Below are 125,256 nucleotides of genomic sequence, written 5' to 3'. Positions count from 1 at the left end.
ATATATATATATATATATATATATATATATATATACATTGTTACGTTTGAGGGGGGGTATGCATGCAAAGGGTAATTAGGATGTTTAATTAGGTATGCCATGCTGTTCGAGTGTACCAGGATCTCGATGTAATAAGTAGCAATTCAGTGGTGATAAGTTGTCTTGTAAATGTCCATTTCTTCAAGGGGGAAATGATAATTGTCACGTAATTAGATAGGGATACGGGATAGGGTAAGTGTGTCTGCGTAAACCCCTTTTAGTAGTCCCTGGAGGCTTGCCGTGACGTCACAGGACAGTGCTGCCGATGGCTCCGCCCCGTGAACACGATTGGCGGAAGGCGACGGCGCAGGGCCAATAAAACGGCTCGATTGGAAGTGACGAGGACGGGAGGATAAAAAGGTTCTGTTCGGGGTCGAAAAGGAAGAGGAAGAAGATCGGGACAGAAAAACTGTTCTGGTGGAGGCTGTTGTGCTGGGAGCGTGCTTTTTGTTGGGCTGTTTTCGATCCTGGTTTCATCGTGTCTTGTAGCCTTGCTGAGCCTCGTGCCTCACCTCGGTTGGCTCTGCAAGGCCATATATATATATATATATATATATATACATACATACATATACATATATATATATATATATATATATATATACATATATATACATACATACATATACATATATATACATATATATACATATATATACATATATATATATATATACATATATATACATATATATATATATATATATATATATATATATATATATATATATATATATATACATATATATATATATATATATATACATATATACATATATACATATATACATATATATACATATATATATATATATATATATATATATATATATATATATATATATATATATATATATATATATATATATATATATATATATATATATATATATATATATATATATATGTATATATATTCATACATATATATATATATATATATATATATATATATATATATTCATTCATATATATATATATATATTCATATATATACATATACATATTCATATATATACATATACATATATATATATATATATATTCATATATACATACATATTCATATATACATACATATTCATATATACATACATATCAACAAAATAAAAAATATATATAAAATATAATATGCCTGGTGTTGGCTTTATGGTTAGCGTGGCGGGCTTGGGAAACTTGCGTCCTGAGTTCAAATCCCGCTCAGTTGTTGAATTCATACCAGGTGGGGTTAACTTGGCCTGTCATCCTTCTGAGGTCAGCAAAGTGAGTGCCAGCATGCTGGTATACTTTGTCGGAGTGGCGACCCGTCCAGGATTGTGCCCAATAGCCAAGGAGACTGCTTAAGCAGCACCAACGCTCTGCACAGAGTTTGGTCCCGATGGATTATTATATATAATGGGTATATTATATATATATATATATATATATATATCTTTATATATAATCAGGATTTCCTGAGTGTTCCCCAAACTCAACCTGTGTGGGATTACTACCCAGTATTCAATCAATCAGGCTGGCTGTGAGTTATGCACACACCTCTCAGCTGTCTCACGTGGGTATGAATCCCTACCCAGCTATAAACTGTCATCCTGGTTTTCTCCATCACAGACACGATGAGGCATTAATCTGTGTGTCGTCCCTCGGATGGATAGCAAGCTGGGAATTCCAATTGCCGGTATTAGTTGGTGCACGTTAAAGACCCCACGGCGAGTTGGCGAGCTATTGCCAGCACCCTTAACAAATTACAAATTCCTTCCCCAACTTCTGCTGGGAGAGGGATGCCCAACGCCCAATGTGATTCCTGGCCAAGAAAATGCTTTTTACACAGAGTATGGTACCATCGGATCAGATGAAATCGATATCACTCCATTATTATCACGTGGTGTTTGTTTTAGAAACAGAATACATAATCCTGTGCAGTACTTAACCTTCATTCACTTGTTTTTGTCAGGCTGTGGATTCCATGTGATTTGTTAGATATTTAAAATGGAAATAACAAATTGCCAAAACTTCCTATTTTCCCCGTTTGCAGGCCTACACACAATGGCACTGATATATCTTCTTGTTGGTGAGTCTTTTGGATTTGTGACATCATTCAGGTGCTCCACAGGGTCATTACGTCATCGAGTCGGTCAGCAGTCCTTCAGAGAGGATGTTAAGCAGAATACGAAGTTTGTGTTCACAATACACATAAGACTTGTTTTTGACAACACAGAACATGCAAGTCCGAGATCCAGCTGAAGGCAGTACGAACTAGAACATTACTCTGTAGAGTGCTGTGAGATGTGGTGATACAATCTCAGACTTATTTCCAGTTGTTACAAGAGTTCATCAGGGGTGTGCACTGGCCCCCACAACTTTCAGTGCTTTGATGGACTGGATTCTGGGGAGAATATCGGAGAGATCAAGCTGCGGTGCATCGTTTGGTAATGTCAACATCTCGGACCTTGATTTCGCAGATGATGTCGTCATCTTTGCGGAGACTCAAGATATCCTTTTGGGGGCCCTCGAGGTGCTGAATGAGGAGTCTGAGCCAGTGGGATTACGGGTCTCCTGGGTCAAAACTTAGATCCAGGCTTTCAATCATATCTTGGATGCTGCTATCATCTTGTCTGTACCTGTTTGTGGTGAGGATGTTGTGGTCTCGGAGAGATTCACTTACCTTGGCAGTGATATTCATGTCTCTGCTGGCTATGAACCAGAGGTCAATAGACGTCTGTATCAGGCCTGGGGAGTCATGGATTCACTGGATCATGGGGTGTGGCGCTACTGGTACCTGTGCGGGAGGATGAAAGTCTGAATCTTTAGGTCCTTGTTGCTTCCAGTCTTGCTCTATGGATGTGAGACTTGGACTCTGAGCAGGGATCTTAGATGGAGAGTTAATTCCTTTTGTACCAGATCTCTTCGGAGAATCCTTGGCTATCACTGGTCAGACTTTGTGTCCGAGCGGTTGCTGGGAGACACAAATGAGATTTTTTTTTAACCTGCATAGTCCGTGAGCATCAGCTGCGGTTGTATGGATATGTGGATCGTTTTCCTGAAGCTAATCCTGCTCACCAGATTCTCTCAGCGAGGCAGCTTCGTGAGTGGAGGAGGCCAATGGGCCAACCACATGCCTCGTGGTTGCAGCAGATTGATCAACATCTCAAGGAGATGGGGATGAGCCAGACATCTGCCTGGGAGATGGCCAGACGGAGGCCCCTGGAGTATCGATGGAAAGTGGACGCAGCGACGCGCTGTGCTGGGGCATGCTCCCATACCTGACCTGACTCCGTAGAGAGTGTACATCCGCCAGGCTGAACAGTTTTCATTTTGTGTCCCACTGATAGGCTGGATCTGGATCCAGACCTGAACCGAAATCTAATCAGGTTGTTCTTGTCATCTAACCAACTCATCCACCAAGTTTTGCCATAATCCATCCACAACTTTTTGAGATATCATGCTTTTTATGGTTTTTAGCCCCATTTCTCAATGGTGAAAAAAAAAAATCACAAAAAAAGAATTCTCAGATCCCAATCTGAATTTTCACCAAAATCGATTAAAGTCGTCCTTGTCACACACTCAATGTGTCCACCAAATTTCGTCCACATCCGTCCACGACTTTTTGAAAATGTCATGCTACTTCAAGTTTCAGCCGGATACGACTCAATGGTGAAGAATCACTTTTGAAAAATTCTCATCGCCAGATCCGAATCTTCAACTACATCGAATCAATTTGTCCTCATTACACACCAACCATGTCCACCAAATTTTGTCCGAATCCATCCACAATTTTAGATATGCTGCTCACAGACAGAGGTGAACACGTAACATCCATTCACCTTGGGTGGTTGCGATAATCAGGATGGATTCCCAGGAAGTCAAGTCAGTTTCAGAACTGCCATTTCGCGACTGGATTGTTGGTGAAAACCCAGCCCACTCATGAACGACATCCAAGCTTGGGATAAGCTGACTGCCCCACGCAGCTGCTCCATCTGCGATGGAGGTCATTGTTGCCCTCATGGGCGTGAGACGTGAGCGTCCTCCTGTAAAGATCAACCCTGTTTGTGTGTACTTAAACAGAACAAATTTAGTTTCCACAATAATTGCAGAGTAAATACACTCAGTAACATCACATTCCATGCAAGGGTCCTACTTGTGTGTGTGTGTGTGTATTTCATGTGTATTGTGAACACAAGCTCCATTGTCAGAGATATTGTAACAAAATTGACATTTTTCATATTCTGCTTAACATCCTCTCTGAAGGACTGATGAACTACTCAACGATGTAATGACGTCACAGATAAAACAGACTCACCCACTAGAAGATATCTCTGTGACATCATGCGTAGGCATGCAAATGGAAAAAAAATTACATGTACATGTATATGTATATATCTGGAAGGACGGCTTAGAGGTACACACTCTCCTTTTAGCTACCCAGTCTGTTCGAATCTTGACCTATCTATAAACTGTCACCCTGGTGTTTCACACACAAGGTGATGCATCAATGCTGCTCGCAATGGTTGTTGATGGACATTAAAGACCCCATTGCGTCTTTTTTTTGAAGAGTACGCAAGTTATTGCCAGAACCCTGAACAAAATGACGAATTCCTGCCACGGATGAACGGGAGGTCTGGCCAGCCAGTTGTAGAAAGACTAGGACCAGAACCGTCCTCTCGCACGCCCTCTTCTCCAGCTGACCGCATAAAGTGGGAATTGATTGGGGCTGTTAAAGAATATTACCCAAAAAAAAGAGATCTCTCAACCCCCATGGAGAACAAAGTAAAATAATATGAGATCTCAATAAATTTCTTCGATTCAAGGGGATCAATTACATTTTATCCTCCAAGTCTCGAACAGACATCTCTCAACATTTTTGCTTTCACCTATTTGTGCTCAATCACAGACACGATTGTGAGATTGAGTCGATTTGAGTACAAGGTAAAGTTGTCAACAGTTCATCTCTCATCTTGAAACCATCAACCCCCTGAGCGACAGCTTGTCTCCTCTCACAAAGCATGTTCTCGCTAAGCTCCGACATTCCGCAGCCTTTATGCAGCCTCTCTTTCTTTAGTTTCCTTACAAAAGGTTCAACCGAGATTGTTGAGAATAAATGCTGCACGGCTGCATTTGGCTTCAAAAGCTCTCATGAAATTCGATAAGGCTTCAGCAATTTCGAGTATTTCTTTTTCAATGAAAGCCGAGACTTCTACTCAATGGCACATCAGTGATGTAAAAGTTAATTTTCTGACTACCAGAAGCGAGCATTGGTAGGACAACAACACGAGAAAATCTTTTATATTTTATCACCGCAAGGGTGTTCCAGTCATAAAAGAAAGTTTCACTGGAAATGTGAACAGGATGGAAGACTCCTTGCCAGTTTAGAAAAGGTCGATTCACTTCAACTGGAATATATATATATATATATATATATATATATATATATATATATATATATATATATATATATATATATATATATATATATATATATATATATATATACACAACAGACTCCTCGTCGGTTTTGGACTGTTCGATTCGAAGCAAGGAATCCTTTATATTTATGTTCCGAGTTGCAAAAGGTTAGTTAGTGGGAGTAATTGGTCACAGCTGCCTTCTTCAGTACGAGAGACTGGGCATGGAGCCTGGAAGGCTTAAAATAGGTTCCATCGGCAGGTTGTCATGGAGCAAGTCAGCATGAGACGAGGTCTGCTCTATCCTGTTCGTTGCAAAATCTGTGGAACTCTTTTATATCGGCAGCTGAGATGACTGATCACAAAACCGTTCTTTTCATCTTCAAAATGATTCAATTAGGAACTCAACAAAGAACTCCCACCACCTTTGATAAAATTCATTGAAAGCATACGGTAAGAAAATGATACTCGAACGCTACTCGATAGAGCGCGTACCTCTGCCAGGCTGAACATTTTGTGTTTTGTATCCCACCGATAGGCTGGATTCGAACCAAAAATCGAATCGGCTTGTTCTTGTCACCGAACTAACTCATCCACCTAGTTTTGTCACAAATCGTCCACAAATGTTTGAAATATCGTGCTGCACTGCACATCGATTTTGGCCCCATGTCTCAATGGTGAAGAATCACTTTATAAATAAATAAATAAAAACTTCTCGTGTCCTGATCTTCACCAAAATCGAATCAATTCGTCCTCGTCACACACTTAACCGGTCCAACAAGTTTCGTCAGAATCCGTCCATAACTGAGATATCCTGCACACACACAGAGAGACGGAAATACAAGGGTGAAAACATAACTTCCATTCACCTTCTGTGGCAGAGGTAACCAAAACTACGAGTAGTGCTGTCGACTTCTCAGCTGTCCGAATCTGCCACCCACATAGAGCCCAATTCGTACGTTTTCTGGGAAAACAGAGTCTGAATCCATTGCCAGCAGGAAATAAAACATAAATCATGCTCCTTTTCATGACCCATCCAGCATCAGTGGGCCTTCTTCATTTTGTGCATGGCAGCTATCATTTTGTTGGGGTGTGACTGTGCCATTGGCACTCATTTCACCGACCTCGGAAGGATGACGGGCGGAGTCAATCCCACCTTGTGTTAATTCAACAGCTGACAGGGGCTCAATCTCAGGATCCGAAGATCCCAAGCCAGCCACCCTAACCTCTAAACCAAAACCAGTCGTATCAGTGGGCCACACTTCATATACTAAGTGACTTCTTTTGTCAATTTTTAAAATTTTTACATGACCTAAGGCTCATAGCAGAGCTGCCACACACACATGGACATACAGATGAATACACAAGATACAACCTTGGACTGTGACGAGACAAAACGCACCCACTGAGATCAGGGAAAGTGCCGTACTCTGGGTACCAGCGACTGCACAACAATGGTGCCATCTTTCTCACACTCAGCAGGGCATTTCTCCTCCCCATGGATGCCAACCTTTGGGGATTGTTTGTGCCCTTAACTTTTAAATGCTGAAGGTCAAGCAAGGAAGCAGCACATACCATTTATTAAGTCTTTGTTATGACCCAGCTGTGGTTTGAACCTCTGAACTTCCAGACTTGGAGTGGATGCTCTTACCATTACACCACCGAGTCTGGTTAATCATTACATTGTGTGATTACGTAACATATTCGATGAACAGCCAGCTTCCAGAGTTTTTATAGCAGATCACCTACAGGTGCTGAAGCTGTCTGCCAAATTTCGTAGTGATCAGTTTAGTCGTTCTGGTTTTCGGAAGCTTGTTGTTGGGACAAAATCCACGATAGCCACCAATACAGGACAAAGTTCAAAAAACAAAATACGTTAGGATCACATTCCTTGGGTATGCTATAAACAGGCTCAACAGTTTTTAAACTGGACTACTTTGTGCGATAAACTGTAACAGTTTTTTCAAAAGTCATTTCATAAAAATCAGCAGAACTATAATAACGAGACATGCCACTTTATAACTGCGGACAGTTATGGCCATGTATCAAGACGCCCCACCTTGATACAACCCCGGGGAGAGTTCTTGGGGTTGGGGGGGAGCCATACACACTGCCCCCCCTCCCCATTATTACAACCCTGCTTTGATCAGACACGTGATCCATGAAGTCTTCTTTATAAAACCGAATTCAGAATGTCATTTTCAAAATTCAAATCAAATGGAAAACCACATACTGCATTGGAATCATTAGAAGGAACCCAAATAAGCAAAAAGCAAAGATAGAGTCATCGGGAGGAAACTGGAGAGGATTCCGGCCAGGTTGCATAAAATTCCCTCATCCTTAAGGAAAGATTCCCCTAAAGTTACACTGATTCCTTGGTGAAGGATTTCCTTGAGGGATCTTGCATAAACAACCCTTAGGAAATCCGAAAGTAAGGATTTCCTTTAGGGTGATAGATTCTTTCAGAGCCATTGCTATGCTAGCCAACCAATCAGATTAGAGACAAGTAGAGGTATATTTCAAATACACAGCCCCCATGCCAAATAAAATAAATAACATACCTTCCATCGTGTGACATTGCTGGGGTGCCGTCGGAGCTCAGCGATGCTGCCGTGCAGCACATGGAGACTGAATTGGGAGGGAGTGGTGTACAATAATTGATTGATTAATTGTGTAATTAAAATAAATAGAGATCGGAAAATAATTAATTTCATCAATTAGCTAATCATCCATCCATCCATTGGGGCCATACTCTGTGCAGAGCATTGGTGCTGCCAAAGTAGTCTCCTCAACTATTGGGCACAATCCTGGATGGGTCACCAATCTCACGCAGGATACTCAAATGGCTCAATCATCCCAGCAAGCTGGAACTCTTTTTGCTGACTTTAAAAGGATGACAGACTGAGTCATCCCCACCTGGTATTAATTCAATGACCAAGTGGGATTTGAAATCAGGGCTTGAGGATCCCAAGCCCACCACCCGGACCATTAAACAAACACCAGGCATCAATTGGCAAATAGCATACCAAAACTACCACCGTTTCATCCAAATCTAACATTTTGAAAATAAAGCAATTAATTGGAAAATGAATAATTAATCGATCAATTGATTAATCAAAAATACCTTTTAGAGCCAAATCACTTGTTCACAGTCATGTCTACATATCAGTTTCCTCGCTCAAAAGGTGCCTGAGATATTGCCCCGATGAGAAAGAAAGTAAATGGGTAGTTAATAAATCAATAATTAATTGACTGATTAATCAACGAGCAATTGCTGAGAGAGACTCAAATGAGATTTGTTACTTGCTTAGTCTGTGAATGTCAGCTGCGGCTGTTTGGACATGTGGCTCGTTTTCCTGACGCTGATCCTGCTTCCCAGATTATCTCAGCGAGGGAGCCTCATAAGTGGAGGAGGCCAATGGGCCGACCATGTGCTTCGTGGTTGCAGCAGGTTACTCAGCACCTCAAGGAGATGGGGATGGACCTGGCATCTGCCTTGGGGATGGCCAGATGGAGGCCCCTGGAGTACCGGCAGAAAGTGGACGCGGCGACATGCGAATGCACGCTCCGGAGCATGCTCCCATACCTGAACTAACTGACCTGATGAAGCGGTTCAAGAGAGTTTATTTTATTTTAAGATTTTGTTCAATCCAATATAGCTGCCAGACCATGTGACCTATGAATCATTTGTGAACACCCTAGTATCCCCACGGATTGGCCCTACGAATTATTCGTGAACACCCTGGTATCCCAAGGCTTGGCGACTCATGTGTGTGAAGTTTCCCCTCGATCTGTGAAGCCGTTATGGAGAACGATTTTTATATGTTTATTCTTCAAGAAATATCTACCATACCATGTGACTTATGGCATCAAAATTCACACCCTATATTCCCCAAGGCGAGTTTATCATGTGCATGAAGTTTCAGATCGATCTGGTAAGCCGTTCTGGAGAAGAAGATTTTAAAAGCTTTTTATTTTTTTTCATCCAATATGGCTGCCAAGCCACATGACCGATGACATCAATTTTTTTTCTCCCACACAATTTATCCTGAGATGACCCTCATTAATTTTCATACTGATCGGATAAAGCATTCGACGTATGCAATTGTGACGTCATAACAAAGTCACCGATGACGCCAGGGTTAACAACACTTATTCCCCATGAGGAGTACATGACATGTGCCAACTTTCAATTTTTTCCACGGAGTGATTTTGGAGATCCAGGAGGTCGAAAGTTTTTCCTTTTTTCCAATATGGCTGTCACACCACACGACGTATGACATGATTATTCGATTTTGTCCCCATTGCCAAACAAAAACAAAAAGGCAAAAGAAGGCGACCCTGGATCTCCTGTGAAATAGTTACCCTAACCTCTGAAAAACAACAAAAAACACAGGGCTTACATGACGGCAGTGTGGGGGATTGGCGACACTCACCTCTTGGCCAAATACAAATCTTTCCGTAACCAAGTTGAATATCTTATGATGAAATCTTACAATCGTTACTAACGATAAGTTACGTAAATCTAACAGCTACCGCAAAACCGACACACCTTCCTGGACAGGGGAGACTGAAAGGCTCCGAAAAGGAGCACAACAAAACTGGGAACCCGGACGTCATGCAGGCACCAATTGAGGTTCTCGATATTGAATGTCTGAAGCGCTGGAAGGAGTTGTTGGAGTCAAAAGACTTCACCCACAGCAGCCTCAAGGCAGAAACATTGCTGAGGAAACTGAATGCCACAGAAAACACTCCTGCTGCCATCCCAAGAGTTTCCCCCGATCCCATCACATCTCACCTCCAACAGACCTCAAAAGCATCAACCTCCAAATCACTAAGGCACGAGGTAAAAAGGGATTACTTCAGAAACCTTCACCAAAGCCCAGTGAGCAGCCACCTGTCGGCCCCATATACAGACAAAGACATTGACGCCACACTTTCGGCAACCAAAAACAGCAAGTCCGCAGGGGCCAATGGAATTTTCCCCGAATTTCTTAAAAACCCTCGGAGAAAAGGGTCCTATCAGGTTGGCAGCCTTTGTTTTTCTTTTTTATGCCGTCCATGAAATGGGGCAAATTCCTCCAGCCTGGAAGAAGGCTAATGTTATTGCCATCCTAAAAACTGGTAAGCCAACAGACTTGCCCTGCAACTACTGCCCTATAGCTGTGCTATCAGTGACGGGAAAGCTGATGGAGAGGGCCAGACTATCCCGTTTAACCCCCACCCTGGAAGCCTTCCTCCCTGATGAGCAGGGGACTTTAGGGCCGGCCACAATACCCGTGATCAGGTTTTTGCCCTCTCCGCCATCATCGAGGCTGGCTTCCAGAGAAAACAAATGATGGCAACTGCCTTGGTAGACCTGTCGTCGGTCTATGACACAGCCTGGTTCCTTATCAGTCTCAGTCTTCCATTGTCAGAAGACAATCAGACCAATGCCAGTATTCCATGGGAACCGAAAGATCCGCAATATCCTCAACGGGAAAACCAGCCTTGTCCAACCACTAAACGATGGCTTCCCTCAATGATCTATTCTAACCTCTGCCCTCTTTAACCTTTATGTTTGCGACCGACCAACGACGACCTCCTTCAAATGCGCCTATGGTGATGACATCACACTCGTAGCGCAGGGTCCCCGACCTAAAATCCGTTAGGAACCAACTCACCCGAGATCTGGCCATATTGGAGGAGTACTTACACAAATGGAAGCTCCGTCCAAACCCCAACATAACAGCTGTCTGCACCCACCATCTCGATAATCACACATCAAATGCAGAGGTCGATGTGACATTCTGCAGAATGAAAGTTTAAAATGTCAATTATCCCAAACACCATGGGGTTACATTTGACCGGACCCTGACCGACCAAAAACACCTGCAAAGATGGAAGGAGGTCAGGGCACGGGTAAACCTAATGCAGAAACTGGCTGGAACATTGTGGGGAGCCCGCATTAACACCTTAGGCACAGCAACTCTCGCCCTCATATACTTGACGGCAGAGTATTGTGCACCAGTCTGGTCGGCGAGTGCCCATACGACGGTCATTGACGTTCAGTTAAACACTGCGATGAGAACAGTGTCTGGAACCCTCAAGTCAACAAAGACCGAGTGGCTTCCTATCCTCTGCATCATTGCTCGGCCAGCCATCCAAAGGGATGTGCTGTCACCCCGACACTTCAGCCGCATTTTGGCGACCGAAATTCCAGCCCAGCACCCTCTCGTTGAACATCCATGCTGTTGACTCAAGTCCCAGAAACCACCATGGAATCCTGATCCGGATACGAAAATTTTAAAATTGCTTTTGTAATTCACCGTTGAGAGATGGGGCCAAAACGATATGTAGCACAATATTTCAAAAAGATGTGGTTAGATTATGACAAAACTTTGTGGATGAGTTGGTTAGATGACAAGAACAAGCAGATTAGATTTTGGTTCAGGTCAGCAGTTTATGTTTTGTAGCCTACCAGTGGGTTAAAAAACACTCGCACTCCCAGTGAGTTTGCGAGTTATTCACTCGCAAACCTTAAAAATGAAAAACAAAAAACAAACAAGAAAGATGTCGTACAAAGCACGATACTTGCGAAATCCAAATAAACAGTTACCATGGAAACAGCAATATGGTAAATGTAATGAAAGCCTCCGACACGACAACATATTATCGAGTAAACAGGGTAAGTGTAAAACGGACAGTAGGTGGTATTCTATGTTACAGTCAATCAATATAATTTTGGACTTTTCCCCTAAACCTGTACAAATTGCTAATACGGAGTGGGCTCGACATTTGAACATGGACTTGCACGTCTGCATCCAATGGCTGGTTCACACTCGCCATCTTTTGAACCGATTTAGGGATTGATAGATTGGTTCAAAGAGGACAAGGAACACTCATCTTGATAAAGACTACTGACAGACAGAGAAGACAAACAATGGATTTTTTCCCCCAAAAATTGTTGTGAAATCACATGTTTACCGCAGTGAGAAACAGTGAGGTCAACGTTTTTCATTTCTTCAATTTTCTTATCACTATGCAACAAGGCATGAAAAATAAAATAAAAACATCAGCTCACCAAACCAGCAGAAACATCAAGTCGCTGCAAATGGACACTTCTGGGGTCATACTGATTAACCAATTAGTCCTCGAAAGGTAGATTTCATAAACCTAAAAGCATTTCTTGAATGGAATAAACATACAGACAGTAGAAATCTGTCTCTGTTGCTCTGACGAAAGGCAGGTTCAATGCGACTAGAGCAGCCTCATGGCATGGATAACACTTGGCGGGTTGCCATTGCCCATCCGGTACAAGTCAAGGGAAGAATTTGTAATTTGTTCAGGGTGATAATGCATCGATTCTTTGGATCATTAACATCCACAAACTAATGTTAGAACATGGGACACCAAGCTCAACATCCATCTGAGGGACGGTCCATTTTGCAACGTCTTGCCCTGCCTGTGAAGCACCAATTTAGAGGTTTATAGTGTGGTGAAGGATAGAACCATGGCTAGACAGCCCAAATAAAAGTTCAATACCTCTGCACCATTCTATCGTTTCAGTGTATGTGAAACAATGGAGAATTTTTTTTTTGCAAGGTTGGGATATATCAATGTTTAGCAAGTTACAAAACATTTACGCAGCTGAACTGGCGAATCAATCATAGTCAGTGCTTCGCAGCACGGCACCAACATCCATCATCCAAGCAAGTATGAAAAACTGCTATTTCACTGTGACTTGACAGCTTTCGCTCAACAAGGTTTCTCAGTTAATGGCAAGTTTACAACAATCCAAAAACACAGCGAGCTTTCAACACAGATGTAAGTTTGTCACAAATTGAGTTCACCTCACTCCGAGGGGGGAGGGGTTAAATAAAAGCACCAACTATGTGTGCCTGAAACAAAGCCAAACGGTACACAATACGATTGGGGAGGGAATGGGGATGGGGATATACCAAAAATGGCTGAAAATATACTGCTGTTAATTCTGGGGGAATTGATCTACCTGTAAGGACGGGTTATTCATGAGCAAGCTCCAATAAATAAATAAATAAATAAAAGCAACTGGTTTTGACAAAATAAATAAATGCAACAAACATACAAGAAAGATATTGCGAAAAGAACACGATGCTTACGAAATCAAAATAAATAATAGTTGCCATGGAAATAGCAGTTTGGTAATTTGGAAAATTTGACTAATTAAGTGTTTTAGATGATAGAATGTTGTGCAAAACAAATTTGGTTGATACATTATCTAATTATTGCCGAATAGGTGTTTCCATGTTTTGGATGCCATTGACCTTGACCTTTGACTGGTTTTGACAACATTATAGGTAGAAATGAGCTGCATTAAGTTTCAATTTCATATCTTGAAAACCTAAAGATATGGCAATAATAAAATTACAAAAACTCTATTTTGATCATAGTATGGTGAAATAGTTGTCATGGAAACTGTTGACATGTCAAAACGGCTAAATTTATCATTCTGATTTTTGATTAACCAATTCAGTGAGCCAATATGCAAATCGCGTTCAAATGTCAAGTCAATCGGGTGAAAATTAACGATTTTTGAAATTCGACATTGAGGTCCAAATTTTTGACCTTGAAAGTTTGAGAAAATGGCTTACTGGAAGCGATTTCCCAACAACTGATTTTAAAACACAAGTTGAGTAATATGTAGCGACGCAAATTGGAAGTCTTGACAATGACCATGCCACGTCATCTCAAAAAGTATGTCAGAAAACATGACTGACGTTTCGACTTCAAAAAGAATCGCCTTCTAGCTTTTGACAAGCTCGACGAGTTGGTTAAGTTTCAGTGGACTGCATCTCAAAATGTGTTAGGAAACATGATCATGCTGTGACCGTGACCTTTTTGACATAAAAAAAATAATTGGCTCCAAGCTTTCGACCGACTCCACCAGTTCGTTAAGTTTTGTCAAAATCTGTGTAGAATTGCAACCAAGAGGTGACCGACAGACAAACACTCCGGAAACTAATAATAAATGTCAGTGCATCTCCACTATAACTCCAAAACCATGAAACCTGGCGGCCCCAAACTTTGCATGGATACTAAGGGAACTCCAAGGGAGAGCATGAATGAAAAGTAGGTGTTTGGGTAAATTTAAACACCCCTTTTGAAGATAATTTAGGGGGTACTTATCACAAAAAAATAAAAATAAGCCTGATGAAAACGGTGACGCACCATCTTGGTCAGCCCTCTGTCAGCTTGCTGGGATCTTAAGCCACAATTTTGCTCGGCCTGTTGAACAATGCCCTGAATTGGAAGAGGCTGCAATGGTTTGACGATACAGCACTCAATTTTTCTCCACTTTCCTCACTCATATCATCGAATGCCTGATCGTCATACCTACAAATCGCTGCATACATCACTTTTGGAGGTGCTATCGTTTTCAAATTAGGACCTTGGAGCAAATGCACGCATTAGATGATGTCATTTTCCACAATGGACTCTTACGGACTAATTAAAGTAAACAATTAAATACGATTTCGGATTTGAAGATTGGATCTCGTGGACTAAATAACTGTTGAAATCTGGACTGAAATCTGAAAATTTAAAGAAATTTTGGTTTTTGCAGGTGTCCCATTACCAATCAGTTTGTTATCGCTTGCCAAGCAGCCGTTCTTCATCAACAATTTTGTTTGAGTGCTTAAGCCACTTAGCGAGCACTCTACAAGCTGCTTGATTATTTGTTTGCAAGCCATGGTGATGCATGCAAAAGTACCCGCAATGTCACTCTGCACAATACAACCAAAAATACATTGATCGACGTACAAAGTTCAGGCCTCCCCACCGCCTGAGGTTGGACCCTGTGGTGTCGTGTGGTGCCTCGCCTGCTGAAAATGTGCAATTTTTTTTGTTTGTTTCGTTATGATGACCACATCGTTTCACCTTTTTGTGCGATCTCCTTTCATTATACCACCCGTCACTTCGACATAGACACATACTGTCGTGGCCAAAGACATTGGCACCCTTGCACCGTTTTCAAATAATCCACCATTTCTTCCAGAAAATTGTTGAAATTAAAAAATCTTTTGGTGTCCACAGATGTATTTCTTTGGTTTGCAGTGGAACCTTGCAAAAAAATAGGCTGAAAAAATTACTAAATCTTAGCTTATTCCACACAGAAATCCTAAAATGGCCTGGACAATAATATTGGCACCTTTTAGCAAGATGCGTCCTCCACGTCCACGGACCAAGCAGCTTCACACAGTGCTATATTCCCTATTAAGTTCCTCCATCTACCCCCACAATCATAACAATATCTTGGGAAAGAGGGTTTAAGGTGGGGAGGGGGGTGGGAGACCCCAATTATGAATGCAATTTTTAAACGTACAGCACCACCCAGTAGTAACAGTAGTACCAGTATTTAAAGCCTCTTATATAAAGAAAGTTTAAACAACTTAATAATATACAGGTAGTGGACAAAAATAAATAAATAAAATAAACCAATGTCACCCTCAAGGTGACCACGTGCGACTTCTTTAAGGTCACACTGAGGTGAACAGAGCTGCTATTCACCAGGAGCGACTCCTTGAGGAATATCTGCCTCCGAGAGATTCCGATGAGAATCGTTCTACAGAGTAACCATGAAAAATATGCGTTTGCCTCATAATGTCACCAAATGACGTCATAATGTCTCAAGCTTGACATATCTAGAAAGCACTCATCGAGGTGTTCAATTTGAGGTACTACAAGATATGGTTCCTAAAACTTGAAAATTTGACCTTGGGGTCAAATATGTTTGACCTTAGGCGCTAACCATGAAGGTCAAGGCCAATCGCCACCAAAAATTAAGCAGCTGAGCGCCAGACCAGGAACTATATTCCCATGAAGTTTGAAGACGATACGATCAAAATTACTAAAAAAATAAGGATTTCGTCGACTCCCCTGATTTGCGACAAAGTGACCTTGACCTTTGACCTTGACCTTCAAAATTTTATGCGCTGAAAGGGACCTCTATAGGCCTCTGATATGCGACGTTACAAAAATTTCCAATGAAAACTGTGCTCTGCAGAATTTTTTATACGTGATTAGAGACAAACAAAAAAATATAATTTTCATGAAAAATCCGTTTTTTCGTCATGACGTCATCAGATGACGTCATAGCGTCAAACTTTTGACAGATCTGGAAAGCACTTATCAAGCGCTTTCATATGAGGTATTACTCGATATGGTATCTAAGATTTCAAAATTTGACCTTGGGGTCAAATATATTTGACCTTAGGCGCTTACCATGAAGGTCAAGGCCAATCACCACCAAAAATTAATCAGCTGAGCGCCAGACCATGAACTATATTCCCATGAAGTTTGAAGACGATCCGATCAAAATTACTCAGAAAATAAGGGTTTCGTCGACTCCCCTGATTTGCGACAAAGTGACCTTGACCTTTGACCTTGACCTTCAAAATTTTGTGCGCTGAAAGGGACCTCTATAGGCCTCTGATATGCGAAGTTACAAAAATTTCCAATGAAAACTGTGCTCTGCAGAATTTTTTATACGTGATTACAGACAAACAAACAAACAAAAAAGAAAAAACATACAAGCTGACTAACATATCTTGCAAAAACTTCGTTTTGGCAAGATAATAAGTTTAAAAAAAAAGTAAAAACCTGGGTAAATGAGGGACAACACACAATGGCTTCCACACAAGTGTGGCCCATGTGTTAATTACGCAAATAACACCCCAGCATGCTTAGGGTCATGTACAAAAATGTTACACAGGCCTGGTTGCCTACAAATATGGCAAGCATGGCTGTAAGAGACCCCCAATGCCTCCCTCCATCTCCAGAGCACATGTGGTCGCCCAATAGTTTGACAAGCATGACACTGCTGTCCATATGTCATGGCCTTCTCAGTCACCAGATCTGAACCCAATCGAGCATTGATGGGATATTCTAGAGCGTTTCCCACCTCCATCAAACAGGTGTGAGGTGATTGACTTTCTCGTGGAGGAATGGTGGTGCATCCCTCGTGCAGAATTGTAGATGCTGGTGGACTCCATGTCACGGCGCATACAGTCGCGCGTGGTGGCCGAACATCCTAGTAAGTGACTTTACATTGGTGTTTCCATATTTTTGTCCACTACCTGTACATTACCGTCATGTTGAAATCTGAGAGAACAATTCTAAATTTTCAAAACGTTTCATTTCACTCATTTTAAGCAGAGGCTCAAACCAAAGCATCCAACACTGAGCTTCGCAGCAAAGCAAAAGTGATTTTCTTTGCTCAAGCTTTACATAAGCAGCAAGGATGCCTGATGAAGGTGATATTGGCTGACTTCCAAGCAGGTGGAAGATGACCTCGGGCAAACGATATGGTGAATAGAGCAGAATGTTTGTTGAGTACAACATATTCTCTTTCGATTAAATCCGTAAAGCGATTGGTAAAAATGCCGAGTAAACTACAAAAGTGAAGGTATTGACCCCATCCTTAAGGATGGGTTCTTTGCTCGTGACAATAATTAACGAGTGCATAACACATAATAACTAACTCCACTTAGTGTTGCATTCAAAGCCATGCAGAATGTACAGAAGTACAGTGATGGAAATAATTTTTGTTGAAAAATAAAACAAAAAAGAATACGCCAGGCCTTCATTTGCACGTGTAGGCAAGAAGTTAACTGGAATAACTATTTTCTTCTGCTAAAGCCATTGCACGGTCTATTGGTGGCTTGGTTGATTACAGTGTTCACCAAATGAAAATCTTTTGTTAGTTGCTTTTCAAATTTACACACATTTCTTGGGATCTCATCTTTTACTCAAGGGTGTCGTCCAATATGTCAAAACCATTCTCCCAGCTTCATGAAAATTTCACTTTCCATCTCCAGCTCAGGTATTTTGTAGTCCCCATGCACTGCTATGTCTCAATTGGATCATAAGATTAACGCACCAACTCCACTCTATTTCACAAGTCAGAGTTTATGATCATGCATCCTCTCGTTAGTGAAGTTGACAAAATTTAGATTATAATCAACCATAGCTGAGTGCACACAACTATGTCTGACCCCAATCTTCCCTTGCTTTTTCAAGTTATCAGATCTTCCCTTCGAGCACACGTGATATCTTTGCTGTCTCTTGTGAAATTGGTTTAAGTGCTGCATCATAGAATGATTGTCTTCAAATCATCAATATAATTGCAAAATAAACGAGAATGGCACTCGGTAGAGTGCATACCTCTGTCACGTAATGCCTGATCCACAAGAACATATCGGGCCCAATCAATACATATTTGAAAAAAAATCATACTATACAGTACTATATCATTTTGCCCCGATCTCTCAATGGTGAAGAATCACTTTAAATAATAAAATAATTCTCGCATCCAGATCCGGATTCAGATCTTCACCAAAATCGAATTAATTCTTCCTCATCACACACCCAACGTCTCCACCAAGTTTTGTCCGAATCCGTACACAACCTTTTGAGATATAGTGCCAGATAACGTTTTTGGCCTGATGTATCAATGGTGAAGAATCACATAAAAAAATTCTAGTAGTCGGATCCGTATCCGGATCTTCACCAAAATCTAATCAGGTCGTCCTCGTCACACACCGAACCTGTCCAAAAAATTTCATCTGGATCTGTGAACAACTTTTTGAGATATCCTGTATACAGACAGACAGACAGAAAGGGGTGAAAACATAATCTCCTTCACCTTCGGTGGTGGAGGTAACAAATAAATAAAATAGAAGGCTCAAGGAAAGAGCCAAATCTATATAAATACTTTCAAGCGCTTGTGCATTTGTACGTTATTCTTTCATTGCCAAACCGAAGCACCAAGAGGCCCCAAATTTTGTGTCAGTTCTTCACAATCTGGGCAAGGTTTTTTAGCCATCACATGTTGGCCTAGACGTCCATTTTGAGGCCACTATAGAGTATATATTGGAATGCGAGGACAGGCAGTGCTGCCACCGACACACAGGCAAAAAGATAGCCATGATGAGGCCAATAACTCTGTAGCTTTCCAATGTTCAACACATTCCAAAACCACCACCCACCACCGGGTATCCCTGGCACTGCCCGGCTGGGTGAGCGTATAATGCATCTTCTTTTTGTATGAAGCACATGGCTGCAGGTAGCATCACCCGATGGGGGTGCAGCTGTGCTGGTGACAAAATGCTCCTGCATGTTGGAGCATTAATTTGGAGTTTGGCTCGGGTGCTGGTGATAGCTCACTATTTCTTTGCAAAGGACATCTTTAACATTTAACGTCCACCAACCAATGACCTCAAACATCCACCGACTAATGCACAAAAACGAGACGCACGGTTTAACCTCCATCAGAAGGACGGCGCACACACACTGATGAATGGCCCTGCCTGCGAAACACCCGGATGGCAGTTAATAGCTAGGTCGGGATTCAAATCCAGGCTCGCCAACTCTATGAGGCGAGGGTGCATACTACCTAGGTAATCCTTAACAGCCTCCATAAAGCAAGTAACATTCGATTGCATTTTCCAAGCAGAAAAACGTACACTTCATTCGCAGCATGTAATTAAGGAATTTGGTGCACTGGTAGAAAACAAATCTTACAAGAGTTCAAAATCTTATGCATTCACCTGAAATCGTTTAAAAAACAAACAAAAAAAGCAAGATGCTCCGCTCGAGTATAATTCCATTAAAAGAACACCAACAAATCCTGTTTTAACAAATACATTTTCATTTGTATTGTGTATGAGCCTTTAAGGGTTACCTGCTTTCAGCCACATGAACTTTCAACATTCATCAATTAGTCGATGATAAAAAACAAGTCATGAGGAAAGCTCGAAGCTTCACAAGTGAAGAGACAAGCAAAAAGTACATCTTCAGCATGTTGTTGCCTCGAGTGAAGTTGTTGCCATGTTTAGCACAAAAGTTGTTAATGCCTTGATTCATGGAACAGCTGGAACACAGAATGGTTCAGAACATCACAGAAAAAAAATAAATTAAAAAAACAGAAAAGAATAAAGTAGAAAAGAGGGAAAACAGAACAGGAGCAGCAGGGTAGAAGTATACAGCAGAGGGACAGTTGGAGGAACAATGTGTGGTGGAATGAATGAGAGCAAGAGAGGGAGGAGTACACTGGGAGCAAACAAGCTGGATAAAGAATGACGAATGGGTGTGTGAGTGAGGGGACGAATATGTAGGCCAAACCAGCCAAGGCAGAAACACAAGATCAAAACTAGAACAGCACTCGGAAGAGCACATACCTATGCCAGGCTGAACAGCTTACGTTTTATATCCCAACGATAGGCTGGATCTGGATCCGTACTTGACCAAAATCTAGCTTGTTCGTGTCACCTAAGCAACTCAACCACCAAGTTTTGTCATAATCCGTCCACAACTTTTGGAAATATCATGCTATCCTGCTGGACCCTGACATTCGCGGTTCCACCATTCACCGTTCATAAAATGTGACCTGCTTCTACATTCACGGCCGGAAGCTTCACGTATTCACGGTTTTTTTTGCAGGTGTATTCACGGTTTTTCTGACCTGCTTCTACATTTGTGGCCCTGTGTTTCATGTATTCACAGTTTTTCCACATGATTTTTGATTTTCCCTTGTGAATTAAGAGCCGTTGGGAACCTATCCCCCCTTTTACCATTGAAACAATGCCTCGACATTCATGGCATTTTTCAGCAACTTATCCCCCCACGGATGTCAAGGTCCAACACCATAATTGTTTTGGGGCCAATCTCTCAGCGACAGGGCCAGATTAAGGTCTTCGTTGGCCAAGGCCCTTGAGATTTCATAGGCTAAACTCAAGAGTGACAAAAACGACGATTTTGAACATGACATTTAATCGGAACAGACTGCGGTAAATGGCGATTTGTCCGACTTTCAAATATACAAGTGCCTGTAAAATCCAATTCGTCTTCGAAATTGAGAAACCAACGATACAAAAAACAAATTCGGACGAATGTATGTATATTCTATTTCCACCCTGCTGAAATACCTTCTTTCGTGCCTTTTGGTTGGCAAACGACGCGATCACTTCGGAGAAATCGATTTGCTTCATCAGCTCGGATTCAACACAAAGCAGAGCGAGCGTGGACACGCACACCTGCCCCACGGTCGACAGAAGACAATTTTTCACGCGCTTTAGTGTGCTGAAGGAGCGTTCACCCTCGCAGCTCGTAGCAATCATCGAACAATATATTCGGAGGGCAACAAAAATATTGGGGAATGTCTGTGTAAAATTGTTGTGAATAATGGACCAGAGCATGTCCGATGCATCGATGAACTTGGAGTATTTCGAGAAAAGTTATATTTCCTGAACTATGTCCATTTCAAAGTCAGCAGGGTACGCTGAAACCAGTTTCTCCGCTTTGCGAGAGAGTGGATCATGGTCGAGGATGTTGGCCGTGGGGATGAATCCAAACAGATCCGTGATTTTCTGATAGCTCTCTCTTCTCCTTTGGATTTCTGGCAGAAGGCGATCGAGTATGGAGAAGTACGTCTCAACACTGAACTTCTCCCTGCCAGATTTTGGGGTTTCTTCTTCCTCACCATTTTCATTGAAGGCCTTCTTTCGCCTCTTGACCCGACGATTATCATCAGCGTAAATGATGGACTCGACCATCTTTTTGGCGCGGTCCTCAAATGCATCGAATCTTTCATCGTTTCGAAGCGACTATGTATTCATAGAGGGCGTCATAATGCTGCTTAACCGCTCCGACATCTATTCCAGGTTGTTGGAGACATCTGTTTACTCGATCAATGTTGCCAAGTAGATCAGACCAGACAGCGCACATGATTGCTGTTTCGGTCAGTTCCATCTTCTCAGCCAATGCTTTGGCTTCCAGTCTCACTGACCGCGCGTCTTTAGGGCGCTCGGCTATTTTCATTAGCGCCTTCTTTATGTCCTTGTAGCTTGGGGAAAACGCTTTACAAGCGTCCACGCGAGTTGACCACCTTGTATCAGACAAACATTTGAGTTTGATGGCACGTTCATCGAGTGACTTATTTGAAATGGCCCATCTTTGGAGAGATGCTGACAAAGTTATACACGGCTTGAATAAGTCCGAAGTATTTGACGGCTTCCAAGCAACTCTGTGGCAGCGACTCCTACCAGATTCAAACTGTGCACAGCACATGGTACCCACTGAGCCAATGGATTGATTTTACAGACTCTTGCTTGTACGCCTGAATAGACACCGGACATGTTGCTTGCATTGTCGTATGACTGCCCTCGACAATCCATGAGATCAATCCCATTGGCTTCCAGTACCTCTTGCAATTTCCCAAACAGATATTCACCATCGTGGTGCTCAATGATGACGTACTGTGGAAACGTTTCGACGGCGCTTCCATCTTGCATCACACATCGAAATATTACCGTTATCTGATCGATATGCAAAACGTCTGGCGTCGAATCGACGGAAACACCATAATATTTAGCATCCTTTATTTCTCGCACGATAGTAGGTTTCACTTTTTCAGCCAGTAGTAGGATAAACTCATTGCATATTTTTGATAACAGGTACGATACACTTCCCATACACTTCAAGATGCTGGGCGAGAAATGGATCGAATTTTGAGACTAGTTCAAGACAACCACGATAGTTTCCATTGTTAGAACAACCCAGCTGCTCAGTCGTGTCCTGGAACGGAAGCCCTCTTTCGGCTAGGAACGATATTACAGCGACAATTCGCTTCAGGACATTAGACCAGTAAGCTTCCTCGTGCAGGAACTGCTGTTCAAATGATGTGTGAATCCTGTCTGTCACCTTCATTTCTAGAATATGGGCAGTACCACGCTCGTGCGATGCTAAATGTGCAGAGGCATTCTTCCAATCATTGAATCGGATTCGAAAATTACTGATGGCTTTCGTGATCATCGCCGTCGGGACATAGGAGTTTGCACACGTAAAAGTAAAGTTTACCATTTGATGGAGAAAACAGCATCCAGTCCCTGTTCACCATTTCCCCGTTCGTGAGTTTCCGCGCCGAAAATACCATGTTTTATCTGGATACACTCGGGCCGTATACGAAAAATCTGTGTTCCTATCTTGGCAGGGAGGATTCTGAATGAAATTATCGATGAGTTCTGCGGAAAGAGTCCATTCAGCAGGATCAGGATTGAAAATACGAACCGTAGCACTGGCTGCAGTTGTTTCAATGCTTCTCTCGTTGCTTGATGCGACGGTATTGGTATCATCAGCTTTCGAAATGTGATGCAGTGCGAGATTACTTGATCCCCTGACATTGACATCAGAAGACCCTGAATGCGCACATTCCGTTTGCTCATCTCGACTCTGGTGAGGTGAAAAAAATTTTTAAGATGGATCCAGACAGTCTTTTTGTTTCCGTTTCACGCCTCTTCTTTTCGTCGCCTTTGCAAGTACCACTTTCGTGGTGCCGAATATGTCCGTCGGCCATAGTCAGGAATAAAAAAAACGACAAATACGAGCAAAACGAAGAACTGCAAGCGTCAGGATGCTCGATAACTCACAGGAACGTAAGAGGGTGCCAGTATGTTCATACTCAGCACGAATGTTACCCCACCCATCAGCCAGACAATAGCGGCGACGCCTTTGATTGGCTGAGTTGTGATGTGATCATATGGTTCCCACGCTCATTGTCGACGATCACTGTCTGGCAGCGTGCCAGCCGCCTTCACTCACGGTGTGTACAGCCTTCCTGCACATGTCGAGTCACATAATTAAGACTGAAAAAAAAACATCGTCGGAAATTTTCTTAGGCCAAGGCCCGGGCCTCACGGTTAATCTGGTACTGCTCAGTGGTGAGGAATCACTGAAAAAATAAAAATAAAATTTATCACGTATCTGGATCTTCACCAAAATCAAATCAATTCCAACCCAAATCACACACCCAACCTGCCCACCAACTTTCATCCGAATCCAAAGGTAAGATAACTTTGTCTGTCAGCAGGATATTTCAAAAACAGGGATCAAAACAACCTTTGGTGGCAGAGGTAACAACCAAACGGGCATGAAAAAAAGACAAAGCAACGAACAAAAGATGCAAACAATCGGCACAAATAAAAGTGGAAGTGAAGAAAACTGGAAGATCCTTAAAAAGCTTAATGGTTCCATGATCCGCCATTCATTGTTGTCAAAATCGGTCAAAAGCTCTACAATTTGTCATAAAATGGCATTTGTTTGTCATAAAGTACACTGAAGTTATCCCATAGTGTTATTGTTTATGTCATTATGTATGTTGTTTAAACTGCCGTGAACACTATAACACATCCAAAAATATATATTTTTAAACTACACCAGAAGCTCTCCAGCAAAGTGTTTTGTTGTCTTATCAGTAACAGTACACAGGGATGGAAAAACAAAAAAAAAAACACCCTCAATCCTTGCATTTAAACATTTCCATTAAGGTGACAACTGGGTCCATCTCACTTCAATGAAGCTTGAGGAATTCTTCCAGCACAAATGGAAGTCCCATTGTGCACCCACCTCACCCACAACCCACAATCAGATTTCCACCAATCCAATTCATTTTTGTTTTCTGTGGGGACTTCTCTTCCTGCATTCTGTTGAATACTGAATGCCACAGTAGCCAACACAGTGGAAACTGCCCCAATATCACGATAGGCCAGAATATGATGTCCCATTCGGCTGTGTTTGACTGCTGCAGCTTTCAGAGCTTCAAAGGTTCCTGGTTATCCCTGCGTCCTGATAGACCCAATATTCTACCTTGGGTCTATCAGGACACAGGTTTTGTCCAGTCATATCTGGCTGTCCATTGTTTTCAAGAGAACATTGTAGTGACGGTCATCCTCGGTGAGCAGCACCACTTCGGACTGCAAAGTTCCATTATACTCAGGGTAGAAAACCTCAAACTCTTCCGAGTTGAGCTTGTACAGACGAAAAACATGCAGGAACAAGCCCAAGGTGTGACCTAGTAAACACATCTCCACCTAAATGGGGGACAGGCAAGGAACGATGAGATGAGGTTGCTACAACAAGCTATGACAATGAAAGCAGGTAAAACAGAATGGTGAGGGCGGGGGGGGGGGATGAGAGCGAGGGGTTGGGGCTGGGGGGGGGACAAAATAATAGTACTGGGGGTAAGAGAGGGATGACCATTTCAGGTGTAATCCAAATGACAACCTTAATAATAATGATAATATCATTAATAATAGTACAAATCAGAATAAAAACCTCAAAGCCTCACCTGCTCCAAGCCACCTGAACTTCCAACATGCATCAGATGATTGAAAAAGAAGTCACGAGGACAGCTCGAGGTTTCACGAGCGAACAAAAGGCAAGCAAAAAGGGGGATATCTTCAGCACGTTGTTGCCTCGAGTAAAGGCTCACTGCTGTGTTCAGCATCAGAAGCTTAATGGCTTCATAAAGCCGCCACTCGTTTTTGCCGAGATCGTTCAAAAAAGCTCTACAGTCATCTTTATCATGAACTTGCCACTTTTGTAGCTGTAAATATCACACCACACAACAAATAAATTAATGAATTGTCCTCAAGAGATAAAGTATAATATGCAGATATCAACTGTTCAGTAATGTTGGGAGGTGCAAGGGGGGAGAATGGGTGGTCACAGACTGGGAAGGTTCCATATCTGTGTAAACATGAGGTGTATGCCAGGAGTTCTTTGGCATTTTTTCAATCCTTTTTTGTGGTGGCTCGGTCAGTCTTTTGTACACCGTTAAATAAGAAATGAGTTCAATTTGGACGTAAATTTCAATGTGCAGAGAATGCAATGCGAGAACTGCAGATGTAAACCAAACTGAAGTTTTTGTCTTGTATAACAAAGCCATGTGTCCGAGTTTTCAATCAGAGGTTACTCAACCTACATTCGTTTGAGGAAACTTTGGGCAAAATGTTACGTGAAACGCATTGCTGACAACACACCTGGGCGAGGAGATTCGCAAGGCAGATCTGTAGCTCAGCGAGAGCGTTGGTGTTCTGGTTGCGTTGGGGAAAATGCCAGTGGTCAATCCAATGGCAGCCTTCCTTTTTGAGGTCTTGTGGAATCTGAAAGCATTCAACAAAGGTAGCAAGTGATCTTAAGAAGCCCGCAGCACTGTTTTATTCATGTTCCAGATTATTACTTCAGGAACCCCTGATCGTTCCAGAACTATCAGGGGTACCCCGGTGTTGCTTGGGACAAAGAAAAATCGGGAATTGACAACGAAAAGGAAATGAGGACAAAACATACGTATACATTTCAAAACTTTTATTTTGCTAAAAACATAGTAAAACACACAAACACCAATACTAAAAAAGAAACAACTACATGAGAGTCTCTTTGTAAATAATGTTCCTGGTCTTACCTTTGTTGCAAAGTAATATAAATGTTTTCATGACCTACATGAGAACATCCAACATAAAGCAGACAGATTCTCTACCTGGGATTGTTGCAGGAGATGAGAAAAGCAAGGAGTTGTCAAATTTAGTCCAAGCACATGTAAAGATTATCCTCAAGTCTTGTTAATGGAAATTGCAAAGCTGAGTTGGAGAGGGAATTGAAGTCTTGAATTCAAAGGCTGTGTCAGTTGGGACGATAGGCATCCGAAGCAGAAAGACTCGTCTTTTATTCAGGCTCCGATTCATGTTCAAAATAGAACATTCAATTTAAATAAGTTGTTCCTCGATCATTAAAGTGACGATTACAAATCGATGAGCCAAACAGATGGATATGAACAAATTGCTTAACCTGGCTTTTCGCTTCGTGTGCGCGGGGTAAAAAGTCTGGAATACAAAGGGATGCATGTATATACAGTGAAACCTATCTTAATGGTCACCTCCACAGAATGGCCAATTGTCTATCGTGACCACAAAAAATTGTGCTGCACATAAAACCTACATAAAGTAGCCTTTGCACAACGGCCACCTGTCTTAAGCAACCAGCGGCGTGCACAACAGTCATTATTACGTTTGAGCTTTCATCCTACAATGTTTGACTTTACTAGGTCAGAGGATTAAGGAGATAGTACTGTGCATGAATAGATTCACACTTAACAGCCCAAAACCAATTTTTTTACTAGGAGGTTCAATTAGGTTTGTGTACCAACTTTGGTGGCAATTGGGCCAGTAGTTTGGGGGTGATTGGTGTCACACACACACACCATTATCTGTGAGAATGTACTGTATATGGCCTTTGCACCTGTAAATACAAACAGGTCACTAAGCACAAGCACAGTACGCCAACCAAGACATAGTGCAGATCAACTCTGAATAGAGCATTCATTTACACGTGCTTCAAAGTTTCCTCGATTTCATAAGGGGATCTTGAAGAGCCAGAGATGGAGATAAGCTACAGGGTCAAAGGATAGAAACCCACACAAATAAAGATATTATGGCATGAATGAAGAAAGTAAGAAGGGGTAAAATGAAGAGAGGGGTGATACAAATTTGAAACGTGGGAATAACAAGCGACACAAGGGGTAACTGATTGCGACAACAAGGTAAACTAGGTGGTACAAGTGGGAATTCCAACATATGGATTGAATGGATGCTGGAACTTGAGCACAATTGTAATAGTCCAGGAGCAAAGACCATGCCGGATGTAATCGTTCAACACCCCCTTAGAGCTTTCGTCTACTTTGATATTTTGGAAGAAAGGACCCTGTGGAGCATTTCCAGATCGTAATGTATGTGGTTTCGAATAGTGGTATAGCTTTGGAGCTACACAATACTATGCAAGGGGATGGGATCCGTTTTGGTGAGGATCCGGATCCGGATCCAGATACGAGCATTTCTTAATTGATTCTTCACCATTGAGATGGGGCCAAAAATGATAAATAGCAATGATATCTCAAAAAGTTGGACGGATTCAGACAAAAAGTTGGTGGATGAGTTGGGTCGGTGACAAGAACAAGCATATTATATTTTGGAGGTCTAGATCCAGATCTGGCCTATCAGTGGGATACAAAATGTAAACTGTTCAGCCTGGCGGAGGCATGCACTCTACCGAGTGCCGTTCTTGTTTATTTTGCTTTCACAAAAATAGCAAAATCAAATATTATGACTATTGTTCTGTGCAAGATTTTCCATCATGGACTGCACTGTAGACATGATTGTGTAAACTGTGTGTGAACTCTGTTGGAAATCCATCTATTATTGTGCAGTAGCAAATATTGGTGCAGGTGGGAACTGCAGAATGAACTATAGCATTGAAGCCATTACAAGCTGGTACTTTCTGCTTCTCTGTAGGGAAGAATTCCACCTGAAATAGCTATATTGGGCTCATCCTGACCAATGCTCAGACAAGGTCCATCTGACAGGAATCAGAATGCAAATTCCCAGTGTAGGTGAACCAGTTTTCACGTATCTTTCCCAGCAAAATGGTAACAGCAGGTTGCTTTCCATATACACTGTACTCTCGTATTGCCTAGTGCAATATAGTAGTTTCAAGCGACTGAGTCCTTTTTGCTTGGTCTGCAAAGACTGTTTGATGAGGTGCAGACACCAAAGTGACCTCGCTGGTTGAGAGCCATGGTAGTAGTATGGGTTGTCCTCTTTCCATGAAGAGTCTCTTCACCCATGTCATGATTATCTGCCACAACTTGAACAAAGACACCTGGTGACATATTGGATGGTACAAACATGCCTAGCAGGTGAAACTCAGCCAATCTCTCTTTTGCAAGGATGGTATCCATCTCCTCAATGTCATCGTATGAGTTTGTGTCCAATTCTGCTGAACATAGTGATGAACTGCTTTGATTACATCATGTCATGGATTGTAATTCCCAGGGCAGCATGCTTGGGCATGTTGGCATGAAGATTGGATGCACAGTGCACAATTTCCTGTGTTAGCATCAGAACTAATCTTTCATAAGAGTCACCACTACATTCTGGTGATGACAGCTCATCTTTACCTTCCTTCTTTGGTTTGGCCATAATCCGATGTAGCAAGCAATAAGGATAAACTGGAATCAGAGCTTTTGATTTGTCATAGTGAGATCATTGATATGAAGTTGCTGAACTGATAGGTCATGACAACCAGTGAGCTCAAACTTTATCAGTTTGGCAGTGCAGCAGAGCAACCTTACTCCATCAGTCATTCATAGCAGTTGGGAGTTGTTTGCTTGTTCCAGGAACTTATCTGGCAGCAGCAGTAGTTTTATATTGGAAGGTAGAGTTCATAGCATCGTGACAAGAAACGTAGCTCGAGTTCAAGAGCTCCGATCTTGTACGGTCACACAGCTGATGGAAAACAATATCATCTCCAAAGTGCTTCTTCAGTTGCAGTTTTAGCCTTTGGTTAATGTCGCCTTCTGCTGCCACTCTTGTTGCTTGCAATAACGTTTTGCATCTGCTCAGTACCACTGACGTGTCAAAAGCTTTTCCATCATCCAGGTCAATTGTGATCTCTTCAGCCAATTCTCTGAAGGCTGTATCATACAAGGTTTCTTTTTCACCTTTACGAACACACCAGTAGTCTTCAGATTGACCTTGCTGATATATGAGGCAGAGCAGGCTCTGATACCTGGCTTCAGCTGCCAACAAGTCATTGTTGACAGCAGCAATAATCATCAGCATGCCTTTATCACCTTTTGCTGCTCGTTTGATTGTGTCACATGCCTGGAAAGTACAAGTCCTCACAATCTCATTAACCTTGTGTGTTTGGTTCTTACAAAACAAACACTTTGTCCAGTCAGTGGGTTTTGATCGAGATCTGGGCACCCTGGATGGCACTGTCAGATTTGCATCATTACCAATATTTGATGGTGTTCGTTAAGATGCTGCTTTCTGACTGTACACATTATGCAGGTTTTATTTGCTTGACCAATGTTCGTAACACTTGGAATGCCAATGTACATCAATACCAAGACATCAACCAAGACATAGTGCAGATCAACTCTGAATAGAGCATTCATTTACACGTGCTTCAAAATCTTTCTGTCTTCTACAGTCTCCTCTCCAGCCTCGCCCCCCCCCCCCCACCCTGCTCTTTTCTGCAATTTGTCTCCACCACATTTCCGCAGGGCGCTCAAGGTCCGCCAAAAACCCCCTTCTGGTAAAACTACCAAAATCACGAATCGCTGCTCACCTTCACTCTTTCATTCCTCTTTTTTCCCCACCTTTGGAATAAACTCCCTCACTCTATTCTTTCCCATTCTTCCCTCCAGGCCTTCAAAACATCTGTTCACCACCACCTCTTATCATTCCCCATCCAAATCCTCGATCTTTTCTACCCCCGATAATTCACTGGTCTGCGTCATTTCAGAAGTCTAGGTTTTCTCAACGGTCCTTAAATGTTTTTTTGCATGCTGAATTTAGAAATGTATCTCATTTTGCTCAATCAGGTCAGGTTTTTATGCGATCTCAATTTTAAGGAAAAAAAAATAATCAAAATTTTTGTTTTTTTAATTAGCATTTTTTAAAATCAAAATCAGACTTACATTGACAGAAAATGTACAAACTATATATAAAATAAAATGACGCACAAGTACCGTTAATGTGAAATTCAACATTAAAAAGACGAAGGAAAACAGCGACTGCCGGAGCGACTGAAGTTGGGTGTTGCCAGAAACAACGATTTATCTATATTTTTCTGAAATTGAAATGAAAGTAATCGAGAAGGCACTTTCTTCCACATTAAGTGTACTTGTGTGTCATTATATGTATAGTTTGTACATTTTCTGTCAATGCAAGTCTGATTTTGAATTAAAAAAATTACCCCCACGTGGGGGTGATGGTCATCTCTACAATACCACAAGTTCTCAATGTTCAGTTATGACCGAATACTACTGCTCAACTCCACTGCGCAGCTCGAACTGTGCAGTTTGGTTAAAGATGACTCGGAATTTTGGCGCGCGCACAAAATTATATTTTGAAAATAAATGCCGACGTTTACATTTCGGGTTTTGAAACTTTTGCACCTTCGGCGGAAAATGTATAAATATAAAAGGCTAAAAATGTGTTTTATATTTACATTTCATTTCTCCTTCCTTCCTTCTTTGCGAATCGCAGGCATTTTTGGCCATCTTCCAGATCACGTGACGGTCAAACGGGAAGGAAATTCAAAAATCTGTCCGGTTAGATACAAGATAATATTTTTTACTATCATAATCAATAAACAATTGCCGAATATCTTGTAAAATGGCAGACTTGATAGGTTTTGAAAATGGCGATTTTTATAACTTACGTGACCTCGTCCCTGACCTTGAACCCGGACAAAAGTTATATCGTTGTGCAGCACTCATCGACCTCTACCCACATACTAAGTTTCATCAAGATCGGAAAGAAAAATTGACGGAAGTACAGACGGACGGACGGATGGACATTTGGTCCAGCTTTATTACGCCATCTCGGGAGAGATGACCTAAAAATGCTAATTAAAAAAACAAAAATTTTGATTATTTTTTTCCTTAAAATTGAGATAACAAGTTAAACTGAATTTGACCTGATTGTGCAAAATTATATACATTTCTGAATTCAGCATGCAAAAAACATAAGAACCGTTGAGAAAACATAGACCTCTGAAAAAAATATTTCAAATGCAGCCCAGTGTAATCCACCCAAGCCCACCTCCTTCAATTCCTTGCTTTCCTTCCTGAAAGTCCCTGTAATGTCCATCTTGTAATGTCCCCATGTTCCCCACCCCATCCCTCTCCCTTCCCCAGAACTAATGTCTCTGTTCCCCACTGTTTTGTCCTTCCCCCTCCCGCCTCTCGTCTCATGCCCCCCTTGCTGTGCGTTGTGTGTTCACTCTCATACGAGCCTCGACAAGGTATACAAAATACAATACCAACTATCCAGATGTGGCATGATACATTCATGTACTTCATCCTTACAAAGTTCCAAGGCAGTAACAAGCTTTTGTATGGAGGTCTCCCTTACATTTCTCAGTCTCCTTAGTCCCCCTGGGAGCTTATGCATTTCTCTACTTGGGATTGTTGCAGGAGATAAGTTTGTGAGCTTCTTTTTCTTCACTAGAAGCAGGTTCATACACAACTTTTCACTGTCTCGGCTGACTATTGTATCAGATCTGGAATTACATTTTTACTGGATCTGGATTTTCAATGGGGAAAGATAAGAGGTGGGGGTGAACAGCCGTTTTCAAGGCCTGGTGGGAAGAATGCAAATGAAGAGTGTGGGAGTTAGAAGACAGAAAGACCACTGACCTGCCTGTGGTGAGACAGTGAGGGGCCCAAAGACAGCCCCACCACAGGAGATACCAATAATCCGAAATGCCTTGGTTTTCACAGCATGAAGCTGGGAAAGGTGAGAGGCAGGAGCACCAGCCCTGAAGGGAGAGCAGTACTCCATCAGGTTGTGGAAGAGAGCTTTGTATGTGTCAGGAGCTCAGGTGGGCCGAGGAAGGACTTTGCACGACGGAGAATTCCAAGTCGGCGACTGGCTTTGGAGGCCAGGTTGGAAACGTGGCTTTCCCCAGGAAAGATCATGGCAGATAGTGAGACCCAGAAGCTTGAATGAAAGAACTTCTTCCAGAGGATTGTTGAGAAAGTAGATTGGGGGAGGGGGTCCAAACGGTCCTTTCGGAGAGGTATTGAGAGTGTGAGATTTGTCAGGATTGAAAGACATATTCCACGTGTTGGACCAGTTTGTGATTTTATCCAGATCTGCAGAGAGCGAAGAAGCTGCTACTTGCCGGTCTGAGGGACGACAGATGGTACGGCAGAGGGTGGAGTCATCAGCAAAGAGATGAAGAAGATTTTCCAGAGAGTAGGAGAGATCATTGATGAAAACCAGAAAAAGAACAGGGCCCAGAATGCTGCCTTGAGGAACTCCAGCCTAGCCAGGAAGAGGGGATGAGAGAACTCCATTTAGGGCCACACGGCTGCGACAGGAGAGGAAGTATACGAGCCACGGGTGGAGATGGCCTTGGATAACATAGGAAGAGAGTTTGGTGAGCAGGGAAGAGTGCTAGACCGTGCCAAAAGGACGTGATATGTCGGATTTCATGTCGGGCATCAAATACCTCGATCCATTGTTGGGAGAGCAGAAGCAGAATATCCAGAGTGGAGTAACCTGGTCTGAAACTAAATTGATGATAAGATTTAGAGGGGACAAAAATTTTTTCTCAAGCCATCTCTGTATCAAGTAGGTACAGAAAAACAAGCTCTTGGAGAAGAGGAAGGATTTAATGTCTGAAGTGATGATGGATTCCATAGCCTCACTGAAGATTGGGAGAAAGTTGATTGGTCTGTATGTGCAGGGATTTGTTTTTGCACCTTTTTATGCAGGGCAGTAATGTTTGCTGATTTCCAAGCAGATGGCAGATAACCTTGAACAAATGAGAGGGTGAATAGAACAGAGAAGGGGGTGAGCAAGAGCAGAGGAGCAGGTTTTTAGGACACGTGGGCTGATGCCGTCTGGACCGTTTGCAGAATCTGAGTCAAGGTTTGACAGAAAGCTCTCCACTTTGTCAGAAGAAAAGGACACAGAGTCCAGGGACAGCTGGGTGTGACTGGGTAAGGTGGGTACAGAAAGCGATGGGTTTCAGACACAAGACTTTGATGCAAACACCGAGTTTAGGCATTCAGCCTTTTCATGTGCGGTATCAGCTGTGCAGCCATTTAAAGTAAGGAAGGGGATGGAGGGGAACATACACCAGAAACAGATTTGATTAGATGCCACCAGGATTTGGAGGAGGGAGAGAGGGTTGAGTTCAGACTTGAGCTTTGAAAGATGTTGTTTTCTGGCTCTCCTGAGGGTAGATTCACACTTGTTCTGAGCTTTATGGAAGGAACTGAGATTACCCTCAGTTGGGTTTGCTTTCCATGAGGCAAAGGCAAGTTGTTTCAGGACAACTGCCTCGCCACAAACTTCAGTGAACCATGGGCGGGAGAAAGGGTAGGACAACTGAAGATAAGAGGGGATAAATCTGTGCATGAGAGAGAGCAAGTTTCTTTGAAATAATTCGCTGGAGGAGTTTATGTTGGAGAAAGTAGCGATGGGAGACCAGTCCCGAAGTGTGATGGCTGCTTGGAGACCCTGCCAGTCAGCCTGAGTGAAATGCCAGACTCAACGGCGCCGAGGTGGTTCTCTAATAACAGCCAGAGAGATGTCCACTTTGATAAGCTCGTGGTCAGAAGAATAGAAGATATTTTCAGGGAAATTTGTCAAAATCAGATCTAGAAAAGATGGAGTGGCGTTGGTCGAGAACCCGGTGGCCGATTGAGTCAGTCCCAATGAGTCACAGAAGTCTTTTGCTGAAGTGCCATGGCAGGTGAGAGAGGTACCCACACCCAGCCAACTGGCATGATGACAATTGAAGTCACCAAATATGAAGAAGAGAGCGTTCAGATGAGAGGATAGAAGTTGGTCCATGTTTTTGGATAGTGAGGTGTAAATGGAGTCATCACTATTTAGTGGACAGGACAGCACACACAAAAATGTGAGGTGGGAATGGAGTGGAAGACGTAGCCAGAGGTGTTCCTCGGGGTGTGGGGGAGTGAGGGCAGTGAGGGCAGTGCATGGAAAGTGAGGAATAGAGTCTTTGATGAAGAGAGTAACTCCTCCACCAGGCCGAGGCTCAGGTCTGTCATACCAGAGGAGGGAGTCAGAGACGTCTTGGAGGAAAGTTTCTGTTCGGCAGATTATGTCTGGTTTGTCAGTGGCAACCTATATGGAAAGATCTGTCAGGCTTGAGTGAAGGCCCTGGATATTCGAGGTCCACACTGTTGATGTAGAGGGAGGGGAGGGGAGGAGTCTTTGGGTGCAGGGGATGGGAGGGGGAGGGTAGGACAAAGGAGGAGGGGGGAGGGAAGGAGAGTTGTTGAAAGAGTGTGGGGGATTGCAGAAGTTCGAGGGGAGGGTGCCGGATGAGGAGGAGAAAAAGCTCTGTGGTGCTGGATTGAGGTACAGTGGGGAGTAATAAGAGGGGCAGAAGGCAGTTGAGGATTTGAGGAGATGGAGGCGAGAGGGCAGAGGGAGGAGGCAGCTTTGTGGATGTGAGGAGGGGCAACTTTAAGAAGGGTGAGAGAGAAGGTTGAGTGGGGAGTTTTTGAGAAAGGTGAGAGGGAAGCTTAGAGGGAGAAGAGTGTGATGGTTGCTTTGAGAGGGAGGGGTGAGAGAGGTGAATTGGCACTGAAGTTTGGAAAAAAAGAATGGTTGATGGAAAGTGAACATGCATTGCAAACTGGGTTTTTTAAATTTTTTAGTTCAGAAATGCGACTAAAGACATTTCCTGAGGAATGCAATAAAGGTGAATTAAGAGAATGGAGAGAAGAAACGTTGCAATCGTTGGACTTTTTAGAGAAGGTATGAAGGAAAGTTCAAATTGAGAGCAGTGTGTTGAAATAGAAAAAAAGTTGTGAATTATGACACACTAATGAGAACCACGTGTGAAAGAGGAAAATGAAGCATTATGAAACCGTTTTTATTATTATTTTATATTTTTATTTTTGATAAATAGCCTGGTGTTTTTTTTTTTTTTTTTTTTTTTTTGGAAGCCTGGTGTTGGCGCAGTGGTTAGGGCAGTGGCTTGGGACCCAAAAGGTCCTGAGTTCAAACCCCATTGGGACACTGAATTAATATATGTAGGTCTTCTTCTTCTTCTTCTTTCGGCTGCTCCCTTTTGGGGTCGCCACAGCGGATCATCCGTATGATCCGCATAGTGATTTGGCACATGTTTTATGCCCTTCCTGACGCAACCCTGGTTGCCTCTTACGACACAGGGATATGGTACACCTATTTTAACTGGGGTATACACCGGCCCAGTATACTGGTACTCATTTCGCCAACCTCGGAAGGATGACAGGCTGAGTCAACCCCCTGGTGTATTAATTCAGTGGCCCAACGGGGCTTGAACTCAGGACGGGGCCCTAACCACTGCGCCAACACCAGGCTCTGAATTAATATATGTATATATATATATATATATATATATATATATATATATATATATATATATATATATATATATATATATATATATATATATATATATATATAAAAACCAAGTCGAAAACACCAGGGGGTTGACTCAGCCTGCCATCCTTCCGAGGTCGGCGAAATGGGCACCAGTTGTACTGGGCCCGGTGTATGCCCCGGTTAGAATAGGTGTACCATATCCCTGTGTGTCGTAAGAGGCGACCAGGGTTGCGTCAGGAAGGGCATCCGGCGTAAAAAACCTATGCCAAATCATTATGCGGACAACAAAACGAATTTCCATACCGGATCGGTAGAGGCCCGGGTTACCAACGACCGCCATCGGTACCGGTGGTCAGCAGGGTACCAGTGGAAATTGTGCTACTGCTGGGCGAAGGAGGAGAAGGAGACGGGGAAGGCGAGTCCGGAGGCAGTGGGAGAGGGGAAGGGTAGAAGTGTGGAGGTGAGAGTTGGAACTCTGAATGTTGGGACGATGACTGGCAAAGGGCGAGAGTTGGCTGATATGATGGAGAGAAGAAAGGTGGACATACTGTGTGTACAAGAGACCAAGTGGATGGGGAGTAAGGCTAGGAGCATTGGAGGTGGTTTCAAACTGTTCCACCATGGTGTGGATGGGAGGAGAAATGGTGTCGGGGTAATCCTGAAGGAAGATTATGTCAAGAGGGTATTGGAGGTGAGGAGAGTGTCTGACCGAGTGATGAGTGTGAAGTTGGAAATTGAAGGGGTGATGATGAATGTCATCAATGCATATGCCCCACATATGGGGTGTGAGATGGAGTATAAAGAAGATTTCTGGAGTGAGTTAGATGAAGTGGTGGAGAGTGTATCCAAGGATGAAAGAGTGGTGATTGGAGCAGATTTCAATGGACATGTTGGGGAAGGGAATAAAGAGGATGAGGAGGTGATGGGGAGGTACGGTCTCAACAAGAGAAATGTGGAAGGGCAAATGGTGGTAGAGTTTGCAAAAAGAATGGAAATGGCAGTGGTAAATATGTATTTCAAGAAGAAGGAGGAACACAGGGTGACATACAAGAGTGGAGGAAAGTGCACACAGGTGGATTACATCTTCAGTAGGAGATGCAACCTTAAAACTGATTAGTGACTGTAAGGTTGTGGCAGGGGAGAGTGTAGCTCGACAGCATCGATTGGTGGTCTGTAGGATGACTTTAGAGGTGAGGTTGAGGAAGAGAGTGAGGGCTGAACCAAGGACCAGATGGTGGAAGCTGAAGGAGGAAGACTGTTGCGTGAAATTTAGGGAGGAGGTGAGACAGGCGTTGGATGGTGGTAAAGATGGGTGGGATGATTGGGCAACGACAGCAGAAGTTGTGAGGGAGAAAGCTAGGAAGGTACTTGGTGTGACATCTAGACAGAGGAAGGAAGATAAGGAGACTTGGTGGTGGAATGAGGAAGTACAGGAAAGTATAAAGAAGAAGGGGTTGTCGAAAAAGAAGTGGGATAGTCAGAGAGATGAAGAAAGTAGGCAGGAGTACAATGAGTGGCGTTGAAAGGCAAAAAGAGAGGTGGCAAAGGCTAAGGAAAAGGCATATGACGAGCTGTATGAGAAGTTGGATACAAAAGAAGGGGAAAAGGATTTATACCGATTGGCAAGACAGAGGGACCGAACTGGGAAGGAAGTGCTGCAGGTTTGGGTGATAAAGGACGCAAATGGGAATGTGCTGACGAGCGAGGAGAGTGTGTTGAGAAGGTGGATGGAGTACTTTGAGGAGCTGATCAATGAAGAAAATGAGAGAGAGAAGGTTGGAAGAGGTGGAGATAGTGAATCTGGAAGTGGGGTGGATCAGTAAGGATGAAGTGAGGACTGCTATGAAGAAGATGAAAAGTGGAAAGGCGGTTGGCCCAGATGGTATACCAGTGGAGGCATGGAAGTGCTTAGGAGAGATGGCAGTGGGGTTGTTAACCAGATTGTTTAATAAAGTCTTGGAAAGTGAGAGGATGCCGGAGGAGTGGAGATTAAGTGTACTGGTTCCGATTTTCAAGAATAAGGGTGATGTGCAGAGCTGTGGAAATTACAGAGGGATAAAGTTGTTAAGCCACACCATGAAGTTGTGAGAAAGAGTAGTGGAAGCTCGGTTGAGAGGAGAGGTGACGATTTGTGAGCAGCAATATGGGTTTATGCCAGGAAAGAGCACCACTGATGCGATGTTTGCTTTGAGAATGTTGATGGAGAAGTATAGGGAAGGCCAGAAGGAGTTACATTGTGTGTTTGTGGATTTAGAGAAAGCTTATGATAGGGTACCAAGAGAGGAGTTGTGGTATTGTATGAGGAAGTCGGGAGTGGTGGAGAAGTATGTGAGGATCGTGCAGGATATGTATGAGGACAGTGTGACAGCGGTGAGGTGTGCGGTAGGAATGACGGACCGGTTTAAGGTTAAAGTGGGATTGCACCAAGGATCGACTCTGAGCCCTTTCCTGTTTGCAATGGTGATGGACAGGTTGACGGACGAGATCAGACAGGAGTCTCCATGGACTATGATGTTCGCAGATGACATAATGATCTGCAGGGAGATTAGGGAGCAGGCTGAATCGAGCCTTGAGAGGTGGAGGTACGCACTGGAGAGAAGGGGAATGTTAGTCAGTAGGAGTAAGACGGAGTACATGTGCGTAAATGAGAGGGAGGGTGGTGGTATGGTGCGGTTGCAAGGAGTTGAGGTGGGGAAGGTGGATTGGTTTAAATACTTGGGATCAACTGTCCAAAGTAACGGAGATTGTGGAAGAGAAGTGAAAAAGAGAGTGCAGGCAGGATGGAGTGGGTGGAGAAGAGTTGCAGGAGTGATTTGTGACAGAAGGGTAGCTGCAAGAGTGAAGGGGAAAGCATATAAGACGGTAGTGAGACCAGCTATGTTGTATGGTTTGGAGGCGGTGGCACTAACAATAAGACAGGAAGCGGAGCTGGAGGTGGCAGAGTTAAAGATGCTGCGATTCTCGTTGGGAGTGACGAGGATGGATAGGATAAGAAATGAGTATATTAGAGGGACAGCGCAGGTAGGACGGTTTGGAGACAAAGTGAGAGAGGCGAGATTGAGATGGTTTGGACATGTGCACAGGAGGGAAACGGAGTATATCGGGAGAAGGATGTTGAAGATGGAGCCACCAGGCAGGAGGAGAAGAGGAATGCCAAAGAACAGGTTCATGGATGCGGTGAGGGCGAACATGCGGGTGGTTGAAGTGTCAATGGAAGATGTGGAGGATAGAGCGAAATGGAGACGGTTGATCCGCTGTGGCGACCCCTAACGGGAGCAAGCCGAAAGAGGAAGAAGAGATTTTTATTTTTGATAACAAATGCGCAAGATTTGGAAAAGGAAAGATTGAAGTAAAATCGTGGAGGTGTATGGTGAATTTGGATTGGTAAAAGCAGAGTGAAGCTGATGGATCGATGAAAAGTATCAGGAAAAGGGGAGAGAGACGTGGTTTCGGGAGGTGCGCAGTTAGAAAGGATACAAGGAAAATTATTATTTTTTGATGGATTTTTGAAGATTATGTAAGATTAGGGAATGGAGGGTTGCAGGAAGAAATCGTGAATGTAATGGTGAGAATGGGTAAGCTCAAATAGAAGGAAGATGGTGTGCCGGCAGGAGGAGAAGAAGGAGAAGGAAAAGAATCGGTACTTGTGGGTATGGAGGGAGAAAGGGTTGTTGTTTTTTTTTGTAATTTTTTTTTTAATTCAAGACAAGAAACAGAGGATGTATTTGGGAAGAATAGAAGGGGGTGGTGGAAAAAGTGGGGAAAACAGGAATTGATGGTCATAGGGAGAGAATACAAATAACCAGAGTTGGTGTCAAAGCCACCCAATGCTCGCCTGTTCATACATTTATCATTTTTAAAAGACGAGTCTAATAATTAATATTTTTTATAAAGCATTGCAGTGAAGTATAATTATAAAGCAATATATGTATTTGTATATTGTAATCGGTAACAAGAGCGCAAGTGAGCACAATATACACCCTAACAAGAAGGTATATACAGAATTGTGCTACTACATGGAAAATAGCATCCTGGTTGCCATGGCAACCACTTTAGATGACGAACGTACGTCGCTACACACCGTCTCCACAGTCTGTACCAATGTACCAAATATGAAACGTGAAAGTTGAAAACTTTGGGAGTTAGAGTGCGGACAGGAACGGACGGACAAACAGACAGACAGACAGACACGGACGGAATCACATAATACGCCCTGATATATATATATATATATATATATATATATATATATATATATATATATATATGTATATATATATATATATGTATATATATATATATATATGTATATATATATACAGTCAAAGCTCGTTACTATGCCACCTCGCTTCTATGCCACTCTCGCTATTATACCACTTTTGCTCGGTCCCGATAAAATTCAATACAAAATAAATTTACTATGCCACCCCCTACTCTCGCTACCATGCCACTACTGTGCAACTCTTAAAAGGCACGAGTCATGAAAAAATCTGTATTGCGCAGTGCTCGATTATCACACTCACGTCCAAAGGTGAAGTGACGAACTACAGTCCAGCTGCGCACAACATAACTCAATACGTACGCGCATAGTCAGACTGTCAAAACACGCGATTCTTCTCTCCGATGCCAGCCACAACAAGGCAATCACAACACGCACAACGAGACACAAAAAAGCGCGAGCACACACACAGACACGCAGGCACACGTACAACAGTGACATCATTTTTTTTCAAATTCAGCCCATAATGTCAGCTCAGAAACGCAAGCGAACTGACTTTACGCTGAAGGAGAAGAAGGAGATCATCGATGCCGCGAAGAAGGAGCCGAATCAGTCCAAGTTGGCCAGGGAGATTAGCAAGAAATGGGGCGTCGAAGTTAAGAGAACCACCGTGAAGGGCATTCTCAGCAAGAAGGATGCAATCGAGGCTGCAATCAAAGCTGGATTTTCATCGAAGCGCATGAAGTTGACGCAGGCTCACGACCCGAAGCTTGATGAGGGAGTGCTCATGTGGCTGAAGCAATCAAGAGGACAGAATGTGCCTGTCAGCGGCGATCTGATCAAGGAGAAGGCGATGAAACTGGCCGAGCTGATGCACATCCCAGACTTCATGGCGAGCGACGGTTGGTTGGGCAATTTCAAGAAGCGCCACGGCATCACGTTCAAGACAGTGCAGGGCGAAGCTAGATCGGTGGATTCGCAATCCCTTCTTGAGTGGCAACAACAGGTTCTCCGGCCCTTACTCGGGCAGTTCTCTGCAGACGATGTCTTCAACCTAGACGAGACTGGACTCTTCTGGCAGCTGCTTCCGAACAAGACCATGGCTTTCAGGGGAGAGCGGTGTACTGGAGGAAAGAAAAGCAAGCAAAGGATCACTCTTCTGGTTGGGGCAAACATGAGCGGCAGCGAGAAGTTCCCTCTTCTGGTGATTGGCAATTCCAAGAAACCCCGTGCCTTCAAGAACAAAGAGATCCCGGTCAAGTACAAGGCGAACTCGAAGGCGTGGATGATGGCGGAGCTTTTCGAGGAGATGTTGCGTGCGTGGGACGGACGACTCGGCCAGCAGGGACGCAGAGTGCTGGTCTGTCTCGATAACTTCTCTGGCCACCCTCCCGAGCTCGAGCTGAACAACATCCAACTGGTCTTCTTCCCACCCAACACGACAGCCAATTCGCAACCAATGGATCAGGGAATCATAGAGAACCTCAAGCGCCACTACAGGAAGCTCCTGCTATGCCGCCGGCTTGAGGCCATAGACGAGGGAAAGGAGTTCAAGTTCACGTTGCTCGATGCTCTACACGTCGCCCGGCGTGCTTGGGAGCAGGTCGGCAAGTTGACGATCAGGAACTGTTTCGCGAAGGCCAAGTTCATCGAAGAGGAGATCCAAACTGAGCCACAGGATGCGGAGCTGCCCGACATCTGGGAAGCTCTGCCTGCCGAGGAAAAGATGCACGAGAACGAGGAGATCGAGCTGTCTGACTTTCTCGAAGCCGACGAGCGCCTCGCGACTGGCGGGTATTTCACGCTGGAGGAGATTGAGGAGGAGATTCTGCGCAGTGAGGAGCTGGTGGAAAGCGAAGATGACGAGGTAACTGTCGAGGAGGAAATCGTTCCGTTCGAGGAAGCCCAGCGCACTTGTAGCACCGTCCGGAAGTTCATGCAGCAGAGAAGCGGGAAGCCCGGTGTGATGCAAGCGTGCGATCGGCTAGACAACGAGATGCACGAGATCCGCCGAAAGAAGATGCGCCAGCCGACGATTCTTGAAAGCTTTGTGTGTCGTGAATTTCTCACCATGCCATATGTTAGTGTGTGAACTCTGTTAGTGTGTGTATGTTCTCCGTTCGCTTAGCTTATACAACAATCGTGCCTTTTACTTGCTGGAATAAATTTTGTCTAAAGATTAACTACAGATGGGTAACTTGAGAAAATAAGGCCGTTTTTACAAAATCTCGTTACTATGCCACTCTCGCTACTATGCCACTTTTGCTCGGTCCCGACGGGTGGCATAGTAACGAGCTTAATATATATATATATATATATATATATATATATATATATATATATATATATATATATATATATATATATATATATATATATATATGTATATATATATATGTATATATATATATATGTATATATATATGTATATATATATATGTATATATATGTATATGTATAAGTATATGTATATATATATATATATAGATATATATAAATATACAAAAATATATATATATATATATATATATATATATATATATATATATATATATATGTATATATATGTATATGTATATATATGTATATGTATATATATGTATATATATATATATATATATATATATATATATATATATATATATATATATATATATATATATATATCGGGCGTATAAAAAAAAAGTGTGGGAGATAAAAACATTAGAAAGGGAACTAGAGGGGGAGCACTCGGGAGAGTGCAAAACCTCCGCCGCCAATACTGCTGGGTCAGTCAAGTGAACCTTATATCTTATTCATTAAATATGATGTCAACAGTGCTGACAGTTATAGTTCTTTTCTCCAACATTTTTTTTTGGGGGGGGGGGGGTTGGAAATCACTTAAAACATGTAGAAATGCAAAAAAAAGAAATCGAAATTTTGTTGAAAAAAAAGTTGCAAATTTTTTTTTTCTCTCAATTTTTTTTTTTTGGGGGGGGGGGTGGTTGGAAATCACTTAAAACATGTAGAAATGCAAAAAAAAATTATCGAACAATTTTTTTGGGGGGGGGGGACCAAGTCGAAAATCTAATGGCATGATCCTTGGACCATACCTAACCCCCCCGCCAAGTTTCGTCGAAATCCGTCAAGGAGTTTTTCCGTAATACAAAAAATTTAACATTTTCACGCTCACGCTGGGGGTATCGCTATAGCTATCTGTTCTTCGAACAGGCGAGCTAAAAACGATCATACACCTGGACGGGAAGGACGGAAAGGAAACCTCAAGCTTGCCTCAAGGAAATCCGATAAGAAAAGGTCGATGAAAACTCACAAAATAGCAAGATTTTTTGAAACGAAACCAAACTAGGAACACACAGTAAACATGTAGGTCAGAAAATAAACAGTGAAAACATGACATGTAACGACAGGAAACTCAACTTTGAGAAAGTCGGCAGAGACCCCTGAGAGAAGCATTCGTTGCCTCAAAACCCGGAACCGCAAGTCAATCTTTATTAATGATCTACCAGACAGCATATCAAGCTCCATACCACATCTCTTCGCAGATGATTGCGTCCGGTGTAACATCAACAAGCTTGAGATGGTCCAGCGTAGAGGTGCTCGGTATGCCACTGGTAACTACGGTCGTACCAGCAGTCACGGCCATGCTTGAAGAACTACAATAGCTCACCTTGGAAGGTAGACTCCTCCAAAGCTGTCTTGCCTTGATGTACCGCATTCACTATGACCTGGTGGACATCAGGGGGAGTGCATACCTCACTGAAGCATCCTCACATACCAGAGGACATGGATTCCGCTTCATGATACCGAGCTGCAGTACTCAGGTATATGCTTCATCCTTCTTCCCCTGCACCTGCAGGGATTGGAACCACCTGGAGAAGGATTCTGCCACTTCTTCCTCCCTCAATGCCTTCAAAACCACATTGTGGGACTCACAAGATAAGATTATATCCGGCCTTTATTTTTACTAGCACATGTATGTACGGTATTTACACAATTTGGTTATATCGGAACTGTTCTATGCCTGCGCACAACCGTAGTGCGGTAATCTTCTTCCTGATGAAGCAGTACTTGTATGGAAGGAGAAAATTTTAATTATAAAAGAAAAATCACAAAGTACTTTTGCTTGTATTTTCTTCCTTCCTTCATTCTTTGTCTTTCTTTCTCAAGACCACCAGATTGAACTAACATTCTTCTCAATTTAATTAATTTGTTTTTTACTTTTAAAAAACTTTAAACAACATTTTAAAATGCTTCACTTACTTGCCCAATTTCTCCATCAGGAACAACCCTCATGTTCATCTTGGTCTAATCCTTCTTCTAATATTCTTCTTCTTCAAAAGATTTCCTTCCCAAACCCATTTAACTCACAAACGCTCCATCCATTCATACCAACAGCACTGCTTTCCTTTGTGCCTTAAACAACCATTTATTTCACCCTTCTTGTGGGGTGAATGCTGCTTCTGCTCTCCCAACAATGGAGGGAGGCCCTCAATCTCAGAAATGAGATCAGGGACATTTTTAGATACGTCTCCACATATCTAAATTTGGAACCATGAGAAGTCCAGTTTGCAGAGGTTGCCTGTACATGACAACTTTCACATCCATTACGGTGTCAAACCCCTTCATATCAGAACCCTCCCCCTCCTCTTCTCCTACATGGCCATGTCCTTCCAACCCGACCCCATTAGCTGTGTTCCCCTTTCTGCTTCCCCCTCATCCCACTCATTTCAATCTTCACTCTCATCACACTTCCTCCTCTGGCCAACTTTCAGTTTTCTCCAACCTCATCCTCTCTCGGCTTCCCCCTTGCCAAAGCCCCTATCCAGGTTCCCCTAGCCTCTCTCCACATTCCTGCACCCTGCCAAGAGAGCCTCCTCCCGTCCCAAACTGTGGGGACCTTAAACATGCAATGCCTGTGCTCCAACCCGACAAATCTTTCGATCTAGGCCGCTTCTGATAAACCAGACATTTGCTGAACATAATCTTTCCTCCCACAGGATGTCCCTGACTCACTCCTCAGTCTCTCTTCCTGGCTATCGTCTGCTCTGATTTGACAGGCCTAAACCCCAACCTGGCAGCGGAGTTGCACATTACATTAAGAACTCCATTTCTCACTGTCTGTGTACTCCTCTTACACCACCAACCCACAGCAGTACCTTTGACTGCAGCTTCCCGCCTGCTTCCACCTCTTGTCTGTTTTGTACCATCCTAATCAGTGACGACTCCTTTTATATCTCAGTCAACATGGACCAACTTTTAACCACTCAGCCAAACTTTCTCTTCCTCATATGTGGAGATTTAAACTGTCATCATACCAACTGGCTGGGTGTTGGTGCCTTTCTCACCAACCACAGCACCACAGCAAAGGACTTCTGTGACTCCATCTGTGAACTTTCCAACACTGATTTCTGGCAAAGGCAAATCCTCCATTCTGGACATAGAAATGACCAAATTTCCAACTAATGTCCCTTGTTCTTCCTCTCCTCCAACTGGCTCATCTGATAATGTGCTAGCGAAAGTAAACATCCCCCTGACCATTTTAAAAGAGCAGCCTCAGTGCCAGCGGGTATGGTAGTTCACTCAGACTGAATGGCAGGGACAGCAAGCCACGATCTCACTTCAGGACTGGTCTCCTATGTATGCCAGGGTTGATATTAACTCAGCTTGGAGATTCTTCCACAGAAACCTTCACTCTTCCTTGTACATGCTGATTCTGCTCTCCCAACAATGGATAGAGGCCCTCAATCTCAGAAATGAGATCAGGGCAATCTCTCCAGACATATCTCGACCATTCCATACAGTACGGCATCCCACCTTGCTCTCCAAACTCTCTCCCCTATGGCATCCAAGATCACCTCCACACGTGGCTAACTGACTTAATTTGCACTCTAAGCCAATGTGTGGGTCTCAACAGGATTCTCCAATCTCCTCTCCCTATCAAGGCTGGAGTGCCCCAAGGCAGTGTTGTGGGCCCAGTCCTTGCGCTAATCTTGATCAAGATCAATGATCTGTCTGTCTGACTAAAATCCTCTATCTCTTTTCTGGCAATTCCACCCTCTGCCGTCACATCCCCCATCCTTCAGAGAGGCAGGCAGCAGCCTCTTTCCTTTTCCCTCCCTGCAGACCTTGACAAAAATCATAAGCTGGTCAAACACTTGAAATGTCTTTAAATCCTGACAAATTTCACACTCACATAAACACAGAACACGAGAGAAGCAGGGACCATTTTGGATGCAAGCTAATCTTCACTGCTGGTTTGATCATATTTCTGTAAACCCAGTTCAGCAATATGGAGTGAAGTATCATGTTCGAATGTGAGTGAGGGTTTGTTGAGTGTGGAGTTTGTGAGGACGGTATGTGCGAGTCAGGCGTGACATGGCTCTGCCATTGAGCCAGGGAGAGACAGAGACAGATCTTTAAGGAGGTGAAAAGCTTTAAAAAAAAAGGATGCAACAAATAATTGTGCAATACAAGATGGGGAAGAGGTAGGAGAGGAGGAGAGGTGTTACAAACTCATTGATAATAGGAATGAGAAGGTTGTGGTGGCCTGGAAAGAAGAAGACCAAGAATACTACATGTTTTGTTTTTTGCCTTCCTTGTTAAAAAGACACGAAGAACATGGAGCTGCTGAGTGTTAGTAAAAGGCGTTTGAGGAGAATGTGATCAAGTTTTTGCAAGATCACTACTAAATGGCGATTATTTTTAACTTCGGGGTGGATTCCAGTATTTGGTGACATGGGCAGTGGGTGGGAATGATAGCATTAACACCGTTAAATAAAAATTCTGCAGCAATTGAACAACTACTTCATTATGACAATGTCAGAACTTTGAGGACAACCAAGTGACAATGAAAAACAAGGCTTAATGTGTGCTAAATATAGAAAATACTAAGGAATAAAACCTTGTGAAAAATCACAAGCTGACTCTCACCTTTGTGATGCTGGCATCCAAGGAATTCAGAAGAGGAATTTTGCACTGTAGTGCCTGGTAAAGGGTGGCACGCAAGGCACAGTAATTGTCCCCACGTACACTCTGCATACCTTGGTAGCCAAGATCTACAAGCTTCCTATAAGCCTGCAAAATAGAGGTTGTGCACAGCTGATATACAACTTGTGAAGTTTTTTTTTTTTGGGGGGGGGGGGGTTATTGCTGCAATGTGATGGAACAAAAACGATTGGATGCAATGCTAAGAGGCATGCAAAACACAAACAACCTGCAGATATTTGAAGCAAACACTTGAATTGAATCTCAGCAGTATCTATTAAACCATAAGCTTACCAAAATCAAGTTGGAACTTGAAACACATCTATCCATCTTTCTTTCGACCTATTGTATATATATATATATATATATATATATATATATATATATATATATATATATATATATATATATATATATATATATATATATATATATATATATATATTGCCACAGTTTTGGAAAGACCCAGGGGTGTTTCACAGTTCATGGACCAAGCTGTTCAACTTTGTTGTTCTCAGAGTTTTGTTCTGAGGGCTCTTTTCAGGATCGTCAAAAAAAAACCCTGGACTGCCTCCAATTGTAGTTTGTTTGTGGTAATATTCCTGGGGATGGTTTTTAAATCTTCGTCAGGTTCTTCTTTATTATTCCTGTTGCTCCAATTATCACTGGTACAATTATTTTGATGCTCTTGATCTCATTTTTGAGGTCCTGGTACTTGGTCATTGTCTTTATTTCTGCATTAAAGCCAAAATCGCTGGGTACTGATATTGTTGCGAATCTAGAAGCCATGAGCACACAACATACAGGTCCTATAGATCAGTTATATCGGTAAGTACGTTGCCAGTTAGGGTTCCGACCCCAGTCTAATGGGTAATTAAATGTTCCTGCGCTGTGGAGTTATTTTAATAGTCAGGTTTTCTTTTCGTTTATTTTTACACCACCAACATCAACGCCGACGACACCGCATCACCCTCACCCTCACCCTCACCTTCACCTCGCTCTGGCCGACGTCATGGTGGGCGGAGTTCAAGGAGGAGCCGCACAGCGGCCCTCGACCAATCAGCGTGCAACGAGTGAGGTGACCATCGCCCGGCCAATCAGATCCCGCAACAGGAGGAAAGGGCTCCGCGTGATGTCACCACGACCCCGGGCCAATCGAGCTTGACGCCCGTTTTGGCCAGTGGGAGAGACGAAGAGCGATTTGTATGCCAAAACCAGCCAGTGAGAGAGGGAGGATCGCGAAGAGGCACCCCCCCTCTTCAGAGGGGGGTATAATTATAGGCGCGGTCTGCATGTTCGAGGGTTCTGAGAGTTGTGGCGAGGAAGTGAACATCTGCGTGCAAGGGGTGGAGTGAAAAAGCGTCTGCGCACAGAGTGGTCGGGGCAACGGAGGATCTTCTCCTGCCTGCTTTCGCCCTGCCAATTTCGTTCACCTGGAGCCCAGTCGTGAGGGCGTCTGGATTGTGCTGGGGGTCCAGTTCTGCCCCGAGGACCTGGTCCTTGAAGACCGCATGAGGCAGACTGGTCCGAGATAGGCCTCAATAAAGACCATTTTGGTCCAATTATTTTGGGTGTGTGCGTATGTGTGCTTGTGGCGCCCGTCAGTTAAGTAGGAAATTGTATAAGTGTCGTGCTGTACATACGTGCATTTCTTCTAATCGGTTTAACTCTGCCCTGATGTGCTCCCCTCATTCCCCCATTGTGAATAAATACCCCGATTGTTAAATGTTTCAGCTCGTTCGTGCCCTTTCCTCCATTGGCTTAGCATGCTGCATGCTGGGAAATTAGCCAGGCTGTTGCCGTTTTAACGGGATATTTGGGACCGACGAATCTCTGCGATCAAACCGCTCGGGTCGCACGCGGTTAGAGTATGCTAAGCGACTCGCTCCGTACGAGCATCGTCGAGGGTGAATTTCCCCGGCAGTTTGGATCACATGGGTATTTAGGTAAATTTAAATTGGCAATCGACCCTACCCCACGTGATCTGTCTATCGGCGAACTTCGGTCCAATAAGGGACCCGTACTCTTCGGACTTTTCCGAAGAAGTACGATCTAAATTCCGGGCGATCGGTCGAGCCGACTCTACTGCTCCATCGAGCGGTCGTGCTCGCGGCCGATAACTGGCCCTGCAACAATATCTCAATCAGCAATGCTGTCTTTTCAGTTTTGTTTCTGAGAACGATGTCCGGTGGCAAGGTTCTGTTATCCATGTTTATGCACGATGGGATCATCAGGTCATACGTGAGCATGATGTCCTTATTTTCAATGATTGCCCTTAGTTTGTGTTTCCATGAGTGTTCTGGAACTGGGATGTTGAAATTTTTGCAGATATGCCAATGAATCACTTTTGCATACTTTGTTGTGCCGTTGTGTGTAAAGTTGTTATGATAATAGTTATTTGTCATCCCAAAAGCAGGCAACTCATACTTTCCGTTTCTGTCTTGCAGAACCTCAACTTGTCTGTCTGGCTCAGTCTGACCATCTTTTTAAATCCATTGGTGTAGTGTCCTTGATCTTGGGCATTTATGATCATTCGCTGTCTGTCCTAGTTGAGCTTACCTCCTCTTCGCCATTCCAATTAGCCTTCTTTGTCAATCTCAATTCGGTCCAATTATTTTCTGTATTTTCCTGCTCTTTTATCATTCCCCCAGTTGTTGATGTATATTTGTTGACATTTATTTTTATGTATTTATTTGGCCTTTTTTGAAATTGTTGGGGCTGCATTTGCTGCAGTTTCATTTTCCTGTGCAGTATCTTCTATTCACACCTATTTTTGAAAATTCCTTGCAAGGTGAATTAGGCATACTTCTTCAGGTTTGTTTACAAGCGTGTGTGTGTGTGTGTGTTTATATATTGGGTCGCTGAAATAGGTGACCCTTATTGTCAGTAATTCTGTCTGTTTGTATGTTTGTTTGTGTCATCAGCATAATTGGTAGTAAACGTGGGCAGATTTTGACCAAACTCGGGTGGTAGGTACATCTTATGACCGAGTGCTTTGGAAATTGATGGTTGCTAGGGACGCTTTGGTTCCCTAGCAACAACCGAAAAACCTTCAAAATCGGTACCGTTCACGCGAAATCAATTCCGAAAGCCATTATCCCACGTAGGGTTATGAAATTTGGCAGGAATGATCTACAGGTGATGCTCTATCAAATATATGTTCCGGTTTTTGTGATATATGGAATACTTTACTTACCCGCAGCACCCCCTACAATTAGGGTATGCACGAAAAATGAAGGCCCCCTAGCGACCAGGTGAGTGCATCGAAACGAATGAAACTTTGCAGGTTCATGGTACTCAATGAGTACTACAACTTTGCCTCAGGACATATTGACCAATTTCGCTTAGGTCAGGGGTCAAAGGTCAATTAGTGCAAAAATCGATAATATGCGAGAGCTGGAGGTGCCTTCGTGCCGAATGCTACTCCTCCTAGGGTTATGGTCAGATGGTCATGAAAATTCACACTAATCGTCTGGAATACATTGTGCACAAACGATCGAGCTGGATTTTTGATTTGGATCTTTGTTCACCCACAGCACCCCCTCGAACTTTGGGGATTTTCGATTTCAAACCACATTTTCGGTACTTTTCATTCAAATGGATACCGAGTAGTTATCAGTAGATAGAACTGGATGGGATTTGATATGCATAATCTTAAGGTGATTCCCGATCTGCTATATAACATCCATTTTGCTCTATATCTTATAGTTTCCATTCTCGGCGACCCATCGCCACCTTCCGGCTTGTGTATATACATATATATATATATATAAAAAAAACACCAAATCAGTCAATTCCGGCAGACATATTGTTACGGATTTGTAAGTTTACTGCACTCCACATACAGGTCCGATAGCTCAGTTATATCGATAAGTAAATGTGGATAGATAGCTCCCTTTTCCCTTGTCTAATGGGTAATTAAATGTTCCTGCACTGTGGAGTTATTTTAATAGTCACGTTTTCTTTTCTTTTATTTTTACACCACCATCAACGCCAGCGTCATCTTCCCCTCGCTCTGCTCGACGCCATTGTCTACGTGTGTTCAATCACGTACGGGGGCGGAGATTTCCTTCACCTCAGATCGACACTCCGCCCAGAAGGGCAGGGGGGTGCCCCTTGTCCAACCAGGAACCTCATCACCTCAGATCGAGACGCCGCCCAGAAGGGCCGGGGCATGCCCCTTGTCCAACCAGGAATCTCATCACCTCAGATCGAGACTCCGCCCAGAAGGGCCGGGGCGTGCCCCTTGTCCAACCAGGAAGCTCAGCACCTCAGGCTGGCTCCGCCTTAGCCAGAAAGAGTGTTCGGCCCTGGCCAATCGGGAGGCCACGACAAGTCTTCTGAGAACGGACCGTCCAATGAGGCGAGTGGCGAAAAAAGGAGGTCTCTCACGCCTGAGCACAAAAAGGAGGGGTGGTCTGGATGAGAGAGAGAGAGAGGAGGAGAGACAGTGTGCTCGTGGCAGCAGCTTTGGTGAGTTTGGAGGATCATGTGTGAGACATCCCTGGTGGGAGAGGGCGTTTCAGTCCAGGCAGTTTCGAACCTGGCATCCAGGGCCAGTGAGTGGTCATTGATGAGGGCCCTGCAGACGGTCGTGGTTGCGGGTTCGAGTCCCGTCCCCCCTAAGATCGCGAAGACCACACGAGGTGGACAGGTCCGAGACAGGCCTCAATAAAGACCGCTTTTGGTCCGATTCTTATGGGTGTGTGCGTATGTGTGTTTGTGGCGCCAGTCTGCTAAGTAATGAATTGTTAATTGCCTTGCTGTAAATATGTGCTTATTAATATTCGGATAACTCTGCTCTTTTGTGTTCCCTCCCTGCTTATTGTTAAATAAACATCCCCCTTTGTGGAATGTATCAGCTCGTTCGTGTCCCTTCCTCCATTGGCTTAGCGTGCTGCGTGTTGGAAAATTAACAAGGCCGTTGTGCCTCCGTAAGGGGATATTTGGACCGACGGGACTTTGGTGATCGTCCGCTCGGGTCACACGCGGTTCGAGTACGCTAGCAGCTCGTTCCGTACGGGTGCTGTCGAGGGTGTGGAGACTTGGTAAATCGCCACGTGGATATCTAGCTATTTTGAAAATTGGCAAATAACTCTCTACCACGTGGTAGAAATATTGACGCTTCACGGTCCGATAAGGGACCCGTACTTCTCGGAGCTTTCCGAAGAAGCAAGATGTAAATTCCGGGTGATCGGCGGAGTCGACTCTTCGGCTCCATCCAGCGGTCGTGCTCGCGGCCAACACCCGGCCTCACAACAATATAATTACCTTTCAGTCAATTTACTTCACAGAGAAACCTCAGTCGTCTCAACAGTTCGTGACTATTATGCAGACTTAAAGCATAAATAGGGAGTGGAGGACAGAGTTGGAGTGGAGAGGGGAGGGGCAGAGAAAGGTCAGAGTTCGTAAAGGAGGGTTGAAAGTTGCAGCTTGGGGGGGGGGGGTCAGTGGTTGAGGACTTCAGAAGGGGACATGTGGAATTGGGGTTTGGGAAGGGAGGAAGTTGAGGTCTTGGAGAAGAAAAGGGGAGGACAGGACATAGAGTTGGGGTGGGATGGGGCAAATAGGGGACAGAGCTGGGAGAGAGGGTTTGAGGATTTGGGGTGAGGTTGGGGTTTGAAAACACATTTTACTTTACACGGCATTTCCATGGGTCCTTGCTGTTATGCTGTCAAAGGGCATTCCTTGCAAACTCCCGAAAGATTCCACACTCTATTGGAAACAAATTCTCTTACAATAACCCGGTGAAACCAGGTTATCTGCTGGTCTTAAATATGATGATAAAAAATGTTTTGAAGAATGCATTTCTTGTAGCATACACTAAATTTACAGTTTAACTATCATGAAAACTGGCAAGCATGATGTACTCGACACGTCAACCTATAACCTGATCAAGAAAAACTTGAACTATATGAAATAAGGAATTTTTAAAGCCAAAATTTCCAAAGAGGTCATCACAACACCAAGGCAATAAAACAGTACCTGTCTCATTTGAAGAGTCTTCTCTGTGCAACCCCTCCATTCTTTTTCAGCATATACCCTCAAATCTATTTCACCTCCAATGCTTTCCCTGGCTGTGTACAAACAAAGTACAGCATATTGTCAATGGTCTCTCAGCACCACCAATGGATATAATAATTAAAAGCATTTTATAGAAATGAGAAAAATGTCAAACAGTTATTGACAGCTTATCAAGACGATAAACGATGCTAAAAAGCGTAAAATGGATACATCACAAGTATTACTGCCATAAACCTTTATTGTCAACGAACTGCAGAATCATTAGAAGCTTTCAAAATAATAACAAAACGTCAACACTTCATTTTCAAAGAGCATAATTATCACCGACAACATGATACTTGTGATGGAGAGGTGAAAGGAATAAGAGGAATCACCTATGATATCTTCACTTTGGTACAAGTCCCTGAAAAACATCAAAGTTGACCATTACAGAGATGCTAACCCCTCAGCAAGGATATGAACATCATCTCTAAAACATGTACGCTAATTTGTCAAAGAATTGAGAGGCATTTCAGGAGAGAAATTATTTCAAGTGTCATACAATACACATTCCATCTTCTATTTGCGAACTTCCCATACACAGCGACCAGGAACAGGTATTAAAGCACGAGTGAGCAACAAAAGTAGATAATAATAATAACAACAAAAACGATCAACACAGGACCACAACTCACAAGAACAACATACCCAGGCAAAAATGCTACTTAGAACTATAGTATATGAGAGTAGTACTCACATATACTATCGTTGGTAACAGGTCCGACTGCAGTAGTCTGCAGAGAATTACTACAGGAAAAGAATATTTTTGCCAGCGTGGTTTACAAAACTTGCCATAATCACCCGGTGGACAGAGATTATGTTTTCACCTGTCTGTCTTTGTCTGTGAACAAATACCTCAATAAGTTGTGGAAGGATTCGGACGAAATTTGGTGGATAGGTTGGGTGTGTGACAAGGACAAATTGATTTGATTTTGGTGAAGATCCAGATTCAACAATTTTACAAGTGATTCTTCACCATTGATTGATTGGGCCAAAAACAATATATGGCACAATATTTCAAAACTTTGTGGATGGATTATGATAAAAACTTGGCAGATGAGTTGGGTAGGTGACAAGAACAAGCTGGTTAGATTTGGGTTCAGGTCCAGATCCAGATTATCAGTGGGATACAAAACGTAAACTGTTCAGCCTGGCAGGGGTATGCGCTCTAGTTAGAAATGCTGTCGTAAAGCCTGGCACAGTTCATGAGATGAACTTATTCGAATTACAAATTTAAAATCACTCAGAGGAGCAATAAAGTGTGTAAGTGGAACACAAAGCACAGGGATAACCAACAAGCATATTATTCATACAATCCAGAGCTTTTAAGATGTAGCTCAATAGCGTGAGCTCGAACTTGGTGCTATGGATTTGTAACAGTACGTATATCAGCGAGCAAAGAAATTCGATTTATGATCACGTCACGTGAGGGTCTAATTGTAGACTCCAGTACTAAGACTGTTGAAGCACATGATCTTTAATTGCTCGACCAGTACAATGGCAAAACAACGAACAATCTGCATTGGCAGAGTCAAAGATAGTTCTGAAGCTGTTGTATTCTCCTGGATATACATCAGAACTCACCACCATAGGTGGACCGGAACAATGTAAGGTGAAGAATGGCGGATCAACCTCAAATGACTAACAAGTGCAATTTCGATTTAAAAACTTTTCTTCTTTGGGAAACTTCTCTCATTTAACAATACTCTAATGTAGTCAAGCATCATCAGCAGCAGCAGCAGGTTTTAAAACTATTTTCCCCTTTTTCAGGAGATTGGTCAAATTATGACATTCCTCCAAATGGATCCAATGCATCAGTTTCATGCAAACCCAAACATTCCATATCTTTTTAGGACGTCCTCTCGGCTTTCTTCCTTCTACCACAAGCTTTGTTACTTTCTTTACAGCTTCATCTTCTGACCTTCGTTGCACATGACCGTACTAACCAAATCTTCTTTTCCCAAGTTCTTCTTCAATAAAAGTGTTGATTTTAATCTCTTCCTGGTTTCTGAGCTTGGAATTATTTCAAACCAATCAACGATCATGATCTTTAACCCTATTTACATCTCCCCTCCTACAGAAAGGGGAGATGGTTTTTTTTTTCTTTCCGTTTTTCTTTTTCCATCATTTGCAATCACACACACACACACACACACACACACACACACACACACACATACACACACACACACACACACACACACACACACACACACACACACACACACACACACACACACACACACACACTCACACACACACACACACACACACACACACACACACACACACACACACACACACACACACACACACACACACACACAGTTCCTTCATTTCTGAGCAAATCCTCTTAAAATTTGGCAGGGAGGTACCTTGGTTTGATACACCCAAAAGTATTTTATTGCTTCAATGGCAAAACACAAAAAAATACATTTTGCATTGGATCACACACAGAAATAACAATCAAACAACCCCTTGTTTAATTTGTTTTTTTGGTACAATTTGGCACAACGCTGGTTTTAAACAGCCCCATATAGTGATGCGTAGAAACTTGTTTGGATAAGTGTCATTTTCAGGATTTCAGGGATCGAAGGTCAAAAAAAAAATTTGATTGCAAAATTAAGGTTTTTTGCTTGCAACGACTAATAATAATTTTTTAATCGACACAACACATGGTTACAAAAAAAAAAAATCAAAAAAAAATCAGATATTGGTCTGGCATCTTCCCTTCAATATGTCACTTTTGAAATGACGTATTCCACTCAAGAATGCTCGACGTACATGCGCAGAAACCCCAGGAATGGCTGTGTTCAGAGCATCAGAGTATATCGTGTGTGCGAGATATTAGTTACCTAAAATGGCTCACAAAGCTTCGACAAAAAGACGAAAATACTTTGAAAAGTACCTGAGAGAAAGGGCTGTGCCTCTGCACAATGAAAGACTTGGAGAACTTTCTCCACTCACCGAACGGGCAGCTGCTCTTATTACAAACTCCCGACCATGTGGGGCAGTGCAAGGCCCGAGTGGACGGGTGTGTGCCATACAAACCCCTGACGGATCTCTACCAGTGAATGCAGGGAATTTCGTTTCCTTTTTTTAAATGGTGGTTTCGTACTCCTAGGGTTCAAAGAAACTCTGAAGTACCATTAAGACTGCGGGCATTAAATATAGGTACAAACCCTACAACAGCAATAAGCCTTCCCTATCCTATATGGGGAGGCATAATTATCCTCGAGATTTTTGCATCAATTGCTAAAAGGAGATGCAACTGAACATGTGTTGTTTTTTTTAATATATCCACGGCTGTCGCTCACTTGTATCAATGGAAAATTATAGGAAATCAACACCCATCAGTCTGTCATCCAGATATTTCTCGCATCTCCTATACCTTCGTAAGTCCGATTTGCATTCAGGAACAGAACAATGATAGTTTAACCACTTCAAAATTGCCACCCTTTCATCTCAATGCTGAGAATTATATTAAAAAAGACAAGTTGAATCACAGATTTCATGGTAATAACGGCAGGTTAAAAGTGCACGGGGAGTAAACCGAATCACTGTAAAAACACAGTGCATGAGCAAAAGGCCTCGTTACCATTCATACGTCATTTCTAAAGTCCCCACAACCCCTTCGGATTAAAGCAGGTAAACATCATTGCTCTGGTGGCTTCCTTTTTACTTTGCAGGGGGTCAAAGTGGGTGGGAGAAAGATGACTTGCGAATGTCTAATTCTAGTTTAAAATGCATTTTAACAGATCTTGCATATCATATTCACAAAACAATACATCAAAGATGTGAGTATGAATTTCAAAAAGTTTTGCACATCCATACACACACGAAATCCAGCCGCTCGAGCTCCTTCTCCTTCTGCAAAACTTCCTCCTCGTTTACAGCAAAAATGTCTTTGGGCTGTTCCCTGCAGATTCACCACACCCCCAAAAATTTTTTTTAGGCCAAGAAGATTGATAAAGTTACTGTCAAAGTCAAAGACAAAGTCAAAGTTACCAGTCAAAGACACTAATGACAAGAAGGAACATATTTGGTCAACATCAGTTTTTCATATTTCTTTTTCAAAATATCAATTTCCATTACATTTGGTGATAACAGTTCTGCTTTGTCTTTCAGTCCCTTCCCACCTGACATCATACTTTGGTTCATGCGACCATGTAATACATCTGTTTGTCAGTTTCTCGTAATACCTTGGGCACTAAAAGAGATTGTTCTTGTAAAACTGAAAATGCTTGGAATACAATACACTTGAAAATAGAGTGCAGGGTATCCAAATACTCCACAGATTCTGATTCAAGATGATGATATTTTGGCAGCGAAACTTGCAATTACTTCCAAAAGTTAGATGTACAGTTGTATTATCCCAAAAGCATAGAAATGTGATGCACTCACATACAACTCAAACCTACAGGTTCACTTTGCCTTCCATTTTTGTTGCACAACTTTGCACTGAAGAATCCCATTAGGCCAAACAGTCATATTATTCAAACTAATAGTCTAAGTAAAATTAATCCTACCACATGACAAGGTATATCAAAAGTAGCATTGTTTGCTGAATACTTAGAACAAAAATAAAGCAATAAAAAATTTTTTTTTAAAGCAGAAAACATGGGAACTAAGGACAAAATTAGCATAGCATCACAATCTCATAGCAACCAGGCTCAGACTGTCTCACTCTGCCATGAGCTAAGATTTTGTATAATCTTTTTTTTTTTTTAAACAATGTTTTAAGGCATATACTGTATGTGTGTGTATATGTATATATATATATATATATATATATATATATATATATATATATATATATATATATATATATATATATATATACATATATATAAATATCTACATATATATATATACATATATATATACATATATACATATATATATACATATATATATATATATACATATATATATATATACATATATATATATATATATATATATATATATATATACATATATATATATACATATATATATACATATATACATATATATATACATATACACATATATATATATACACATATATATACATATATACATATATATATACATATACACATATATATATATACACATATATATATATATACATATATATATATATACATACATATATATATATATATATATATATATATATATATATATATATATATATATATATATATACATATATACATATATACATATATATACACATCACACCCAATGGCACTTGACCTGTTTTTTTTGGTTTGCATCAATGGAAACAAACGTCTGGGTGGCAGACAGGCTTTTATTCTTCGCAGATTATGTGGTTTTACCATATATGAGACAATCTGCGGCTGATGCTCTGCATTACAGCCAGAGGGTGCTAATGGCATATTTTGTATATTCACCCAGACCCCGACATTCGCAGGTTCCGCGTATTTGCGATAAGCTCCGACATTCGTGGGAAATTGCCCCGCATGTTCGCGGTTGTAAAGGCATTTTTTTGTTTGTATTTTTTTTCATGAGCCACGAGCATAACAGTCCTAAAACACATCTTCCATGAGCCACACACAAATCAGCTGGATGTATGTACAGTGCAAAATTGTACGTACGCAAAAAAACATCTTCCACAAGCCACGAACATGACCTGCTTCATGTACGTGTATTGTCGCTTCGTGGGATAAACATAGTTTTGTGGGGCATCTTACCAGGTGTAATTTAAATACAAGGTACTGTACGTACTGCATTGTAGCTTTGTGGGATAAAGAGTTTTGTGGAACCTTTTTTTTGTAAGCATCTTTAATGAAACTGGAATCGTGCATTCGTGGTTGAAAACATTTTAAAACCTTTAAAAACCTGCCCTTTGAACCAGGAACCACCGCAAACCGATAACGTTACCCGCCTTGTCCCCATTGTACCAATTCCCAGACTTTGGTGGCATCATTTGCGGCCTTTTAATGAACCAGCAACCACCACGAACCGATAATGTTATTCCACTTGTCTCCATTATAACAGTGACAAAACACTTGTGGATTTTTCCCTAACACTCGCAGATTTTCATGAGACTTCCCCCAACATTCGCGGATTTTTCGTGGATCGGGAAATCCTCGGAACTCTTCCCCCCCCCACCCCCATATTCATGGGGTTTTCCCGCAACGTATCCACCACAAATGTTGGCCTGGTGTGTGTGCGTGCATGCGCGTGTGTGATATAGTTACGGTTTTAGGGGTATATGGAAGAATTTAATAGGGAATTTAGTATTGTGTAGAGTTGTTTGGTCCGTGGATGAGTAGAAAGCATCTCGATGTAACCAAGTTAGGGAATCTGTGAGCTTTAGTGTTACGTGTCACCAAGTGGGGGTGGTGCGGTGTTAATTAGCGTAGGGAGTAAGAATAAGTTCCCCAGTATGTGATTGCCCTCTGTGATTTTTCCCTATGTTTTTATACTTCAAGATTGGCAATAAAGGGGGGAAACGTGTCCCTGGGACGACAACAAATGGGCAGGAAGCCCCGCCTCCCCGGGTTTGGTGCGTGCAGGCCACACCTCGGAGGTGGAAGATTGTGAGATGAAAGACGCCTGAAGAAGAAGAGAGCGTGAGAGGTTCTTCCTGGATAGGATGGGAGATCGGTATGATTGAGGTCAAGGGCAGGCAGGCTTGCACACGTGTAGATTGTGTAAGGTTCGCGTCTGGAAAGAACAGAGCGCGCGCGCGCGCACGCACGCACGCACGCACGCGGTTGGTGTGAGGAACACACAAGGCAGGTGGCACCTGAGGAAAAAGGAAGGCCGGCACATTTGGAGCCTTCGTGTGGAAAGTCGCTTATGGGTGGCCTGTCGTACGTCTGCCCTGCCACGAGAGAAGTGATGGCACCATTTGCGTGCATGTGCACGTGCTGGTGGAAGCGCTCCCCATTCCAAGTTCGACAAGGACCAGCTCTGAGCCAAGCAGAGTACAAGTACACTTGAAAAAAAGGATTTTTCGTTTTATTTTGTGTCCCAGTTGTCCATATTTGCATCTGTGTGCGAGGCCTCGACTGTAGGAGTTATTTATTTCATACCATTATTATTATTATTATTACTACCTGTTGAATTATTGTCTTTGTAACTATTTGTGGATGTTCATTAAATGTGTTTATTTTGAAGAAACTGCATTTTTCCATTTGTAGTGGGGTTCGATCTCCATCGAACATGTGTTTAAATCTCCATCGATCAGCGTGTCCGCCTCCTCTTAATAAGGAACCGCTCGGCCGTCCCGCGGGGTTGGCGATGTAAACCGCCCGTCACCACAATTTGGGTCGTCAGGGTGTTAATGTGGGCTGCTACCCCCATGACAAATATATATACTACCGGTCAAAAGTTTTAGAACACCCATTTTTCAGTTTTGACTGAAATTTAAGCAGTTCAAGTCCAGTGAATAACCTGAAATGGTACAAAGCTAAGCGGTAAACTGCCAGAGGTTAAACAAAAAAGTTTTAGTTCCCAAAAACGGAAAAAATGATGTAAATTTCAGAGTTGTTAAAAAAGGCCGTTTTCAGGGAACAAGTGATTGGTTAGCAACTGCAGCTGTTCTGCAGCAATAGAAGTAAATTAAGCCTTGAAAGTTGATGAAAACAATTGCTACAGTTGTCCCAACTTTTGGTGATTAGTTACAAACCCTCTGTCTGTATAAAGGTAGTGTTGGAACAGACCGTGTTGTTACACCCTCTGAAGCATTATTTGGACAATATTGCACCTCAGGAAGTCGTATATTGCTATAATAATGGCGAGAAAAAGACAATTGACAAAGGAAGACAGACAGACCATTATAACCCTTAAAAGTGGAGGTCTTTCCTTTAGAGAAATTGCAAAGTAAGCAAAGGTATCAGTGAGTTTCCTACACCATCAAAAGGCACTTGGAAACTGGAGGAAACTCTGATAGGAAGAGGTCTGGCAGACCCAAAGCCACAAAACAATCAGAAGATAAGTTTCTGAGAGTCAAATGCTTGCATGATAGGCGGCTCACAGAACAGCAGCTACAAGCACAGCTTAACACTGGTCGAAGTAAGGAAGTCTCAGTTTCAATGGTGAAGAGAAGACTTCGAGCTGCAGGTTTGACAGTCGAGTGGCAGTAAGAAAGCCATTGCTAAGATGGCAAAATAAGAAAAAGAGGCTTGCCTGGGCCAGGAAGCACCACCAGTGGACTACTGAAAACTAGAAGGTCTTCTGGACCGATGAATCAAAATTTTTAATCTTTGATTAATCACGCAGGGTTTTTGTACGCTGTCGAGTCGGCGAAAGGATAGTTCCTCAGTGTGTGACACCAACTGTCAAATATGGAGGAGGAAGCGTGATGATCTGGGCTCTTTTGCTGGATCCAGAGCCGGCAACTTGCAAAGTGACTGGCACCCTGAACCAAAAGGGCTACCACAGCATTTTGCAGCACCATGCAATACCCTCTGGTCTACGCCTAGTTGGTCAGGGGTTCATCCGACAGCAAGATAACAACCCAAAACATACCTCCAGGCTATGTCAGAACTACCTCAGAAGAAAAGAACAAGATGGTATGCTTCAAATAATGGAATGGCCAGCACAGTCTCCAGACTTAAACCCCATCGAGCTGGTTTGGGATGAACTGGAGAAGGGTGAAAGCAAAGCAACCTACAAGTGCAACACATTTGTGGGAACTTCTGCAACAGTGTTGGGAAGAACTTTCCGAACAATATTTGATTTCCATAGTGGAAAGAATGCCACGAGTATGTTCGGCTGCTATATCTGCAAAAGGTGGATCCTTTGATGAGTCAAAAATTGATTAAATTTTGTTCAACAAAACGATTCCATGATTTATTTTTTTATCTGCAATTGTTTATTTGTTCTATACTTTAATTTCAGAGTAGTCATGCGCCACTTAACGACGGGGTTACGTTCTGAGAAATGCGTCGTTAAGCGACGTCGTCGTCGTGCGAACATCAATTTTTTTTTTCGTTTTCGAACATAGTGTTAACGGCTGTGTAAATTCGCATTACACCATAAAGGGTCCTCAGGTGAGATATATCGGTAAGTTAATGTGTAGTTAGCCCAAACCCGTTGTATAGAGGGAATATATGTGATCCATTCGGGCTGCGATCCTTCAGTTAGCCGTTTTTCTTTTGCTGTCGTTATTTTGGTGCAAGAACAACCACGAACATCGCCACAACCAACATCTCAACGATCACGCCATTCACTACACGACGCCAACAATCACGCCATTCACACCACCTTCCACAACTACGCTACCACCATCTTCGCCACTCGTCATTCAACGAGCACCGTGCGGTCACGATCTCCGCGGGACGGATGAAAGGAGCGGAGAGGCAGCAGCAACAAGGGTGCGAAGGGGCATCTCCCGCCTAAAACTCCTGCTTGAATGTCTCCCGCCGGATTTTCCAGCGCTTTGGCATGGGGGAGGTGCGATTTGAGCCAGAGGTCAAAGGTGAAAAAAGGAGGGGGCCTGATTTTGGGGGAATAATTCCCTGGCCCCGAGCCAAAACTGACTTTCCTCGTCCCCCGCACGGCGCGGGGAGGGGGGAACGAGAGGGCACGCCCCTATTTGGGAAGCTTCCAGAAGGGCGGTGGAGCCGGAAACGGGGCGGGGCGAAGGGCGGGGTCCAACCCTAAAAAAGGCGTGGACGTGAAGGTCGACAAAAACGTCGTTCCCTTGTCCCTGTTCCCTTGTCCCTGAAGGGGAATTGTCAAGAGTTGTGGTGATTGTTCCTGGTCGGAGGTTCCGTTCGTTCGTCCCTATCGGGCGGACGACACGTGCAGGCGTGAGGCACGAGCCCAGTGGACCACGCCGGAGGGACTCGGAGTTACGGTCGCCAAGGGCTGGACGACGCGCTAAGGGAAGTCGCGACTTCCATTTCTTTTGGGTTCTGTGTAAACGTGTGTGTGGCGCCAGTCTGGTGAAGTAGAACTGTTATAAGTTTTGCCGTGTGAATTGCATTATTCGGTTGTAGATCTGCGTGTCTCTTCGCTTGCTTTTATTGTGTTTTCTTGCTTGACTGTAATATACGTGCCTTCCGTGCTGCGCGGAATAAATGTGCTGGTCCAATTGTTCCCCGTTTCGCTGCGTCCTTTCCTTTGTTTGAATCCCCATCTTGCATCACGTAAGGGATTAATAGTGGGTTTAAAACACCCAGTAACTAATCTGAACAGTCAAGGTCGACGATAACTCCGCTCGGTTATCCTTGTAGCACGGAACGAGCTGCTTAAGCGGTTCGTGTCCGGAGTCGACCTGTGGCGTGGTGCAACTCCTCGGTACGCTATCCACGCGGGTACTTAGGTAAATCGACCATTCGGCGATCGGACCCTATTTCGCGTGGGTAGAATGCGGACTGAGTTGTGGTGAGGTTAAACCCCCATCCATGACTAGCTCCCGGCGTTGTTCCGAGAGGGTCACGACTGAATTGCACGTTCGGTGGGCGAAGCGGCCGCTATTGGCTACACGCGGTCGTTGGCAACAATAGTTTTCGAACATCGTGCTTACACAAACCTAGACACCGAGGCTATATGGTATAGCCTATTGCTCCTCGGCGACAAACCTGTACAGCATGTTACTGTACTGAATACTGCAGGCAATTGTAACACAATGGTAATTATTTGTGTATCTAGACATAGAAAAGATTTTTTTTTTTTTTTAAATGGTACACCTGTATCGGGTAGATTACATGTAGATTTTATAAACACTGTATACTTAGGCTACACTAAATTAATTTTAAAAAAAGAATTTCTTTCTTTAATAATAAATTAACCTAAGCTGACTAACTTTTTGACTTTATAAAGTTAAATTTTTTTTTAATTTTTGATGAATGCTTAGTTGCCATGATGAACAAAACACGAGATTAAATCAAGCACACGGAAAAATGATGCAATCAAGAGACGCGGTAAACACGAGATGTACAGTAGAAGAATGCTGCGTGACATGGCATGCTGTTTTACATTAAACTTTTTTTTTAAAAGTAGAAAGAGTACACTCTAAAATAACGATAAAAAGTACAGTATAGTAAATACATAAACCAGTAACATCGGTTTATTATTATTATCAAGTATTATGTACTGTACATAATTGTATGTGCTATTTTTATACGACTGGCAGCGCTATGTCGGCTACATCACACGGCGATAGGAATTTTTCAGCTCCATTGTAATGGAGCTGGCAGATCCGTCGTATATGCGATTATGGGACCACCATCGTATATGCGATCCGTCGTTGCCCGAAACGTCGTTATGCCGCGCATGACTGTACATTGAAAAATTAAACTGCTTAAATTTCAGTAAAAACTGGAAAAATGGGGGTGTTATAAAACTTTTTACCGGTGGTATATATGATATATGATATATGATATATGATATATATATACGCACATTAGATTAAGGCAGTTGGGATTATCAATTTTACAGGAGAAAAGGTACAGCCAACCAAGCAGTAATAAACTTTACTCCTCTTCAATTTGAAACAATTAAGAAAGAGTATCGATAACATATTATGAAAATGATTTGGCGGTTAAAGAGGGGTTAATTATTCCCAGTTATTTCATCACGAATGTTAGCGCATGTAATTGTAACCCCAATTAGCAACAACTAGAATTGGATGTCTCAGAACAGTCTACACACAACACACACGCACTCGTGTCTCCTCTCTCTCATTTCCTTCTATATTTTACTCTCAAATCACTCCCATTATCCTTTCACACCATAGAACCATAGAATGTCCACGGGAGCTAACTGCGAACCCCTGCACATGCCCTGGTGAGGTGGGGCATCCATGTGTGCTAATTCAGTGCTGTAAGAGTGCGTGTGCAACATGCAGAAGTGGGGGGAGACTGCATAGCTGTGGCGGCGGGGTTGGCAATGCAGACGCAGGGTGATACAGCAAACAGAGAGAGAAGCCATGTATGCCAACCTGGACCCACCAGAAGAGACACACCAAACCGGTGGAGAAAGGTCTGCAAGGCAAGCCTGTTCTCAAGAGTCACTGGTGTATCTGCCAACCTGCAAGATCAGCCTCTACCGTGCCTCCAGCCGAATCACCACAGGGAAGACGGCACAAATTTTACACCAGACAGTTCTCTCTGCTTTCTTGTTCATCTTATGTCTCTGCCCAAGTCTTCCCATTTAAAATGTTACCATCTGGGTTAAGCACACCTATTGGGTTTCTTTTTAACATTATTATTAACCTCTTTACTGTACCCCATCCCCATTATTTATCAAACCTCCTATTTCTAATATGCATTTGTCTCTGACCACAAAACGTTTCTCCACATGCCTGCAGTATCATGAAGATGCCTTTCGCAAACTCCATATGAGCTTCGAGATGAGTCAGTGATGGCTTCTTTCTTGCCACCTGTCCATAGAGGCCAGCTTTGTGAAAGGAATGGGATATTGTTGAATAACACTGACCCGGATCTCAGACATAGAGCCTTACAGAACTTTCAAAGTCATCGTTTGATTCACAGTGACATCCCAAACCAGTTTCCTGTTTGCCGGCTGCTACGTCTGGATGGGCGACCTGATCTGGGTGGAGTCTGGGTGATACGATACATCTTCCACTTCTTAATGAAGGATTTCACCATACTCAAAGGGATAATGAGTGACTGAAATATTCTTATAACCCACTCCTGAGCGGTGCTTCTCCACCACTTTACGTCTGAATGCTTAGGAAAGATCCTTGGCCTTCACGTTTGTCTTGTTAGTTGACCAGGTGAGTTTCACCTTCAAACTCCTTAGACAAGTGAGAGAGCTTAATTTTTAAGTTAAACCACTGATTACATATAGGTGATGCCGATTACACTTATTATATAACCTTTCAAACAAATCATTAACCTCCGCTATCGAAGATCGGAGGTTACTGTTTGTGTTTGTTTGTGAACAGTATTACGGAAAAACTCCTCGACGGATTTCGACGAAACTAGGTGGGGGGGTTAGGTATGGTCCAAGGATCATGCCATCAGATTTTGGACTTGGTCCCCCCCCCACCCCCCAAAGAAAAAATTGTTAGAGAAAATTTTTTTTTTGCATTTCTACATGTTTTAAGTGATTTCCAACCCCCCCCCAAAAGAATGTTGGAGAAAAGAACTATAACTGTCAGCACTGTTGACATCATATTTAATGAATAAGATATAAGGTTCACTTGAATGACCCAGCAGTATTGGCGGTGGAGGTTTTGCACTCTCCCGAGTGCGCCCCCTCTAGTTTTCTCTGTTAATACAACTTATTCACATTTTATCTGCATTTCTTTTTTTTTGCTTTATTACTTTGAAGTAGTTTGTGAAGACTATTAATAAAGTTGGATTTGAAAGCATCATGGAATACACTCAGGTGGCATCAAAATGTAAAACTTTGGAGGGGTGAATACTTTTGTAAGCCACTGTATACAGGTGGGAATATGCTCTGTTTATGTCAGTACTGTACTCAGCAGTGGAGATAGGCTGGAAGATTGGCCTAGAGGTATGCACACTCGCCTCTAAACTGTCTAGCCTGCGTTTCAATCAAGACCCTAAGTGCCATCCCAGTGTTTCACAGGTGTGCCGTCCCTCGGATGGATGTTAAAACGGGCGTCCCGTCTGCCAGCATTTGTTGATGGACATTAAAGATCCCACGGTGTCCTTTGTGAAGAGTCAGCGAGCTATCGCTGGCACCATGACCAAATTCCAAATTCCTGCCATAACCAGATGGCATTGCATCAGTGGCACACCTACGCCCTCTGCCAATGAATGATGCTTCCCCACAGCCTTGTGCTGCATACACACAAAGAAGCAGTTTCGATATGTGAAAATCTCCCTATTTTGCTGTCTTCATAAATGCCAAATGAACAGGACCGATTCACTGAAAGTGCTGTTGAGCTTATCAAAATTAGTCTTACAGAGAATGTTCATCTGAATTAGGTTCTTTGGAAGAATACTACGTAATGTATCCTATCAACAAAATAATCAATGGCATTTCATAACAGAAATCTTATATTCTAAGGATTCAAATAAAAGATTACAGCATCCTGAACCAAATGCAATTATAAATTGTGCCATATTATCCTTAAATGAAACCAAAAAGAGTAGGCAGCACCTGTATGAAACAATCTCCAAAACTACAATAAATTTCCATGCTTACTGGAGAGAAAGCGGGCCTTCTTGCATTGCTTGGTCAAAAGGTTTGAGTACTTCCTTTTCTGCCATGGCTTGTTGCTTGTCATTCAGTTTTCTTTTCTCCTTTGCCGTCGATTCTTCTTTAGTCACCGACATGAAGTTTTTGTCACGTTTCGACAATCTTTTTTGCCTGCGTGGATACAAACATATGATCACCATATTTTGTGATAGCACCAGTTGAAAGAACCAAACATAAAATAAAAACCTTTTAAGAATAAGATTGACGTCCATTTATTGACACCACGAGCAGTAGAAGTATAACTATGCCACATATATGGACTGAGGTCAGACTGCACGTTACAAAAATAAAAATAACAAATAAATATAAATACTACAACGGCACTCGGTGGAGCGCATATATCCGCCAGGCTGAACAGTTTACGTTTTGTATCCTACTAATAGGCTGGATCTGCATCCGGACCTGAACCAAACTCTAATCAACTTGTTCTTGTCACCTAAAACTCATCCACCAAGTTTTGTCATAACTCGTCCAAAACTTTTTGAAATACCATGCATGCTATGTATAGTTTTTGGTGAAATCTCTCTCTCCCTCTCTGAAATGTCCCATCTCTCAAAGGTGAAAAAAATCACTTAAAATAAATAAATAAATTATCCTATCTGGATCCAGATCTAGATCTTCACCAAAATCGAATCAATTTGTCCACGTCACACACACAACCTGCCAGCCAATTTTTCATCCAAATCCATCCACACAAACAAAGAAACAGGCAGGCAGGCAGGCATGAAAACAAAACCTCCTTTCATCTTCAGTGGTGGAGACAATGAACAAAAACACAAAACTTTTACCTTTTAATTTTATTACAACACAGCGAGGTGGGTGAGGGTAAACATATTACGCACTGTCCATACTGTCATCTGTGGTAAATAGAAAACACAAGACTGAGTTCAGGATGATGATGCTGTTAGAGGGGAGGGGGGTTGAGGGTGTTGGTTAGAAATATGTGGATGTTGAACTTGCGATGACTGTTCCATCATCAGGAGCATGACAAAGTCACCTGCTGCATTGCTACAAAGAAGGGGAAAACCATCCTTAGCCACCTTGACCCAGAGCAGAACTTTCCTGCTTGGAGAGGAAGGTATCAGATGGATCCTCTTCCAAAATAATCCCATCTCTTTGGTGTCTGCCATAGTTCAACTGGAGCCTTCAGCCCCAGGTGCCTTGTGGAAACATTGGTAAATCTGCAATGGTTTCTCCTTAATTACCACATTTGACTCACGTTCACCTATCCTATAATGGCAGCCCACAGATGCCGCACTTTGACCTCTTGCCAAACTATCTTACAAGTCATAACCTGTCTCTGCCTTTTGGCACAACTAATTTTGTCAATTGTTTTAAGTTTGGGTGCCATTATTAACTGTTGTGTGTCAACTCTATCTTGTAGATCTAGGATTACAGGATCTCTGTGTCATTTCCTGTTCAATGATGATTAAACGATGACCAAACTTAGCTGTTCTTTCCCGTATGCTGGTCTCATCACTACAATTAACGGTGCACGAGAAATAACAAAGCTCATTATGGGAGGTACACACGGATGCAAACAATGCCTCATCTCACTTCAAAAACCACCATTGGCCGAAATGAAACACCACGATAACTAAATTGGAACACAAGAGGTAGCCCATGATTGGTGGAAACCCAGGATATTTGAAGGTTTACTGTACTTCAATTTTAGTAAATAATGATTTTAAAGATCGTTAAACAAAAAAAAAATTCCCACATGACCAGGTAATGCTGAATGGAAGGGTTTTGAAGGTGACAAGAAGGGGATTTGTGTTCCACACCATTCAAGTATATTGTTACAGCTGTGGAAATTCACAATACACCATAAAGGGTCCTTAGATCAGTCATGACGCTAAGTTTATGTGCAGATAGTTCCCCACCATTGTTTAAAGGGTTAATTCGTGTTCACCGGGCTGCGACCCTTTGAGATAGCCGTTTTTCTTTTTCTATTGTTATTTTGAACAAACCTCCATGCAAGCAACAAGCCGCGTTGAAAACCGTCGAACGAAAAAGGGAACCAAAACAGTTCCGATGGGCGCGCGGATTTTTCCCGCCTATTTTTCCCCGCGCTTGGTGTGAAGGAAAGGGGGAGGGCAGCTCGCCGCCGATTGGTGGATGAACAGCGTGAGGCGGTCGGGATGAGGGAACGTCCCTTTTCGGGAACCTTCTCGAAGGGAGGTGGAGCCGAAAACAGTGAGGAGCGAAGGGCAGAGCCCCGCGCTATATAAGGTGGACCGCACGCGGGGCTCACTCTCTCTGTCGGGGTCGAGTGCTCCTCTCTCTTGGTGGCCAGGGTCGAGCTCGCTCTCTGTTTGGGCCGTCGACGTCACTCTCTCCCTCGGGTCCATAAGCTCTCTATCGGGGTCGAGTGCTCCTCTCTCTTGGTGGGCAGGGTCGAGCTCTCTCTCTCTCTCTCTCTCTCTCTCTCTCTCTCTCTCTCTCTCTCTCTCTCTCTCTCTCTCTCTCTCTCTCTCTCTCTCTCTCTCTCTCTCTCTCTCTCTCTCTCTCTCTCTCTCTCTCTCTCTCTCTCTCTCTCTCTCTCTCTCTCTCTCTCTCTCTCTCTCTCTCTCTCTCTCTCTCTCTCTCTCTCTCTCTCTCTCTCTCTCTCTCTCTCTCTCTCTCTCTCTCTCTCTCTGGTCCATGAGCTCTCTGTCTGGGTCGTCGACGTCGTTCTCTCCCTGGTCCTGAAGCCCCTTCTGCCCTTCCGTCCTTTCTTGTTCGGTCGTGGGTCGTGAAAGCACCAGCAGCAACGCCGGAGAGAGATCGCTGACCACGCCAGGGGCCCGAGGTCAGGCGCGGCTACGCAAGGCCGTGGGGAGTCGACGTCGCGACCTGCCCACCATCGCGCCACGAGGGCGCGGGTAAGACCCTTCGGTCTCACGGGACCTGTTCAGTCCTCCAGGTCCCGTGCCATAAAGGTTTACGAACCCCGCCTATAGGGAGGGTTTTTCTTTGCTTTTGTATGACTGCTGTGGCGCCGTGTCCCTATAAATAGACCTGTGTAAATGACTGTACATTGCTCGTATTCGGTGGTAACGCTTTCTATTTATTTCTTGTACATTGCATGACTGCCTTGCTTCTGAATACGTGTGTGTTATAATAAATGTCCTTGTGTGAAATGTATCCCGTTTGTCGTCTTTTTCCCTTTTGAAAGTGCCATCTTGAATCGTGGAATAAATTAGAAGTGGGTTTTGAACACCCGGGTAAAGAAGAGAATCTGATCCGTTGAGGTCGGTGATAACACCGCTCGGTTATCACTGTAGCACGGAACGGACCGCTTAAGCGGTTCGTGTCCTTGGCCGACCTGCGGCGAGGTACGATCGCCCGGTCGACTACTCGCGCAGGTACTTAGGTGGGTCGAATTTGGCAAGCAACCCTATCCTGCGTGGGTGGGCAATTGGCACAATCGTGGTGAGGTTAAACCCCCACCCGTGACTGGCTCCTGGCGGTAGTTCCAGGAGGGTCACGACTGAACTGTCCGTCCGGTGGGCGACGCGGTTGCGATTGGAGTTACGCAATTGCTCGCACGCCAGGCGGGCCAGAATTCGTAACTATATAATTAAATTTGAACAAACTAAAAGATTGAAAAAGTCATAGCAATAAATTTTATTCTGGTGTTTACCGCCATCGACGCAGTGTCTATTACATCAACGTATCGAACAGATGACACGAGTTTTTCGTACCCTGAGTGTGCTCTGGCTTTCAAAAGGAATTAGCCACTGTGGCTAATCCAGGTTTAGAATGATTAGCCACAGGAGAAAGGAAATAGCCACATATTTTATTCAAAAGTTTTTTTTGTTTTTTTTTAGCAATATGAAATAATAAGTTAATTTTAAGGCGGATGTGTGAGTTTGATGGGTGAGGTTGGTTGGATGAGTGAGTTGGATTGTTCAGATTGGTTGGATGTGCGAGTTTGACGTGTGAGATTGGTTGAATGAATGACCATTAGGGAGGTGGTGTGTGTGTGTGTGTGTGTGTGTGTGTGTGTGTGTGTGTGTGTGTGTGTGTGTGTGTGTGTGTGTGTGTGTGTGTGTGTGTGTGTGTGTGTGTGTGTGTGTGTGTGTGTGTGTGTGTGTGTGTGTGTGTGTGTGTGTGTGTGTGTGTGTGTGTGTGTGTGTGTGTGTGTGTCATGGTCGTTGTGCCTTTAGTATAGGGGTGGGGAACCTTTTTCCTGTCAAGGGCCATTTCGATTTTTAGAACATCCTTCGAGGGCCATGCAAAATTATTGAACACGTATATCGGACTCACCTAATGCGATGGCTGGAACTGTTTCTCTTTGGCGAGGCGTTTGGTGTCAGGTGGTAGCGATGATGATGCTACTCGCAGCTGGTTTTGCAGGTTTGGGTCAGTCAGCTTGAGCGGAACCGAGTCTTTGCAAGAGTCAGTTTTGAAAAGAACTGCTCACAGCTGTAGGTCGTCCCAAACAGTGATGCAAACTTCAGTGCACGTCTCCTCAGAATGGGAAAATCCTCAGCACGTACATACAGTTTGTAGAACTCAAGCAAAGGGAGGTTGTTGTACCTAGCTTTGAGCTCGTCATTGCTTTGCAGCTCAATGATTTTGTGTTGTAGGTTGTCAGGCACATCAGCTGGTTCCACATTAAACGGCATGGCAAATATGTTCAGTTCCCTTTGTTTACTTTTCATGTCCTGGAACCTCTCTCCAAATGCCTGGAGGAGTTTTGCACACCCAGCAGTATATTCAGATGTCACAACAGGCTATTTTTCTTGCAGAGTGGGAAAGTGGACAGTGTTTCCCTTTCCAGTTGCACTTGCCACAGCTTTAGTTTAGCTTCAAATGATTTCACATTTGATTGCAGAGAGCTGAGAAGCTGGTTGGGACCTTGGAGCTTGACGTTCAGCTCTGACAGGTACTTGGTAATGTCCACCATGAAGCCCAAATCACACAGCCACTTGTTATCACTCAGTTCCATGACAGGTTTCCCCTTCATCTCCATGAACTGTTTCACTTCTTCTCTCAGTGAGCAAAACCATGTGAGCATATTTCCGCGACTCAGCCACCGCACCTCACAGTGGTAAACCAGATCTCCGTACTCTGACTCTAGTTCACTCAGTAGCTCCTTGAACTGGCGACTGTTCAGCCCTCTGCTTTTGGTGACGTTTATGGTGGAAACGAAAGTTGTCATCACATTTTGAGCTTCAGGGACTGTGCACACAGATTTTCTTGGCGTATGATACAGTGGCATACAACTAACTCACTTGGATCGAGACCGAGACGACTCATTTCTTTTTGACCAATGCAGTCAATCCCTTTTGCGCGCCAACCATGGCTGGGGCTTCATCCGTGGCCAGGCCACTTAACTTGTCAAACTGCAGTTCGAATTTGTTCATAGCCAAAACAACTTGCTCAAACAAATCCTCACCTTTGGTGGTGCCATGCATGGCTTGCAAAGACAGCAACTCCTTGCTCGTATCAAACTCAGCTGTAATCCCCTGCAAAAAGATGGCTAGTTGGGCGGTGTTTGTTATGTCCGTTGTCTCATCGCAGGCCAGAGAGAAAAACTGGAAATCTCTTGCGGTGTCCTTCAGTGTTTTCTCAATATCTTGTGCCATTTCAGTAATCCGATCTGAGACAGTTCTTCGAGACAAACTGACACTTTGGAACAATTTTACTTTGTCCGGTGCGAGCAGCTCCGCAGCGGCAACAAGGCACTCCTTCACAAATTCTCCTTCTGAATGCGGCATCAGCTTCTTAGCGATTAGCTCACTCACCACAAAACTAGCATGCGTAGTGTTGTCTCGGTCAGATTGTGGTCTTATGAAGACTGCTTGTTGAGCACCAAAACTCCGCCGAAGAGCGTTAACTTTATCCAAGCGCATTTGTCCTTTCAACTCGTCCAGTTTAGCACGTTTCGAGCTGTAATGACGCTCGAGGTTGGACGTTTTCATCACCGAGAGCGCTTCCCAACAAACTAGGCATACTGGCTTGCCTTCAACTTCCACAAAGAAATAATTGTTTTCCCATTTCTCTTGGAAAGTGCGACATTCTATATTTACCTTTCTTTTCTTGTTAATCGCCATGTTTGCATATACTGAATGAAATGATGACATGAGATTACGCGATCACACATTACGTTACGCACGTGCTGCATTCACTGACCCTGAACGTGAAACAGACAGATGACAGCTTTCCATTTATTATTATTTTTTTTTTTTTAGGAAAAAATAATCGGTCTGGAGTGTTTTTTTGTGTTGTATTTCTGAGGTTGCTTTTGTTTATTTTTAGCGAACGACGTGAGCTTCATACTTAACGCGTGCACATGAGAGAATAGGAAACAACCACAACAATAGAGAATAGCTTCCGTTTTTTTTTTGCTTCTGGTTATTTTTTGTTTCCGGTATTTGTCATGGGAAATGATGCATGCCGGGAGAAAAAGGCATCGTCGGAGACATGAAAGACCCAAATAATATCAGACATGGTGTATATTTCCTCCACTGATTTTAATAAAGATATCTCCCGCATCATCAAAAAATAATTTTTAATCGTGATTTGGTCGCTGATCCCAAATCCAGGCCGAAGTAACCGGAAATTGCATATACAGTTGTGAACAAGTTCTAGGTAAAGTCAGAAGCGAATGAAAGAAGAATACTACATTCGCTTCTAGTATTTATTTTTTTTAGATGAGATCCTGTTCTAGGCGGTGTGGTTGTCGTTGTGAAGGTAATGTTGAGGATTTTTTTTTTTCAGATGAGATCCTGTTCTAGGCGGTGTAGTTGTTGTGAAGGTAATGTTAAGGTAATATTTATTTTTCATAGCAAAAAGACTTTAATTTGATATATTCAAGAAGCGAATGCAAGAAGAATTCTACGTTCGCTTCTAGGCTTTGCCTATTCCATATTATGAATTGCCTCGCGGGCCGGATCAAACGGTCTCGCGAGCCGTATACGGCCCAAAGGCCAGAGGTTCCCCACCCCTGCTTTAGTAGGTGGTAGTAGGGGATGGGGGTGGTTGTGGACCAGGATTGGACCAACCTCATGCCAGTCAAACTCACTCATCCAACCAATCTCACCCAACAACTTCACTCATCCAACCAATCTCACCCATCAACTTCACTCATCCAACCAACCAGTCACCCATCAAAACAAACTCGTACTACTACTGATTGTGTCAAAACTCACCTGGCAACCACTGACCAACGAATCATGTAGCGCAGAGTAGCACCGAATCATTCCGGCGGGGAGGGGGGGATTTTTTTTTTTACTAGAAACTAGTTTAAAACTACTAAAGTTAGTATATATAAGCTTGTACGAAATCACGCGTGATTCCCGAAATCAAAACATTCAAAATGGCGGCCGAAACAACGAAGGTTGAATTCTGTGCTTAAAAAAAAAATTAAAAATAAATAATCACCCAAAATTTGTCTAAAACTTGTAAAAAAAATAAAAATAAATAAATAAATAAAAAACCTAAAACATGGATTAGCCACAGTGGCTCATGGGTGGTTTAAAATATTAGCCACAGGTAAGGGGGATTCACCCTGTGGTGAGTGGCAGCACACATCCAGGTACCTGTTGTTTGTGTGATGTATAGAGTAAAAAAAAAAAAAACAGGAAGTTTCCCTGTTTGGAATGATTTTCAATTTTGTTTGACTGCCAGGCAGAGTAAAAAATATAAAATATAAAAAAATTAACTGCTTTGTGTACACGTGTGATCAGGGAACTATAACGTTCAATATAAATACAAGTTGCTCGTCGATCAAATACTGACGTTTAAAGACGGACCGACATGAACCGATCGCCGAGCCCCACTCTTCGCGTGTGCGGGGGGGGGGGGGGGGGTAACTACGTGTTGTAAAAGGTCCTTTTTGCACGAGTTTCACTTAATCTTCCATACTCATCGAGACTCACAGAGAGTGAACAAAAACTCTTCAGGAGCAGTGAGAAATCTAAGACGAAGTGGACAAAATATTTGTGGAAAAACTTGCGACAGATCCGGGGTGTGTTAAATTACTGATCAGTTTGCAATCACTTGCCAAGCCAGCCGTTCCTCAAGCCGCTTCGTTCGAGTGCTTCACCGAGTGTTCACGTCAAGTGAGCCACTTGTCGAGCGCTCCACAAGCCGATTGGTAACAGAACACACAACCCAGGCATAATGTCAACGGTGGCAAACAATCTACCACAGCGACTCATCTATCTATAATTCCAGCAATCTCTTTGCGTCTGTCTGTGTGTGACCGCCATTTCTCGACAACCACTGGTCCGATCTAATTGAAACTTGCCAGGTATATTGCTGGGGACCTGATTATGTGCCTTTTCAAGGTTTGATATTAATTGGACAAGTGGTTCCCAAGCTATGGCCATTTATTTACCAAACCAATGACAGGACACGTTGCTGCGTAGGCATGGCCGATGGGGAAAGGGCGCCATTTAGTTACCAATGACGGGACATGTTGCTGCGTAGGCGTGGCCGTTGAGAAGGAGATCCTCAGCCGCGTTCCCCATTATGGGTTATAACGTACGGACTTCCGGATAGTGATGACTTACTGTATTCCAATAATTTCTCGATTTCTTATGCGCATTTATAGATAAACGCAATGCCCCAATCCAGTCATCGCTTAGGAGAGCGAATGAACGCCTGTGTGGTTGTTTCTGGCACGCGGTTTGAAAGTTTTTTTTTGTTTGTTCGTTTGTTTGTTTTTGCACGTACGGGCACGCACGTACGCCACGCACTAGTAAAAATAAAGGGTGAGATCAAGCCACTGCAGAAGTTAAACGGCGGTCTTCTTTAACAGCCACCTCCTTTCTTGTGGGGTCGACTCGAGGAAGCTTGACCGGTCTTCACGAACCGGCTGGCCAGGTTCGACGTTGGACTAGTCAAGGAAGGGATTCGTGATTTGTTCATGGTGCCAGCGATAGCTCACCCACTCTTCGCAAAGGACACCGTGGGAGCAGGCCCGTCGCTTGGGGGGGGGGCATTTGGGTGCAATGCCCCCCCATGGCGCATCTGGTGCCCCCCCCACTTGTATGCCACCCATTTATGCCCTGTTGCACCTTGTGAACAACTTCGTGCTTAACGACGAGCGCCCACTGCGAACTCCTTGCTGTTTAAGAGTTCACCTGTGTGAACTAAAACCCTTATTCCAGATATTCAACGTGGTGAATAATAAGGCCTTCTTGGATAAACTGTTCTTTAATGAGATCCTTCTTTGAATAACAGTCAAGAGATAAGTGTGCGCTTGCCAGCGCATCTCCTAAAGCAATTGGCAAAACAATACAGTCCAAGCCCACAAGAAAAAAGATAATAACGCAAGCACCAACGCCAGCAGCCAAGACGACAGACAGCCGCAAGACCTCGTGTCGAATGTCGATGCTGTGGGTGGTTATATATATATCGTGGATCATTTAGTTTTAAGGAATAGCCAATCAGCGTCTTCGATATGGAGGCCCGAATAAGCAGGTTACCTGATTGGTTGTAAGTTAGGTATAAATGTAAAAAAAAGTCATAATATGATAATATGAATAAGGAAAAGAAATAAAAATTTACATAATTAAAGATGAAGTGCACTGCGTGACCTTCACAACCCTCCATCTTACACAAGTAATTTTCGAATCAAAATTTAAAAACATGTGTGTTTGCAATCGTGCTTACATTTGAAATTATGCAGATAAAACCTGTTTTTGGTGCATGGATCATTTAATAAATAAAACCGTCAACCGCCAAATGTCGCGAGTCGTGAGCTTAACGACACGAGTCACGAGGGACGAGTCATGGAGAACGCTAGCTCGCAGCAGTAGAAAAAAAAAGACATGGATATACGAGAATGGTTAAGAAACGGGAAAAGGTTGCGGTTGTGGTTGTGGTCAGCGCCCGCCGTGGTCGGTTGCTTTGTACTTCTGATGTTTAAGTTAAATATTGTGTTTGGTGCTTTGCATATCCCATATCTAGTGTTTTGTGATAACCTTACCTCTGTGTGGTATCTTCAGGCTGGTCGTATTTGCTGTTGATAGTTTAACGTGATGATCGCAGGTCATAGACTCATAGCCGACTGTATCTTATTTCAAAGTGCACTGATTCCGGTGCTAACCTCCCCCGTTTAGTCATTGTATCTCTGGTATATTAATTTTCTAATGCCAATTCTTCACAACACCTTGTATTAGTGCACCTGAATTGGTGCCAATTGTCTAATCATTGAATATCTGCATTGTGAATGTGCCAGTTTGTTGCGGCTCTCCTGCATTCGAATAATTTTAGGCCAAAAACATCGGAACATATTAAATCTAGCTGAGATCAATTTGGTTCGTATGCGACGGCAACCTCAGTGTCGATGCGTCAATGCTGCATTAATACAATAGTATACCGGGTTATCAAAAATATTAAATATAATAATTGTGCCCCCCCCCATCCAGTTCATATGCCCCCCTTAATACTGAGCCCTGGTGACTGGCCTGCGTGGGGGTCTTGAACGCCCAGTTTAACGGTCATCCTTAGAGATGGCGCACGCATTGACGATTCACCCAGTCTGTGAAACACCATGACGGCGGTTTACAGCCGGGTAGGGATTCGAACCCGGGATACACACCTTCGAAGTGAGTGTGCGTACCTCGAACTACATCGCCCCGGCCACAGCAGTCACGGCTGACAAAAAACAAAAGGTAAACAAACAACAAACAAACAAACAAACACCACAAACCTGCCCGAGGTGGCGTCGTCCGTCGTGCGGAGGAAACAGCTCGGTTGCATCACCGACCCCATCGCAGCTCCCACCTGCGATCCGTGTGCACGTCCTGGAATGTCAGGAGCCAACGTTGACGTGCAGAGCCGACACGTCGGACACGACCTCGTGTGCTCGTCCGGACAGAACTGAGAACCATTCCAAGTGGTCCGATCATCCGTTCCACCTTTTGACGGTCTGCCAGCCGAGTCCATGTATCGCTTCGAGGACGTGGACGAGGACCCTCCACACAAGTCCGCTCACTCTTCAAGCTCCCCCAGATTGTCCCCCACAGTTACACCTCGTCTCGTCTCGTCTCGTCTCGTCTCCGTTTATCTAAATTATGTCCCTCATCCGGTTTCATTCCGTTTCTTTATTCCTCACTGTCTCTTCCTCCATACTGTCCCTCCCTTGGGAGACGCTTCTTCTTCTTCTTCTTCGTATTATATAGTTCTTCTTCTTCTTCTTCAAGCGCTATATGGAATTAACTCCAGCACCGTTTCCGGTTCGGAAATATGACGATGATTTGGTTCTGACAAAGCTGATGAAATGCGGGTAATAGGGGGAAAAACAAATCTTCAATTACTCCGAATCTCAAAATCGATCTCCTTCGTGGGTGAAATAATACAGCAGTGAATCGGTAAGTGTGACATATAGAGCTCAGTAGATCTAGGCGTATTCACCGCGATATGTTATTTTCACGTACAGTACGAGTACGCCGCCGTATTAATCTGACTTTAAGCTTTCTTAATCCGATTTTAAATAGGAACGGGATGCAGGAAGGACGATTTTATTTAACCTTGTGAAAGATATTTATAAAAGAAACAAAAATATGAAACGCGCGCAACAAGCATATAACGTGAATTTGCAATTTACATTTCATGATTATTTTATAACATTTATTGTACAGATCTTGGCGATGTAAAAACATGTTAAAATCGCACAATTTAAAAGATATGGATATACAAAACGTCTGTATTCCTACCCACGGGGCAAGACCCACACCCAAGAACGTCTGTATTCCTACCCACGGGGCAAGACAAGACCCATACCCGAGAACGTCTGTATTCCTACCTATGGGGCAAGACAAGACCCGTACCCGAGAACATCTGTATTCCAACCCACGGGGCAAGACAAGACCCATACCCAAGAATGTCTGTATTCCTACCTATGGGGCAAGACCCATACCAGTGAACGTCTGTATTCCTACCCACGGGGCAAGACAAGACCCGTACCCGAGAACGTCTGTATTCCTACCTATGGGGCAAGACCCATACCAGTGAACGTCTGTATTCCTACCCACGGGGCAAGACAAGACCCGTACCCGAGAACGTCTGTATTCCTACCTATGGGGCAAGACCCATACCAGTGAACGTCTGTATTCCTACCCACGGGGCAAGACAAGACCCGTACCCGAGAACGTCTGTATTCCTACCCACGGGGCAAGACAAGTCCCGTACCCGAGAACGTCTGTATTCCTACCTATGGGGCAAGACCCATACCCATGAACGTCTGTATTCCTACCTATGGGGCAAGACAAGACCCATACCCGTGAACGTCTGTATTCCTACCCACGGGGCAAGACAAGACCCGTACCCGAGAACGTCTGTATTCCTACCCACGGGGCAAGACAAGACCCATACCCAAGAACGTCTGTATTCCAACCCACGGGGCAAGACAAGACCCGTACCCGAGAACGTCTGTATTCCTACCTATGGGGCAAGACAAGACCCGTACCCGAGAACGTCTGTATTCCTACCTATGGGGCAAGACAAGACCCATACCCAAGAATGTCTGTATTCCTACCTATGGGGCAAGACCCATACCCGTGAACGTCTGTATTCCTACCCACGGGGCAAGACAAGACCCGTACCCGAGAACGTCTGTATTCCTACCTATGGGGCAAGACAAGTCCCGTACCCGAGAACGTCTGTATTCCTACCCACGGGGCAAGACAAGACCCGTACCCGAGAACATCTGTATCCATACCTACGGGGCAAGTACCATACCTGAGAACGTATGAAGTACCGTACCCTATACCTACAGGCAGGGCAAGACTGAGGTCATCAGAACGGTTATAACATTGGATGATCTCATTTCGGTCCTGAATAAACATGAGTTCCAGTTATCTCGAAGTTCCATGTACCTCCGGCTTCGTCAACAAAATTCTGCAACTCGAGAGGCTAAGAGATTGCAAAACTGTGCTTGTCAAACTGATGCGAGCCCAGACAGATGAACATTCCCTCCACCAGGATACGTTGTTCACATGAGCGTCTGTTTCCAATCTGGAAGAGTTGGCGTCATTATTGGGACCTGATGAAGTTACGGTTCACTCACAGGATGACAAAGCAAGGGTACCAGTAGGATGATGGCCGCCAATAAACAAACACCACTGATCATGCACACGGAGTACAAAATCAAACTAAGTGACCATGATTTTGTGGTTGTGGATCAACACAAGTTGGTGCCATCAGTGATCGCAGCTATATCGATCAAGAAGAACTGCATCAATATTCCTGGTACAACTTACTCTGGGCCAGAAAATGTAGGGATTCAAGTGCAAATCATTCCTCATCTGCATTGCATCATCTCCATGAGATGAAGTGCATTGGCTCCTTGCCCGAATTCTGAGACAGCATGTTCTGCTGCGATGGATTACCGGAACCATGATGATAATAACTGGATGGAAGGCCTGATGAAAACCCACGGTATACATAAACAATTCAGTGTGCCATCGATTATTTCTGCATAAACAAACTGGATGTATTCTTCATTGCTATGAATACCCGACAGGAGTGCGTGCAATCGTGTCGAACAACGCATGGCTCCGCTAAGCCATGATCTCGCAGGAATAGTCCGACCACACGACCATTTCAGCAGTCATCTAAGTGACCACAAGGTGGAGCCATGAGGAGGGGTCGGCACTTTCTCGATACCTCCCATGCCAAGGTTTAACCGCCCTGGCCAGTTGTCCTCCCCTCTCCCTCCTCCTCTGCGCTCCAATGCGTTTTAGGCATTGCACACCGCGGTGCAGAGGTGACGCACCGAAAGTCCAGACCACCGGAGTGAGCGTCCCGAGCACCGACCCAGCATCCAGATCCAGTACATCGGATCTGCACCACTGGTGCGGCGTGCAAGACCATCTGCCCGAAAGAGTATAGGGCACAGTGTTCACTGATATTGCTGGGCCGGTGGTACAAAGCATGCAACGACCCAGCAGTTAACCACGTACGGCTTGGCCAACTCAGTCAGATGAGGAGTCTGAGGTTGCCAGCGGAATGCCCATTGCCAACCCCAACAGACCGCCTCTCCCCTCCTCGAAAACGCCATTCCGCACACAGTGGATTGCAAGCATTGTGGAGATATTCTTGGGGAGAGGAGTAGGACCCATGTCAATGGGGCACCCTCTTCTGAGCCATAGTGGTAGCATGACATGTCCTATCGGAGGGACCTGTCCCCACAAGCCCAGCCGTATCATGAACCGATCACTGCATGCAGTACACCGATCCATAGGAGGTGGGCCGCTGCTCGAGACACCACGTAACTCATGGTCAAGAGCTGGAGAGGTCAATAGCTGGAGAGGTCAAGAGCTGGAGAGGTCAAGAGCTGGAGAGGTCAATAGCTGGTGCGAGACAAGTCCCGTACCCGAGAACGTCTGTATTCCTACCCACGGGGCAAGACAAGACCCATACCCAAGAACGTCTGTATTCCAACCCACGGGGCAAGACAAGACCCGTACCCGAGAACGTCTGTATTCCTACCCACGGGGCAAGACAAGACCCATACCCAAGAACGTCTGTATTCCTACCTATGGGGCAAGACCCATACCAGTGAACGTCTGTATTCCTACCCACGGGGCAAGACAAGACCCGTACCCGAGAACGTCTGTATTCCTACCCACGGGGCAAGACAAGTCCCGTACCCGAGAACGTCTGTATTCCTACCTATGGGGCAAGACCCATACCCATGAACGTCTGTATTCCTACCTATGGGGCAAGACAAGACCCATACCCGTGAACGTCTGTATTCCTACCCACGGGGCAAGACAAGACCCGTACCCGAGAACGTCTGTATTCCTACCCACGGGGCAAGACAAGACCCATACCCAAGAACGTCTGTATTCCAACCCACGGGGCAAGACAAGACCCGTACCCGAGAACGTCTGTATTCCTACCTATGGGGCAAGACAAGACCCGTACCCGAGAACGTCTGTATTCCTACCTATGGGGCAAGACAAGACCCATACCCAAGAATGTCTGTATTCCTACCTATGGGGCAAGACCCATACCCGTGAACGTCTGTATTCCTACCCACGGGGCAAGACAAGACCCGTACCCGAGAACGTCTGTATTCCTACCTATGGGGCAAGACAAGTCCCGTACCCGAGAACGTCTGTATTCCTACCCACGGGGCAAGACAAGACCCGTACCCGAGAACATCTGTATCCATACCTACGGGGCAAGTACCATACCTGAGAACGTATGAAGTACCGTACCCTATACCTACAGGCAGGGCAAGACTGAGGTCATCAGAACGGTTATAACATTGGATGATCTCATTTCGGTCCTGAATAAACATGAGTTCCAGTTATCTCGAAGTTCCATGTACCTCCGGCTTCGTCAACAAAATTCTGCAACTCGAGAGGCTAAGAGATTGCAAAACTGTGCTTGTCAAACTGATGCGAGCCCAGACAGATGAACATTCCCTCCACCAGGATACGTTGTTCACATGAGCGTCTGTTTCCAATCTGGAAGAGTTGGCGTCATTATTGGGACCTGATGAAGTTACGGTTCACTCACAGGATGACAAAGCAAGGGTACCAGTAGGATGATGGCCGCCAATAAACAAACACCACTGATCATGCACACGGAGTACAAAATCAAACTAAGTGACCATGATTTTGTGGTTGTGGATCAACACAAGTTGGTGCCATCAGTGATCGCAGCTATATCGATCAAGAAGAACTGCATCAATATTCCTGGTACAACTTACTCTGGGCCAGAAAATGTAGGGATTCAAGTGCAAATCATTCCTCATCTGCATTGCATCATCTCCATGACATGAAGTGCATTGGCTCCTTGCCCGAATTCTGAGACAGCATGTTCTGCTGCGATGGATTACCGGAACCATGATGATAATAACTGGATGGAAGGCCTGATGAAAACCCACGGTATACATAAACAATTCAGTGTGCCATCGATTATTTCTGCATAAACAAACTGGATGTATTCTTCATTGCTATGAATACCCGACAGGAGTGCGTGCAATCGTGTCGAACAACGCATGGCTCCGCTAAGCCATGATCTCGCAGGAATAGTCCGACCACACGACCATTTCAGCAGTCATCTAAGTGACCACAAGGTGGAGCCATGAGGAGGGGTCGGCACTTTCTCGATACCTCCCATGCCAAGGTTTAACCGCCCTGGCCAGTTGTCCTCCCCTCTCCCTCCTCCTCTGCGCTCCAATGCGTTTTAGGCATTGCACACCGCGGTGCAGAGGTGACGCACCGAAAGTCCAGACCACCGGAGTGAGCGTCCCGAGCACCGACCCAGCATCCAGATCCGGTACATCGGATCTGCACCACTGGTGCGGCGTGCAAGACCATCTGCCCGAAAGAGTATAGGGCACAGTGTTCACTGATATTGCTGGGCCGGTGGTACAAAGCATGCAACGACCCAGCAGTTAACCACGTACGGCTTGGCCAACTCAGTCAGATGAGGAGTCTGAGGTTGCCAGCGGAATGCCCATTGCCAACCCCAACAGACCGCCTCTCCCCTCCTCGAAAACGCCATTCCGCACACAGTGGATTGCAAGCATTGTGGAGATATTCTTGGGGAGAGGAGTAGGACCCATGTCAATGGGGCACCCTCTTCTGAGCCATAGTGGTAGCATGACATGTCCTATCGGAGGGACCTGTCCCCACAAGCCCAGCCGTATCATGAACCGATCACTGCATGCAGTACACCGATCCATAGGAGGTGGGCCGCTGCTCGAGACACCACGTAACTCATGGTCAAGAGCTGGAGAGGTCAAGAGCTGGAGAGGTCAATAGCTGGAGAGGTCAATAGCTGGAGAGGCAAAACTTTGCGCACACTGGAAAAAGTTCTTGCTGAAATCTGGTCACAAACAATAATAGACAGGCACCCAACAGTGGCCGAATAAATTCCGCCAAGTCATGGCAAGGAACTTGTCGTTGAAAGGGATTGTGATTGCTGTTCCAAACATGTGTGAGAGAGCCTTCTACATCCCGCAAGTGGTGAAATGTCATGACCGATAATGTTGTGATGAACCAAGAAGTTCGTACTAAACCGTCAACAAAGAGCACTTCTTGCCCCCACCTCTGCCGCTTTTACAGACAAAAGACCGTCTGCTGTGTCATATAAATGATGCAAGTACACGATTCCCATCATTATCTGTGCATTTAGTTCTTGGAAACAGCGTCCTCCCCACAGCAACAAAGAAAAGGTTCACCAAGGGACTCCCCTACGGTGTTGCAAGTCCTAGTCGATAGAGCGATCAACTGCAAAAACGAATTTGTGAAAATTATGGACGTAGTCACACGCCTATCACGTCGGCGACGACTCGTTTACGGATCTGCCACAAAAAGGACACTCCAACGATTGCAACTGCACTGCGAAAAGCAGTACAACATGTGCGCCCCTCAATGTGTGGCGGCCAAATGTCAACACGAACTTCCGTGCATCATCAGTTACATAGAGAACGGAGAATTCGAGTGGCTTGAAGAGAACGACGTCGACGCGGATAGTTGGGAAATTCCACCTCAAGTACAGTGCCATCAGAAAGTGTTCGCACCCCTTGACTTTTGTCATATTTTGTTGTGTAACAGCCCGAATTTAAGATGGATTAAATTTCAATTTTTTGTCACCGATCTCCATGAAATACCCCCATAATGTCAAAGTGAAAACACGTTTTTAGAAATTTATACAAATTTATCAAAAATGGTGAAATTAATTTTAAAAAATGCATCAATAAGGATTCAACCCCTTTGCTCTGACACTCCAAATTGAGCTCAGGTGCATCCAATTACCTTTGATCATCCTTGAGATGTCTCTACAACTTGATTGGAGTCCACCTGTGGCAAATTCAATTGATTTGACATGATTTATGAAGAAGCACACCTTTCTATATCAGGTCCTACAGTTGACAGGACATGCCAGAGCAGAAACTCCACCATGAATTCCAAGGAACTGGCCGTAGAACTCCGAGATAGAATTTTGAGGAGGCATAGATCTGTGGAAGGGTATAAAACAATTTCTAGAGTGTTGAAAGTTCCCAAGAGCACAGTGAGCTCCATCATTAGGAAATGGAAAGAATATGGAACTACCAAGACTCTTCCTAGAGCTGGCCATCCGACCAAACTGAGCAACTGGATAAGAAGGACCTTGGTCAGGGAGGTGACCAAGAACTCCATGACCACTCTGACAGAACTACAGCTCCTTGGCTGACATGGAAGAACCTGCGGAAGGACAACAATCTCTGCAGCACTTGACAAATCTCGGCTTTATGGGGGAGTGGCTAGACAGAAGCCACTCATCAGTAAAGGAAACATGACAGCACACCTGCAGTTTGCAAAAAGGCTCATGAAAGACTCTGAGAGCATGAGGTAAAAGATTCTGTGGTATGATGAGACAAAAATTGAACTCTTTGTCCTGAATGCAAAGCACTCTCTCTATCGAGTGCAGCCTGTGGCTGATGGTTGCATCATTGGTTGGGACGCGGCTATGCTGCTGATGCAGTGTCCCCCTTACCAGTACACTGGTACTCATTTTGCTGACCTCGGAAGGATAACAGGCTGAGTCAACCTCCTCGTGTATTTTAATTCAGCGGCCAACATTGCTTGATCTCAGGACCCTCGGAACGCAAGTTTCCACCCAAACCACTAAGCCAACACCAGGCTTATGCAAAGTACTATGTCTGGCAGAAACCTAGCACAGCTCATCACCCATCGAACACCATCCCTACCATAAAGCATGATTGTAGCAACATCATGCTATGGGGATGCTTTTCAGTGGCAGGGACTGGGAGACTTGTAATGATAAAGGGAACAATGAATGGAGCCAAATACAGGCAAATCCTCGAGGAGAACCTGCTTCAGAGTGCAAAAGACCTTACACTGCGGTGAAGATTTACGTTTCAACAGGACAATGACCCCCAAATATACAGACAAAGCAACACTGGAATGGCTTCAGAACAAGAACATGAAAGTCCTTGAGCGGCCCAGCCAAAGGCCAGATTTGAATCACATTGAGAATCTGTGGAAAGACTTGAAGATTGCTGTTCACCGACACTCCCCATCCAACTTGACAGAGCTTGAGCAAATCTGCAAGAAATAATGGGAGAAAATCTCCAAATTCAGGTGTGCAAAGCTGATACAGACCAAACCCAAGAAGACTCAACGCTGTAATCGCTACCAAAGGCGCTTCTTCAAAGTATCGACTCAAGGAGTTGAATATTGACGCAGGACGTTTCAGCTTCTCATTTTTTATGAATTCGTTAAAATTTCTAAGAACATGTTTTCACTTTGTCCTGATGGGGTATTTTGTGAAGATCGTGGACAAAAAAATCTCAATCGAATCCATTTTAAATTCAAGCTGTAACACAACAACATGTGACAAAAGTCGAGCGGTGTGACTACTTTCTGGAGGTACTGTATCTGTTGGCATGGGTACCACCACTACTTCCTCCTCAAACTCAACGACTCCCATGGGAAGATGACGTTTAAACAAAGTGATTCGCTTTCAGCATTAGTTTATTGAATACGTTATCATTCAATACTTGCATCTTTAAATAAAGGGTGTCTGGAACAAAGTTGTCATTGATTGATTTAGTGTTACATAATTGCATTGGAAACACCTAATCCCCCTGTAACACTGTAACGCTTGGGGGTACACTCAACTCACTCACCCCACTCCCACTCCACGCGTTACGTTATTTTGGAATCGGCCCTTGGAAGCAATTATTAAATGAAGTGCATAGGATAATAAATTAGGTATATTTTGGAACTACAAGAAAAATTATTGAATGTAAGAGGTAAAAACATGGGATATATGTTGGATGTAAAAACAAAGCATGTAAGAATAAAAAAAATGGATCTAAACTTGGAAAACGAATTGAGGGACGAAAAAATAAAAATAAAAATTTGATGTCGGCAAAACAGGCCCAGAAAGAGAAGTTGCAGAAAAAGTATACAGATAAAACAAATTAGTGAAGTTGTCTGCAAGGAAGGAGAAGAGAAACTAAACTGAGTAATAATTAGCGGAAGAGGCACAAACAGCATCCGAGAAAGGGGCTATCACAACAGAGTATAAAATAATCAGAGAGTTGGCATCGGATCAAACGGTGAGAAACCAGTATAAGCTAAATGAGGACATATGTGCTCACACCAGTGAAAGAACAGTTTGGAAGAAGGATTGAGCATGTTGAGGAGGTACTTATTGGAGGAATGGTGGGAGAGCAACTTGATATTGTTGCAGGAATGGCAAGAACATATGGTTCTGTCGAGTGGGGGGGGGGGTCCATAGCTAGACTGTAGTAAGTGTAGTATGGTCCATGTGATTCGAGTAGGGTTAGACTGCCATATAACAGGGACCTGTCAGAGTAAGTCATCTTGTAAAATGTGGTGCTGAGGATGCAGTGTATGTCATTTATAGACAGGGTAGTCAGGGTAATAATGTATGTGTAAACACCTCTTGTTTGTGGGTGGGGCCAGGTGAGGAATACCTGTCATGAAACAGTCACACACTTCGAAAAGGTAGTCACGATCTGTCCAGCCAGTGTGTGCCAGCCACGGTTTGTGGTGTAATGTGCTGTAGGGCCTGTACGCTGGCAATGTATTTATTTTTATTGGGGCCACCCCATGGATGGAAATGCCCTGAGGAGAACTCCTCCCAGAAGGGCCAAGAAAAAAGGGTGAAGAAGAAGTGACCTCGGAGATAAAGAAAAGAATGGAGACTCCAGAGTTCCCACGGTAAGGGAACGATGAAGGGGAGCTGAGAGGACGCACATCAGCACTCTCGGCGTGCAGGAGGAGAGAAGAAGGATCAAATGTTTGTATAAGTATGATCTGTGATGACTAGTGGGGGTTAGATTTTATTTGTTTCTTATTTATTTTCCTGGAAACAAGTTGAATATTCCCTTCTCCCTGCTCGTGTCTGTTGATTTGCTTCTATCTGTCCTGTCTGCAGTGAAGGACACGGAGCTCCATCATCTACAGTCTGCAGCTGGTTTGCTTACATTTCATGAGGTATCAATCCCAGGGACAGACACTACCCTCGTATGTGATACATCGACGGGCCAATCCCACTCTTTTATACCTGTGGCATTCCGTCGTACAGTCTTCAACACTCTTCATTCACTCGTGCACCCGGGCATTCGAGCAACTCAACAACTCATCACCACATGCTACGTCTGGTCAAACATCAACGCTGGCATGCACCATTGGGCCAAGCAATGTCTTCAATGCCAATGCTCCAAGAGCCAACGTAATACTGTCACACCACTTATTCGTTTTTTTAACACCTGATGGGCGTTTCAACAGGGTCCAAGTGGATATTGTCGGTTCCCTACCACCATCAAATGGCATCGTTATTTGCTGACTTGCATTGACCGTTTCACCCGCTGGCCGGAGGCTACACCGATAGCTGACATCACTGCACCTACCATCACCAGGGCTTTTGTCCACACCCGAATCGTATGTTTTGGTACTCCATCAACCATCACTACAGATTGCGGTAGCCACTTTGAATCGGCTCTCTTTCGTGAGCTAACTCGACTCTTGGATACTGACCATGTGCGAACAATTGCTTCCCATCCAGCAGCGAATGGCATGGTGGAGCATTTCCACCACCAACCCAAGTCTTCCCTGTAAGCACATGACAACTTCACACACTGGACGGATGTCATATCTATGGTCTTGCTTGGTATAACAGTTGACCTTGGATGCTCCACTGTGGAGCTAGTGAACGGTGCAGCTATTCATCTCCCAAGAGAATTCTTCTCAGTTTCTGATGACACCTCGCCCGATGCCAGAAAATATTCCAACCAACTTCGTGCGGCCATGGAGGGCCTCTGGGCAACACCGTGTACACCAGCGGCACGCCCAGCATTTATTCCCCAGGAGTTTTCTACGTGCACCCACGTTATCCGGAGACCCTTGCAGCAACCATATGACGGGCCTTACAAGGTTCTACAATGCACTGAGAAGACCTTCGCATTAGCAGTAGTCAGGAGGTGGTCTTCATAGATCGCTTGAAGCCAGCTTTTATTGATGCAGAACCAGAACTGACCCTTCCCCTGACCGGTGTTTCGATGTCAAAGATAACGATGCCCTTCCCGTCGTATACAACTCGCCTTGGGTGCCATGTACACTTCCTGGCACGATATTTATGAGGACAATTTGCTGTCGACCATTTCTTTTCTTGACTTTGACTTTCATTGTACGTTTTACATGGGCAAACAACTTTGTTTGTTCCTTTAGTTTGATTAATGCATTATGAGGAGTAGTACTGCAGCGGCATCATTTTGCCTTTGTTGTGATGATATGTAAATATGTTGGATCTCGGGTTTTCCGGTACCGGTGGTAACCCAAAAGGGACGACTCGGAGAAAATGAGTTCATGGTATGGCAAATAAAAGATCGACACGGATTCTGAAGTCCTCAGATGTCTTTTCCTTATTTGCTGAACATTGACTGTGTTCGCCCTCCAGCTGCAGACAGTATCGATGGTATCTCTTGTGTATCGAATTGTGGATGTATCTTTATTATCCTCCGTTGGACTTATTCCGAAACGGGGGCTTATGGATTTGGTCTCGATTTTCGTGTTCGTGCTTGCGTGCGTGCGTCCACAACCATATCTCGGACATGTACGGACAGATTTTACTCATACTTGGCACAAAGCCAGCACATGATGGCTTACATATTGTTACGGAAATGGCCCTTAGTAGGCTACTAAATATAGGATTAGCTCAGATCCCCCAGTAAATGCATGTTTAGCTAGGCTGTTCGGTAAAATGGACGTTACATGTGTCGGGAGGTGTAAGAGGCTGTTTATTGTTTGTGCGGTGGTGGTGGATCGAGAGCTCCCTCTTCTTCCTTCCCCTCTCCGGACGATAGGCCCGCCCAGTCGGCTGAGGGGAGTGGCCTGGAGCGGGAGGTGGAGCTAAGAGGAGGAGCCAGTGGCTTCGAAGCGAGCGAACGAAGAAGAGACAGTGGTGATTCTGCCGGGAGAGAAACTGAACCTGGGCGCGCCGGGTTTGCCTTCTGTGGCCTGGAGAAGCGAGCCAGGGCCAAAGGAAAGGAAGGGAAAGGACTGCAGGAGGTCTATCTGCCCTCGGCTGGATGAGAGATGACTGGTGGGAGTCGTGATCTGCTGTATAGGGGACGGCTGTGTCTGTCTGCGATCTGCTTTGTGAACGAGGCCTGGTGAACAGGCCAGGCCTGGACTTGTATGCTGGACCTTGAGGACCAACTCCATCGAGTAAAATTACTAAAACAATGGGGGCTATGACATTTTATGTCTTAGTTACTTGTTTTTAGATCCTGGTGAAGTCTTACTCACGTTGCTGTTCTTGTGGACTTTTTTGTTTCACAGCCTTCAGTTTTCATCGAAACTTCCTGAAACTTGGCATGTACATTTAAAAATATCCTGCGCAGACAGGAACCATCTCCGATTTTGAAAATTCCTCCTAGAAAAAAAAGTTATGACGTCAAAATATCTCCGCGAATGGAAATCACCTCAAAAATTATCTCCGAAACTTGGCAAGCTTTTTGAATTCTGTTTGTGGGAATCGAACAGGGCATTAGCAGAGATGAATTACCGCACATATGATGCATAACTATGACATCATATCAATTCTTATGACGTCATTCCTATTTTTTGACATTTTTTGTTTCACAACCCAGAGTTTTCATCGGATCTTCGTCAAACTTGCCATGTATATGCAGAAAGCCCATGCGCAGGCAGTAACCATCTCCGATTTTGGAAATTCTTCTGTGAAAAAAAGTTGACGTCATAAAATCGCCGCTAATGGAAATCGCCTATACCATTATCTCCGAAACTAGGCAAGCTGTTTGAATTTTGTTTGCGGGAATCAAGTAGGGCATTGGCACAGATAATTTATCGCAAACCTGATACATCGCAATGACGTCATATTCGTTTTTATGACGTAATCATTAAGAGAACGAGGATCTTAGCTCATTGGAGCTTGTTTACTGCTTTTCGTAATGACGCTGTGGGACAAAAATATAGTGAATATTTCATTTACAATTCGACTTAATCTTGACTTTTTTCTACTCGTATAGTTCACAACATTCTGGGTTTTTTTTCGCATCACATTCAGTTTTTCTTTTGAAGTCACCGATTCCGTGAATTCACCTCCATTTTCCACGATCATGGAAAACCACTGGCTCTAATTTGAGTATTAGGCCTAAAAATTAGAGGGGAAACTGAAAAATAACTTTTGAGACCCCAGAAGGTTTGTCTTGATTTCGATCTTCCACATTTCAGAAAAGCTATTCCTGTCAATCAGTACAACGCGCTAACAATGAAAAAAGCCAAGTTATTCACAATTACAGTGAAAATAGTTCAGCTTTCTAAAGATGTATGTGAAAAGATGGCCATATTACTTTTAAACTTTATAGGAATACAAAACACTGACAGGGGGAAAAAAAAATATCCAAGTGAAACATTGATGTAAAAAAAAAACTTTTGACACTGAATAGTCCAGACTTCTTTCTTATGAGATTTCCTGTCGTGATATCCTTTGTTGTCCGCATAATGATTTGGCATAGGTTTTTACGCCGGATGCCCTTCCTGACGCAACCCTGGTCGCCTCTTACGACACACAGGGATATGGTACATCTATCCCAACCGGGGCATACACTGGAGACGCTGGAGATCAGTTCGTGATATCTTTCTTTCCTGTCGTGATATCCCTCCTCCTTCAGACAGGCAGGCTGCAGCCTCTCCCCTCTGTTCAGACATTGAAAGCAATCACAGGCTGGTCAAACACTTGGAATATGTCTTTCAATCCTGTTAAACCCCACACACTATCTCTCTCCGAAAGGACCATCTGGCAAACCCTCCTATTTACTTTCTCAACAATCCTCTTGAGGGTGTTCAGATATTCAAACTCCTGGGTCTCACTCTCAGCCATAATCTTTCTTGAGCAAACCACATTTCAAAGATGGCTTCCAAAGCCAGATGCCAACTGGGTATCCTCCGTCGTACAAAGTCCTTCTTTGGCACACCTGAACTCCTATCTAGCTACAAGGTCTTCATCCGCAGCTTGATGGAGTACTGCTCCTCCCTTCTGGCCTGGCTCCCCTGCCCCACATCTTGCTCATCTCGACGCCGTGGAAACCAAGGCCTTTACATTTATTGGAATCTCCTGCGATGGAAGTGAGTCGATGGACTTATCACATCACAATCGCAGACACGTCGGCAGTCTCTCTGTCTTCTACTGCCTCCTTTCTGGTCTTGCACCCTCTGCTCTTTCTGTACATTGCCCCCCCCTGGTTTCTGTAGGGCACACACAGTCCACCATCAACCCCCTTTTTGTGAAACTACCCAAATCCAGGATCACTAATCACCTACCCTAATTCGTTCCTTTTTTCCTACCTGTGGAATCCACTTCTACATCCCCTTCAATCTCATTCTTCCCTCCAGGTCTTCAAGACAGCTGTTCATCACGATCTCTGGTCGTCCCCAATCCAAAACCATGATCTTTTCTACCCTCACTAACCCCTTCCCCCTCCTCTTCACCCACCCAAATGTCTCCTCCTTCCAATTTTTCCAGTTTTCCCTCCTTGGAGTTTCCTTCTGTATCCATCTTGATGTAACGTCTGCCCCATGCATCCTCTCCTGCCCCCCATTCCTCCCCACACCCGTTGTTTGTCCAAGTCTCCCTCTATCTTGGCCTTCAACTCTGCTGTTGGTGTTTCTCCCCTTTCTCTACTCTCTACCGGTCCTTTTGTGTGTTTTGCATCCTGTTTTGCCCTGTTACATCCGGATTCGTTCAGTGTACTAATACCCTAGCCTTGACTATGTATACACATTTTTTTTTTGGTCAAACCATCTATATCCTGGGAAGACGAGTCCAAGTCTGGGTGATGAATTTTCAGCTCAGCAGAGAAAACCAATGAGGTCTCTGGTAGCACAAGCCAAGTTTATTCACAAAGCAGCTGAACACAGAGCCAAGTCAGCCGGAAACATGTCAGAAGAATAAGTAACCACACCCACATCGACTAACAGCTGCAGATACCCAAACAAACACAATGACATCACCGTATTTCCCTTTGCCCTCTGCTTTCTCCTGCATACAGTACACCAAACCGAGTAGGTATCAGGCAGGGGAGGTTCAAAGCAGATCAACATAGTTGTCAGGAAGTCACTCCGAAACTTTCATATTACTTTTGACTGTGAGGACCCAGGCTCAGAACAAAGAACTGATGGACATCATAAGTCATCATAAGTTGGGACCTGGATGGGTACAGGTGGTGATACTTGGCTGCGTGGTGTCTGATGATCTATGGTAGCCTCTATCTTGCGATCAGACTCAGAGTGATCAGATTGGTATGTCATATCGGCGAAGGGGGGTTGGGTCTAGGTAACACTTTTCCAGACTACTCTTTTGCATAGCTGCATGCAGATTACCACCTGTGAACTTGTGGACATGGTCCCACAGGTGGTCAATTCACAGAACAAGATAACAGCGTCATGCTGAGGACTTGTCATGGGCCACAGCAAAGTCATCGTGTGCAACTGATGTGATGGTCAGAAACCTTTTTATGTCCCTAATGTTTGTGAGCTTCGTTGAAGGTCTTGTACCCTGCCATAGATGAGCATGGACCCGGCGCAGGCCAACGCGTTCCATCTGCACAGTGATACGTACACGGATCAGTTCGTGAATGGCAAGCGGGCACTGCCAGTCAGAATGTAATGAACAGTGACCACGTGGACAGTGGTGTCCACGACGTCGGTTACCATAGGACGAGATGAGAACTCACCACGGCATAACTTTTCAAAGGCTTGCACACATGGTTTGCTCTGCATGGACTGGATCCGCATGTTATATAGGCTGAAGAGTATGACTGAGGACTTGAGTTGCGCAGAGGACCACATCCCCCCCCCCCTCCCCAGGATGGTTGTAGATGTTAGACACACTGTGGTCTTTGTGGTAGATAAACTCAAATCGCAGGTGTGGAGTGAACGAAACACAATGCGCCATCGGAAAAGTAACTCTTCAGGGGTATCCGCACCACAGAAAAGATCATCAACAAGTTTTGCCATGCTTCTGTTCTGGAGCAGCTGATCACCCAGGATATGGCACATGAATTCCTCGAGAGAAGTTTCCAAGCCTGGCACGCCCATAGCACAGTGGGTATAAACTCGAGTGCCGTGAAATGGTGTGACTACTACATAGTATTTCATCGTGGCTTGAGCTATAAGGATTTGAAAATAATCTGTGGACAAGTCTGAGACCACAGTTCCACCATCAGCTCGCATTTGTGCGTAAGGTAGAATCGACGGAAGGTAAAGGGGAGGTTTGCGGCTTTCTGTAATGACTCACGTCAAATTTGTGCCTTGATCAGGATTGTTGACAAGAAAGGAGAGATTATCCATCCATATGGCAAGAGGATGATCGTTGAAGAATGTGGACATGAGTGAAGAGTTGTTCATATCCACACATCTCACAGCCAGTCCAGGGCTGGGAGGCTCATAATTCACATCAAGGTTGGATTCTTCACTGTCAGAACAATCAGTGACCTCCATGTGACGAATACTGGCCATTAATTGACGCTCTGATTCGGGAAGGAACTTACACTTTCTTAAGACATGCTCAAACGATTGACTGGTTGTCCCGCGCAGTGGACATGACTTGTCCAGCACACCAGAATGTCTTCGAGAGCCATGGCTAGTGCATGACGTTGAAATCACTACTGATCGAACGAAGGCTCTGGCATCCTCTGATGTACAGATTTCTGATAGACCAACTTTCTGATTTCTGATTTCTGATGATTTTAAGTCCAAGACAAACAGTCAGCTCAAAATACTGATTTCTCAGGAATCAAATCTTACACTGGCTTTGAGCGACCTCTTGTGGTCACTTCTGGGGAATCGGTTACATTGCGGCATCGATCCGAGCCTCTCACAAATCTCAATCACCACTGGTTCTTATCAACATTATATACAAGGAACTTCACCGTAGCAGGAGGCATTAGGCCCTTCAAGCTCCCCAATGCTTCTTGGTATCTATTTAATTCCAGTTGAACCAATCAACTACTTCTACTGTCACAACCTTTCCAGAGAGACCATTCCATCCACTTGCCTGGTGTTGGCTTAATGGTTAGGGCGGTGGGCTTGGGATCCTAGAGTCCTGAGTTCAAATCCTGCTCAGCTGTTGAATTAATACCAGGTGGGGTTAACTAGACCTGCCATCCTTCTGAGGTCGGCAAAATGAGTGCCAGCATGCTGGTATCCTGTGTCGGAGAGGCGACACGACCAGAATTATGCCCAATAGCCAAGGAGACTGCTTTGGCAGCACCAACGCTCTGCACAGAGTATGATCCCAATGGATGGATGGATTCCATGCATTAACTACTATATGAATGAAAAACCCCTGCCTTTTTGTGAAAGCCCCTCGTTTTGGAGTGATTGGTGGAACGGCAAGTGTTTTTTGGCACAGATCTTGGTATGTCAGGAATCGCACCCAAAACTGACCCCGATCGTTCCCTTGAGGTCACTGCTGGTGGTGCAGGTGTAAATGTGGCATTGGTCCCAATCTTCACTTTCAAACCTGAAACGATATTCACCATTGCACGATACCTACTTCCGAGGTTTCCTGCGCCAACCGCTTGTCATGACACGCGGAACACACAAATCATTTTGGGTTCAGCAATTATTGAATTATGTTTTTTGTTATTATTCATTTCGAAGTGAAAACTTGGAAAACTTGGATGGGGACTTTGCTTCGAGTTCACACGTAAGCTGCACCTTTATCGGTTGGCTTTGTTCCGCCAAATGATTTTGTTGTTATCTGATACCATCATGTATAATATCTATATATAATTCCAGCAATGTGTGTGTGTGTGTGTGTGTGTGTGTGTGTGACCGCTGTTTCTCGACAACCGCTGGTCCGATCTAATTGAAACTTGCCAGGTATATTGCTGGGGACCTGAGGATGTGCCTTTTCAAGGTTTGATATTAATCGGACAAGTGCTTCCCAAGTTATGGCCATTTATTTACCAAACCAATGACAAGACACGTTGCTGCGGCCATTTATTTACCAACCAATGACAAGACACGTTGCCGCGGCCATTTATTTACCAACCAATGACAAGGCACATTGCTGCGTCGGCCGGTGCGCGGCCGGCCGACGATGACGCCAGGGGCTGTGCCGATTACGATGGGGGAAAGGGCGCCTTAGTTACCGTGGCGTAGGAGTGGCAATGGTCAATGGCAGCGAATGTCATGGCTAGCAAAGACAGGGAGGTAAACTTGATTTTAATTTGGATTTTAATTAACTCTGTGTGTAAGTATCACAGCAGTTGTTACTTCGATGCAAGCGATAATTCGTGGAATGTATGTGAACATTTCGTACGGGCACGCACTACTTCCGGATAGTGATGACTTACTGTATTCTAATAGTTTCTCGATTTCTTATGCGCATTTATAGATAAACACAATGCCCCAATCCAGTCGTCGTTTACGAGAGCGAAGGAACGGCCTGTGTGGTTGTTTGAAAGGTTTTTTTTTTGCACGTACGGCCACGCACGTACGGGCACGTACTATGTGTGACTGCCTGGCCATGCACATTGTACCTGAGTGCACCATGGAACGTAAAGCATGTTCTTATTTAATGGGAATAGTTTGACGAGCTCGAGAGCAAATCATGAACCGTAGATTGCTGCTGAAATATATCTACGGAATATGATGTGATGGATACAAATAGCAAAGTGATATTTAAAAAAATAATTAAATGGAAGGATTCGCAATTATTAAATCAGGATGAAATATAGTAGTAATAATAATAATAATAATAATAATAATAATAATAATAACAAGGCCCCTCTTCCAGTCAGTTGGGATGATGCCTGTGTTCCAGGCAGAGCACAGAACTGCTTGCAATGACACGAGTGCAGCATTTCCACCAACCTTGAGAAGTTCAGCATGGATGCCACAGATCCCTGGAGCTTTACCCCGTTTCAACCGGTTCACCGCAGCCTGTGTTTCCACAAACGAAGGGAAACCGCAGTTGATTCGAGGGTCAACAACAGGTATTGTGACACCCTTGACGTCTAACTTGACAGCTGGTGGATCAGCCCGGGACAACCGCTCAAAGTAACCGGTCCAGCTTGGTCTTCACTTCGGACTCCTCTATCAACAGCCCACCACTCTCTGCTCTAAGTGCAGTACACCGAGGGATGGGCTTGGGATGCTTTAACTCGGAAACTGGAATGTTTATGCTTTAACTCGGAGCGATATGATGTAAATTAAGTGTAAATGTGTAAACCTTGGTAGAGTTATGGTGAAACATGTTAAAAATGTTGATAATTTGGTCAAGACCTTCAAAATTAGACCAAGTTTAAAAAAAAAATTAGATCAACCCTTCATACTTTTTTTGTATTCGCATTATTGATACAAAATTTCATTCTGAAAGTCCCAGCCAGCTCTAAGATACAGCTTGGGAATTGATACAGTTTGAAAAATTGGGAATGTTGAGAATGCAGGAAGATTTTTTTTTCTAAATGGTAGTTTAGTACTCCTCGAGGTCGAAGAAACTATGTGGTAGAAATAAAAATGGGGGGGGGGGGAGAGGGGTTGTCCATTGTAGGAGTAAACCCCACAACAGCAATACGCCATCGGATAATAACCTAAAGGTTGATGGAGGGGAGAAAAACAAGAATAAAAAATCGGGAGACTTAAAAATAAAATGGGGATAAAGGGGGATGATGGTGCTTTCATAGCAGATCTGACGACCTTCCATCAATGCTGCAGACTGGAAGGTCACAGAAAGAGCATGACCATGACCCGGAGTCCATCAAGAGGACCTTCTCTGGAAGACAGTCCCACAAATGGGAGAAAAGAGGAACAAAAAGCTGAGGTGTGCAGTAAGCTCGGATTTGGGAGTTTAAACAGAAGGTGGTTATTGGAAGAAAGTGTGCTTCCTGGAAGAACTGGGGAAGGTCAGAAGGTTGAGAGAGCAGAGAGAGCTCGACCGGAAATGGGGCGATGGAAAACCAACGCAACTAGATGGTATTCATGGAATACATACCCTGTGCAGTCTTGAGAAGGACTTGGTGCAAGCCAACTCTATTGTCACCGAACCAACCCAAATCCATCAAGTTTTGTTATAACTCATCCACAACCTTTTTGAGATATCATGAGATATATATATATATATATATATATATATATATATATATATATATATATATATATATATATATATATATATATATATATATATATATATATATATATATATATATATATATATATATATATATATATATATATATATATATATAGTTTTTAACCGAATCTCTCAATTTTCGAAATTAGGCCTATGTTGACCTTTTGACCTCAAAACTATCTGGTAGTTGAATTCAGTGATCTGATATGCAAATCCTCTTCAAATTTCAAGTCAATTGGACAAAAGTTTACAATTTTAGAAACTTGGCCGATGTTGTCCTTGTCGCCTATGATGACCTTTTGGCCGATGTTGACCTCAAAAGTAATTGGTGCTTGAATTTAGTGAGCTGATCTGAAAATCCTGTTCAAATTTCAAGTCAGTCAGATGAAAATTGACAATTTTAGAAAATTTGGCCTATGTTGACCTCAAAAATAGTGAGTGGTTCATTTCAGTGACCTGATATGCAAATCCTGTTCTAATTTCAAGTCAATCAGTTGAAAATTGAGGATTTCAGAAATTTGACCTCTGTTGACCTTTTAGTCAATGTTGACCTAAAAAATAGTTGGTAGTTGAATTAAGTGAGTTTATATGAAAATCCTCTTGAAATTTCAAGTCAGTCGGATGAAAATTGACAATTTTAGAAATGTTAGCCTCTGTTGACCTTTTTACCAATGTTGACCTTTTTGCCAATATTGACCTCAAAAATAGTTAGTGGTTCATTTCAGTGACCTGATGTGCAAATCCTGTTCTAATTTCAAGTCAGTCAGATGAAAATTGAGGATTTCAGAAATTTGGCCTCTGTTGACCTCAAAAGAGTGACTGCTATATCACATGGTCATGTAACATTTGGTAAATTTCAATTTCCTCTGCTGAACGGTTTTCGATGTACGCTCAACAAAAATACGACATACGTACGCTTTGTGAGCGCAGGGTAACTAACCTGTCTGTGATGTGACAGCAACAGGCCTTGTGGTTTCACATCGTTACATACGATTCCAATAATGTTGAGGGATTTAGGTTCCACAGAATCCAGGAGAAACCGATGTGATGCTGGGGTGCCAGGCCATTGGGAGGGGGGGAGGGGAGCAGTACTTCATTGATTACAAACCTCTTTGCAGACCCCCTGGGCTGAAGAATATGCCGAATGGCAGCCCAGGACATCTTCACGCGATCCCGGGTGTCTTCTGCATATTGGATCCTACCTGTTCCCAGGGTCCCCAGAGAAACTCTGCACTGAACTAGTTTCTCTGTCGACCTCAGTCAGATTTTCTGAGTGCAGACACCAGCATTTAGGAGCAGGAAGATTATTTTCATGGATTCAACCAATGATATTCCATTGCTTCAAATTGCCAGCCATGAATTGGCTGACTCTAGAATGCCCCTTTCTTTATGGGGAGAGGGTCCACAAAGACCAGTTTACACCAAGGGGTTAGTACTTTGATGATAAGATGGATAGTACATGAACTTGTTGATACTATTAAACCGTAAATGACAACAAATACACCAGCGCATCGTTGCTCTCGAAAGAGTATGAACTATTGATTGGAATAGTAACTCTAATCATGTCTACAACCTTGAAAATTTTTATGTCCTTTTTGACAAAGTATGGAGTACGTACCCCTGACATTCAAGTAACATGCATATCTACTCCTGGTAGAGGAACCGTAAGAGTCAACCTTCAGATGACTACTGTTCACATTATTAAAACTATCATTTTGATGTACAATAATTGCAAAAACCGACAATTTCTACAAGGAGTTCTTGCCTCAAATTCGTATTCGTATTCTTGTGTTCTGCCCAGAGGCAGGTTCAGTGCATGCTGCCAAAGGAGTTTCTTGGCAAGGGTTATACTGAGTGGTTTGCTCTTGCCTTCCCAGCAGTATTCATGCAGGGCAGCGATTTGTAATTTGATCAGAGTGCCGGCGATGGGTCACCTACTCTTAGCGAAGGACACCGTGGGATCTTTAAAGTCCACCAACTAATACCGGTTGACGGGGCGACCCCAGCTTAACGTCCATCCGAGGGTCGGCACACATACTGATGATGAATCACCCTACCTGTGAAAGGTGGATCAGCAATAACATCAAAATATTTATCCCTCCAGTTTATAACTGGATCAGGATTCAAACCCAGTCGAGATGACTTGGAGGAAAAAGGTGAGTGTGCACACCTCCATACCAGGCCATCTCCTCAAATAGGAAAATCAAACAGGCTTTCTGAAGAATTATTTTCAGAAAGAAAACAGTGACATTTTTAGATTATGTTGTGCCTGAGCACAGCCTGCCAGCGTTAAACCCAGCACTGCTCGTGAAGTACACGTCCCTCCCTCCCTTTTACTGCCATACCATTTCCTGAGCCTACAGAAAATGCACACTAACTCGAACTCTGCACCTGATTTTGTTTTCACTAGACTCCCATTGGACAGCCATCCGGGTCCAATTGTGCTTTTGTGTAATTTGTTTTGCAGCTCGAAGTTGTTTGGTCGAGCGGTTATAAACTTCGGCTCAGGCGGCTGATGTAGGTCAAGATATTCCAAACACCTATCCCCCACCCCCTACCAACATGGAGTGACATCTTTCAGTGCGAGCAATTGGCAGGTTTATAGTTTTTATTGTTCCAAGGCGTGCCTACACATCGCTTCGCTTATGGGTCTACTCAAAAGACAGCATTTTGTACTTCACAAACATATTGCGTGTCTATCTATAAGGGTCTCAATGAGGATCTAAGATGAAGTGAAGCCGACAAAAAAAAGGATCTTTTATATCACTTCGTTGTTGCTGTTGCTGCTGTCTTGGTGGCTGTGAATGTTGTTGTCTGTGTGCCTCTTCTGTCTACCTTTATACAATCTGTCCACACTTTTTGAAAAAGACAGGGGGAACATTGGTAATCAGCTCCATCTGTCTGTCTGTCTCTCTGTCTGTCCGTTTGTCCATCTATCACGCTATCTCCTCCTAAACAGTTGGGCAGAAATTCACCAAACTTGGTAGTTATGATCACCACATGGCAAGAATGCAGTTGTTGTTTCATTTGTAGCCTGTGAATACTGGTTGCCTCATTTTTGGAAACACTGATGCAGTGCACCTGTTTCCAGTAAGCTGGTACTCGTTTTGCCAACCTCAGAAGGAGGGCAGGCCATGTCAACCCGCCTGGTATTTCAACAGCAGGACAGGGGCTCAAACCCAAGACCCTATAAGATCTCAAGCCAGCCGCATTAACCGTGAAGCCATCATCAGGCTAACAGCAAGAAGGTGCAAGAGCGGTATCAATTTTGGCCTTACCCCTGGGGTGAGGACAAAAGGTCAAGTACCAAAAAATGCAATTACAGACACACTGGGAGAATCATGAAATATGGAACGATTTTTTTTGGATTTGAATGCCGGTTCATGCCCCAGAGAGGTCACAGAGGTCAAAACAGAAGATTTTTGTAACTAAAAATTTAATAATGGGTCATTCCTCATGGAACTTTTTGCCATCCTTCAACCTTATTGTCGACTGGGTAACCATTCATCACCCAACCCTCTTTACTTACTGGTTTCATATATATATATATATATATATATATATATATATATATATATATATATATATATATATATATATATATATATATATATATATCTTCTTCTTCTTCTTCTTTCGGCTGCTCCCGGTAGGGGTCGCCACAGCGGATCATCCGTGTGATCCGCATAGTGATTTGGCACAGGTTTTACGCCGGATGCCCTTCCTGACGCAACCCTGGTCGCCTCTTACGACACAGGGATATGGTACACCTATTTTAACCGGGGTATACACCGGCCCAGTATACTGGTACTCATTATATTTATATATTTATATATCTCTCTCTCTCTCTCTCTCTCTCTCTCTCTCTCTCTCTCTCTCTCTCTCTCTCTCTCTCTCTCTCTCTCTCTCTCTCTCTCTTGTTCATTTATTCCTTTGCAGGTTGTGCCCAATTTTGTCCTGCAACGCCACTGTCAATGTAACCAGACTTTTCCATAAACCTCGCTCATGTAAAGGAAAAACAAAATGGTGACACGGCACACAAATCCTGCAGGCCAGGGTCAGGCATCATGTTGAAGCAGCAGGCACACAGGCAATGGCAGTTGATATATGTGGCTGGTGTTCTTATCATAGACTATCATTAAATTATAGTCCACAATCATTGAGGTTCTCTACTGCAATCATTGATATTCACTGGTACAGGAGGAAAAGACCGTCTCTCAAAACTAAACGTCTCAGAATAGGCTGTTGGGGAGACTTGTGGTGGACTTTTTGTCCGTGCCAATTTGTTAGTACTTTTACATCGTGAACTTTGCTCCATTTACTTGTCCAACCAATAACAGTAGCATAGCCGTGGTTTTTAAAAATCTGGTTTCCAACCAATCATTTTTCCCGACATGACTATGGGTCTCGAGGACCTTCCCCTCGCGGGCGGTGGAGAGGAAGAAAGGGCACTGGAGTTAAACCACATTCACAGCACTATCTTCAGCGACTAGTTTCCTCTCTTGACGAATGGAGCTTCATACTACGCGCTGCATTGTGGCTCGCTATCTCCAGTGGGTTTTCACTCCTTTTAACCGTGGGACTTCTATCATCATACCCTTTTTGGGGAGCAGCTTATTCTCATGGGCACTGGACATTTAGGAGACCCGCGTCATCGAGTGAATCGTATTACTTTGTGGATACAACGCCGAATTGGCCCACTGGTGATCCACCATCATCGTTTTTCTTGCTTCTTATTGAATTCATGACTGTATTCATACGCACTCATGCTGAACAGCTTCTGAGACACAACTCAGACTGGATGAAGTCATCAACCTTTCATGGTGCATAGAAGTTGATAACCTGATTTTGTATAGACTCGTCGAGTTGGGAATAAAACGTCATCTACAGAACTATAGTTATATTCCTACATTCATACGTGTCTATTAAAGTGTAATATATATATATATATATATATATATATATATATATATATATATATATATATATATATATATATATATATTAGTATAAAAGCTCGTAAAACAACTGGTGCAAGTTATTTTATTAAACTGGAAAATATAATGCTTCGTAGCAAGAAAAAGCGTTATTTTAAAACACGACATGTACAATTGTGACCCTATTTTCTTTATCTTCTGGGACGTTTCATCTCGACGGTACAGCCTTGTGAGTGTGCCAAAGTCTGAAGCCTCGGCATAGCGTCAAGTGTGCTTCCATCTTCTTTATTCATTTGACGTCCTATGGATGTAAATGAATGCTTGTTTTCCAGTGCGCGTGTTAAACATCACGTGAAGCGAATATCACCTCTCTGTGCCTTGTATTTATTGTTATTTTTTAAAAAAAAAATGTTTCTGTACACCGCCCTCGAGGCTCGGTTTGGAAGTCACCGTCTCCAACTCCAATAGGAGAGATGTAATTATCCTTTCATGAAAAATGTTTTTCGAGTTTTTTTTTATCCTCAAAAATAGACTGTAGTGAACACACAGTCATGTTAAACCCCTAATTAAATCGTCCTTATGAAGGCGGGGGGTGGGGGTGGGGTGGGGAGGGGGGAGAGAAGGAACACAAATACACAGACGCACACTGTTTTATATAATGGTAGAGAGAAAAGCTAAATATTTGTTTGTTTGCGAGATTACTGCTTTGAGCTCCCAAGGTTAATCAAGACAGCTTCTTGGATCAGATTTTTTAACTACAATGCACCAAATAGGGGGTTTAAACTGTCATAAGGAGGTCATTTGGCCCGTTATAGCCGTGTTGCACTCCCAAGTAAATTTTTCTTTTGACAGCTTTACTCCTTTAGACACCATTGGAAGCTTAAGACCCATTAGATCTCTTCGACCATTACAACCGTTCGACCCCCTTCATACCCATTTCGACCCTGTTAAGATCCTTTAAACCCCTTTGCAGCCATTTTGACCCTTTTGAGACCAACATAACTTCTTCAACTGTTTGGACACTTATCAGCATTATAGATCTTTTAAGACCCTTTGGACACTTTCAACCCATTTTGCTCATTCGACCCTTAGACCCATTTAGACCCCCTAGTCACTTTTATGACCCCTTAAACACTTTAGGCTCGTTACACATTTTCATACCCTTAAAATCTTTTTAGATCTTCTCAGACATTTTTTGACCTTTTATGATCCTTAGGACCACTTTATAATCTTTTCAAAATTCCCCTGCAAATAGTTTTTGACGACCTTTTTTGTTCACCATTATTGTCTCATCACAAGTTGCAATGATGAATCGAAACTGATATCCCAAAGGGAAACTGATATTGAAAAGTGAAACAAACTACTGGTCTATGGATCATCGAATGGGAAACCAGAATGAAACGCTGTGAGAAATACTGAAAGGAACTCGCTGAAAGCAAAGCTATAGGGAGCATAGAGAGAGGGCGGGTTGGGGGGCTGAAGAAGCGATGTGGAGAGGGATAGGTTCCTGTAGGTGCTCGGTTGGCATGGAAAGAACTTCAGTGATCTTCGGTCAGGCGGTAGGCCCAAAACGTGCGTCAATCAGTTTCCCAGCTGAGCTTTCATAATATTACCCTCACTCCCAAGCAGTATTTCGGAGGTACAACAAGCATGAATTGGAAATCTTCATTGGTGTAATAGAATGAGTTTGCCAAGGTTACCAGCTCCACCTACTGCGATATCTGCACACTGAATATTTACACTGAATTCCCATTTCTACCAATACACACAGCAAAAAATTGCTTATTTGAGGTGAGACAGCTACGAACCTGTCAGAGACATGTACCCTGCGAGTATCTATCTATATATTACTAAAAACTCTCATCATGTATGTATGTACCCGAAATACAGCCAAAACGGTACACGATAGCACAAAATTTTTAGGGCCACCTTACTCACCATTCTCCTGCGGTGTGCAGTATCAAGTTTCGTTCAAATCTGGCAACAAAAAAATGATTAAAAAATTAATTCCCGATTCAGTCAAGTACTCTTCAGGAGTATTTGTTCAATGCAAGCAACCTCAGCGGTATAGTTCGCTGGAGCTATCTTTTCTTTTGTTTTTTTTTTGATGATATTTTTATCAACCGCTGTCACAATGGGAACCCAACTGGTTCACGGGTCGTCTAGTGTACTATAAAACTGAACTTGTTTGATTGTTTATATATGCTCCAAAGACGAAAAAAAACTACTGAACCAAAACAAACCAAATTTTGCAAGTTTCCTTAGGGTAGCCCAAGTATGTTTTCTGTCAGGGTAGCATATCTGGGTGAGGGAGTTCAGGTGGGGGAAAGACCCCAATTTTTTCTACGTAAATACGTATCGTATAGCACCCCGGGTGGTATCCAGTATTTCAAATCATCATATTATATAAAGAAAGTTTAAATAACTTAATATGTATCACGGTGATGTTAAAATCTGAGTGAGATTGATTCAAAATTTTCAAAATGTTTCATCAACACTCATTTTAAGTAGAGGCTCAAACCATCCAGCACTGAGCTCTGCAGCGAAGCGGAAGTGATTTTCAAAGCAGCAAGCATGGTCTTCAAGAAAGAGAAGGAAGGGGAGAGAGAGAGAGAGAGAGAGAGAGAGAGAGAGAGAGAGAGAGAGAGAGAGAGAGAGAGAGAGAGAGAGAGAGAGAGAGAGAGAGAGAGAGAGAGAGAGAGAGAGAGAGAGAGAGAGAGAGAGAGAGAGAGAGAGAGAGAGAGAGAGAGAGAGAGAGAGAGAGAGAGAGAGAGAGAGAGAGAGAGACTTTCTTTCTGCTGTCCTCTCGAAGTTCTCACTTGTGGAGCAGTTGTAATTTCACCACTTAAGAGTGGTATCGGAGCTTCAAATATATACCTCCGCCAATATGTGATGTCGATGAGGAAAAGTGTCTTTTCAAACTGCCGTGACACCTCCACACATGACCAGGTCACACCTGCTCGAATGAGCTCCCAGTGCCCCCCAACGGGCCCAAGTTTCCCACAATGAGGGATCATTTTCAATATACCCGACAAAACCTCAAAGTTTTGTTTCAATCTCCAAATTCCTGTAAATCAAATAAATGCGAAGGATGTGTCGTGCACAAGCCTTACTCAAATAGCACGGTTGGGTTCTCAAATTGAAGAATTCATCTTGCATGGCTCTGCTTCCGTTTCATAATATTTGCTCCTGCATAGGTTTCATATCAATGTGACTTTTCATTTTATCCGCAGCATTTTAGGATGTTTGCTGTGATGGATTCCTGTTATTAAACTTAACCCTTCACTACTCTTTCAGCACGTTCTTGTCCATAAAATTGAGTGTGTAGTTGTTTGTTTTTTTTTTTTGAAACTTGGAGGGCATGTGCACATTTTGTTGAGAAATGACACCAAATTATCCGCCTTTGAAGAACCTTGGAAGTTTCCTTGAAAACCGTCCGTTGTTTCTCCGCATTACGTATTCATCATTTTCCTTTTACAACATCCCCCCTGCATTATTCACACGAGTCTGCACTAAATATAAGTTTTTCTTTTTCTTTCTTTCTTTCTTTCTTTCTTTCTTCTGAAGACATAATTTGTCTGCCAACCCCCATCCATTGTGAATACGTCGTTATCCACTACTTGCGAGCAATTTTAGGTCCAATTGCTATGCAACGATGCGCTGCGAATGTGGTCGTGCTCATGAGAGGAGAGGCACGTTTGGTTGGCAGGTTTTAATGAGATTTTCCTTGTCGGTACATAAACTCATAAACTACCCAACGCACCGATGAAAAGTTGTTGTAGCATTCTTTGCTTACTTATACAAGCATGTTTGCTTTTGCTTTCACCCTTGAGATATCCTGACAGAACATGAGAAGTTGCTCTTTTATCATAGCCTCACCTATTAATGAAGACAGAAGAGTCTGGATACAGCCAGCACATGTACTGTTTACAAATTATATATATATATATATATATATATATATATATATATATATATATATATATATATATATATATATATATATATTCAACTTTAACAGACTCTAAAATGATCGATTTGAAATTAATTTAAAGTATGTGCAGTTAATGTACTTCCTTTCAGTTTGAGGTCATTGCCTTTTCAGCAGGAGTCGGTCCTTGTGTTCGCAGCCACTGGCAAATCAATGCACCTGAGGCAGGATTGCTGTTTTCCTGTCTCATGTGCAGTCCATTGAACACATCAATTTTGTGTCTTCACCGTCTAAAGGGACTTCAGTCTGACATCACAAATCTGCACTGCTCGGCAGAGGAGACCCTCAGGAGATGAGCAAATGAGAGTGCTCAGCATCATGGAAATGGGATAAAAGGTGAGCTGTTGTTGCACAGACATTGGAAAAAATGCAGTCTGTGGTCAGCAGATTGTACTATACAGACAAGCTAGTCAGACAGCCTGCCAAAAGAGACCAATGAGAGGCATTATAGAAGGCTCGTTCCAATCTTTGAGAAATCATGTTTAACTACTGTTGAAGTTGCGTCGCCATCAGACTCGGACTCTAACGGCGCGATGGCCACCAAAAGTGAACAGTAAGTAAGAAGGAAAGTCGAGATCATTTAAATTAATCAGACCAGAACATATGCTACGGACCAATTACTTATTGATTGATAAAATTATTGATTGATAAATTGATTATTCATTGATAAACCAATTGTTGTACATCAATGTTTTGAGCTATTTGTAGGATGCAATCCACCAGCATTGCATTGCATTGCAGGATCGAGTCCAGCAGCATGGCCGCATGCACAATGGTCGTTTCTGACCAAGCAGGGTGTCCCAGATGTCGATGTACGTTCATGTCCTGTCCTTGCTCCGAACGACTTTTTCCTATTAAAGAACCTACAAAACGAATGAAAGAAGTCTTTACCTTATGTGCCAATGATGATTCAACACATATACATTTACAAGTTCTGTAGGAGGCACAAAAGGAAGTATACGAGGGTAGTTCATACTTGACCTGACCATTGTTTTTAAAAAGGCAGAATAATGTATATGTATTAATACATTTTGAGGAAATTTGCATTTATAATGTTAATCAACGACCAGATTGATGCATTTCCTGATTACCTCCACCACCAAACGTGGACACAGGTTATGTTTTTGCCCCCCCCTGTCTGTTTGTCTGTTTGTTTGTGAACTCACTCGGGCACGAGGACAGAAAGTACAAATCAACAGGATTATGGGAATTGAACTAATTGTCCTGACAGGACAGTGCCCAAGCTTCTCAATTACCTTTCAGCTATCTATATTCTTGGTTCGATTCCCGACTGAGAACATACTGCCAGATTGGTGCTTTTCGGGCTGCACTTCAGATGGACGCTAAGCTAGGGACCCACCTGCTGGCATTAGTTGGTGGATGTTAATTGGCAACTGTGACGTCATCCACAAAGGGGAGGTGAGTTCCCGCTAGCATCCCGGTTAAAATTCAAATTCCTGTCTTCATCGAACGTCAAGCCTGACATCTGGAATTTGAAAACTTTTCTGGGAGAGGCCAAGGCCCACTTCTTGTCCACTCAGGGATCCTTAATACCTGATAATAATTGGACTCCATTAAATGCATTTAACATGAGCTATCAACTCTTGTCGAAAGATTTTGTTTACAGGAAACAAAACTTTTCCCAGAATAGCTACCTCTCTTGCAATCGACAGTACAACAATAAATAATGACTTTAGCCTGATTTTCAAAAATCTTCTTCTCTGAAATGGCTGAACAGATCGAGGCAAAAATTTACAAGTCTGACCGCCTATCCATGAAGAACAAAACGTTCACACATATGATGTCATAGGTTACATGGATTGGCAGCCATATTGGATTTATCCCAAAACCTATAAAAATAGTCTTCTCCAGAATGGCTGGACAGATCAAGGGGGAAACTTCACACAAATGTTCCCCAAATCTTGTGGATACCAGGGTATTCACAAATAATTGATGTCCCATGGGCTGGCAGCCATATTGGTTTAAGCGAAAATATTTTTTAAATTCCCTCTCTTGAACTGCTTCATTGATCAACGTGAAACTTCACAAATATGGTGAAGTAGTGATGTGGAATATCTATATTCTATATATTACTAAAACTCTCATCTTGTATATATTGTTACGAATTTCGCCCGCCCGGCGTGCGATCGGCCACGTAACTCAAGTCGCGACATGTCACCCACCGGAACGGACAATTCAGTCGTGACCCTCTTGGAACTACCGCCAAGGAGCTAGCCACGGGTGGGGGTTTAACCTCACCACAACCCAGTCCGCATTCCACTCGCGCAAAATAGGGTGAATCGCCGAATGTCGATATACCTAAGTACTCGCGCGGGTAGCATACCGAGGAGTTGTACCACGCCGCAGGTCGACTCCAGACACGAACCGCTTAAGCGGCTCGTTTCGTGCTGCAGGGGTAACCGAGCGGAGTCAGATTATTTACTGGGTGTCTAAACCCATTACCAATCCCTTACGTGATGCAAGATGGGACTTTCAATGGGGAAAGAGACGACGAACGGGATACATTTCACACAAGCACATTTATTACAAAGCACATATTGCACACATAACACAAGCAAGGAATCATGCAATATACAAGCAACAAATAGAATGTAAAAGCAATACGACCGACTATAATTATTATTTACAAGCACTTACACAGTTTCTACTTGGCAGGACACGGCGCCACAGCATGCATACAAAAACAAAGAAAGACTTCCCTCACAGGCAAGGTGGTAGACGGGGTCCGTAGACCTTTATGGTCGTGGGCCGAGGATGACCGTAAAGGCCCACGAGACCGAAGGGTCTTACCCGCACTCTCGTGGTGCGACGGTGGGCAGGTCGCGACGTCTCGTCCCCACGGCAACTAGCGTAGCCGCACCTGATCTCGGGCCTTACAACGGTGGGCAGGTCGTGACGCCTTCTCTCCACGGCCACTAGGACAGCCACGCCTGATCTCGGGCCTTGCAATGGTGGGCAGGTCGTGACGCCTTCTCTCCACGGCCACTAGGACAGCCACGCCTGATCTCGGGCCTTGCAATGGTGGGCAGGTCGTGACGCCTTCTCTCCACGGCCACTAGGACAGCCACGCCTGTTCTCGGGCTTTGCAATGGTGGGCAGGTCGTGACGCCTTCTCCCCACGACCACTAGGACAAGACTTCCACCTGACTGCCCCAAGTCTGTCTATGATGAAGACTTGGACCACGACAGACTTGGACCAAGACCACGACGACCAAGACTTCCACACGACTGCCCCAAGTCTCTGCTATCCGCGTTTTTTTTTTCCAGGCACTCCTCTTGCCCTTTTTATTTCTCCTGCGCCCGCCCCGCCCTTTGCGGCGCGTGGGTGGGGGGGGGAACATTCCAGAGAAATTGGGGCGGGAGTTGGTTTCCAACCGTCAAACTTGTTTACCAGAGGACAAATTGGGGTGGGGCTGGTTTCCAACCGTCAAACTTGTTTACCGGAGGAAAAATTGGGGTGGGGCTGGTTTCGTTGCTCCTTTAGTGGCGTTGTGGTGTTGATGGCATGGTTGTTGAGATGGCATGGTTGTTGAGATGGCGTGGTTGTTGAGATGGCATGGTTGTTGAGATATCATGGTTGTTCCAAAATAACGACAGGTAAAGAAAAATGGCTAACTCAAAGTGTAGCAGCCCGGATGAATCACACATATTCCCTCTAAACAACGGGTGTGGACTAACTACACATGAACTTATCGATATATCTAACCTAAGGACCTTTATGGTGTATTGCAAATTTCCACAGCCGTAACAATATGTATGTATGTATGTATGTATGTATGTTCCCGAAATACAGCCAAAACGGTACACGATTGTGCAAAAATTTTATAGGCCACCTTACTCAACATTCACCTGCGGTGTGCAGTATCAATTTTCGTTCAAATCGGGCTACGAAAAAAATTATAAAAATACCAATTCCCAATCCAGTTAAGTACTCTTCGGGAGAATTTGATCAATGCAAACAACCTCAGCGGTATAGTTCGCTGGAGCTATCTTTTTTATTTTCTTGAAATGATTTATTTTAAAATCTCAAACATTTAGTATAGACAAAGAACAATTTATTTTTCAGCATAAAATAAACCACCATTTTGATCTAATACGTCCGTGTTCATCTATCTATCTAATCTATGTATTACTAAAACTCTCATCTTGTATGTTTTAAATTTCAACCTGATTGGACGCATGGTCTGGCAGCCAGAATTATGAAATTTTTTGATCAGGGTGCTCTTCAATTTTAATTTTTTTTTGAATAAGGCTCACTTGGCTGCACTTGGATGGGTTTGAGGGTAGAGGAGCAGCAGCTGAAACCCGAATCCTATCCAGGGTTCCTCCTGATAACTTAATATTTGCATTTTCCATGTTCGTGTTCCACATCTTCGTACCTGGTTATCACTGCCAGCAGTTATAAAGTGACAGTTCGAGTTATGTCTATTATTAATTACGTAATACACCAGTACACAAGCACCACACTAAATACACGACACAAAACTACATAAAAGTCCTGGCGAGGGTCTGCAATCTCTGATTGCTCTTTTTCTTGTTGTCTTTTTGTGTAGGTGAGATCTGTAGTGTCCACTGGATTCGGTTTTGCGTTTTATTTCTCTTTCTTGCATATATATATATATATATATATATATATATATATATATATATATATATATATATATATATATATATATATATATATATATATATATTGCATATCCCATTCTCCTCTTTGTGTCTTTTGATTCGCTTGGTTTGTTCCATTTATTCCACGGTCTTGTCGACCCTCTTCCCTGTACTTTGCTTTTCAAATAAATACTTTAGAAGGTAAGAAAACGTGTTTCAGCCATCTGCTTTCCGTGTGTGTTTGCCATTGATTTTGGCTCATTTGGTTGACCATGGGGAATGGTAAAGTAGAGTAATTATTGAACGCAGTGCCATAAAACATGGTTTGACCATCTCTTGGGTTGAAAGGTTCCGGCTCTGAGGAATCCTGTATTAACGGGTAATCCATCCATCCATCGGGACCATACCCTGTGCAGAGCATTGGTGCTGCCCAAGCAGTCTCCTTGGCTATTGGGCACAATCCTGGATGGGTCGCCACTCGGACACACGCATATAAATATCCTGCACAACAACACGACACACGCACATATCGGGTCGGACGGGTACTCGGACACAACAATATCCTGCATATAAAACTGAAAAACATGGGTGGACGGTGAATACTCGTTAAGGTGAAGTCTTGGTCAACCCCTGTATGTCTATTAATTACCTATCATTGGACCTTGACTACATCTATTAATTACCTCTATTAATAATGGATTATTGGAACATACCCTGTTCACATGCAGACCTTAGAGCCTTTACACCTTTTTGTCCCCTTCAGACCTTTTGGACCCCTTTGCACCTTTTAAGAACATTTATACCTTTTAAACCCTTAATACACCTTCTACCCTTTCGACCCATGAGACCCACAAGATCCTTTAGACCCTTAAGATCCCAAACAACTGTAAGACCCATTATAACCCGAAGACCCCTTAAGACCCAAGGGCTCTTAAGACTGTTAAAACCCTTTGAGACCTTGTACACCAGATAGACCCGATTATAAACCTTCATCCCTTAAGACCCTCAAGACCGTGTTATACCTTCTGCGATAAAACTTGAGCGTCACCAATCATAATCAAAAGGCCCCCATTGCTAAACCACCTCAGTACGAAGCGAAGAAGGTGCAAAATAGGAATATTTAATTAATTTTTCTTTTTTTCAGGTTCCACTTATCTTGGTTCGTGGCAAAGAGATAAGTCTCAGGTGGCAAAGAGAAAGCAGTGTCCTTGACAACAATTTCACTCCCATTACAATCAAATGGGATTAAAAAAATATTTTTAAGTGGTTTTATTATTTCCAAACCACAGGAATTTTTCAAGATATCAGATTGAAACTTACCCAGCTTATTTGTACGCATGTGCAGTATATGTGTATCAAATCTGGTCAAAATTAGTCAAAGGTCAAGGTCAATCCCCTTGAAAACATGTGAAACACCGATTAGGCCACGATTAGAAAATATATCAACCAAGTTTGTTATGCACAATATTCCATCAAAAAAACACTTGAGAGGTCAAATTTTCAAAATTACGAAATTGCTGTTTCCATGGCAATTATTATTAATTTGGATTTTGCCAGTACCATGCCATGCACGATATCTTTCTTGTTTTTTCTGTCTGCTTGTTTGTACGTATGTCAATTGCCTATCCACAACTTTACTCTGATCTTAATGAAACTTTACCACCAAGTAGATGTAGTCACCGAATAGAAGCCTATTGTTTTTGAGCTCAACAGGTCAAAAGCTCAAGGATCAATTTTCATCTGATTGACGATGTTATGGACTCGGGGGGGGGGGGGGGGGTAAGGAGTATCTTGGACTTGTCTCACAGACATCTGGCCTTGAGGCCACAGATTATAAATGTGCAGTCCGACGGGTTGCAGTGAAACGACGGCCTCTCAATTCTACTTTTCAAATAAGAGCCCGGAGCCCGAATAAGACATGCACCATGTCGATGCCCCATCCAGATGATAGACGAAGTAAAATCAGCACTGGACACAATACTGAGACAGGGCAATATACGGAAGGTCGACGAGCCTACAAACTGGGTCAGCAGTCTCATCTGCGTGTAGAAAACAAATGGTGAATTTAGATTATGTTTGGACCCCAAAGACTTGAATAACGCCATCAAGAGGTACCACCACCATATTCCCACGCTCGAAGAGCTGACTCATAAGTTTGCAGGCTCAATGGTTTTCTCCAAGATGGACGCCAAAATTGGATCCTGGTTCATCAAGCTGTATCATCCCTCCCAGCTACTCGTGACCTTCAACTCGCCATGTGGTGGTAACTGCTTCCAGTGAATGTCATTTGGACTTGTGATGTCCCAGGACGTCTTGCAGGTCAAGACACACCAAATTCTCGAGCAATGCCCAGGTATCATAAGCATTGCAGATGATGTTGCTGTGTATGGCAAAACGGGGCAAGAACATGACCGAAACCTTCACCACCTCATGAGAACAGCTGCCAGATCCGGCCTGCAGTTCAACAGTGACAAGTGCAGCATCAAAAAGCCACAGATTTGGAATCATCTTTGGCCAACAAGGTGTCCACCCAGACCCAGGGAAAAGGGACGCGATCCAGAGCTGAACAGACTTGAAAAACCTCTGTGAGCTTCGCAAGGCACTTGGTATCATCACGTATGTGGGCCCCTTTATACCAAAGCTGTCTGACCTTACAGCTCCCCTTCGTGAACTGATGACATCAGAACAACTAGAATGGACAACCAACCCAACCACAGCCAGGCTTTCCAAAAAGGTCAAGGACGCCATCTGCCATGAGACCTGTCGAGCCTACTTCAACCCACAAAAATCCACAATACGACAGGTCGATGCCTTCATAAAAGACGTTGGAGCTTGCCTAATGCAAGACAAGCCCATCACCTTTGCGTCAAAGAGCCTCTCTGAGGTGGAACAACGGAATGCCAACATTGATCGTGAGATGCTGGCCGTCATGTTGGGGTGCGAACACTTCCACACTTACCTGTACGGTCACCCCTTGGTTGTCGAGAGTGATCACAAGACAATGGAAATGATCAGCTTGAAAATCTGATTGCTGCCCCACCCTGACGGCAACGGATGTTACTGCGGTTCGTGGGATTTGACACACGTATCAAGTACAAAGCTGGAGCGGACTCACACATAGCCCTCCTCATTCTGAGGACTACACCCATCAACAGCCACCTTTGCTCACCTGCTGAGCAACTAACCGCAGAGTAAAATGAAATCCAACCGACTTACCAAGGTGCTGAACTTGGCACCAAATCGTGACGCAACCTTTGAGACACTTGAACATTGGCAAGCGTCCCAGAAAAACTACTCTGAGTGCCGGGCGGCCGCAATCTCGGGCCACTTCAACCTGGCCAAGGAGTTTGGGTTGTTGAGGAGGCTGGAGGGTCCCGCACTTGGGAACCAGAACGGTCCTCGGGAGAGATCAAACCCCGCCAGGTTGAACAGTTCAACCTTTGTATCCACTGATCGGCTGGATCTGGATTCGGACCTGAACCAAAATCGAATCACCTTGATCTATGTCTGTACAAACCCAACTCGTCCACAATTTAAATATCATTACATTTATCGTTTTTGGCTCGATCTCTCAATTGTGAAGAATCATAAAAAAAACTTGGTGTTCCCTTATTAACCGTTAAGGAGGCTGTCTTCATATCTTGGGGTCTGAGTTTGAGTCGCTGTGCGGCCGTTAACTAACACCAGGTGGGTTAACTCAGCCGATCATGCTTCTGAGATCCGCAGAATGAGAACCAGCTTCCTGGTAACAAGGGGCACTGCATCAGCGACACAGCCGCGTTTCCAGAAAATGATGCAACCAGCAGTCACAAGCTGGATATGAAACAACAACTTAAAAAAACAACTTAAATAAATAAAATCATATCCGGATCCACATTCCGATCTTCACCAAAATCGACTCAATTCTTTCTTAAAACACCGAAAGTGTCCTCCTCTTGAGGTTTCTTACTCAAAGACAGGAAAAACAACAACAACAACAACAACAACAACAACAACAACAGCAATAACAGCAACAACACCAACAACAGCAACAACCAGAAGAAGAATAACAAGCAGATAACAAAATACGAAAAGAAGAGGAATTGGAACAAGAAAAACAGGAAGAAGAAGAAGACCAACTACAACAACAACAACAACAACAACAACAACAACACAGCGGTTAAAAAAAAATCCTCAATCCACATTCGATAAATGACGATTTAATGACGAAATAAGATAAATAATTAACGATGATAAAATATACTTTATGATTCTGATCTCGCTGAAACTGATTTTCTTGAAGGACGAGGGAGGCTGACGTCACAATGCAGTACGTCACAATGCAGTACGTCACAATGCAGTACGTCACAATAAAAGTGACGTGATAATTGGTTTCTGTGAACGACCCGTCTTCCAAGGCGACATCTGGCCGTGCTGGACGTGTTTTCGTCCGATAACAAGTTTCCATTGAAGATTTCTCTGTGGATTTTATTTTTATCTTCACAAGATGCGGCTGTTTGGAAAGAAAACCCAACGAAGGTTCCTCACTCGGTTTAAACAACATGGAGTGTAATTTTATCTCTTCACGTCGAGTGGAGCCCGAATAAGATCTGTTACTCTTCTTCCTCTGTTCGTGTTTTTCATTCTTCTGTCGAACGGGTCGTGAGTGACAAACGTGGAGCGGTGTGAATCCTTCCTGAAGGAAATTTGAATCCTTCCTGAAGGAAGTGTGAGTTGTTGATGTCAGAGGAATGTTCTTTTTCAGGGAACGAAACATGAATGAGATTCCTGGTGTGGAAGATTTCGTTGTGATCGAGTCTCCCCAAGTGGACCAATCACCACAAACGATCATAAAGAATCCTCCCTTTTGGAAACGTCTGAGGTAAATAATTATCTTTTCCTTTTCTCCACTTTGTTTAAACTTGTTCTTGGATGTAATTTACCTCAACAAATGTACAACAAATTGACTTTTGAATCTTTTTCAACCAAGGAATAAGTTCGGCAGACGAGGGAAGAGAGGGACCGGTGGTGGTGAAGTTCAACGTGACGTGTAAGTAAGAGAAAACATCCATTGGGAATGTGGTGACATGAAACGGACTAATAATACAAATGTTATTCCTTGTGAAAGGAAATGGAAGATAACCCTATTGTGTCTCGATCACATTTTGTTCCTCAAATATTTCCTGTATCAGAGGTTATCGGTTTAAGGGCGGGGGGATTGCTCTGAGGTACTTGTACTGAGTTGTTTAACCTGAGTTGGAATCCTGATCCACATATTAATGGTCATCCTGGTGTTTTACCTGAAGGGCGAGGCACAGGTGTGTGCACCGTTCCACCAAAGGACATGAAGCTACAGGACCATGTACCAGCACTGGGGTGTTGTGGACATGAAAGATCCCATCGTTTCTCTTGATAAGAGTTGGCGAGTTATCGCCGGGACCTTGATCAAATTACAAATTCCTTCCAGTCAACTAAAGCATTGGCCAACCAATTCGTGAAAGACTTGGACCACAACTATTCCCACACCCCAACCTATTAATAGTGTTGTAGAAAGTAGAAAAATCGTGCAAATTATGATACAAGCATCAAATTTGGCATTTCTGTTCTGCAGGGCTTTCTGATCAAATCTGCCCAATTGGCCATTTGAAAATCCACATTTTGAAAAATTTGAAACAAAGAAAATACTTCAAAAAAAATTTGAAGTCACAGCTGGCTGAAATTCTTGAAGCGCAAGTGAACATCCCAGACAGAGAATCAAGGGGAGATGCAGTCATCATTGATGGCTCAGCACTTATCCATGCCCTACCTCCACACACTTCAAAGATATTTGATGACTGTGCTCAAGAAGACATCATCCCAAAGGTGGAATCCTATGGTGCCAGGTACGAGAGGGTGGACGTCGTGTTTGATGTGTACAAGAAGTCAAGTCTGAAGTCCGAGGCAAGGTCGAAACTGGAGCCAGGAATCATAAGAAGAGTGACAGGAACAAGTAAGACCCCAAGTAACTGGAGAAGCTTTCTTTGAGATGACAGCAACAAGACTGAGCTGTTTCACTTCCTTGGGGAAAAGATGTGTGAAGCACAGACGACAAGCACAGTCATTGTCACAAAAGGAGAAGATCCCATTAGCAACACAACTAAGTCACTGGATGCTGTGTCTCCATGTTGTCATGAAGAAGCTGACACTCGAATATTTGTACATGCCAGGGATGCAACGACGGATGGTAGCAAGTACATTATCATCAAGGCTAATGACACGGACGTACTAGTCATAGCAATATCTGTACTGCCATCCTTACAGGAACTAGGTCTTGCAAACATGTGGATTGCCTTTGGCCAAGGAGCCAAGGCACGATGTATTCCAGTCCATGAGGTAGTTTCTGCAATAGGGCCTGAGAAAGCTGGAGGGATCCTATACTTCCATGCGTTCGCTGGATGTGACGTCGTGTCTGCCTTCCGCGATAAAGTGAAGAAGACTGCATGGCAAACTTGGAACGTCTTTGATGATGTTTCTGAAACATTCACCAATTTCAGCCAGCATCCAACATTGATTCGTGATCTTGACTTTTTGAAGTTTTTTTTGTTTTTTTTTCAAATTTTTCAAAATTTTGATTTTCAAATGGCCAATCAGGCAGATTTGATTAGAATCCCCTGGAGAACAAATGTACCAAATTTGATGCTTGTACCATCATTTGCACGATTCCTCTCAAAAATTGCTGTGATCTGCCCCACTATAGGGAGGTATGGGTTGTTCAAGTTGTTAAAGAAGAAGAAGAAGATGTTTAAGGTTCTCAGAATGTCGATCGATGAGAAATATATATGGTAAGTGCCAGGAGGTACCTGATGTGACAAGGGAAGCTGTACACGGAGTTCCACTTCAACCAGACATGGATCGAAATGTTACTCATTGTTTGCAAATATTTTATCCACATCAAAGCACAGCAACAACTTCTTTGTACAACATTATCTATATATTAATACTGAAGGACCAATTTTGTGCTCCTCCTTGTGGTCGCATCACATTTTTCTCGGTAATGTGACCTGAGAAGTTTTGTACACGGTGTACATCAAAGTCCACAAGTGCACAAATCAGGGGACTTCTTCACAAGAAGTAGTGTACACCAAAAATGTCGTGTACATGGACGTTTTGTGGGCCTCATGAGGTAAGGCCATGGAGTACATCGACTGGGATCCTGCTCTAACAAGAGTCGCCACTGGTTGTCATATTGGGCTCATGGAACGGAATCCGTCTGTGCGGGGTTTCGGCTCGTATCAGAATAATACACCAACAATGTCAACCGACGCAAGGAACCTTGATGAGGCCATTTATCCCATAATGCCTGCACTTGATGAACACCACATGAATTAAATTAATACATTTATTATTCCACGAGTGAAGTACAGAGTTGGGTTAAGCAAGTGGTTCACTCTGTTCACAGAGTCGGTCTCTGGTTGAGGATCTACTTCATTATCCCCACACTTTTGGAAAAAAATAACAAAATAACAAGCAGTCATTGACTGGTACTTACGAAATCGTCAACTTGACCTCTGACCTTGTCTCATAAAAGCTGTCTCTGGAGAAGGTAGCGAAGCAAACCAGAAGTTTCTACGATGGTTCTGTACCAAACCATCAAAAATCGAATATTTGACCTCACTGTGACCTTGACCTTTGACCGATTTTGACCAAAATCTAATCAGCGCAAGCCACCACCCTCCTGAATCACGTGGTGTAATTTGACATTTGGTAGCTTCTTCCGTTCTCGAGTTATCATGTTTTGGATGTTTGACCTCACTGTGACCTTGACTTTGACCGATTTTGAACAAAATCTACTCAGCGCTAGCCATCAACCTCCTCAATCACGTTGTGTAATTTGACATTGGTAGCTTCCTCCGTTCTCGAGTTATCGTGCCTACAAACAAACACACAAACACACACACAAACGAACACACACACACAAACACACACACAAACAGATGATGGAAAGTCATCAATATACTTACGAAATCTTTAGATTTCATAAGTAACAAAACAAACGAGGGGATGTCATGATCGGCTCCGTCCGTGTGTCTGTCCAACACACTATCTCCTCTTAAACAGTTCGGCAGAAATTCACCAAACTTGGTTGTTATGATCATCACATGGCACGAAGGTGCAAGAGCAGTTCATATTTGGACATGACCCCTGAGGTGGGGGTCAAAAAGTCGAATGCCGAAAAATGCAATTACGGGAACTTTTTATAATGTATCTTTGTGAATGTAATCAACATTGGAGGGACACATGTAATATGTAATCAACATGGGGGGGGGGGACACATATATGTAATCAACATTGGGGGGAACACATGTAATATGTAATCAACATTGGGGGGAACACATGTAATATGTAATCAACATTGGGGGGTTGACACATGTAATAAGTAATCAACATTGGGGGGGGACACATATAATATGTATTCAACATTGGGGGGGGACACATGTAATATGTAATCAACATTGGGGGGGACACATATAATATGTATTCAACATTGGGGGGGACACATGCAATATGTAATCAACATTGGGGGGGGGGGGAACACATATAATATGTAATCAACATTGGGGGGACACATATAATATGTATTCAACATTGGGGGGGGGACACATGTAATATGTAATCAACATTGGGGGGGGGAACACATATAATATGTAATCAACATTGGGGGGGGGGACACATGTTATATGTAATCAACATTGGGGGACACATGTAATATGTAATCAACATAAGGGGGACACATGTAATATGGAATGATTTGTTTTATTATTTATTTGATTCCTGGTTGAAGCCCCAGGGAGTGGGGATTTGGTATCACATGGAAAAAGTGTTTGAGATCAGAATCTCTTTTTTAGGGAAGTAAAGATGAATGTCACTCCTGATGTAGAAGATGTTGTTCTGAACGAGCCTCCCAAAGTGGACCAGTCATCACCACAAACGAGGACAAACATTCCCTCCTTTTGGAGACGTCTGAAGTAAATAATTCTCTTTTCCTCTTCCTCACTTTGTTTAAACTTGTTTTTGGATATGTCTACTTCAAGAAATGTACAACATGTTGACTTTTGAATCTTTTTCAACCAAGGAATAAGTGCTGCAGACAAAAGAAGAAAAGGAAGGTTTGTGGCGAGGTTCAACATGACGTGTAAGTAAGAGAAAATATCCCTCAGAATGTTACATGAAACGTACTCGTAATACAAATGTTATTCCTATGAGGAAACCGAAGGTAACACAATTGTATCTCTGGTCATTTTCCATCTGCTTAGAAGTCAGCTTACATCACCTTGATCAGCCAACCTTACTGCTTCTCTACATTGGGAGCAAAAATCACTTCCATGTCGCTGTGTTTGAAGCCTTGGTTTGAACCTGCACTTAAAATGAATGAAATTAAACATTTTGAATGATTCCCACTCAGATTTTAACATCACCATATTGCACATTATAAAGTTGTTTAAATTTTCTTTTGTAAGAAGAAGATTATTTGTCAGACCGGATTCCACCTGGTGGTGCGAAACGATGCACAATCACATCGAGAGAATTGGGGTCTTCCCCCCACCCTGAACCCCCTGCCCCAGATATGCCACCCACACACAAACCAGACTTGTGTCCCCTTTGGCAACATTTAAAATTTGTTTGAGTATTTTTTGTTTTTTTCCCCTTTTCGAAGCATATTTGTAGTGTACATATCTGAACAGACCATTTTCAGATCAGATCATTTTTGTGGTGCAGGTGATAACAGTCCCAGTATTGATCCCTTTTGTACTCACATTACTTGCATCCTTCCAGGCAGACATCCTCCCATTCACATCCACTCTTGAGATTCTATCGCTCACCCAGTTAGTTGTTCGTTCAAACTTCTGAAAGTGCATATCCACCACATCCACTGCATTCCCCTCATCCACCCAATCTTCGACTTTCAAAGTCAGCATGCATTAATGTGGAGGATTTTATCAATAACCGGTATGTAACTCTGAGCACGAAACTTGTGTGAAGGAGAGAGTTCTGATTCTGGTGTGAGACCATAATCACTTGGATTCAGCCGAACATCGCGTCAACACTGGCAAGCCTGCACATCTTCTGTTGTGCCAGATTTCTCTGCTTGCTGCCGCTCGTACTCATGAAAGCACTCCCATTTTAACTCGAACAAAAGTTTTCCATAACTTCACAGTTGCCACTGAAGTGTTCAGATCTCGGTTGGGATGCAGTGGCTTTTGACTGATATCATTGATCCTGTCGAGAATCTCATTCCAATCGACTGAATGTATACACGTTTCCAGCTGACACATGTGTTCATATTAGCCATTTGCCTCACAACATATGTTCGACATTTCATCCGGGTTATCAGAAATTTTTGCCATCACGTTCCTGATTTGAGGATTGCTCTGTATGAGTTTTTAATGGTGACAGCTCGTTGCAGTGACTCTTTGAGCTACGCAGACATGACTGTCAGCTTATTTGTTCAAATCCATTGGTATTTCATCACGACGTGTGGATGCAGTGAAAAATCTCAATTCTCGAGAAAGTCAAAGAAACCCACAGCAGCTGGACAGCAGTCAGCAGCTTCCTTTCTACCCAGGTTTACTTAGTGCCATGCACAAGGTATCTCTATCACCAGGTTGTTCTCTGGTGCCACCTTGGCTTGGAGGCCATGTGTACCTTCTGCTCATAACTGAAACATTGTCATGTGACTTGTCACAGCAATTTTTGAATTCGATTTTGTGTGTGTTTCGGAATTCCACGAAGCCATTGAAAATGCCTTTTTCAGACTTCTTTTGCAATCTTCCATTTTTCAGTGCCGTTCCAAAAGACAAGAGAAGCCTTGTGCCAATCTGTACCACTGCTCATATTGTACACTTCCGCAAGAAAATAGAGAAAAAGTTCCTGAAATATGGGTTACAGAAGTGAGAGTCGTGAAGAGAGGGGAAACGCAAGGCATCAGAAGTTATTTGAGTAATATCCGCAATCATCGGAAATGCAAGTCGTCAGAACATAATTTAAATTGAGGGTGTGGGGGAGGGGGGCAGCAAATGAGGCACAGTTTTGTAAAGGACCCTGGGCTACTGCCCATTCTGCTTGGCCAAAATCCTGCCCTGGACAGCAGATAGGATGCCGGTTTCATGTCCATCTGAAGGAAGACACACATTGACGAATTGCTTTTTGTGTAAAGCACCAGAATGACAGTTTAGAGATGGGCTGGGATTCAATCCTCGGCTCGGTGGCCTCGAGGTGCATGTGGGAGCTTGGGACACCAAGCAGAAATGGAAAAGTGTGGTTTAATAAAATAACTTTTTCATGATCATCACACCCTCTACACCACGTGGTGTTTATTGGCTTCATTGTGAACTGTGTTTGAAGATACTGAGTCGGGGAGCAGTCAAGTTGTGTTATTTTCTATCTGAATGTGGCAAACACATAAAGAACCGAGACAGACTGATTCTCACCGACCTGAGTGTATTTTTAGTTCGACATTGTTTTGTTTGTGACATTGTTTCAGCCACAGCTTCACAAAATCTCTTTTTTTCTGCAGGGAAGTTCAGCATCAAATGTCCAATGCTTTTGAGGAGGAAAATGTTGAGCCTCAAACACCAGAAGGACTGTTTGAGGAGGAAAATGTTGAGCCTCAAGTGATCGTGGAACCTAAAAGGACAAAAGGATCCTGCAAGGAAGAGTTGCTAACTGGTGAGTTTTGAGAATTAATCTTTTCACAAGAGAAATTATCTTGGTTAGAAGTATTTTGCTTGTCGGGAGAGCAACCTGAAAGTGGTGGTGTGATGGTATTTGGGCAGAAATTTTACGTTTGGGCGGAAATTTTGAAAATGAAAAACTTAAACAGCTTAGGGTGCCAGGAATAACCTACCTTCTGTGATTCGAAAGATATCATGGTTCTTTAACGTCCCACCAGTCATCAATTCTAATCATTCCATCTTGAGCTGTTGCTGCATATTATGTGAAGCCACCATTTCTGAACACAATTCCTCTTTGGGTTTTGGTTCATGGGGCAATTTGTTTCTGCAACAATCTGTGGAGAGATCTTCATAACCCCTTCTGCTTGTAATACAACACAAAACTCACCATCACAAACACTCACAGCACACACAAACTAATAAATATATCCTACACACAGACAGAACACGTAACATGCATGTTTTGCCAGGCTGAGTCATTGATTAAAGATCCTCGAGTCATTTGTCATTTCGGATTTTGAACATGTTAACCAACCACGGGAAATAAGCTGAGGCGTTGTTTTGGAAGTGGGTCCTTTTTTTAAGAAGGGAAAATGTCTGATACGCTGCTTCCCCTTGCTTTCCATAGCAGTTAACACACCCCACTTGTACATTGTTTTGAACATTCATCGTCATTATTTTTCCATCAACACAAACCTGTTATTGTCTCTTTCTTAGTCCCCTTCCAGTTTCACCGGAGGTGTCTCTACGTTTGCTCTCTGTCTGTCCGTCCATATATCCTCACTGTGGTTTTTCAGACTTTTTTCCCCCCCTACCCTTCATCATGTTCAACTGAAACTTAGTGCATGGCATTCTTCTGATAAGGTACAGAACAAGTTTGAGTTTCACGGCATTTCGTTTTGTTTATTAAACATAAACAGCAATTATATGACCATGACAGCCATCACTACTTCGACAAAAATAAAATATCCCACAGAGATGAAGGGGAGGGAGAGACACCAGTCCCTCTGTACATTGTTGGGGAAAAAAACATATCTGTAATGAAGATGATTCCTGCAAAGGGGATTACTTCAACGTTTGTGAAGAAAAGAAAGTGAAGCATGATGCAAACAGCAACAAACACTGTGCTTTTTTCAAATTTTCAAACAATCAAAATTGAGCATTGAATGCAGATCATGTATTATTATTATTATTTTTTGTAAGTGAGGTTCGGGGAAGGGCAAGGTTTAAATGACAGTGGTCGAACAGGGCATCAA

At 43.4% G+C, this 125,256-nt stretch overlaps 2 protein-coding genes and 1 pseudogene across 2 annotated transcripts in view; 2 read left to right on the top strand and 1 right to left on the bottom strand.

The window, feature by feature from the left end:
- Positions 1-19,918: 19,918 nt before the first annotated feature.
- On the bottom strand, positions 19,919-78,766 carry LOC147021300 (ubiquitin thioesterase otulin-like). The gene is made up of 9 exons (XM_085891121.1): positions 78,298-78,766; positions 67,590-67,754; positions 57,313-57,393; positions 53,810-53,838; positions 53,397-53,488; positions 47,358-47,501; positions 26,273-26,395; positions 25,579-25,836; positions 19,919-25,321 (listed from the first exon to the last, which is right to left on the bottom strand). Exons 1-9 carry the CDS (start codon positions 78,531-78,533, stop codon positions 25,130-25,132), a joined length of 1,320 nt encoding a protein of 439 aa, XP_085747247.1. The 5' UTR covers positions 78,534-78,766; the 3' UTR covers positions 19,919-25,129.
- Positions 78,767-84,058: 5,292 nt separating this feature from the next.
- LOC147021299 (uncharacterized) lies at positions 84,059-85,229 on the top strand (annotated as a pseudogene).
- A 31,482-nt stretch (positions 85,230-116,711) lies between these two features.
- LOC147021298 (MAP/microtubule affinity-regulating kinase 3-like) overlaps positions 116,712-125,256 on the top strand; it is a 36,384-nt gene continuing 27,839 nt past the window's right edge. The window contains exons 1-6 of the mRNA XM_085893738.1: positions 116,712-116,828; positions 117,055-117,171; positions 117,280-117,339; positions 121,175-121,294; positions 121,402-121,461; positions 123,844-123,995. Of these exons, the coding sequence (XP_085749864.1) occupies positions 116,797-116,828; positions 117,055-117,171; positions 117,280-117,339; positions 121,175-121,294; positions 121,402-121,461; positions 123,844-123,995 (541 nt within the window). The 5' untranslated portion in view covers positions 116,712-116,796. The remainder of the gene's footprint in view (positions 116,829-117,054; positions 117,172-117,279; positions 117,340-121,174; positions 121,295-121,401; positions 121,462-123,843; positions 123,996-125,256) is intronic.

This window comes from Eptatretus burgeri, chromosome 8, assembly GCF_056783735.1.
Source record: "Eptatretus burgeri isolate ZD-2024b chromosome 8, Ebu_testis_v1, whole genome shotgun sequence".
NCBI classification, from domain to species: Eukaryota; Metazoa; Chordata; class Myxini; order Myxiniformes; family Myxinidae; genus Eptatretus; species Eptatretus burgeri.
Note: the sequence above shows the minus strand (reverse complement) of the source record. Positions and strands in the feature narration are given on the sequence as shown.

Coding starts and splice junctions, on each gene's coding strand:
- LOC147021300 (XM_085891121.1), bottom strand. CDS start 78,533: ATGGACTCGGCTGGCAGACCGTCAAAAGGTGGAACGGATGATCGGACC. Junction 67,755..78,297: donor GACGACGCCACCTCGGGCAG/GTTTGTGGTGTT, acceptor GTATCCACGCAG/GCAAAAAAGATTGTCGAAAC. Junction 53,489..53,809: donor CCAAAGTGAAGATATCATAG/GTGATTCCTCTT, acceptor GTTTGTACACAG/CCAGGGAAAGCATTGGAGGT.